This window comes from Lycorma delicatula, chromosome 1, assembly GCF_047948215.1.
Source record: "Lycorma delicatula isolate Av1 chromosome 1, ASM4794821v1, whole genome shotgun sequence".
Taxonomy (NCBI): Eukaryota; Metazoa; Arthropoda; class Insecta; order Hemiptera; family Fulgoridae; genus Lycorma; species Lycorma delicatula.
The window spans coordinates 146,730,687-146,874,865 of NC_134455.1; the positions used below are offsets into that span (position 1 = coordinate 146,730,687).

At 32.1% G+C, this 144,179-nt stretch overlaps 2 protein-coding genes across 2 annotated transcripts; one reads left to right on the forward strand and one right to left on the reverse strand.

Annotated features, from left to right (window-relative positions):
- Window positions 1-5,058: 5,058 nt before the first annotated feature.
- LOC142318200 (uncharacterized) lies at window positions 5,059-25,622 on the forward strand. The gene is made up of 4 exons (XM_075354760.1): window positions 5,059-5,192; window positions 10,399-10,559; window positions 24,475-24,594; window positions 25,141-25,622. Exons 2-4 carry the CDS (start codon window positions 10,455-10,457, stop codon window positions 25,270-25,272), a joined length of 357 nt encoding a protein of 118 aa, XP_075210875.1. The 5' UTR covers window positions 5,059-5,192; window positions 10,399-10,454; the 3' UTR covers window positions 25,273-25,622.
- Window positions 25,623-38,644: 13,022 nt separating this feature from the next.
- Window positions 38,645-117,333, reverse strand: LOC142323808 (FMRFamide receptor-like). Its single transcript, XM_075364053.1, has 3 exons — window positions 116,531-117,333; window positions 49,968-50,347; window positions 38,645-41,133 (listed from the first exon to the last, which is right to left on the reverse strand). Exons 1-3 carry the CDS (start codon window positions 116,859-116,861, stop codon window positions 40,753-40,755), a joined length of 1,092 nt encoding a protein of 363 aa, XP_075220168.1. The 5' UTR covers window positions 116,862-117,333; the 3' UTR covers window positions 38,645-40,752.
- Between the last annotated feature and the right edge of the window lie 26,846 nt (window positions 117,334-144,179).

Sequence of the window (144,179 nt, forward strand, 5' to 3'; positions counted from 1 at the left end):
CTTTTTAAGTTTGTAATAAAGTAACTTTGTTAATTTACCAATAAACAAATAAAAATTTTTGATTAACATTGTAGAGAATTAATTTCTGAGAGCAAGAAAGCTAAACTAATATACTTTCACTGATTTTGAAATCATTAACATAAAAATATCTAACAGAAGCAATATACCATTTTTTTTCTTCTGTTCAGCCTCTGGGAATCACGATGGTGATTCCCAGAGGCTAAGCAGGAGGATTTTTTTTTTTGAGGCGAAAACACCTACGCATTATCATCGCCCAAAATTTTTTTATAAAAAAATTAAAGCTAATCTAAAAGATAAATAAAACTTACAACTAATATCACAGATAAAATCTAAAATAAAAACAAAGGTAAATAGAATTTAACAAAGTCCGAGATGGGTGTAAAGGGCCCATTCTCGGATAACAAAAAGACTAAAAAGAAAACTAAAAAACATAAAAGCTCTAACATAAAACTTAAAACTAGGTTAAAAACTAAAATAACAAAAGTAAATAAAACTTAAAATTAATACAAATCATATAATAAAAAATTAAAACTAAGTTAAAAACAAAAATAAAAAAGTGAAATAAAATTTAAAACTAATATCATTAAAAAAACTTACAACTAATATCACAGATGGAGTCTGTAAAACATAAAAGCAAAAATAATAAAAAAAGTATATAAAATTTAACAAATTCCGATAGGGAGTGTAAAGGCTCCCTACTCGGAAAACAAAATCAAAAACACAGAACCACAAAAATTAAAAATAAAAAACAAACTTATTAAAAATTCTTCCAGCACAAAAAATACACGCTCCAATATTAAATTTTTTATATTAACCCATCACTACACAAAAATAGAAACATCCAGTTTAAAACTTCATTATCATTCCACAAGACACCATGGATGTTTCTGGGTAGATTAAATTTACAACGCAACACTGCGTTGTAAATTTACAACATACATATGTTGTAAATTTACAACATATTGCATACTCATGCAATCTATGAGTATGAAACAGGAGAGGAGGCTAAATAGTATAAGTGAAAGTGTTGGTCTTGAAACAAATGTCTTATTTACTGGGTTCTGCTGTAAAAGTAAGTTCTGAATTAAAAGTATAATCCCACTTTCAAGAGAAAACATTATAATCTGATATAATGGGTAGTTTAGGAACATGGGAGATTTAATATTGTCAAAAATATACTGAATGGATGCTAACAGAAACAGATCTAAGTTACAAAATAATGTTTATAGATTTAAAAATGCAGAAGCCTTCACTGACTTACTCATCCTAATTATCTATTTCCTGGGTAGCTATAAAATTGAAATTTGGCTTCATTATTTCCAAAAAGGGTCTAGGAAAAGGAAGGACAAATTATTTTGTCCTTCCTTTTTTAATAATTTTTAACAAATTATTTTGTTAAATGAAATAAGACAATGAAATGACAAACTGAGTTAAGAAATAAGATTAGTGAAAATTTGTGCAAGAAGAAATGTGTTACTAGTAGATAATTTTGGATAAAAAGAGTACCAACCACCAAAAGGAAGATAAAATTTTCTGTAAAAGACCCAAGTCCTACTATGGTGACATTTTAGGAATAAAACTTGATACTATGTTAATTATTGTTCTCATTTACTTAAAATAGAATTAACTATCTTCCTAAGTTATATTTTAGTAAGATAACATACAGAAGCATAGGTTTTTTTTTAAATTTCAGAATCAAGAAATGATTCAGTAAAACAGTTGAAGAAATCTGCCAAGAAATCTTCTGTTATAAATATATCTGATGGTGAAAAACTTCCATCATGGTTGCTCACTGTTGTACTTAATACAGATGAGGTATAAAAAACTGTACTTTATTATCCCTAAGACTACTAATTATTTAATTTTTTTATAGCAAGATCTTTTAAATAATAAGCAGGCTGTGTACTACTAATTTGTTTCTAGTGTACACACAGATGCATTTTGGTATGCTAATGAAAATTTTCAGCAGTAGATAATGTAACATTCAACACCTTTTTGAGAAAATGCTATATCCCAGAGAGAAATATGTCTGTTCTTGAATAATATTTTCTTAATTAAAAATATTTTAATTTATAGCTCAAGTATGGATTTGATATAATTAAATTAATTATAATTTGTTCAATAGTTGATTTTAAATGATTATTGTTAAAAAGAAGTATAAAACTAGGCAGAAAATAAAATCAGAAACTCTTTATAAGTTTTTATAAAACATCTTGTTTTTTAATGTCAACTCTATTTTAGATATAAAAAAGATCCGCAATAGACTGGTATAAGAATATTGATTATTCAATCCAGTCTGAGATCTTTAAAATCCAGATTTCAGAATTAAGTTTCAAAATGATTAGCTTGTTGAAAACAGAACTAAAAGTTATGAATTACACAAAAAAGTTGGGAAATGAGTTAACAATTCTCATCAATTGATATGTTTAAATAAATTGAGTGTAAAATGATTATCAAGAACCAAATTAAATTTTCATTTATCTTCTAACTAGAGCTTAAAGACTTTAAGCTTTAATCTTAAAAATTAAAAAAAATCTAGGGTTGGAATGGTATATCAACTTTTTAAAAGAATACTATTAAAAACATCTCACTCTACTTTAGTTTGAACTTTGAGAGGGAATATTTACTTACTACATTAAAAACATATAGTTAAGCATGTACTTAAAGGTTCTATTATTGATTTGAGAAAGTGTTGCTCAATTTCCTTATATCAGTTAGTTATGGATCATTTATTTACAATTAATGAAAAACATTAAAAATAATTTAATAAAACTCATCAAAAATATTTTCTTTTTTTTGTTGGGCTCAGCATGATGACATCTGCAGTTTTTGTTTGTCAAGTTTTAAAAATACTTGACAGAAAGAAGGTAAGACATTTATTCAAGAACTGTCATAAATATTTTAGAGTGCTAATCACAAACTAGTTTCAAGGAAACATTTAAATTGATAGGATGAACTAGATTACTACTACAGTTGATTTGAAACATATTTGACAAATTAAGAGCAATGTTGAAATGATTTCATAGTTAGGAGTTTCTGATTATCCTATGGTTAGAAAAGGTGTACGCAATTCAATTCTAGAAACGTTATTCTTTATGTAAATGATGTTAAAGCCGGTAAGGGTGAGACTGTTTCATGTACAGATAATATAAGCTTATTAGTTTCAGGAAAGATAGGTTATGGAAAATTTAAAGAATATAATGGAAGTATTTTTTAATTTTTGTATCTTATTTATTTTCAGATAAAACAAGTTTGATAAAATTTCAAATAAAAAAAAATCTAAAGTAATGAGAATTTTTACAGTTGTTTCAAAATCTTTAATTTTCAAAATGATAAGAGATTTTTTAAGCATAAAATATTAATAGTGGTATTGGTTGCTATAAAATATGTAGACTGTTGTAGAACATCTAAAGGGTTATTCCTACTTAAGCCCTTCATGAATATATTGACAATAACATTTTAGGGCATGTCTATTGGGTTAATTATTCAGCAGCTATGTCAGTTGACACTTGTTTTTTACAATTGTTCTGTATTTATAGTTTATTAATTACATATCAATGGTGTATCTTGGTTCATGAGAAATTATTCAGTTTTAGTTGCTGATATCTCAAATAAAGAAAGTGGTAATTAAAACATGAGTTCACTATATTATTCTTGTCAAATTATACAAAATTATGTGTTGCCTGTTCATTGTGTAATTTAAAAATATTGGTTTAGATTCAAGATTGTGGATGAAAATTTCAAACTTCTTGTAAAGTTATATTTTTGTAACTTCACACATCTATTGAATCGTTTTGTATTACACTTTTCATGAATCATTGAGTACATTGAAAGTTATTTCATTGGAATATCAATTAATGTTGTAAGTTATTATTATGATAAAAATCTATTTAAATTTAAAAGAGAATTTTTAAAAAAAATCACTGAATCTAAACGTTTGCAGTATTTTTATATAATTTAAAAATGAACATAAGTTTTATTAATTAATATTTTTATAGCATATTGCATAAAATTTTCTATTTTTATAATTTCTGTTTCTTCATATTGATAAACAAAAATGAGCATAGTTTCTTTTCTAAGAACTGCAGTGTTAGGTAAATTTATCTGTTTCATTATGTTTAAAATGGTATAAAAATATTCATTAACAGACAAAATTGTGATGGGATCAGAAATTGTATTGCCTACCTAGAGAAGAGTTATTTTTATTTAATTCATAAAAATGAATTTAATGAAAAAGAAACAATATAGGTTTCCAGTTGTCAACTACAGTCAGATGCACAGTATGGAGCTGAAGTTATAAGGCAGAAAGCAGTTTGGATGATGACTGAAGATGAAAAGAGACGTGTAAAGGCAGTAAAAGCTAGGGATGATTATTTAGCTTCTTGTCCAGGTAATTATTATCATTATTGACTACAGATATCTGTCTTAAAGAAAGATATGATCATGTAAATTAAAAGTTATTTGGTCCTGGAATATAATATCATTCACACGTTTTATATTCCTGAATACAATAGTGATTTTTTTTTTACTAATTATTTTCAAGTATTCTGTTGTTTAAATAATGATAATATCTTGCATACAACAGTGCACTAATTATGTAATAAGTATTAATATATATGTTTTATTTCAGATATATATTTTTGTGGCATTCAAATATGTGTATTAATTACAACTATAAAAAAAGTCGGGGCTATTTCTCGCCAGGAAAATGATATTATAGTTTGTTTCATTATACATAATTTTGTTAAATGTTTTTGTCAACTGTAACTAAATAACGTTCATGAATTTATCGTACTAACAACAAAAACTTTTGCAACGAAAAGCCTCAAAATCCTGAATATTTTTAGTAGTTTCTTGAGTTGTGATTTTTAAACACAGCTCTAACCCTAACGTTTTCCTTTATCCGCACAAAACACAAATATAACTTTAGATAAATCGTTCCAACGAATGAGTCGTTCGAGAAGTATAATTCGCTCGAACGAATGAATCGTTTGTGCGCTTCGCGCAGGTGTCCATCTGCGCGGCACACACGTAGTCCGTTCTGCACGAATAATAGCTAAAATAAAATTGTGAGCACATACTCGTACATCAAACAACAACAAAAACCACGCTCCATCCGCTTTTATAGTTAAGGATGCAAAGTATTTTATAATACTTTTGAAAAATTACGCGTGAGTTATGCATATATTTAAAATATTTTTTCTACAAATAACAAAATCTGTTACATTAACAGTTTTGTTTTTTCTGAAGTTTAGGTATCCTTTGAACTTTTAAAAAAACTTATAAAAAACCTTCATTGACTTAACTTGACCTTTCGGTCACACAGTGATGGGATAAAATAAATTAAAGCTAGTTTAAAAGCTATCAACTTAATTACAGGCAATATTTATTTAGCAAAATTATTTTTGAGTGAGTCACTAAAATAAAGCAAAGCAAAACAATTTTAAAAAAGACTCACACACGTGTGTCTTGTATGACATATATGAGTGTATGTAAAATGTGTAAAATAGATTTTACAAAAATGCATTTCAAAATACTGCATCTCAGTCATATAAAACATATAGTAATCAAATAAAACCAAACAAAATTAAATTATGAAAGCCTTCATAAAGCAATTGGCATTTTTCTGATGAATCCATTATGTTAGGAGATAACTGTAGAAAAATAATCTTCATGAACCTTCCTTTTTACCATCAGTTTCTAAAAATTAATAAAGATTATCTAAAAATGAAAGTGCCAACTTTCACCGCTCCAATACATTTTACTTCCTCAGTTCTAGTTGACGGATATTAATGACTAAATTATATTGAAGTTATATCATACTAAGACAAAATTATGCATAATAGTGAAGAAAAATAATGTTTTACCCAGGCTTCCTGTTTTAAATTAAACTGTATTCAACTATTATTCAACTATTATTTGAATCAAAGAGAAGAATATTTTTTCAACAGGAGTTTTTATTAATAAGTAATAAATACAGCTGATTAAACTTTCTGATTGTATTTCACAAAACATACTTTTCTGAATTTGTAAATTTTATTTTCCCATCTTGATAGCACTGTAGCTCTAGAAGGGAAAGTAATCGGTCCAATTTGAGCATAGGCGGTATTTACTGGATCTTGATGTTTTTACACCTAAGAGATCCAAAAAACCGGATGGAAATTTTCCATCGATGGCCTCTAAATCCCCTTTTATATCCAGAACTACTGAACTGATTTTGACCAAACTTGGTTAGATTACTTCTACATATGGGGCATTGATGCCATTAAATTTTCAACTTCAAGGACGTGAGGGTGAGGCTGTAGAGCAAGGTCACCCTCAGCATCTCGAGATTTTGGCTTATTAAGGTCATATTTCCCCCTTCCCACTCCATAAAAATGCTCTAAACTAATGGCTAAGGGCATAATCCAACAATAATACCCCCTGTCAACACAAGAAGCGTTAGTTCACAATCCACCATCTTGGAATTTCCCTTTTTATCTGTGGGAAATTCCCTTTGCCCTCATCTTCTTGGACCGGAAAATTTGAAATTCCATAGGGTTGCCCACCAAGTTACTTTTTACACTTTAAATATTAATAATTTTTTTTTGTTTAATTTAGTTAATATTTCAAAGGATGGTAGCACTGACGTTCAGCTGCTATAGTTGTCTTCTATGTTGTGACGTCACAGGTAAGGGGTAGAATTGAATATATCAAATAATATTTAAAGTGTAAAAAAGTAACTCGGCCTGGCTAGCTCTCGAACTCGATCGTCCGGTTCACTCAGTACCTGGTGCGTTAAGCCTCGCGGCTACACTAGTCTGCTGACTATACATGCGAAATTTGTTCTATGTAAGTTGTGAAATTATACTAGATTAATTTTCTCACTTGTTATATTGAAACCAGATTTATCAAGATGGGAGAAAAAAGTTCTCCAAGCAAGAGGGGTAGGTAGAGAAACATCAAAATTAGTCTATTTTTTTTATATAAATGCTTTTTGTATAGTCAAAAATGTAATACAAGGAGAGGCAATTTCAACACTTCCCTTATGAAGTATTTTTTGGAATTTTAGGAATATCACTTAATTTTTTATTATTTATTTTTGTAATGTGATTGTAACACACATATTAAAACAATGTGTACAGGCTCATATTCATTTTTCTTTCTTTAAGAATATGTTCATGTTTCTCAAATAAACAAACAAAGTTAAGTATTTTTGGAAACTTTCTACGTTTCATTTTTTAAATTTAAGTAGCCAATACTACTTCAATATATTTTTTCTTATAAAATGCAAATACATTGTCCAACCATCTTAGTTGGACACTGCAAGACGAAATATAGTTGCAATAACTTTATTTGGTTCATGGCCATTGAAGGATTTAATGGTTCATTGCATAAATTAATTTTAAATGCAAAACTACTATTTGAGAAATAATTATGGAGTTTATTATCATATTTGAGGACATGAATATTCATCATAACATCTGTCATATAATATTTTTTGTTAAGTTATCTAAAAGTTCCTGAATAACAGAATCTATTTTTTATTTAATTTTGGATAAGTATATTATAATTTTTCTTTTTCTCTTATAATTTTTATTGAAACATGATTGAGGTAAATGTTATTAATATTTTTCTTTAGGCCTTCCACTTTCTGACAAAAATTGGTGCAGGATCATAAGGCATCCTGTTTTCTTTTATTTGGTGATGTCCATATACTACATGTAGTCTAGCATGAAGTACATCGAATTTGGATTTTTTATTAAAATATTAAGTAGATGATTTTTTAATACATTAAACAATTGTGGTTTTAATCAATAAGAGCGAATAATCCATTGTGTTTTAGAACTAGATAAGACAGTTTATGTATTAATATTCCAGCAAGATTGAATATTAATACATATATTCATGCCGTGAAGATTCCTATGGATATTTTACAAAGACATCCACTCGTTTGATTTTTTGAAATGAGAACATAAACTACTGTCCATCAAGATTTCCAGATCTAAGTGTGTGTGAGATTTCTTTTTGTGGGTTGATTTAAAAGCAAATATTTAAGAAAAGAAATAAAGATCGATTGAAGAATGGAAAAACATTACGAGGAAATCGAAACCATAAAAAACCTAATGGTAAATCATGTTTAGTAGTAATTTGAAGAAACGAATTGAGTTTGTAGTGAAGAACAAAGCTCTGTTTGTTATTTTAAAAATTATGTAAATGAAATAAGCTGCATTGATAATAATTTCTTCCGTTCTTTTTGGCCTATAATTTAAACTTTGTTTGAAAATAATCAAATTCTCATATCACATCTTAAAAATTCTAAAAAAATCAGGAAAAATACCTTCTGTTAATGCTAAACTTAAGATTTGCTTAGAACAAATCTTCTGATCACATTAACCCCACTGGCAAGATCGTATCATATCTACAAGCACATTCTCCTGGACTATGTAAAATATTCTGTGTTCTTGTATGAGTCTTGCCATGTAAATCATCATCTTCAATTAAATGAATAAAATTGATTTTAAATAACTACACAATTTTCTACTAATACAACGTAAAACTGCAAGCAGCAGGCCAGTTTGTTGGTGGTCGATTATCTGACATTATAAAAAATTTAGTGTGACAATGATAATTAATTTTGCATACTGCTTTAAGCAAAATAACAAATGAAATAATGTTAATCAAAGAGTAAACGTTTAAGAATTTATTATAATAAAAATTTTAAACATTATGAATAAAAATTTTAAACTTTATGTATAAAAATCTTAATCATGATCAAAATGTTAACTGTCTCTTTTCTAAAACAGGAAAACAGTTGGTTCATAAATACAAATTTTATTAGAATATTGAAAAACGATTAGTTATTAGACATGTAGTGGGTTTGTTTTTAGAATATTTTTAAATGTCGCTTAAAGTCAAGTTAAAAGCTAGTTGCAGTAATTTAAATTTGCTTAAAAATTTTGAAAATAAATTTCAGAAATGAATTGACATTCTCTAGATTAGAAAAGAAAAATATTGGTATATAAAAACAAATTTTCAAGAAGCTAAATTAATTATACAATTTTAATTGAGGGATTACAATTTTTATAAAAATTTTAAATATGCTCAGGATTCTGGTTTACGCATTATTTCAGGCTTAAGGTTTCAAGATATTAATTTAGGATTTAATATTGCTATTAAAAGTTAATTTATGACTAAATAACATTCCCAGATCCTTGGTGAAATTTCTATTTAAAATTTTGTTCGGAGTGAATCCGATGGTATCTAATTTAGAAGCTAGGTAGGCACAAAATAGCTAGCCAGTTGTTGGTAACTGAGTTATTATAACAGAAGAATCAATTGAATAATCATTCAGCAGAAGAGATTTGTTCTGTGTAATATGTATACAAATGAATAATTATAAAATTGTAAAATTCTGTTGCTAAGTAAGTCTTACGCGTGCAACAGAACCAACAAAATGGGAATTTACACTTGCCATACTTTATGTTAACATGCTTCCATTATCAATTATTCAATTTTTTTATTTGCAACATAAATTTAAGGTCTTTTTATTTAAAAGGGTATTCATTTTTCAGCATCCTCCTTTGTCATTTTTCCACATACCATCTGGACTGGATTTTACTGATGATGGAGGAGGCAGTGGCTTAACTGTATACCCACTAACATTTGCCATGAAATCTAACTCATGAATTTTTCATTAGGTTTGAACGTTTTGTTTGTGTAAAGTATACATCATTCATTTTTCAACCGTTGAATTCGATTTCAGATATTTTGGTGTTCATCGAAGGATTATTGATCACAGAATGATAAGGTTCATTATCCAATAAAATAAACCTTTTTTTAAAAAGGTAACTTTAAAAATGGCTCCTTAAATGACTCAACTCATTTCCATACAGTAATTAATCCTCGTTTGCATTTTCTCTACATCTAGAAAGCCCAATTCACATTTTGAAATGAATACATATGAGACAACCTCTTCGAAAAGCAGTAAAGTTCTAGTTAAAATAAAATGATTACACTGTACTTTATCATTATTGGGTGTAGATATTTATTTGCTAAATCTATCTCCAAGACTGTAAATAGACTTTTAAAAACGTAAGGTAAGTGAAACAGTTTGGAAAGAGCATCTCTAATTGAGTTGAAGATGCTTCAGTTTATACCTCATTTCTCATGTTAGGTAGTTGTATCATAATAATTGTCCTGTATAATTATTGTCTCTTATCAGAATTACAAAGGAATTAACTTTCTCCTTAGGATCTAGTGGAACAGGGAATTCTCAATTTGATTCATCCCATCTTTCATCATATTGTTAATTTGTTTTTGCCATTTTTGCCATCATTTAAATAGAACTTTTATTTACTTCACAAATAGTAATTAGTTATAATAAATTGTTATTAGTTGAAACAGAAGAAGAAAGTTTGAAGCCAAGGAAAGTTTTTTCAAAATCCAGCCTCATGAGTTACTGGAGTGAGGTGACTTTGAATGAATTTGCTTCAAGTAGAACAGAAACATTAATTGAAGAATTAAGCAAGCAAACAGAAGAAGAAGAACACCTCAAGGTAGGCCATAAGATTTTATTTGTCTATTTATCTTGCAGTTGTAATAAACAGAGTTTACACATATTCTTTAATAAGTTTACTTTTTATCTGATCCATCTCAAATCCTAGAGATTTCAAAGAACTGTTGAAGAGATCCAAAGTTGAACTTTTTTTAATGTTAAAAAAATATAATATTTGTATTTCTTGTTAACTGAAGTTGAATTATTTGGCCTCAGATGTGAAGGGTCCCAAAACTTTTTTGAAGTCATCGAGCTTTACCACATCCTTGTAAGAAAGTACTTGTTGAAAAAAAATAAAATGAATATTACAATATCTATTTTCCGACAATAAAGAGGATTGAGGAACCAAATACCTAAGTAATGATGCTCGTCCCTTCAGTACAGTCAAGTTTTTAGTGGCCCAAAATCAAAATGCTGAATAAAATGGTTTGAATGTTACAATGATTCATTACTTTTAATTAAAGGTGCCTAGAAATCCTGGAAGGCAAGATGTTCCAATCTCTTTAACATCATTTAGTTTCAGCTTTTTACTTGTCCTTTTAGGTAAAACACTTTGAAAAAAGTTTTATGCTTTATCATCTCAGTGCAATTTGTTCATGTACATAATTTTATGTGAAAGTACAGAATTTGTGGCACTCTGTGGTTGCAGACAAATCATTATTATTTCCATCAAGTACATATGGCTGTATTCTCTATTTAAATTTATCTGTTTTGCTGTAAATTTTTAACTATAAGGCCCATCTTCACTATTTTCCATTTGTATCTTCTGTACTAACAACTTAACCCTATTTTTAAGGAAAAGAAATTGAGAAAATGAACTAGTATAATATTGATAATAATATGTGTTAACTCATTTACATTTATACTAAGCTCCCCAATAAACGGAAAGTATCACTAATTTCTCCCAGGAATTTCATAACCTATTCTACTCGTAAAAATAATGGTAAAAAGTTCATAAACTTATGTTCTAAAATGCTTCTTTTGCGAGTTACGGCTAGTGAAAAATTTCGTTCGGATTTCAGCTAGCCCGGTGAAATGTGGTCGTACTTATATATTTACGACGTTAATTAAGAGGCAGAATTAGTGATTTCTTACGGTTATTGACCTGAAAAATCAAATAAAGTAGGTCTCAGAACCGTACCTGCAGTAGTTTTTGAGAAATCTGTGGTGAAAAGCAATAAATTGGCGTAAAAACCCTATCTTTAACTTAAACTTTGTTAAATGGGTGATAAACACATTAAACGTATAAACAAAACTTGTACAGAATTTAATTCTTAACAAAATAGTGTATGATAAGTTAATAAAGTAATTATAATGTACTTAATGTAAACAAAAACCAAATTCTTTTTTGATTATATGAAAAATTTGTAAAAGCATAATTTACGGCTAAAAATAGCTGTTAGGAAATTTTAAAAAACTGGAAATTACACAGCAATTGTAAAAAAAAATTACATAGATAATAATTTTTTTATTAATGACAGAATTACGATAAATTACTTGAAAAATTATTATTTCAAAGTTGGCAATAAAATAACAAACAGCTGTTCAAAAATATGCAATACTGTATTAGTGTTTAATAATTCTGTAAGGTACATTAAGTATATCGGGTATTGTGAGCTGTGCTAACGTTCGCGAAAATTTCTGTGAATTTTAATTTGAACGTGATTGGTTTGCCATTGGAGTAATGCCGTACTTAACAACAGCGGAATACGCTGATATGGTATTCTTTTTAAGTGTGTATAATAGTAATGCTCTAGTAGAATGTGAGATACGTTTTCCGAATCGCAGGATTCCAGATTCCAAAAGGATTAGCGCGACTTTTCGCAATCTTCGGGAAATAGGTTCAGTATCTAGTATTCGTATCAGCTGCAAACGAACTGTCCAACACGATGGTGTTATTGATGAAATTATTATCGATTCAGTTAAGTGCAGTCCAGGTGTTAATCTAAGCGGATCACAGTTTCACATTCGATAGTTTGGAGGACATTATAACAAGGGCTCCAAAAGTAGCCAATTCAACATCTACCCCTAGGAAACGATCCGCTTCGCTTGGAGTTCTGCAAGCGCTGGAATAGAAATCGACATTTCCACAAGTCTGTTTTGTTTACCGACGAGGAAAATTTCACCCGAGATGGGGTCAAAAACTTACGCAATGAGCATACTTGGACAGAAGTAAATCCTCATGAAATGGTGGAAGCCAAACATTGAACATCGGTTTAGCGTCAACGTACGGTGCGGCCTTCTTCACAATCAGCTGTTTGAACCATTTATATTACCTCGCCGCTTAAATTCTGAGGTCTACTTGTACTTTCTTCAAGAAGAATTGCAACAGCTACTTGAAGATGTTACTCTAGCGCTCAGACACAAAGTATACTTCCAGCGCGTCTTCCCACTTCTCTTGTGCCGTTTCCATTCACGTAGCTCTTCATTTTTTTTTGAGAAATGGATCGTTCGTAGAGGTCTACATTCCTGGCCACCAAGATCGTCTGATCTAACAGCTTTAGATTTTTGCGTCTGGAGATGGATGAAAAATATTATATATATATATAATATCTAATATATATATAATATTATATATAATATATAATAATTGTTCGCATTATGGACGCTTTAACTAGCTGTGTAACTCGCAAACTAAGCATTTTAGGATATATGTTTATATGAACTTTTTTTCATTATTTTCACGAGTAGAATAGGTTATGAAAAACCTTGTGATAAATAACCCTGGAAAAATATATTATGATGAAAAGTTTCCGTTTAACATAGAACCAAAACACGCGCTATTGAATGATTTTTTTTTCAAGTTGGGTAAATAGTAATAATTCTACTAATAGTAAAAACAACAAATAATTAAAAAAAGTATATTTTTTGAGTTCTGAGAGTAGGGTAAAATAAAAGTTGAATGAAGGCTAAATAAAGACCAAAAATATTTTACCCGGATAGGGAAATAAGGAATTCTTCAACTACTCAGTTGAAGAATTCCTTATTAAAATATCTTTCATAAATGTTGCCCTTTTTTGTACACTAGCAGACCCGGGAATGCTTCGGTATTGATAGATTAAATGAACACAATTGAAAGACTGATAAAAAATTAACAAAATGAACATTACGGAATGCCACAAAATTTAACCTTTCAATTTTATATTTTCTCCTTTTTTACCATTCTTCCGTTCCCTTTCCCCTTCTCCCTTTTCCCATTCTCCCTTTTCCCATTCTCCCTTTTCCCATTCTCTCCTTTCCCAATTCTCTCCTTTCCCAATCGCCCTTTTCCCCATTGACCTTTCCCTTTTACCATTTCTCCATTCCCAAACCCCTGATTCATTCTCAATCCCCTGATTCATTCCCAATCCCCTTCTCCATTACCTTTACCCCTTCCCTTCCCTTCCCTGGCCCCTTCCATTTACCCCTTTCTCCCTTCCTTTCCCACCATTCCCTTTACCTTCTCCCTTCCTTTCCCATCGTTCCCTTTACCTTCTCCCTTCCTTTCCCACCGTTCCCTGTACCTTCTCCCTTCCTTTCCCACCGTTCCCTGTACCTTCTCCCTTCCTTTCCCACCGTTCCCTGTACCTTCTCCCTTCCTTTCCCACCGTTCCCTTTACCTTCTTCCTTTCAATCCCTTCCCCTTCTCTTTCCCATTTTCATTTTTACCTTATTCCCTTTTCCCATTTCCGCCTACCCATGTTTTTCTATTTTCATCCCCCTTTTCCCTTACACCACTATTTCTCTTTCCATTTACCCTTACTCTTCCTCTTTCCCCTTTTATTTCTTCTTTTTTCCCATTTTCCCCATGCGTAAATCGGTCCAGTAGTGTTTTAGTGTATAGCAAACATACTTATCGGAAACTTAAAATGCAATAGTAAAATATTTAGTATAGCGTGTGTTGCTTTTATGTCCAACAGATAACGCTGTTTTTTAAAAAAAAAAACATGTTTATACCTGTCACAGGTGTTACATCTTAGGTATATAAATAGTAGGTATATAAAAATGCTCGTATTCGAATGTGTCAAAATTTGTTGTGTCAAAATTTCAAAGTAATCAGTGAAGAACGTTTTTGTAGATTAAGATTTTGAACAAATGAACATTTACATTTTTATTTACACAGATTTATATAGACATGTATAACAATAACAATGGTAATTTATTTCTGACCTTTGGCACTTAATATTGATGCTTAAATTATATAATGTTGTTCTACAGACATTTGCAAACTTTTTTTTATTTCTACTTTCATAATTACAGATATAAATTTCTTTTAAAATCTATCTGCAGTTGATTGTACAGATGGTTTTATAAACAGAAGTGATGAAGGAAACATCATTAATTGCTAACTTTAGAAATTGCTTTAATGTTTTAAATTTACTTATTACAACCACACTATGGCTTTTTGTGTTGCATAAAGCTCATTCAAAATTTTGTTTAGCTGAAGATCCCCAAAAGAGTGTTACTGTCATTAAGTATGTAAAATATCAATAAATAATACATTGCTTTTGTTAATTTATTATCACTGAACCTACGTAATAATCTTTAAGCAAAAATGTTTGAGTTTATTTTTTGCAAATAAAGTCCAGAAGTTGCATGTGAGCAATTTAACAGTGAACATCAACATTATGCACCAACTCTTACTATATGAACTGAAAAAAAGGTAACACACCAGGTGCTAGAAGCAGCACCATCAGTTTGCAACACCAATAACATCTGGCATCATAGGTATTGGCTTACATCAGGAGGGTTAGTCCTACTTTTCTCATCAATTGTTCCTTGGAACAGTTGTCTCTTCATCCTTATTACAAGTAACCTGCTATTATGTTACTTACAGTTTTCAGTGTAGCTGGTTTTAGTGGAAATAGATTAATCAAATTCTACATTTAACTAAGAATATTTTAAAATTGTTTAGTAAGCCTTAATAAAAAATGGTGACATGAGAGCATCTTACCTCCATGATATATTAAATATACATATAACTAATATTTATTTAGAATAAAAATGACAGAAGTTCAGGACTGGAGCATATAGGCAGCAACTCACCATCAGTAAGGTTCCCTTACTAATGTTGATATCTGCTACTTTCTGGTGAGCTCAAAACTTTATTACTCTAAGGCAGAATCTAATAAGAGATAAATCATCATCATATGTGTATGTATGTTTACATAAATATATATATATATATTTAATATGTTAACTCATTTACTACATTTATCCTAAGCTCCCCAATATACAGTGAGTCTGTAAAAATAGTAATGAGGTTTTAAGTATTTGTTACAGCTTCAGAACTAGGCATTGTAGAGAGATGAAATTTAGAATAAACTAAAGAAAACACTCAAGTGTCTTATATATTTAGTGTATTTTGATGTGTGCTCCCTTAGTTGTCCTGCAGATGTCAAGATGATATTTAATCTCTGGCCATACATGGCAGAGAACATCTGGCGTGGTAGAAGAAACAGCTTCAATGATCCTTTCTTTTGAATGGTCCAGATTTCTAACTTGAATGTAATACACTTGTGTTTTTACATAACTCCAAAAATAGAAATCTATGAGGGTAAGGTCTGGAAACTGTGGTGGCAAAGCAATTCACCATATTTTTCTGACCCATTGCTAAAGAAATATTTTGTTGAAAATCCTGCACAACTGTGGCAAAATGTGGAGGAGCTCTGTCTAACAAAATTCTCCAGTATTTGAGGTGCTGCACACCCTTCTAACACATCCAGGAAGATGTTCACCATTATTTTTTTTTCAGCAAGAAAGAAAGGGTCAATAACTGTGTCTTGTACAATAGGGCACCACACATTCACTTTTTCACTGTCATGCTGATGTTCAATAATGGCAGTGGAGAGGTTCAGTTTCCCATATACCAAAATTATGCTGATGTACTCATCTATACATATGAAACATTGCTTCATCACTGAAAATAAACTTAATTTAAAAAAATTACTATCCTGCTCTAACCTATCCAGAATGTCTGCTGCAAAATAAAATCATACCCAGTGAAACGTAATTGTCTTTTTAACACTGTGAAAATTTGTTTTAGGAATGCCTAACTGTTTAGAACACTTCCGTACGAATTTCTTCAGACTACGCAAGAAACGTGGTTCGCACTGCTTCAGTCATTTCATCAAACACTGATAGCTGTCCTCAGTGTATTTGTTTCAATAGGCTGCTTGTTTCTTTGTTGTTTGTTCCATCGCTGTTATTTTCATGTGGGGCAGTTTTCATTGTACAAACAACAGTTATTCATGCCTAACACATGTAACTGACTCAATCATAGCAAGCCACAACACACATTGAACCTTCCTCTGCACCATAAACATATTTACTAATGTGCACAAGCTGCTTGTTGTACTGGAAATAACATGTTTGCACTAGCTTGGACATTGTGTAAGCTCGGAGCACATATAAATCTGGAGTGTTTCTTTTCATTTAACGTACAGTCCTTCTCTCTACAATGCTTTGTTCTAAAGCTATATTGATTTAAAATCCCACTATTATTTTACTGACACTAAATACATATATTGAGGAGCTTAGTATAAGTGTAAATGACTTAATATATCGTTATCAGTATTACACTCATTGTTTAATCTCTCATTTTCTTTTCCTTACTAATTCCTTTTAAGTTGTTAGCACAGGAGCCATAAATGGAAAATCAGCATATAAAGTTGATAAAAGTAGATTGAGAATACATTCAATTGAATGTATGTATGAATATAGTTAAATACATTCAACTACTGCTCCAATAACATCTATTTCCCAAAAATAATTATCTTCTTTTTCAACCTGTTTTTTCATACTTCTTCAAGTTGTCAGCAGATATTCGTGGTGTGTTATTTTCTAGCAAATTTCCACGTTTTTTATTTTACATGTTTTGTTATTACAAACTATATATCTTTAATCTCGCTCCAGACCATTTCTATCGGATTTTATGTGCAATGGTAGGGAGGTAATCGTAAAACGATGTGACATTTTTCACAGGTGATTTCATCCACCACAAATCTTTTGAAACTGGTTTTATGATGTTTGACTATTTTGACTAATTCAATTTTTATATTTGATTCATCAAAGCAATATTTTTGTATTTTTGACCCTTAACAACGAAATTATATAGGTCTTCAACCACGACATATTGAAATACGTTCACTTTATACACTATGGTAAGATGCATTGTCCATGACTATTACATTGTTACCGGTAAAAGCTGCATGGTTTTTTTGAACCGATTCATGAAAACATTTCCAATCATCTCTCGATGGTAATCATCACTCTTTTTTGATTCAAAAACCAACAAACCATCTTCACTGCCGATGTGCAAAATTATTAATAGTTTTCCTTTACTGAGCATAGATTTTAAACCACAAGTGAACCCTTTCAGAAATGCTTGCCTAGCAGATGTTAATTTTTATCGTGCAAAATGTTTGATGTTACATGTCCCTCATTTATCCAAGTTTCATCAAGGTGAAAACCTTTTACTCTGTTTTTCCGATAAACCTTAATTTTTCTTAAGTACTTTCTTCTTCATAATATGATATCTTCTCTTTCCTTTGCAATACTGTTGTAGCCTCTTTTTAAATACCGTAAAATTGATTTTAAAATTTTATAAAATGAATTTCGTTTAAATATAAGCAAATTCAGTGTCCTCATTTGAAGTGATAACATTTTTTTAGGGTTGGCATTTCATTATTTCTGAAAAAAACTATGCACCTTCTTCAGTCTTACAGCAGTTTTTAAAAATTCATCACATTGTGACAAAATGAGTTTGCCTCTTTTCCTTTTCTTCTTTGGTGTCTGCAGTTTCTTTAATCTTAATCTTTATGCTGTGAAAATTAATGTCGAAACACCAGTCAGTTTGATGTAATTCCCTCAATGTCTTTTATGGGTAAAGAAGGGTTTTTGTTCTATTAAGAATTAACACCTTAAAAATAATAATTTTTTCCACTTTTTAAAGTCCTACTTTGTTTTATAGTGAAAGTTGAAGCTCTATCAGTCATTTCTAAAGTTTAATGTAAAAACAAATTACCCCTTAAACAGAATCAATTGTAACAAAAACAACATACAGAAAACAAAATAACAAATACAATAAGCTGGAATTAATTCATACCATGAAATATAACTATTAGATATAGTATGGCTGAAAATACTATTAACTATAGTATTTCTGTGTGCCTGAAAACAGCATACAGAACAGAAAATGCATATCTTTTTTATTTTGTAGAAAATAAAAAAAGAAACAGGCTATCCAGTTTTAAAATTTTGTAGTATACAAAGCTAATAACTGATGTTTACATGCTGATGAACGCACAACAACTAAAGAATTTTTTTTTTTTTTTGTCTTCAGTCATTTGACTGGTTTGATGCAGCTCTCCAAGATTCCCTATCTAGTGCTAGTCGTTTCATTTCAGTATACCCTCTACATCCTACATCCCCCCCCAACAATTTGTTTTACATACTCCAAACGTGGCCTGCCTACACAATTTTTCCCTTCTACCTGTCCTTCCAATATTAAAGCGACTATTCCAGGATGCCTTAGTATGTGGCCTATAAGTCTGTCTCTTCTTTTAACTATATTTTTCCAAATGCTTCTTTCTTCATCTATTTGCCGCAATACCTCTTCATTTGTCACTTTATCCACCCATCTGATTTTTAACATTCTCCTATAGCACCACATTTCAAAAGCTTCTAATCTTTTCTTCTCAGATACTCCGATTGTCCAAGTTTCACTTCCATATAAAGCGACACTCCAAACATACACTTTCAAAAATCTTTTCCTGACATTTAAATTAATTTTTGATGTAAACAAAATATATTTCTTACTGAAGGCTCGTTTAGCTTGTGCTATTCGGCATTTTATATCGTCCTGCTTCGTCCATCTTTAGTAATTTTACTTCCCAAATAACAAAATTCTTCTACCTCCATAATCTTTTCTCCTCCTGTTTTCACATTCAGCGGTCCATCTTTGTTATTTCTACTACATTTCATTACTTTTGTTTTGTTCTTGTTTATTTTCATGCGATAGTTCTTGCGTAGGACTTCATCTATGCCGTTCATTGTTTCTTCTAAATCCTTTTTACTCTCGGCTAGAATTACTATATCATCAGCAAATCATAGCATCTTTATCTTTTCACCTTGTACTGTTACTCCGAATCTAAATTGTTCTTTAACATCATTAACTGCTAGTTCCATGTAAAGATTAAAAAGTAACGGAGATAGGGAACATCCTTGTCGGACTCCCTTACTTATTAGGGCTTCTTTCTTATGTTCTTCAATTGTTATTGTTGCTGTTTGGTTCCTGTACATGTTAGCAATTGTTCTTCTATCTCTGTATTTGAACCCTAATTTTTTTAAAATGCTGAACATTTTATTCCAGTCTACGTTATCGAAAGCCTTTTCTAGGTCTATAAACGCCAAGTATGTTGGTTTGTTTTTCTTTAATCTTCCTTCTACTATTAATCTGAGGCCTAAAATTGCTTCCCATGTCCCTATACTTTTCCTGAAACCAAATTGGTCTTCTCCTAACACTTCTTCCACTCTCCTCTCAATTCTTCTGTATAAAATTCTAGTTAAGATTTTTGATGCATGACTAGTTAAACTAATTGTTCTGTATTCTTCACATTTTTCTGCCCCTGCTTTCTTTGGTATCATAACTATAACACTTTTTTTGAAGTCTGATGGAAATTCCCCATTTTCATAAATATTACACACCAGTTTGTATAATCTATCAATCGCTTCCTCACCTGCACTGCGCAGTAATTCTACAGGTATTCCGTCTATTCCAGGAGCCTTTCTGCCATTTAAATCTTTTAATGCTCTCTTAAATTCAGATCTCAGTATTGTTTCTCCCATTTCATCCTCCTCAACTTCCTCTTCTTCCTCTATAACACCATTTTCTAATTCATTTCCTCCGTATAACTCTTCAATATATTCCACCCATCTATCGACTTTACCTTTCGTATTATATATTGGTGTACCATCTTTGTTTAACACATTATTAGATTTTAATTTATGTACCCCAAAATTTTCCTTAACTTTCCTGTATGCTCCGTCTATTTTACCAATGTTCATTTCTCTTTCCACTTCTGAACACTTTTCTTTAATCCACTCTTCTTTCACCAGTTTGCACTTCCTGTTTATAGCATTTCTTAATTTCCGATAGTTCCTTTTACTTTCTTCATCACTAGCATTCTTATATTTTCTACGTTCATCCATCAGCTGCAATATATCGTCTGAAACCCAAGGTTTTCTATCGGTTCTCTTTATTCCGCCTAAGTTTGCTTCTGCTGATTTAAGAATTTCCTTTTTAACATTCTCCCATTTTTCTTCTACATTTTCTACCTTATCTTTTTTACTCAGACCTCTTGCGATGTCCTCCTCAAAAATCTTCTTTACCTACCTCCTCTTCCTCAAGCTTCTCTAAATTCTACCGATTCATCTGACACCTTTTCTTCAGGTTTTTAAACCCCAATCTACATTTCATTATCACCAAATTATGGTCGCTATCAATGTCTGCTCCAGGGTAAGTTTTGCAGTCAACGAGTTGATTTCTAAATCTTTGCTTAACCATGATATAATCTATCTGATACCTTCCAGTATCGCCTGGCTTTTTCCAAGTGTATATTCTTCTATTATGATTTTTAAATTGGGTGTTGGCAATTACTAAATTATACTTTGTGCAAAATTCTATAAGTCCGGTCCCCTCTTTCATTCCTTTTGCCCAGCCCGTATTCACCCACTATATTTCCTTTCTTGCCTTTTCCAATGCTTGCATTCCAATCTCCAACTATTATTAAATTTTCATCTCCTTTTACGTGCTTAATTGCTTCATCAATCTCTTCGTATACACACTCTACCTCATCATCATCATGGGCGCTTGTAGGCATATAGACGTTAACAATCGTTGTCGGTTTAGGTTTTGATTTTATCCTTATTACAATGATTCTATCGCTATGCATTTTGAAATACTCCACTCTCCTCCCTATCTTCTTGTTCATCACGAAACCTACTCCTGCCTGCCCATTATTTGACGCTGAGTTAATTACTCTAAAATCACCTGACCAAAAGTCGCCTTCCTCTTCCCACCGAACCTCACTAATTCCTACTATATCCACATTTGTCCTACCCATTTCCCTTTTTAAATTTTCTAGCCTACCAACCTTTTTCAAGCTTCTAACATTCCACGCTCCGACTTGTAGAATGTTATTTTTTAATTTTCTGGTGACCCCTTCCTTAGTAGTCCCCACCCGGAGATCCGAACGGGGTACTATTTTACCTCCGGAATATTTTACCAAGGAAGGCGCCCTCCATTATTGCTATGTGAAAATGCAGAGAGCCACATTTTCTTGGAAAAAAAAGCAGCTGTAGTTTTCCATTGCTTTCAGCTGCGCAGTACTCAGAGTTCTGAGTGATGTTGATACGGCCGTTTAAGTCGTCCTGACTCACGCCCCTAACAACTACTGAAAGAGCTGCTGCCCTCTTTCAGGAATCATTCCTTAGTCTGGCTCTCAACAGATACCTCTCCGATATGGTTGCACCTTCGGTCCAGCTACTCTGTATCCCTGAGCACTCAAGCCCCCTCACCAACGGCAAGGTCTCATGATTCATAGAGGAGGTAAAGAAGTTTAATAATTATTAATAAGGCATCAGATCATTAACCACTTTCTTCTATTTTGCATTAATACCTAATAAAAGTAAATAACAATTAAGTAAATATTTGGTGCATACTGAATCGAGTTATTAATTATATGGAAGTTATATCACTCTTGACAGAAACATGATAAACGATAAATTATTATAAATACTAGTTAGGACTAGCTAATTGAGTCATCTGGTACATTAGTGCACTAGCAATCGCATATGCTGCAGTGAAATCTCACTGCTATAAACACAATTATTGCTGAACACAGTATAAAACTTTTTTTAAAAAAAGATTGAAATGTTAGAATCAAACAAAATAATAAAATCTCACTGGATTGATTTCTGAAAATCTTTGGGTAATTTTAGATCTCATCATTTCAAGGACCTCATAGTGCAGTTTTTTTATAGGAATTCTTATCCGATGTCTGTTTAATCTTCATTCTTTTACTTCAAATTGATGACTGTGGTTGGACTGATCCACCGCTCAAATTTTCGTCAACTCTAGTCAAAAAATAAGTATTGTTCTTATATTTAAATGTTTCATTCCTTTTCATACAGTAATTGATGTCCGAAATACTTTGTTCTGTAGAATGTCAAATATGAAATTAGGAAGAATGTCTTTGATTCTGTAATGTGGTCTGCAGAATATTTCAAATACATCAATGACTGCAAACTACTGAGTTTTCCGCCTGCCACAGGCATGTATATTGTTTTTTTGCAATTAATTTATTTTTGTACTGGCATTCTTCCAAGATTTTAAATACTTTTCATATTAGCTTTCAGATGGTAAAGTCAGTAAATCTGTCTTGAATTATCCCAGTTATAGTGCAATAAATAATATATTGGATAAATATTCCCACTATTCATTTATCATTGAAATGTTCATGATGTTCATCATTGACCATGTTCATTTATCTACTAAATGAACATGGTCTCATCCATTATTACAGTTATAAAAGGAATTCATCATTTCAGTTTTACTTTCTCAATGACTGCGTTGTAGAATTAATCAAATAATTTTGTGTGTCGCTCAATAATCCTAAAAACTGAAGGGTTTTAATTTTAAGGTGGTTATCTACCACCACCTTACAATTCCTCAAAAAATTAAATAGCCCTATGTAATTCCCACAAATTGATGACTATTAAGTCATCATAACGACAAAAACTGGTTCCACCTGACAAGGTAATATCAACTGAGCATATGTCCATTTTGTGTCTCATTTCATTTTTCTTTTTTGATTTTGGATCATTTGTTTAGTAAATGATCTACTCTAGTTTGTGTTAATTGTTTTAACCAGCTGCAGAAAAATATGACTTTGAGAAAGTTCATGTTATTTCTGAAAGTTAAATGAATTATTTAAATATAAACTTATTTGCAGCAAACATCTAAATATTTTAACCCTGACTGAAATGTTAACTTTTCTGCTGTATCTTAATTTAAAATACTTAACAGGGAGCCATATTCCTCTAGATGAGAAACTGGAATTAAATTTTATCAAAAATATTAATAGAACAGAAACTAAATCCCGTAAAATTTGTTTCAACATATGTAAAAACATTTGTTTTGTATTGATTTTTAACTGACACTTTTCCTGCTAGTAGAAATAATTTTTTCCATTTTCTTGCAGAGGATACAGTCAAAAGATTTTACTTTATTTACATGTAAAAAAAAATCTCAAGCAATCAAATATTTAATGGCTGAGGATTTATTTTAGCAAAACATTTCGAACAGTGAAAGTTAAAGAAAATAGTAATGTAAATTTTCATCAGAATTTGTTTTAAATTTCTAACAATGGTTATAATAAATTAAGACTTAATAAAATATTAAGAATATTCAAGTTGTAATAAAATATTTAGAGAGATTATAATTTAAAAAAATAAATTTTGAAACAATTTTGGTATATTTTTTTTTTAGGTTTCATTGAGGATTCTCATGAGGTAGATAGTTAAGTATTCTTACCAGAAGGAACATTAGGTAATTCAGCTATTAATTGTAAAGGAAAGAAACTCATCAGATTTGGAAAACTAATTTTAAATACATAAATACTTTCATCTGAACCCTAACAAAAACTCTTAATATCCTATGTGACCACCTTCATATCATAATTTGCATGTACTGTTATCAGTATTTTTAGGAATAAATCACCATAATTTCTCTTTAGCAAAGACAGAAAATTTTCAAATAAAAAATGGGAATTTTAGAATTTTTCATATACAAAATGTAAGATCGGATAAATTAATTAATTTTTAATTGCATTGTTATTTTTACAGTTTTTATGTTATTATTCTTTCTTCAACAGATTAAAAAGAGATTTTCCGTAATGAGATCAACAGATGCATTAGTAGAAGACACTTACGAAGAACTTAAACAAAAGATTAAGATTGGAATGCAAATAGAGGACTATTTACGAGATAAATTTGTAAGTTGATTTATTGTAAATCATTTTTTTTAGATAAGTAAATGGACATACCTTTCAACTTATAAAAACAATATTTACATTATTTTTTTGCCATTTTACTGCTAATGTTTTGCTGAAATAATTTATGAACTAATATTATTTAAGATTATTCATTGCATGAATGTGTTACTCTACACAATCACATTCAATAAAAAATATGTAAAAGTACTGAGTACACACTGTACACTATACACTGTATATTCTTAGAGGTCCAGTATTTAAATAAACATAGAAACCTTTCACCTAATCTGCTATGAGGATTGACAATTCCACCAAATATATACTGCTAAGTGACACCCTCTTACAACCCGAACCCATTCACCTCCTGCCAAGTTGTAGATTAGTCATTTCAAAATGCTTTTGTTGCATCTAAAGTTGTTTAACAATGTACAGTTTTACAACTAGATAAAAATGAAAAATTATTTTTTATTAAGTAAGTAATAACTCTGAAAATAGTTTTTTGTTGATATGTGTTTTTTATTATTTAATACATTTCTGTTATTTCAGGAAAACGCAAAGGCAAGTTTTCAGTATTTCATAGATTACAAAAATGATGTGTTTAACCATGTCAGAGAAACAACAAAACCTAAAGAGCCACAAAAAAAAGAAAGGAGTAAAAAAACAGCATCCAAAAAGTGAAGTGAGATTTTACTGATTTAAGTTATTTTTAAAATGTTATGATGTTTTTGGTTATTAATTGATTTTACCTAATAATTTTTTGATCAATTTTTTCCTTGGTGGATAAAAAAAAATGCATATTTGTGTCACATTTTAACGTATTACATTGTGATGTTTATTCATTGATTGATTTATATTGAAATTCTTAATTCGTTGAATTAATTAATAAATATTTGTTGCAATCTGTGCTATTTTGTTTTTGGTAGTTAGAAATATTGTGGATTATTTGCTCTTGTAACAAAATGGATGAATAAAATAAGTAAGCAGACTATTTGTTAATCCCTTTTTTGCCCTTTCTAATGAGAAAGTTGTTCCAGTTGCATAATACGTCATTTCAAATTTAGCTATTATTTAAAAAAAAGTCTTTTATTACTTAATTCGATAGTCTTTTTAAATGACAAGCCAAACTAAATTTAATTTTTTTCATTGCAGTGTATTTTTGTTATATGCTGTGTTAATAAAATACTAAATTAACTGATATGTTTCAAATTCAACTCTTTTTGACTACATTGTAAATATGTATCTGTCAATAAAAAAAATCATTATGATGTATGATTTTAATATTGTTTATTAAAAATTTTATTATCATTAAATATTAATTATTTTCATTGGTGAACATCATGTACAACAACATAGCATATTTAGAGGTAATTGCAGTTGTGTCTATTTATATGCTATGTTACAATCCTGACTCTAAGGTTATGGTATCTACATGGTTTTTATTTCTGATTTTGAAGATTTATTTGAGAAGATTGGATAATTATCTTTGGCAGTGAAATAATAATATTTTGTCTGGAATGAATATTTGTGAATACTGGTGCATTCACTCATGAATTTTTGAGCATTCTTGTACTTATTTTAGGGTAGGTCTTGTCACAGTCATTTCAGATTACACTATGGCAGTGTTTCTCAAGCCCTCTTTCTTTTTCTATATAGCCTGTGGAACCACTGTAAAGTATTACTTCAGAAGATGAGTGAGGATGATACGTATGAATGTAAATGAAGTGTACTCTTGTACTCTCATTTGAGTGTACAGTGTACTCTCATTTGAAACCCAATTTCAGTGTACTCTCATTTGAAACCCAACCACGAAACGTATCCAACCACATGGTTGGTTTTCAACCACGTGGTTGGTATCTACCAACCACGGTTGGTAGATACCAACCGGTATCTACGATCTAGCGTTCCTCAACCAGGGGGGTTGCAAAATTAACCACCAGCTCTACACGTAAACAATGATGAAATCATTCTAAGATAAAAATCATTTATCTTAAATATTATACTTATAAGTATACATGTAAAGAAGAGATGGTTGCTTTGTTTTTCATTTAAAAGTTTCTTTATATGTGGATCTGTTAAACACACAAAAGCAAATTGTTTTCAAGTGATGAAAAACAATTCCTATGTTTAGTTTTTAGCGAAAACATAGACGAAAATCGTAGGAAAGGGATTAATATTTTCAACGCTTCTATGACTAAATTTTCATATTCACTTCGAAAAGCAAACCAAAACTTTTCTAAATCTTCAGGTGTGAATTGTAGTTGTAATATTTTATCGGCAGACATTTCGATGAGTTGGTCGTGAATCTCAACTGGTAACTTAGCAGCTGCAACAACTTTATCACTATATGAATTCAGTACCTATCTCCTCGAGAAATGTTTTTATCTTCTGGGAAATACTCTGCCAGCTGAATTTTTGGCTCAAGCAAATGCATCTTCATGCTATTCAAACTATAGTGAATAACAATATCTTCTTCATCCAAATTTTTTTAATATAAGTGGAAGTGAGTGGAAACATCAAAGATTTGCTTTGAAGGCTTGATTATTCAGATATCAAGCTTCTTAATGAAAGCATGAACTTTGTCATTAATAATATATTTTTATCACGTCCTTGTAAATTCACATTGAAGTCATTTAAATGTGAAAATTCATCAGCTAACTAAGTCAAGAGCAAAATACTTTATTCTGTATGTCATTATTCTGTAAAAAAAACATTGAGATTTGCTTGTTATATGCTTTTATGATCCGGATTTTTATTTTCCAAGTGTCAAATTAATTTTAATGGTTTCATGCTTTCATTGAAGAGGACTTGAAAGCAACAACGCACTGTGGCTTTCTATCCAATGAGGTAAAACCGTAATTTAAATTACTGTCATTGTAGGGAATCTTGTCCTTATCATTGTACCAATCAATTCACTGGATATAGATGGCTCACTTCGTTTTTTCACAAACTTATCCATTTTGCATAAAAATCTTAATTGAAAAAAAAACCAGTTACAATGTTTGACAGCACACTAAAAAATTAAAACATCAGTTATTATTATTTTTAGTGAAACTACACTTTTAAAAGCTTAATTAAAGGCACCAGGGGCAAGCTTTGCATTCGAAACTAAACCAATGTTCTGTAATTCCTTATGCCTCTTTTATACTGCTGAGAGCACGATGTGTTCAAACGTATTATATGCATATTCAAACACGGCGCTCTCACAGTGAATATTATGCAAGTAGACCAAATTACAAGGAGTACATACAGATCAAGTTGGAACCTGTAAATTGCTCAAATTTATACACTTCATACATGTACGTTCATATCCATCGCTATCAACGCAACTAAACATACACACTATGATTTTAACTGGGTTTCATCGGGTTGGGGTTGGTGGTTGCGAAATATTCATTATAGATTTTTTTTTACTTTTTGTAGGTTGTGGAGCTAAAAAGGTTAAGAAACCTAAGAGAACATGGTTGTGAAAAGAGAAACATAGGACTGAATAATGTTGCCATGCCTTCAATGATGAAAAGTATGGTTGAAAAGACATCCGTTTATTTTAATGATAAAAAATGTTTCTGGTATTGTACAAAATCTGGATGTAATGTACCCTTCAAGACAGCAAATAAAGCAAAACAAATTACTGTACATGAATAAAACTACAAAAAAATATATTCTTGGAATTCATAAACTATGAGTAAAAAGTTACAATTGGACAACATTCTACATATCAGAGTGGCTTGCAGTTTTAAACAAAGTTACAATGAATAATTAAAAAGCCTTCACAGAAACCTGCAAAAAAATTGCTTACCATCTCATCAATACAAACCACAAATCTATCAATAATGAACCCATCTATCTTGTTATAGTACATAGACAAAAAAGGATGACATCATAAACATTAAAACATTACGAACTATACAACATGTAAAAACATGTAACAGTAATGTACAAAATGAGTAGCAACAGTTTGAATCTCACACTTTTTGACAACGTTTTTAATATGTCTGCCTAATTACAAACCCAACAGCAGTAGCATCAACAAATGTAACTGAAAGACAACCATTTTTGTCAACATAAAAGTTGATAAGAAGCTATTTTTTTTTCTTCAGATATCCTTCCTTAATGAGGAATACTAGGCATTCAAAAAGAACATCACAACTTTAAAAGCATATAAAAATATATTAAGATAACTTATAGATTCAGTTGAGGTCTCATTTCATAGAAAAACACATCAAGTCTGTCACTCGACATTCACTTTGGTAAGTTTATCACCCAACATTCACTTTGGTTTGAAATGGCTTCCATTTATAATGCAACATACATCCCACTTGAAGTTGATTTCATTCCAGATTGTAGCCAGCAAGTCGGTAGTTACCTCTGCAGCTGTGGTGTTTATTCAAAGTCTTAACTCAACAAGATCAACAGGCAAAGATGTACATAAACCCGATCTTTAATGAAACCCCACAAGAAAAAAATATAGTGAGGTAAATTTGGGGAGTGAGGTTGCCATGCAATTGGACCTTCACGACCAATCCATCGACCTGGGAATTGAATATCAAGAAAATCTCTTGACTTCTAGGGAGTAGCAAGGTGGTGCCCCGACTTGCTTGATAGTAATGGTGTCCATCTTGGTCATCATTATAATCTAACTGAGGAATTACAAAATTTTGAAGCATGTTCAGATAAACGATACCATTTGTAGTTGCCTCCTGGAAGAAGAACGAGCTGTACAATCTTTGTTTGTTTGCTTAGGGCACAAATACCTGTCTTAATGAAGGTTTAGTACCAAGAGTAAATTGTATGCTTACTAGGAAATTCCTACCATAATTTCTATGAAAATTACGTAGCTGACTACAAGTTGTCAAACCAAAACACATGACGAGCATGTTTTACACCAGTAATTATATCCATTTTTAACAACACTGGAGAAAGAGCTGGTGGCTAAATTTGGTACTAATGAACTACATGAGTGTAAACTTGATGTGCTTTGCTATGAAATGAGATCTCAACTGAATTCATAAGTAACTTAAATAAATTTTTATATGCTTTTAAAGTTGTGAGAACTTGAAAGTTGCGATTCTTTTGGAATCACCTGGCAAATTTTAAAAACATTAATAGATTTTCTACACAAAAAAAATTGTGGAAATCACAAAGGTTAACAAAGTAACAAACAAGTTTTTTCATTTTTTTGACATTTCTGTAAAATTTTGAGTAAACCAAATGTAAACATAACCTCTAAGACATTACAAACATTAAAGAATGTTTTTATTCATATTTTTGTTATTTTTATGTAAGACCTATAATGTAACTTGCACAACTCAGAATTCATTAATTAATTTTAATAATCAATAATAACTGAACTGTTATTAACTATAATAGTCCAAATTATTATTATAATTTTAAAAAGTTAAAATAGTAGGAAACATTCATAGAGACTGAAGTATTAATAAATTTTACCAAAAGTTTATATAATAAATTGAAAAAAAAAATTGAGACAGATAAACAGAAAGCTCATCTTTTAAATAAGAAGAATTATCAAACAGCGAGACAAATTTACTTTTTTTCCTAGATATCAATCACTTGAGCCTTTTATGAAGTTGGTATGTGCTAAATCTTTATCCTCAGTTAGTTTTTTACAATATTTGGTTCCTTGTAAGGTTTTCTTAGCATATGATGGATGGTAAAACATACTCAGGATCAATCATAAATATTTACAGTTTAGTTATGTTGTAATTTATCTTGAAGGTTAAGAAACCAAATCTGACAAAGAGGTGGGACACATGCAACCAAAAGATAAATTTGAAAAGTTTTGTTATTAAGGAGTAAATTAAGCAAAAGAGAAGGCAGGAAATAATGAAGAATCTGAGAAAATTTTACAACAGCTGGAAGAAAACAATGAAAAAATATGGAATATATTATTTGAAAATATAAATTTTTCAAACTGAACCAGTTTTTAAAATGAAGTGTTTAATAATTCTATTACCTCAGTTAATAACTTATTTACAATACAGTAGAACCTCTGTTAAACAAAAGAAAGCAGAGAAATGAAGTTTCGGATAATCAGAATTTCAGATAAAAACTAAGATTTCATTTATATCACAATATCATCAAAATATTTTAATAAAAATTAAATGTCAACATGTAATTTTTTATCCCTAGTTTCATGATTTTTTTCCCCAAAAGTGATTTATTTGGTTTTTCTTTTTCTTATAACATTGTTTTCTTGCAGCAATATCTCGCTATTGCATCATTAGGAGAATGTCACTGGGCTTTGAATCTTCAGATCATTCAACAAAACTTAACACCGCCTGATAATATGAATTTATGCATCTTTCACTGTGTGAAAAATCATATTCATGCAGCCTTATTTAATAATAAAACTCTAAATAAAAACTCTTACCTCTAAGGCATTGAAAATCTCATCAGCAATGTCATGGTTGCTGGTCTCTGTTATTTCTTCGTCGTCTGTAAGATTGCTGATGTCTTGTGGTTAGGGCAGAACCATGCCAACAATGACTAGATCGTTGAAATTTAATCCTGATTCATCCCCATTTTGTCATTCACACAGTTCAACTTGGTTGATTTCTTCACATCCTGGTATTTTTTTAAATTAACAACTGAGGATTTTCATATTTTTAAACTCATCTTCAATTAATACCCATCAAAAAGTTTGTTCCAACATTTTGCAAAATGGATAATGTTATTCCCTCCCAGGACTGAGCACACCACAAACCATCTTTCATATTAATTGTTTTCAAGACTTTGGGTTCACTCTTTGAGTCATTTATCTCTTACAATAGAGATTTCAGAAAGAATGCTTGGTAATACCTGTTGAAGCACTCTTTATCACCCCTTGGTCTAAAGGCTGGATCAAACTTGTTGCTTTTAATGGTAAAGACTTGAAAATTATGTCTCTGTTGCACAGATTCTGAGGTTGCATTGGTATATCTGCATTATAGATCTGATATTTTGTGTATCCTTGGGGAAAGAGTCGTCCATTTCAGTTTTAAAATTGCTCACAGCATTGGCGTCAGCAGATAATCTTTAACCACAGAGATTCGGTTGATGTATTCCACATCTATTTTTCCATTTTTTGAGCCATCCAGCACTGGACCTGCCAACTCATTATATCAGATAAAATCTTGGCCTTTTTCTGTGAACCACAGTGTGAAACACAGTCTTATTTGTTTTCTTGTTTTGGCATGTCTTCATTGTTCTCTTATTTGGCATCATACAAGCATACTCTTCAGACTTATTTTCATACTTACTTTCTACTTCAAACTAAGGAATCTATTTGTATTAGAGTTATTATGACAAATCACACTTACAAACAATGTTTATTACAAATTTTTGTTCTTTCGGAAAGCAAATAGAGAGAGAGAGAGAGAGAGAGAGAGAGAGAGAGAGAGAGAGAGAGAGAGCGAGCTTATGTTGGATAGATTTTTAGTTTAAATTCAGTCTTAATATAGACTGGGATTTGATAGAAATCTAAAATTTTAAACCATCATAAGTTGAATTAAGTTGACAGCTATTTGAATTACAGCACTATTGTTTGTGTGATTTAGGATAATAAGAATATCCAGTACTATGTTGAATTTATGAGGCCAAAGAAGTGTCTTTCAATTCAGATATTAATTTAAGTTTTCATTTCAAGTATTAATTTGTTACTACTCCAGAAGTAGATGGTGCAGAGAATTAAAAACTATCACATTTCAGATTTGGCATTTCATGTCTAAAAATTAGAAATGAGGATAGTATTAGAAAACAAATAAGAGATGGGTGATTTATAAATTGAAGACATTTTGTGCTTGGGAAAAATTATGCATACACAAGCGATAGGATGTACCTTTCATTTTAAAAAGTTATATTGAAGAAACATGATCTCAGAAAAAAAAACATGGTACTATATTTTTTACAGATTTTGAAAAAATTCACATTTTGATTATGTGGAATGAATTCTTTTAAAATGAAATTTGAAAATTAAGAAGAACTATTCACAAGATTTTAAACAATCAGATACTACTAGAAATAAGGTTAGAAAACAAGGAAAGGTGAAATAGTTAAAAAACAAAAAGTTAAAAATCATAAGTTTCAATATGCCCATCCTTATTGAATTTTAATTTGTAGATTGAAAAATCAGTAAAGGAATTATAACTTACAACAATTTTTAGGTTTGAGTAACAGCCCAAAAAGAAATAATAGAATTGTAAGACTAACTTATAATGATATTTAGCAAAAGGTTAGGAGTGAATTATTGATAGTGACTAAGGTAATTTATTTACTGGAAGAGAAATTGAAGAATAAACAGGTAATGAAACAACAGAGAGAAGGCAATGAGAGATGAAATATTGACTTGCGTGATTATAATTTATAAAAAATTATACATTTTTTTAATTGGTAAAATTATGAAAAATAAGAAAGTAAAGAATGCATGAAAAACAGATTAGCACTTCAGATAAAGTTATACAAGTTGCCAGATCAAAACAACAATTTGTAACATATTTATGTTGAGTTTTGGAATTCATTTCAGTGAAACCTATACAAGAGGGGAAAAGAATAATGGCTTTTGAAATATGATATAACAAGTGAATTTTAATCAGGCATATAAAATACAAAAAGATAGGTAAAATAAGATTACAAATAATGAATGAGAATGATAGGTAATTCATAGGTATGCTAAGGTTTATATGTAAGTGCAAGATTGAGATGTATGGAAAATGCATTGAAGATAAATTTTTTTTTTTGCTAGAGAAAACAAATACCATTTTATATCCATATTATGAAGATAACAGGCTAGAATACAATATTTCAGAATTTAAAGACCTTAGAAAAAATGTTAAAGAAGGCGACCACCAGAATTGCTGAATTTATCACAGTTTCTAAAAATAAAACCCACTCCTGGTGACTGATTCTTGTAAAGCAATGAATATATGATGACTGATAGTTCATATAATGAATAACATTATTGAAATAATACTGAAAGTCACTCCATGATTCTAAATTTCTGTAAACAAAAATAAAAGAAATATTTATTTGTTTGCAAGAAAGTAATTTCGGTTTTCACAAACAGCTTTATGCTTCTGTCAATGTTATGATTTTTTCTTTTGGAATTTGATAGCTCTCACTTTTAGCATACTTTATAAGCAAATTGCGCATAATTTTATTTATGGTAAATTTTAACATGATTGCAAAAATGAACATTTCCAATATATTTTACTTTTTTATTTAAGTAAAGGTAAGAAAGCTGCTGAGGCTCACAAAGGTATATATTTGCAGTTTGTGGTGTTGATTGCCTAACAGAACACCTGTCAGAATTGGTTTAAAAAATTCCATTCTGGAGATTTTTCACTCAAAGATTACCAATGTTCTGATTAACCTACTGAAGTTGATGAAGACCAAATCAAAATTATTACCAAAATTGAAACCAAATTATTACCATAATTGAATTGGATCATCGTATAATTACAGATACAGAGAGATTAAATTTATCACACATAACAATTGAAAGTCACATCAGATGTCTTTAACTCATTAAGAAGCTCAATATTTGGGTTCTGCTTAAATTGAAAGATATTCACTTAACACAATGAATCATTATTTACAATATGCATCTAAAACTCAATGAAGTTGACCCTTTCAAGGAACATTCCAAGGAACCAAATGATCATTTCAAATGCATACTGTTAACAATTAATGAAACTGGAGGAAGCAATTAAAGAAAAATGGCCAGAATTGACAAATCGAAAAGAAATCATGTTCCACCAAGACAATGCAAGGCCTCACACATCTTTGGTAACTCAACATCTCTGAAAAATTATTGGAGCTAGGTTGGGAAGTGATGTCTCAAACCCCTACCTCCAAAAAAAGATAAAACTGTTTAAAACTTCCTATTATAAATACTGCTGCGGAGTCAATGTAGGAATTGAGGAAATTTGAATGACTAAATGTGGTTCTATTTTGAAACTCCTAGTGTCAATGATATTCACACAAAACTGTAGATATTCAACTCGACTCAAGAATTGTTTATGAGGAACTCCTGAAATGATGCAAAAGCTGACTATATTTAAAATTTAATCTGAATTTATTTTTACAATACAACAGACTTGATAAACTGAAATATGTTTCTGTGATAATATTGAAACTAACATATATTTATTTTAGCGAAGTAATCGTGCTTTAAGATGAAGTTTAGCTTTAACATATGATAGAATTTATAAATTAGCGTGAGCAAATTATGTTTACCCTTTTACAACAATAAAAATTAATTTTCTTAGTGATTGAAAAACCTATCAGTTTGTTTCCAGAATTATAACCCAGTCTTTTCCTCATTGATTGTGTAGATGATGGTGTTGTTAGTGGTACTCATCTTGTTAGAAAATTCATTTAGTAAGCATCAAAAAATATGTTTGATCTGTTATGTTTGTTCATTTATTTTGTTCAACTAATGAACAAATAAGCAACCTCCGCCCACAGTTCAATGAGATGAGGATGATATGTATGACATGTAAATGCAGGTGCCTACTGTGAAACTCTACGTATGTTACGGCACGTCATTCAAAATCGACAATGTGGGCGGCTACCGACGGCGGCTACCGACGGCGTCGTCCTGCTGCACGATAATGCACATCTTCATGTTGCGAGTCCGAGACGTGATTTACTGAGAACATTTGGATGGTAAATTTATGATCACCCACCATATAGCCCGGACTTAGCTCCTTCTGATTACCATTTGTTTAGGAAATTGAAAGAATTATTGAATGGTAAGCAATTTGTGGGTGACGATGGACTTAAAAATGCTGTTAATCAGTGGCTAAATGGACTGGCGGCAGAATACGACAAGGGTATATTGAAGCTTGTGTATCGCTACAATAAACATCTTAATTCATGTGGCAATTATACAGGGAAGTAGTATAAGGTATGTAGTTTAAGAGAAATAAAATATATCAAGTTTCAGAATAATTTTTTTTACAATGAAACTGTCTTTACTTTAGAGATAACCTCTTGTATATTCATCAATCTACAAGTCACTCCCAGCATTAATTCTTCTAAAATTAAATAACTTTTACCATACTTATTTAATTGGAAAAATGTTTATGCCATGCATGACTAACCTGATCCTAAAGATTATAAAGTTATTATTATTAAATCACAGAAACTGAATGCTTCATTGAGTGATGTATATCTCTGAGTTGGTCTGATTCACTAGTCAACAAAAAAAATGTTTTTTTTTTTAGTGCGTCTGGAATCATAGATGAAGATTTTAACTAATTTTGGGGTACAGAATTCAAAACTATTATCAGAATTTGTTTACTATGTTATGATTTTTTATACATATGATTTAGACATGTGATTTATTTACCAATAAATGCATAATCACTGTGAAATCAGTATTTAAAAAATAAATTATTTATGTGTATTCATTTAAAATTTGGTTAAATCAACTAAGTTTTTGTTTATTCAAACACAGATAAATTGAAATACATTAATCCCATTTTAAAAAGCAGTTTCTAAAAGCCTAAACCATTGGAAATGTCTTTAAACAGTTTTTAAAAGTTTAAATCATTGGAATTGTCTTACCATGAATTTTTTAAATATGTTGACAAACACTTTCACTTGTATGATGTTTGATCAGTTTCTCTAAAAAAGTCAACAGTAGTCACCCATCATTCCAGAATAGGATCCCATCTTCCTTGGTAGTACTGATGCTCCATGGTCAGAATATCTTGATGAAAATGTTCTTCTTGCTCATCGTTGAGCCCAGATTTTTGTAAGAAATGCAGAAAGTGTAAGAAATGAATTTTTAATGACATCCTACATCCTAAACGTTGATAGTTTTCTAACTGCTTATCATCCAGAAACATAGTTTTCATCTTTTCTGTTACCTAAAAGATCAGCAATGTCTTTGAAGACTTCCATGCAGCTAGTTTACATTTGCTAAGTTTATTGTCAGAAGTTTAGTCCTTAAGCAGTTTATTGATTGGCAGACCGATATATATGTCTTCCTTGAGCTTACCAACACTCAATTTAGGAAAACTTATTTTTAAATGATTAAATCCTGGTCCATCTTTGTCTAATGACTACAAAATTTTTCATGAATCTGAGTTTTATGTGAAGTGGCAGCAGTATGATTTTTTACATTTTTTACCAGCCACAAATTTCTACTGCGATGACCAGTTGGTAATGACTTTTGGTATCGCAACTATGCTAAAGACAAAGAAAATATTTTGTAAATCCACCTTGTAACCCAAGAAGTAACGCAACAACATTCAGATCACTGCAAACTTGCCACATATGCTATTTGTATTTTATAGCTTCTAATATTGATGTCATAGTTTCACACATTTCTTTTAATTCAACTGCATGAGCTAATGGGATGGATGACTGTTTGTTATCATTATGCAATAAAATTACTTTCATTCTAAGTCAATAAAAAAAATGCCATTCTTCAGGAATATGCTGAATTCCAAGCTCCTTCATCAGGCCATCAACATCAGTACAAACATACAATGAAGTTTTCATAGTAAAATGACTTGAAAGTTTTATTTCATGTTCTAAATGTAGTAAATCTTGTTATTTCCTTTAAAAAATTCTGTTGTAGTCTACCCCAGAAGTTCAGCTTGCTACTTTGATAACTTTATATCGTGAACTAAATCATTTAATTCATGTTAAATTAAATGAGGAGATTTTTCATCTGATTCAGGAAAAATTCTTCATTATCCTCTACATCATCTGCTAAATTTTCAGATGTTCTTCGAGCAATGTCAAATTAGATGGTGGTACAGGTACAGGTAACTTCTTTCCGTGTGGCACTGGCTTTAGAGCTGAGAATACATTTGCATATTTTATGAACTATCTATTTTTGAATGAAAATCCAAATATATTTGTCATACAAAAGTAGCAATCAGTGAAGCGGTCCTTAGATTCATGCCAAACCATTGGTACAGCAAATGGCATGGCTCATAATTTCCCCTTCAACCATTCAGTTAGAGTAACTGAGCACAATATGCAAATAACATGAGGCACCCAGATTTTATCTTGATCCCAAATAACATAATCCCACAGTCAAAATAAATTTTATAAGCTGGTTTTATCAATTCAGAAATATTCTTTCTTTGAGATTTAGGTGTAAATTTACCACAGCCATAACAAAAATTGTCTGGATAATTTGAACATCCATGAACAGGAGCCATGTTGCATCAAATAAAAATGAGAAAAATCACGTTTGTATTGTAAATAATTGATGAAAATATAGCATAACACTAATATAACTTTGTGAAACACAACTCACTGTATAGACAAGTGAAGCTAGACTGAATAAGATTTTAAGCTCTGCAGTAGACAACAGATGTCTACAGACAGAGTACAGACATGTCCCCGTATGATGTCATCATACAGACATGTATGTACATGTCTACTTCTCTTGATACAGCGTATATATTTAATTTTTCTTTGCATTTTGTTTAAAAGTAAAAAAATACAGGAACTATTTTTAACTGTAACCAGTAGTTGATCAAAATAAGTTTATTGTAAAAAAATTGTACAATTTACGGTTTGCATAAAACCTTTATGTGGTAATCCAATTTCAATAGCATATTTGAAATCAGTACCCAAATTACAGTGAGAAAAGTTGTGTAACATGTTAGATACAAATTTTGTGTTGACTAGTGAGTATTAGTATAAAAATGAAAGTTTTCCTTTAGTATAAAACAATAAACGTCAAGAGAAAATGTAGGATAGATTGCATATTCAGCAACATCAACTTCCTCAATTTTTACATCCCACTGTAATTTTTTTTTTTTTTTTTTTTTTTTTTTTTTTTTTTTTTTGTGTAACTTCATTAATTATTTCTCTAATTACACTGTACTAATATACACTTACTGGCAGTAGCAGCAGAATGGTTCAAAAAATTAAACTATATTTAATGACAAACATTCTTAAATTTAGAGTGCAATAAAATTTATATTTTTACTGTACTTTTATTTATTAATTCAGGATAAAATTTAAAGCAAATGTCTTTTAAAAAGCAAAATTTGGATATGGGCTAAAAGTAATAAATTAGATAATGAAAAAGTAATATTATTAGTTAGAAAGAGGATGTTTATTTTTACTCAATTGCTTAAATGCATTACAACATAAGATTTTTAAATCTTATTTCAATATAAAAAGTATAGGTATTATACTTTATTTAAAAAAAAAAATATTTAATCAAGAAGTTTAAATAAATTTTCATAAATTATTTTCATATTTACACAAATTAATAATTTACCATTAAATGGATTAATTAATTATTACATTTCTCTAAACAAAAGTTATCTCCTGTACATAGCTGTGAAAGAATTCTTAAATAGGTAGTAAAATATTTCTTGCACCTCTAGGCTAGTAACACTACATGTATTTCTGCAGAGATGTACAGTTAGAGAAAATGGAATTGCCTTTTAGATGTTCAGAACAACTGAGTAAGATAGAGAACATAGTGCTGCATGAGTTTTGATGATCATATAATTTTAGGAGTTTGTAAACAATTTTTTTATATTGAAACTATCTTTTGCACTTTTAAAATTTATACCAGATCATCACTGAAAAAAAATATTTTTTGCAATTATTAGAAAAATTCAGGTACGTGGCTGATGAACTGTCATAAAGGATTTACTTAGCCCTGTTACAGCCGTTACACTCTTTTTTGCAGCATTGTATAAGTAATGCAGAAATGCCAGAAAATACACAAGATCACATTTCTTCTGATACACTCCTTTGGTTTTCAAGTGATAAAATGACATATTTATTCATTAGGAAATTTATATAAACAAAGCTTTTAGTAAATTTTATGATCTTATATATAAATCATACTGGCAAAAAAACCTTTAAAAAAATTCTCTGACAAATTATTAAAAAAATTATATTTTATTAGCAAAAGTAGTAAACATATAAGAATAGTAGAGTACTAGGAGTAAAATAACTCTGGTAAAATTTTCTTTTGTTGTAGCTACAACAGATTTTTAAGGATTGGGTAACATAAAGAGTTGGGTTCATATTTTATTAATATTTTCTCTGCTACTTATAGGAAAACAAAATAAAAAAGGATAAAAAACACTGTGATTATATCATTAACTTTTCTTCATTCACTTGAAAATTATTTGAAGTAATTGTAATTTATTACAGACCTGAAGATCGTTTTATGTTCTAACCTAACTTTTATTACAAAAATTCTATCAATTTACTTAACTGATAAATTGATAAAATTTAATTCTATCTATTTACAGTCTATAAATAGAGTTACACATAACTTTTATTATACATAATCTTATTACTATATATTTAAGTATTTTAATTTCATAAAAAAAAAAAATTAATTACCGACATTATGACAAACCATTTATTACAAACTTCTCCAAAGATTAAATAACAGCCATTAGCATGATTTAAAATCTGGATTGCCAAAAATGTAATTCACTTCAGAGTCTAATGATTTAGAGGAAATTGTTAGCCAATATGTGATGTTTCTTTCAACAAAGAAATCAGTTTTTTACTCAGACTAAAGAATTTAATCAAACAAAGAAATGAATTAAAAGGAGTTGAAAAAACATAAGGCAGTGTGGAAATTAGCATGATTTTGGCTGAAAGTACCCTCTGATTTTTTTAGCAGGCAGTGTTTCTATCACCCTATGATTATAGTTTTAAAAGTTGAATAAGTGGAAAACATACGATGAACAGATTATAAAATATTAAATGCAAATAAAAATTATTGCATACACATCTTAAATATCTATACATCTATTTGAAGAGAATTTTAAGTCTTACATATTTATAATTTATTAAATTTTCAGTGAACTGAATTTAAACTACTGATTAGTATGCAAACTGGAGTGTTATGTTCTGTAGGTGTTAACATCAAGTTACAATATACTCAGTTTTTTAGTATGCTAGAAAATTGCTGTTTTCCTTTTTTTAAAAGAAAATTCAAAATGTCTAGATATCATACATTTTGAAATTAATATTACTCAGTCATTTAATATAAATAAACCTGTTTAATAAGAAAGAGTAGATAACGTGTCTGATATCCTTATTCATACATCAACACCAGCATTAATCAGTTTATGCTTCTGCTCATTTTACACTTCAGAAAACAAGTAACAGTGACTTGATATTGAAAAAAAAAAAACATAATATTTATCATGAATTAGTTGTTACAATACGAATAGAAGAATTCTCATAGCTTGCTATATTGGAATTAAAAGTATGAGATCGTCTGTGTCTGTGGGCAAGGCATGGAAAAAATGTTAGCATAAGTGTACGTTTGTATTTATCACTCATTGCACAATAAAGCATGAAATTTGATGCAGCATTTATTGCTACCATGAAGTTAAATATATTTCCAAGTCCCCTGAGCACATAGTAATCTCGATGAGGCTTAGATGGATCGTAGAAATACTTGATAATGAGAAGGAATGCTTGAGGTGTTTGACAGATCATAAACAAAAATACTACAGATATTAAAGTCATTGTAATCTTATTTTCTTGTTTCTGACGACTGCTAGTACCACAATGTTCAACCTAGAAAAAAAAACAGTTCAGTGAATTTTGGACTTGCATGTAAAAACTAACAAGTTTAAAATAAGAAATCCATTTTAAAACAAGATATCAACTAAAGAAATAATTTTGAGAAAAATATATATTTTTTTTCAAAATTACTAAAAAAGTGAATAATTTTTTAAATAGGTCAACAAGCAAATAACGCAAAGTTATTTTATGCTAACATCATCACTTATGTTATAGGAGGTGCATTGTCTACACCTCAATGTCTGTATCCTTTCTAATGTATAATAAAATTACAGACAAATTAAACAGCAGTTTCTCATTAAACATTACATTAGACAAAGCTGATAGACACTTGACCACAGATGCAAAGAATTTATCTGAGCATCAATAACAGAGATAACCTCTGCTAATCGTGTCGTAGAAATAGCATACACATAGAAAGATGTGAACCACAATATGTATATTTTAAACACTGCATGTAAAAACCATAAACTCAATACATTTGAATAATATAAAATTTAGAACTCTTCTAAATTTTACCAAAGCAATATAACAAATGAACAAAACACTAATTAATTATATTATCAAATCACATACTAAACTGTAATTTGTGCTACTAATAAATGCCACTTTAATAAAAATGAAATCTGAAAGTTTTTGGAAGTATACTTTCATGTACTTTAAAAGCAACACAGACAGTTTTGAAATTTTTTTTGTTACCAACCCCATTTATCTATCTTTTGTTTTTACTAAAGCAAAATTTTACTGAAAATTCTTTTGAAGCCTATGATTTAATGCAGTTATTAACAGATGTTGACACAAAAGTAATGCAACAAGAATGTAATATAAAGAGTGTTACGATAATATTTCATTCAAACTTACTAGTAAGCCAAAACAACGTGCTCCAGCTGACATTCTACTATCCTTTAACAAAACATATGGTTTGATCATTTTTTTGTAGTAATTCAATTATTCTGGTAATTTATTGTTTTACAGTAATTGTATGTAACAGCAGTAAATATATGTGTATTACAAGTAAAGCAGCTTTAAAAATTAAAAAGAAAAAATTAAAATAAATCAAATTTCAAATTAAAAGATTAAATGACACGTAATGAAACTTTAATTATAATTACTCATCCTTATTACTTTACCATAGATAAATTATGTAATCGAATTAATCATTAATTTACAGTTATCAAGAAGAATTTTTAATTTTGGTTCGATATTATGCAAATTCATCAATGAATCAAAAAGTTTAATTAATTGAACTAATTAGACTTTAGAAAAATAAAACACTACTCATTTTACAAAAATAGAACTAAACAATACCACTATGATGACCGAGCATCAAAGTCTCTAAATTCTGAGTCTCATGTGTGATCACTTCACTCTCGCTATTATCTTCTAAAGAAATTAAAAAAGATTTCATTGTACATGTATTATCAATTATATTTCTGTGATTCATTTTTCTTCTACTTTCTTGACTTTTCCATAATAAGGTTTCCAATATGATATGTCCATTTCAACAAATTTGTTTTTACTGACATTGTAGCTGCCTGCATAACTTTTTATTTCAGAGCATACCATCTCAATGAGACAAAGTGTAGCTAGTATGGAAGTGATCATAAAATTTCATAGCCGGTTTTTTTGTAAGAGTTCATCAAAAAAATATAATTTGTATTTTTTTCTGTTTTCCTTAACTAAAAATGTGTAGTTAGCTTAGTTCAAGGTCTCAGCATAGCCCACCGGGTTGGTCTAGTGGTGAACGCGTCTTCCCAAATCAGCTGATTTGGAAGTCGAGAGTTCCAGCGTTCAAGTCCTAGTAAAGCCAGCTATTTTTACACGGAGTTGAATACTAGATCGTGGATACCGGTGTTCTTTGGTGGTTGGGTTTCAATTAACCACACATCTCAGGTATGGTCGAACTGAAAATGTACAAGACTACACTTCATTCACACTCATACATATCATCCTCATTCATCCTCTGAAATATTATCTAAACGGTAGTTACCGGAGGCTAAACAGGAAAAAAGAAAGGTCTCAGCATAGAGGACGAGAATGGAATAAGAGTGTATAGCAAACCAGTTGAGCATTTCTTTTTTTCTTGAATTGGATGTAGGTAATTTTTTCTTTAATTTGTTGTTATACTATAATACTGCAGTACATTAGAGAGTGTCTATTATTATTAGTGAATTTTGGAAACAATTTTTATGAACATTTCTTGAGCATATTTGTGTATTTCTGTTCTAATAAGAGTCCACTTACCACTTTTTTGTTTTTTATTTTACCACTTTTTGGTTTCCACGTTAATAAATATCTTTAGTAAATACCACTTCTTCAGTGTGGGTTATAATTATTCTACCGCCTTTAAAAATTGAAGTTTTTAATCCATTCCCTGAAGCATCACCCTGTAATATAATAGGGGTATGACTTGACAAAATGAACATTTCATAGCGGTACCTGTTATTGGTTTTGAATTTTTTGATCCTGTTTTTTTTTTGTCTTCAGTCATTTGACTGTTTTGATGCAGCTCTCCAAGATTCCCTATCTAGTGCTAGTCGTTTCATTTCCTATACCCCCTACATCCTACATCCCTAACAATTTGTTTTCCATATTCCAAACGTGGCCTGCCTACACAATTTTTTCCTTCTACCTGTCCTTCCAATATTAAAGCGACTATTCCAGGATGCCTTATTATGTGGCCTATAAGTCTGTCTCTTCTTTTAACTATATTTTTCCAAATGCTTCTTTCTTCATCTATTTGCCGCAATACCTCTTCATTTGTCACTTTATCCACCCATCTGATTTTTAACATTCTCCTATAGCACCACATTTCAAAGCTTCTAATCTTTTCTTCTCAGATACTCCGATTGTCCAAGTTTCACTTCCACATAAAGCGACACTCCAAACATATACTTTCAAAAATCTTTTTCTGACATTTAAATTAATTTTTGATGTAAACAAATTATATTTCTTACTGAAGGCTCGTTTAGCTTGTGCTATTCGGCATTTTATATCGCTCCTGCTTCGTCCATCTTTAGTAATTCTACTTCCCAAATAACAAAATTCTTCTACCTCCATAATCTTTTCTCCTCCTATTTTCACATTCATTGGTCCATCTTTGTTATTTCTAATACACTTCATTACTTTTTTTTTGTATTTTTTTATTTTCATGCGATAGTTCTTGCGTAGGACTTCATCTATGCCATTCATTGTTTCTTCTAAATCCTTTTTACTCTCGGCTAGAATTACTATATCATCAGCAAATCGTAGCATCTTTATCTTTTCACCTTGTACTGTTACTCCGAATCTAAATTGTTCTTTAACATCATTAACTGCTAGTTCCATGTAAAGATTAAAAAGTAATGGAGATAGGGAACATCCTTGTTGGACTCCGTTTCTTATTACGGCTTATTTCTCTTATGTTCTTCAATTATTACTGTTGCTGTTTGGTTCCTGTACAGGTTAGCAATTGTTCTTCTATCTCTGTATTTGAACCCTAATTTTTTTAAAATGCTGAACATTTTATTCCAGTCTACGTTATCGAATGAATGCCTTTTCTAGGTCTATAAACACTAAGTATGTTGGTTTGTTTTTCTTTAATCTTTCTTTTACTATTAATCTGAGGCCTAAAATTGCTTCCCTTGTCACTATACTTTTCTTGAAATCAAGTTGGTCTTCTCCTAACACTTCTTCCACTCTTCTCTCAATTCTTCTGTATAGAATTCTAGTTAAGATTTTTGATGCATGACTAGTTAAATTAATTGTTCTGTATTCTTCACATTTATCTGCCCCTGCTTTCTTTGGTATCATGACTATAACACTTTTTTTGAAGTCTGATGGAACTTCCCCTTTTTCATAAATATTACACACCAGCTTGTATAATCTATCAATCGCTCCCTCACCTGCACTGCGCAGTAATTCTACAGGTATTCCGATTATTCCAGGAGCCTTTCTGCCATTTAAATCTTTTAATGCTCTCTTAAATTCAGATGTCAGTATTGTTTCTCCCATTTCATCCTCCTCAACTTCCTCTTCTTCCTCTATAACACCATTTTCTAATTCATTTCCTCGTATAACTCTTCAATATATTCCACCCATCTATCTACTTTAAGTTTTACATATTGTATTACATATTGGTGTACCATCTTTGTTTAACACATTATTAGATTTTAATTTATGTACCCCAAATTTTCCTTAACTTTCTTCTATGCTCCGTCTATTTTACCAATGTTCATTTCTCTTTCCACTTCTGAACACTTTTCTTTTTAATCCACTCTTCTTTCGCTAGTTTGCACTCCCTGTTTATAGCATTTCTTAATTGTCGGTAGTTCCTTTTACTTTCTTCATCACTAGCATTCTTATATTTTCTACGTTCATCCATCAGCTGCAATATATCGTCTGAAACCCAAGGTTTTCTACCAGTTCTCTTTATTCCGCCTAAGTTCGCTTCTGCTGATTTAATATTTTCCTTTTTAACATTCTCCCATTCTTCTTCTACATTTTCTACCTTATCTTTTTTACTCAGACCTCTTGCGATGTCCTCCTCAAAAAAAATCTTCTTTACCTCCTCTTCCTCAAGCTTCTCTAAATTCCACCGATTCATCTGACACCTTTTCTTCAGGTTTTTAAATCCCAATTTACATTTCATTATCACCAAATTATGGTCGGTATCAATGTCTGCTCCAGGGTAAGTTTTGCAGTCAACGAGTTGATTCCTAAATCTTTGCTTAACCATGATATAATCTATCTGATACCTTGCAGTATCGCCTGGCTTTTTCCAAGTGTGTATTCTTCTATTATGATTTTTAAATTGGGTGTTGGCAATTACTAAATTATACTTTGTGCAAAACTCTATAAGTCTGTCCCCTCTTTCATTCCTTTTGCCCAGCCCGTATTCACCTACTATATTTCCTTCCTTGCCCTTTCCAATGCTTGCATTCCAATCTCCAACTATTATTATATTTTCATCTCCTTTTACGTGTTTAATTGCTTCATCAATCTCTTCGTATACACACTCCACCTCATCATCATCATGGGCGCTTGTAGGCATATAGACCTTAACAATCGTTGTCGGTTTAGGTTTTGATTTTATCCTTATTACAATGATTCTATTGCTATGCGTTTTGAAATATTCTACTCTCTTCCCTATCTTCTTGTTCATTATGAAACCTACTCCTGCCTGCCCATTATTTGAAGCTGAGTTTATTATTCTAAAATCACCTGACCAAAAGTCGCCTTCCTCTTCCCACCGAACCTCACTAATTCCTACTACATCCACATTTATCCTATCCATTTCTCTTTTTAAATTTTCCAGCCTACCAACCTTTTCTAAACTTCTAACATTCCACGCTCCCACTCGTAGAATGTTATTTTTTAATTTTCTGGTGACCCCCTCCTTAGTAGTCCCCACCCAGTGATCCGAACGGGGGACTATTTACCTCCGGAATATTTTGCCAAGGAAGGCGCCTCCATCATTGTTTGATCGTGTAAAGGTATTTTATTCCTTTAAATGTTACGTTGGATTTTTCAATAAGAAGTTTACTGTTTTTTTTGTCAATTTTTTGACATTTAAAATTTAATTTTCTTAATATTCTTCTTAATTTAACTTCCTGAAAATTTATTTTTATCTAATCTTTCAAACATAACTGCAGTTTTTTAAGGTTGGCAACCTTTCACGTACAAGTTACAAGTTATGAAGAATGTTTGTTATGAAGATGATTCTTATTATGTTATGATGAAGATGATTTACAGTCCTCATTATGCCTATGTTGAAACTGTGACATTTTTTTATGATTTGTGTATTTTTTCGTTACAGTAATATCTACTTGTGAAATGATTTCTGTGAATGATTGAGAAAGTAAAATAAAATGAATAGGAGACAATATTTTTAGAACAGTTGTTATACAGTCTAACAACTACTGAACAGCGTCAAATTTTGCATTGACAGATACACTAACCGAAATTTTTAATTTGAATTCATAAGTAACTTTGTTGGTGAAGAGATGATACTAGTAAATTTTAATTTTATATAGGATAAATTGAATTTCAGTAGTTCATTCTCCCTGTTAATGTACTATTAAACTGAGATGAAGTTGGTGTGAATAATAAAGGGTATCTATCGCAGTGTAATAACCCTATAAATATGCTGCAACTAATTCTGATAATATGACTATTGTACGAGTAATAGAAGAAAAAGTAAGGTTTGGAATGCAAATGTAAAATAAGGGTTACAGTAAATCTACTTGTAACACAGGACAGTTTAGACTCTAATTTATGAAACTATATTTAATATGTTTTGGTTTTATAAACTGAACTACAAAGAATAAGGAAAGTTCATAATTTAAGATCTGACAAGTAAAGAATAACAAAGGTGTCTTTTAAACATTGATCATAGAATGTTTCGTTTCTAAGTTCTAGCCTCTGAAAAATTTTCTCTATTATCAAATAAGAATTAACATTGTGAGAAGTATTATAAATTAAAAATAAAAATTAAATTGAAATGGTGAATAAAAAATTCATGACAAAATTGAGGTTTTACAGTACAGTTTAGGTGAAAACATCAACTGAAAAATTGTTACAGTAATTAAAATTGCAGAAAAGTTTTTTTTATGAGTAAAATAATTGAGTTACATATTTGTACATACTGGTTTATTAACCAATAATTTTTATTTAACACCGTACAGAGTTTAGAATGTTCATTTACAGGTTGACTGTTATAGTTATTTAATTTAGATATTTTTAACAGTTAACTTTTTAAATTTTGTGTCTTTAAACAATATTTTTTTTAGTTTTAGCTAGAACAATATATTTTAGCTAGAAAGAAAAATTAATAATTAAATACTTATTTTAAAGTGAAAGACACAGTTTGTCCCTTGTAGTCTAGAAATGAAGATTTTTTCCTTTTTTTAATTATTAAAAAAGGATTAAATTTTTCTTTATTCAGTTTCCAAATAAGTTCTATCACTTACTTTCAATACTAATTTACTTTATTCATTTTTGTGATTGCGATCAACTTTTACACGGTGCAAGTTGAAAATGAAGAATTTTGTAAATAATCATAATACCAAAATTTTGTCTGCAAAGTAGGAGAATGTATTTCCATAATCATTATAATATAAATCAGTAAATAATAGGAAAGAACTCAAAATAATACATGAAGGTTATTCATGTATTATGTGGAAGGATGTGCTCATCCTTTCAGATGAGCACAACTTACTTTTCTTTTAATATAAATATATATTAAAATAAATATAATATAAATATAATATAATATAATAAATTAAAAAAAAAATATATATTAAAATACTAATAATAGAGTGTACAAACAAGAGTTTATGGGTTTTAAAGCTATTTAAATATCTCTTAACTTCCACCTATAGTAATAAATCATGAATAAAAGGAAATAAAATTGTGAGAGTACCTTTCGTCACGCAGCACACGTTATACGGACATTTATTTTGGTGTGAATTTTTCTACTGAAATGAAATAACTCATCATTAAAACAAAATTATCAAGAAAGTTGTCGTTATCTTCATGCTGTAACATTTTCATTGTGAAGTTGGCACACAAAGCGTAGTCGGTAGGTTTCAAAGTAAAGCGTAGTCGGTAGGTTTCAAACAACTGTAAACAGCATAGACGCATTAGCGTTGTAATCAATGGTTCTGCTGTTTGTCGGCTGACCCTTGGTCGTCCTGTACTCTTTTTTGTACACAGGCATCTAGATATTTCAAACTGATTAAGCCATCAACAAACGTTATTGTCATTTGGAGGTTCACAATGAAACTTTCTACGGAACGCAGGTTGAACAGTATAACTACAGATTCACATTTAACGAACTGTAAAACACAGAAGGCTTTGCTAGCGGTCCTATCAAACGGAATGATAGAGAAACTTAAACTTGAACTTAAACTTCTGTTAATGTAAATTTCTCACAATTAAGTTCTGTACACATTTTTTTGCAAAACTTTATTTATTTACTCACAATTTAATTAAGTTATTATACGACAAACCTGAAAAAGTGTGTTTTGTAATACCAGATTTTTGTATTTTACAATAATTTTCTCAAACATTACAATAAATACAGTTCTAGAATCTGTTTTATTCAAATTTTTCGGGTCAAAAACCAAATGATTGGTAGATGAATGGGAAATGGGCCCTATTTCAAAGTATTTTCTTCTTTGGGAAATTTTTTAAAGGAAATAACTTAATTTTTGGAATTATATTTAAAAATTACTTTTTTGATTTCAAAAAATGAAATAATATTAGGATTTCAAAATGTGCTTTATGTAACATAATGTCATTGTTAGTTAAGTGGCTGAATTCAAAATGGAGAGATTTTAAATCTTTGAAGAAAATCATTGCCCGAATAATTCTTTAAGAAGAAGTCTAGGTTGATTGGTATTTGTTAAGCAAATAACCAATCAACCTAGACACATAAGAGGTTGAGCAAATCCTTGGCACTTATTCCTTGACACTTATCAGTGTCATAGATTAGTTAATAAAAGGATATGTAAACAGAAAATCTGTTAAGAGGAACAGTGATATAAATATGTAAATCTATCCAGTTAAAATAATAAAAATATATGATATAGCAAATACATGTTGAGATCAAATGATTTATTGTGTTCATATTGTGCAGTGAACTGTAGGCTGGAGTAAAACTTGTCTATAAGTATTACGATAGTACAGCAGTGTCAGGAGAAGGAACTATAAACATTAGGTTTACACGTTGCACTACACATAACTTGAAATCAACCTTTGAAGATAGATCATTTTGTAGAAACTGAAAACATGTACAAAATATTAACTCATAAATTGGAACTGTAATTTAAAACAGAATTTACTACCTCTGTAAGGTCACATCTCTGTTTCCTGCTGCGACGCACAGCTTTAATCAGTATAAAGTTGAGAAATCCAAGCAATAAAAGAGGTATGAAGACAAACGCAGCTGCACAATATGTATAAAACACTGATTGATAAATTTTATTTAGTGATAATTCAGTATTTAAAAGGTTTATAACAGTTTTATTTGTTCCAGAATTAAGTTCTTTGTGGACATTATACTCGAACGGAGTAGTTGCTGTAGTTATAATACAAAAAATGAACACAAAAGCAATTACTCTTCTAGCACGCTTTTCTGTACAAAGAACTTTGCCTCGTAATGGATGGCACACTGCAATATATCTTTCGACTGTAAATGACACTGTTAACCATACTGAAACTGCACCTGCAAACAGAAAAAAAGATGAGCGATTAGCGATTAGCTGGTTGTGATTGTTATATGGTAGTTGTAGGCATAAATTAAAGTTAATCTCAAGGAAATGGTGTAATATTATTAATGAAAATATTTATACTGCTGCAGTTTTATTGTTAATACTTGTAATTTTAAAGAAGTTTTAATTATCACTTAACAATCAGTTTTGTAATTTTATGCTCAGACTATGTATGTATTTTTGAGTTCATAATATATATATATATATATTTTGCATGATTAATTTAAGTACATTAGGGATGCTCAGTCCAAGAGGCAGAGGCAAATAACATAAGATTTAGATATATTTTCTTAATGGAATAAGGAGCTAAATGTGGGAGATGGAATGGGTATTAGATAGTATGCAATTAATGCATAATTTTCTTTTGTTTTTACATTTTACTGATGTGGATGAAAAAACTTTTTTAAGCTGATCTTGTTTGTCGGTAAAAAATTGATGAAAGTTAGATTCCTATCTCTAGCAAGCTTTCAGGTAATATCCAGTCACATTTCTGTAAATCGTTATACTAAATTTGTTAACAATATGCTTGTGCTTAGGCTATTTATTAATCTTGTACTTTTAGTAAGTACGTTATTTTGAGTCTAGATTAACTTGAAATTGTAAACTATCGAGAAAAAATTAAATTAGGCTAATTAACTCATTAGTTTATGTTAATTAATTACAATATAATATTTCAAAATCAAAAATTATGTTTTTATCATTATTTTATTGTAATTATCTCCCTCTGTGAATCATGAGACCTTGCCGATGGTGAGGGGGCTTGAGTACTCAATGATACAGAGTAGCTGGACCGAAGGTGCAACCATATCGAAGAGGTATCTGTTGCGAGCCAGACTAAGGAATGAATCCTGAAAGAGGGCAGAAGCTCTTTCAGTAGTTGTTAAGGGCATAGGTCATAGGTCTGAGTACTGCACAGCTGAAAGCAATGGAAAACTACAGCTGCTTTTTTTCCAAGAAAATGTAGCTCTCTGCATTTTCATAAACAAAGATGGAGGGACTTTCCTTGAGGTAAACTAGTCCCCTGTTTGGATCTCCGGTTGGGGAGTACTAAGGAAAGGGTAACCAGAAAGTTAAAAAATAACATTCTACGAGTCAGAACATGGAATGTTAGAAGTCTAAAAAAGGTTGGTAGGTTAGAAAATTTAAAGAGGGAAATGGATAGGATAAATGTAGATGCAGTAGGAATTAGCGAGGTTTGGTGAGAAGAGGAAAATGACTTTTGGTCAGGTGATTTTAAAATAATTAACTCAGCTTCAAATAATGAGCAGGCAGGAGTAGGTTTCGTAATGAACAAGAAGGTAGGGAAGAGAATAGAGTACTTCAAAATGCGTAGCGATAGAATCATTGTAATAAGGATAAAATCAAAACCTATACCGACAATGATTGTTAACATCTATATGCCTACAAGCGCACATAAGGTAGAGATTGTATACGAAGAAATTGACAAAGCAATTAAACACATAAAAGGGAATGAAAATTTAATAATAGTTGGAGATTGGAATGTAAGCATTGGAAAAGGCAAGGAAGGAAATATAGTAGGTGAATACGGGCTGGGCAAAAGGAATGGAAGAGGTAATTGACTTATAGAGTTTTGCACGAAGATAATTTAGTAATTGCCAACATCCAGTTTAAAAATCATAATAGAAGAATACACACGTGGAAAAAGCCAGGTGATACTGCAAGGTATCAGATAGATTATATCATGGTTAAGCAAAGATTTAGAAATCAAATTGTCGACTACAAAGCTTATCCTGGAGCAGACATTGATAGCGACCATAATTTAGTGATAATAAAATCTAGATTAGGGTTTAAAAAACTGAAGAAAAGTTATCAGATGAATCAGTGGAATTTAGAGAAGCTTGAGGAAGAGGAGGTAAAGAAGATTTCTGAGGAGGACATCACAAGAGGTCTGAGTAAAAAAGATAAGGTAGAAAATGTAGAAGAAGAATGGGAGAATGTTAAAAAGGAAAATATTAAATCAGCAGAAGCGAACTTAGGCGGAACAAAGAGAACTGGTAGAAAACCTTGGGTTTCAGACGATATATTGCAGCTGATGGATGAACGTAGAAAATATAAGAATGCTAGTGATGAAGAAAGTAAAAGGAACTACCGACAATTAAGAAATGCTATAAACAGGGAGTGCAAACTAGCAAAAGAAGAGTGGATTAAAGAAAAGTGTTCAGAAGTGGAAAGAGAAATGAACATTGGTAAAATAGACGGAGCATAGAAGAAAGTTAAGGAAAATTTGGGGTACATAAATTAAAATCTAATAATGTGTTAAACAAAGATGGTACACCAATATGTAAAACGTAAAGTAGATAGATGGGTGGAATATATTGAAGAAGAGTTATTCGGAGGAAATGAATTAGAAAATGATGTTATAGAGGCTCCTGGAATAGACGGAATACTGTAGAGTTACTGCACAGTGCAGGTGAGGAAGAGATTGATAGATTATACAAACTGGTGTGTAATAAAAAAAAGGGGAAGTTCCATCAGACTTCAAAAAGAGTGTTATAGGCATGATACCAAGGAAAGCAGTAGCAGATAAATGTGAAGAATACAGAACAATTAGCTTAATTAGTAATGCATCAAAAATGTTAACTAGAATTCTGTACAGAAGAATTGAGAGGAGAGTGGAAGAAGCATTAGGTGAAGATCAATTTGGTTTCAGGAAAACTATAGGGACAAGGGAAGCAATTTTAGCACTCAGATTAATAGTATAAGGAAGATTAAAGAAAATCAAATCAACATACTTGGCATTTATAAACCTACAAAAAGCATTTGGTAACATAGACTGGAATAAAATCTTCAGCGTTTTAAAAAAATTAGGGTTCAAGTACAGAGATAGAAGAACGATTGCTAACATAACAGCAACAGTAATAATTGAAGATCATAAGAAAGAAGCCGTAATAAAAAGGGGAGTCCGACAAGGATGTTCCCTATCTCCGTTACTTTTTAATCTTTACATAGAACTAGCAGTTAAAGAACAATTTAGATACGGAGTAACAGTACAAGGTGAAAAGATAAAGTTGCTATGATTTGCTGATATAGTAATTCTTGCTGAGAGTAAAAAATATTTAGAAGAAACAATGTACGGCATGGATGAAGTCCTACGCAAGAACTACCGGATGAAAATAAACAAGAACAAAACGAAAGTAATGAAATGAAGTAGAAATAACGAAGAAGGACCATTGAATGTAAAAAGAGGAAGAGAAAAGATTATGGACGTAGAAGAATTTTGTTATTTGGGAAGTAGAATTACTAAAGTTGGACGAAGCAGGAGCGATATAAAATGCCGAATAGCACAGGCGAAACGAGCCTTCAGTCAGAAATATAATTTGTTTACATAAAAAATTAATTTAAACGTCAGGAAAATATTTTTAAAAGTATATGTTTGGGGCGTAGCTTTATATGGAAGCGTAACTTGGACGATCGGAGTACCTGAGAAGAAAAGATTAGAAGCTTTTGAAATGTGGTGCTATAGGAGAATGTTAAAAATGAGATGGGTGGATTAAGTGACAAATGAAACGGTATTGCGGCAAATCGATGAAGAAAGAAGCATTTGGAAAAATATAGTTAAAGGAATCCTGGAATAGCCGCTTTAATATTGGAGGGCCAGGTAGAAGGAAAAAAATTGTGCAGGCAGGCAACGTTTAGAATATGTAGAACAAATTGTTAGGGATTAAACGATTAACACTATATAGGGAATCTTGGAGAGCTGCATCAAGCCAGTCAAATTAATGAAGACAAAAAAAAAAGTAATTATTTCTATAACTGCGATTTAGTGTACTTAATTTTGTTTTTCTTTTTGCCGATTTTTCGATGAAAAGTACGGTATTACTTTCGGTCGCATGGTGGGAGTGGGAGATGAAAATGAATCTTCTTTACGTTTTTAAGTTATGAGGAGTACAAAAATACCGTTCATTTGTTATGGGGTTTACTTATTTATTTACAGGCTTACTTATCAATCCATCGGTTTGGTCTAGTGGTTAACGCGTCTTCCCAAATCAGCTGATTTGGAAAGTCGAGAGTTACAGCGTTCAAGTCCTAGTAAAGCCAGTTATTTTTACACGGATTTGAATATTAGATCGTGGATACCGGTGATCTTTGGTGGTTGGGTTTCAATTACCACACATCTCAGGAATGGTCGAACTGAGAATGTACAAGACTACACTTCATTTACAGTCATACATATCATCCTCATTCATCCTCTGAATAATTATCTAAACGGTAGTTACCGGAGGCTAAACAGGAAAAAAGAGAGAGGCTTACTTATAAACCCACCGGCTTGGTCTAATGGTGAACGCGTCGTCCCAAATCAGCTGATTTGGAAGTCGACAGTTCCAGCATTCTAGCCCTAGTAAAGCCAGTTATTTTTACACGGATTTGAATATTAGATCGTGGATACCGGTGATCTTTGGTGGTTGGGTTTCAATTACCACACATCTCAGGAATGGTCGCACTGAGACTGTTCAAGACTACACTTTAATTACACTCATACATATATCATCCTATTCTTCCTCTGAAGTAACACGTGTACGGTAATTCCCGGAGGCTAAACAAGAAAAAAAGGCTTACGTATAAAATTTTGTGGCTCGAAGATCTTCAAAACTGCTAGATAAATTTCATCGTTCTTGAGTTACACTCAATTTAAGGTTAAAAAAATATGAGGTTACGTAGAGTAGTGAACTGGGTAGTGGTTTAATACGCGCTTATCCCTTTCGATGCTGTTGATCAAATTGAATTTGGTTTTTTATTTCCTTTTGCAATTTGCATACGTAGGGTGCAGTAATATGTTATACATGTTGTTTTTAAAAAATTTCCTTAAGGATTTGTTATTTAGACCCTATCACAACTGTGACACCTGGGAGTAAACACTTATCTGGTACAATTGTGAGTGTAGCGCAATTGTGACATTTGGGAGTTTCTTATAACCCATAAAAAGGTCTTGGCAATTATTTGTTTGTATGTACAAATAAAAACAAATATTTTAGGTTTTTAAATTATTATTATTGGACAATCTATTTCACAATGTAATATTAGTTTAGTAACATATTACACTATAAAAAAATAAAACGCAAATAAAATAATAGTAAAGTAAACATAGCATCAAATTGCAATTAAAAAATAATAATACAACTTTAATAGAATGAATATCTCTAAGAAAGTATTTCTGTTGAATGAGAATTCAGACATTTTTCACTATAATGTAATTTGCCAGTAAAAAAGAAACTACATAAATAAATAAAAAAATAAAAAATACCTTACTACTTAAATATTAATTTTTCATGTGTAGGATAACTTAACTATTACGTTAAACTTTGACATGAATCTTTTTGAAGCAGTTTGATTGTTTGTTTAAACATAAATAAATATACATCACATTTTTCACAACGGATGCTACATCGGCTCGTACACCGTTCTAGCCGACAAACCGACTGTGGCCAGCGATCAAACCCATCGTAACGTTTGTCTGCAAATGGCATTGGCGAAGGTATGTAAACGTAACTGCTATTTCCAGTTCTGGGAATGTTATTTACATCATCATTGTCTGAAGTTTCTTGAAATTGCCTTTTCCTTGGCCCGTGAATCAAGTATTCAGATATTATATAATTTAATAGGCGTACAAGGAAATCGTGTGGTGACCACATCAGAATTTTTTATTTATTTAAAGAAATATCGCTTTTAAAATAAATAATTATTTCAGCTACTGACTTTCTGAAAATCTTGCGTGTTGCCATCGTGTGTTGCAAGTTTTACTCGTAAAACTAAAAAATTAATTAAGAAATTAATAGAAATGAAGTTATACGACTGATAAAAATATATATTTCTTATTCTGTCCTTTTATGTTTATTTTTACATTTGTTTTACCAGTGCCCTAACTACCACCTAGAGCTAACCTAAAAGCGTGAACGGAATATGCGTGGTACCATACAACACTCGCTTGCGTGTCACATCGCCCACTTGTCATATATCACTAAAATGGGTAGGCGCACCCCGTCAACTACTAAAACATATATGACTATCAATAATTAATTTATCTCGTCAAAGACAGCAATTCTTCGCTGCCACGTCTAGGCCGTTGAATGCCAGCAAGTTCTTGTTCGCCATTAAGGCGCTTGGAGCCTTAATCTGGCTGCTAATTTTATCTATTACATAATAATAAAGATTATTTTCGAATCTATAATAATAATATTTGAAAGATGACAGCCTCTGACTATCATGGTTCAGGAAGTATATTGCATTTTTGGCATTCGTTTTCGAAAATAGATAGATAAATGAAAATATTTACTTCCAAAAAGCGTAAAACTGTAAGACAGATTTTAGCCTTTTAATAAATAACTACAGATTAATATTTAGATATATAGATAAATATTTAGACTTTTACATAAATTTTAAATTCATAGTTAACACGATATGAAACATCTTAGACGATGGCCTACAACCGTTTTTCAGGTCGCCAGTTATAAAGTTCACACTTTCAGTGCACTAACCTTCTTATTATAAATTTAAATTAAATTTAATAACTGTATCTTGATAATAATTACAGCTGAAACTAAACGGTAATAAAATAATAATTTTTATAATAGTATTACAGTCGATTACATAATTTATAATTGTAATTATAACGATCGTAATTTTTTATTTCATTATAATTTATTTAATAATAATTAATAATTTCATAATAATAACTTGAAATAATTAATTAAAAGCTGCATCGTAAAAAAGAAAAAAATAATAAATGAAGAAGAGTTAAGTTACGTTCTTCCATGAGGAAATTTCTGTATTTTAATGCTACTTTAGGAAAGCCGATTGACGCAGTTCGATTGCGGTTATTTTATAAATCAGCCGTCTACCTCGTTATACTTAACTAAACGACTAGTCCTAAATTCCTAAATAATTGGACGGGCTGCAACGAAATTGAATGTATCATGTGATAGATTTAAGTTGCACATTTCGTAAACAAGTATTCTGTCGTTTCTCAATCTCTGATAATTGAAATTCAGTAGCTCAACTCTCGCACAAAAATTAAGCTCATCGAGTTAAATTGATTTCTCCTTCAAATAAGCTACAGTCCGAGCTTAAAAAGGTTCTTAAAAAGGGGATGAAATTCCTACATTCATGCTGCAGCAGTAGGTTTGTTGAAACGGTCCTGTTCAATTTCCTGCGATAATCGCCCATGTAACTCGACAACTAACATTTTTAATATCTACACATGAGTTCCTCTTCATTTTCGGCAGAATTGTGTTAATTCTGTATAACAATATTTTTCCCGATAGAAATATTTACAAAGAAGTAGTCGACCTGTTATACCGACATTCAATATCTTCTGTAAATAATTCAGATGTAACCCTAATCTGTAGATAAGCATGGGTTGCAGTTTTCCTTCCGATTATAAAATATAATCTGGCATATTCTGAAGGAATAGTCGCTTAACAAAAAAGTTCAGCATCTTTTCTACATTTTCATAGATAGTGTGTCACCCGTACGGATCCCGCGTAACAAACTGTCGGTCATAACAGAAGTAGCATTAAATATTCTTTTCGCTGATCTATCGCATACTTTGTACGCACCACTTTGTTCTTTAGTTGGTTTTTAAAAGGCGATGATGAACTTAGTTTTACGCCCAAGTATAGATAACCACGAACAACTTGATTTCTTTCAGCTTTGTAATACTATCTTTGAATTTATTAAAAATCTGTTTCAATTTTTTTTTTAAATCATTAATTTTTATTTTATTTTTAGATTAAGTTTTAGGCTCCATATCTCACAGTACTTTCCAGGCTTAAAACCATACGCTGAAGTGATCCCAGACCCGGGACGAGCAACAAACACTATAATCATTGGCGTATATAAATATTTTTATAAGCTCCCAATTAAGTTTTATACTTCCTTCCTACATCTCTTCTATATCAATAAAATAAAAAAAAATAAAAATTAAATATATAAAAATATATATATTAAATATATTCCTATTTTACTTCAAAAGAATTTGAAACTTCTTTCTGGATACACACCGCTCATCGGGTTTCCTCATAAAGACACTATTATTTATTATTAAGAATTTTGTAGACAAATCATACTTTGAGAATTTTTATAAGAGACTATTTTATACACTCTATCAAAGGTCGCTTCGGAATCTACAAAAAAATCCCAGATAAATTCTCTTATTTTTATGTAATTTTGGCTTAATTATATAAAAAAACTGAATACATTATCGACTGCTGTGTAACCAGGTTTAAAAGTGACTTTTAAACTGATTTTGACTTGCTTTTAACTGATTTTCACACCTTCAACTTGCAGAAAGTACTCCGGTGAAAAACTTGACGATATCCTGTGGCAAGATTCTTTTACAATTACCGACATCACCGATGTCACCTTTCTTATATATCGGAAACGGATAGATTTTCTAAAGGTTCTCGGTATCATGCCATCCTCCCACGTGTTACTAAACAATACCCGTGTTTTATTTAATAAGTTAATTGGAGCATTCTTGTAAAATCCATACGGCAACCTTTCGAATACAGGGGTGCCGTATGGATTTTACATATTATTGCTTGCCTTTTTTACTCCTTAATTATTTTCTCCAATTTAAATACTTTATATAATCATCTTCTATATACGGAGGATGAGATGAAATGACAACTTTTTAGCGTGTGAAAATGCCATGCCTGACCGGGATTCGAACCCAGGACCTCCGGATGAAAGGCCGAGACACTATCACTCGCACCATGGAGGCCGACTGCATGTTTTAAACTACTTTCAGCTATTTCGAAATTTAAGAATCGTTTTAAGTGTTGGGTTGAATCCAATCTTCTATCCTGATATTTGGGCTTATTTTAGAATTCCCGCCATTCACTTACACACATCCAGAAACCTAGTATCTTTTCCGTTTCCTATACTTCCCATTTTATTATAATAGTGTCTTTTGTTCACTAATCATAGATACTTATAAACCTGTTTAGAATCCATATACGATTTATTTATAGTTACTGCATCGGTTTTGCTGTAAAAATTCATCAATTTAAAAGATTTTTTCTCATCATTTTACATCTCTTATCGAACCTTTTCTCTTTTCTATATTGTCCATTATTTTATTATCTGTACTCTTCTCCACCCACCGAAATCTTAATTAACTTAATAATTTGAGGTATTGAATCTCCAGTGTTGTAAATATCAAGTTACCAAATTTTTATTACAAAAGAAATTTCATAAAAATTTTTTTTTTATTATTTCTCTTCTGAGTTCACCTTTATTTCCTCATTCCAGATAAGCTTCGGTAATAATATTATTATAATGTCATTATCATATCCCTTTCTAGACCTATATTCAAGCTTACTTTAAAAGCATTTGAAAAAATCCGTCACCGCACATGAACGACGCGCATTAAATTTAAATTAAATATTCCCGTCATCGCTCGCTTTCCCGTGATTAATAACATATTTCCCTTCGGCAGCCATGTAAGTTAAATACTCGTCGTATTTATCACCTTTGATCTCCCGTTAAAAATAATAAAAAATTCTCCTCACACAGTTCAAGAATTTCAATGCCGTAACCATAAAGTTTAGCGTATTTGGATCTGTCGGCTGCACATAAACAGTTGTTTATTGTTAAATTTGTTAGAGTGCAAATTACCAGTGGGAGCATCAAAATGTCACCTATTAAAATAAATTCTTTATTTTTGTCAAAATCTTTGACGAACGCTATTAATTTTTCAAAATCTGATTCCAGTTACTTACATTTAGGGATATTCTGGGCAATTAAATAAAACTATAAATTTTCTAAAATTAAATTACTTAAACGTTCTTAAAACCTACATCTAGACCAGGAAATTTCCTTTTCGTATAACCACTAACTCTCCAAAAGCTACTTTGTTTGTCCGCATATACCGATGTAGTTTGTACTCATTATAGAATTGCAAGTTAGCTTTACATTTATAAAACTATATGACAAAAAACACAGAAAATGTTTTAACGAATGCAGACAAAGCAGTCAATTTATTATTTAATCCCGCTAAATTAGAATACACATTGGAAATATTACTGGTGTTGACTATTCGTTTCTTAACTATTATATCAAGGAATTAACCTCACAGGCCGGCCTATCTCAGAGTTGTTCTTCACCGGGTCCTGGTTTCGCACTTTCTTTCATTTTTTCTTCGTCTCTTCAAACCCATCCGCCTGATTCCTTTTCATTCCTATTAATTAAGGCAGTTTTGGAGAGCACATTCAACTTATAGCGTATTTCAAACCCTTTCCTTTCTTCTGATCGTATAAACTTAATATTAGTTTTAAATTATTTTTTTTCATAGGAATATCTTTCTGTACCTCTCTTCTTAATATCAGTAACTTATCTGCTTCAAAACGTATCTCTGCCGGCTGCCGGTTGGCCCTAACGGATCGTAATTCCTGTCCCTTTAAGGTTTTAATCATTTGTTCTACATGCGCCTCCTGCCAAACTTTTTATTTTAACAGACCGATCGATATGCGCTGAATTTTTTGTTTTGTAGCCCTTGCTGATAAACAAGCTAAAACTCTTTCACGCAACTCTTTGATTCCACTTATTTGACCAGTCTTGTATATGACTTAGTGTTACATTTCACCCACCGAAAATTTAAATTCTATCTTCTTATCTAATTCTTGACACTTCTTTTCAAATGCACAGTTTCCTACTTTTAATCTGATGTTCCCTTTTTAAAATTTTCTACCTTTTTAAACATCTGACCAAGGTTTTAGGTTAAGTTTGTAATATCTTCTCTAGTTTCTAAGTTTTTTACTAGTTGCTTTTTAAACCAATCCGGCATTTAATCGCTTTAGAATATCCTCCTGATCATCTTCCCCATATTTTCGACTCTACTTTTTCTAACCGTTTTTTCAACACTTACTTTGGGAGACGAGTTACTTCTTATTCTCTTTCTCGTAACTGGTAGAAGTGCTCTAAATGAAACTTAAGTTTGACATAACTTATATAAGGTATTACTTAAAAAGAGCTGTGTTACATTATGTTTTAAATTTAATTTTGGAAATTTTGCACGGAATTAACAGAATCTCGCCTAGAGAGCGGTTAAAGCTTTGGATTCAAGGAAGCAGCTCCTTATAATAGGCTCATTAACAATAATAAAAAGGAAACCGATATTCTTTGTAAACTACACCGTAATCTGTTTAATAATAATCTATAAACTAGTAGCCTTCGGTTTTCAATGAGATTATGTCGTTAATTATTTATTTATTATCAGATTTAAAAATTAATACTATTTACAGATTTTTTTTTTGTAGTATCATATTTCCCGTGTATGTAGAATTAATTATATAGCACCGAGTTACAACAATATAAGACTTCATATGAGTCGTAGATCGTCTTACAAAATGCGATTAGATTACTTTTATTTACTAAGACGAACTAAAGAGACGGAGGAACTCGTCTTTCAGGCCCTGTCACAATATGTCTTCTACTTCGTAAAATAACCGACGCAATAAACTGTGTTTAGATTACGAGTCATTTTCTAATTATATTTCGGTTAAAAGATAACAAAGATTGATTTTAATACACAACCTGAAATCAATGTTTTATGCTAATTGCTAGTGTCTCACCGGTATAAAGAATTGAAGGTAAAGCCACTGAAAAAGAAAAACTTGCGGACAAGCGAATAAACAAGCATGTCGCTAAATAAAGCAGATCTGGATGACCTTGTAAGTATTTTAAATATCAATCTACGAATACTTTTTCAATATTAACGACCAAAAAATTAACTTTACATTTATTTTTCTGTGTAAACAAAAGAAAAAAAAACAATCATCTACGTAACTAGTATAACAATTATCAAATTTGTTTAAACGTTTATTTACTATTTTATATGAACTTCATAAAAATCTTTCAGAAATATAACACGTTAATGAATTTTCATCAAACTTGCCGATAAAATTATTTGCAGAATTTAAAATAATCTTTATGTAAAATGCATCCAATGTACATTTTCTAATCCGATGTGTGTTTTGTTGTTCTTTTTTAACCGGTTTTCTATTATCTTAAGAATTTCTTTAACAGGTTCATTAAAATACAGATTTTTACACGGAAACGATCTGTTTTTACGTCAATTCCTTTTTAAAAGTATTTTAATTCATTAATAAAATATATTAAATTAACAATTACCATTATGGTACTTAACATATCGACAGTAAAGTGGTCGATTTTTTTTTAATGTGATTACTTTTGAGGGAGATATTAATTAATATATATTAAATTATTAGACATTTATTTATTATTTTATTATTAGACATTATATCACGGCTTTAATGAAACTTATTAGGTGTTATCAGTCTGTTATCTTTATAATGTTTATAAACGTTTAACGTTATTGTTTACTTAAATTAATTTTATGCGTCGATTAAGAATGCGTTAATTATGCGTTGATTAAGAATTTTATGGATTTTATTAAGAATAATTTTTATTACAGACAGAAACTTAATCGATTGGATAGTTTTTAATTCCTTAATTATTTTTTTCCGATGATTTTGAATTAAATAATTTTTTTACATGTTTATTTTTGTATTGCCTTTAACGATCAGTACAGGTATTGCTTTATTTAGTTTTAAGGTTTTTCTTATTATAGTTTTTTACTCTATTAATATTTTTTTTATGTCGATATAATCTTATTTATATTCTATTCTATTAATTAACTTTTTTTTATGTGAATAGGCCGACTTAGGACCACACAAATACCACTTATGTCTTGTTATCCATACGTTTCTCATTTTTTCTAAATGGCTTCGCTTTACCTCATATGTCCGCTTCCTTCCGGGTTTTGGTTTTTGCTGTCACAAGAACGTTTGCATTGCAAATTATTCTTATCGTAACAGTCTTCTTCTTTCAAGCCAATCCTTAGGAGGTCCTCTTTCATCTGTTTAAGGTAGTTGGACTTACTTTTCATGTTCTACAGTTTGTCAAAGATTTGTTTATTTAGCCTGTCTGGATTCATCCTGATCATGTCTCAAGAAATTTAACCTCTTCCTTACCGCTGTTTCTAGGTCTTATGATTTTGGTAGAGTTCCTTGTTAAATTTCAGTCTGTATCCTTCCTCTGTTACTCTCGGTCTATGGATACGCCTTAATATGTTTCCTTCGATCCAGAGAAATTTTTCAAGATTAGTTAGGTGTAATGTTTTAGTCCCGTGCAGGATTACTGGTCTTACTACAGTTGTATAATGGCTCAGTTTCGCGGCTTTGGAGAGATTATTCTTATTCGTAGATGTCTTTAGTAATAAATCTAAGCTTCTCCAATTTTTTATTATCTATCTTCAATTGATTTTTTATCTATTCCTGTCCTGCTTATAATCTCTCCTAAGTATTTAAAGTGGTTGGTGTCTTTTATCTTTCCGTACTTAGTCTATTCTCTTTTGTGTGAATGATTTTATGTTTGTCATGATTTCCGTTTTGTTAAGGATACCTGTAGGCCTGCTTTCTGGACTATTTCTTTTAACTGTTCTATTTGTCTATTTGTGCTACTGTTTTTTCTTTCGATTCAATTAAAAGAGCCAGGTGAAAGCTGTACATCTTATTTTGACATTTCGATTTTTAGATCCAATTTTCGCACCTTTTTCACATCTGGCAAAAGTTTTTCATTGTTTTATCCAAAACCAAGTTAAACAAAATTGGTGATAATCCGTCACACTGTCTAAACTGCTTTGATTAGAAAAGGTTCGCTTATTTCTCCCATAAAGAGACTGTGCTTGTGAGAATGAGTTTAATGAGGTTCAAAGTTTTCTGGTCGAGATTATGTAAACTGTCGATGCTTTCGGACGTGTTTTGCCCCGCTCCGTACGTCTGCCGTTTTCCTTACGGTTTTGTATTATAATTTAGTTGTTTTTTCCGTTTTTGAGTTACTTTTATTGTTTTATATTACTGTTAGTCGTTTTATTTGTTTTAAATTTAATTTCCTGGTGTTTGCCTACGGTAACCAAGGACTTGATTAGTATTAATTACACAGTTTGTTTACATTCGTTTGTTAGTTTTATTTCATTTTAGATTCTTTTCTTTAATTTATTTTTTGTTGGTGTTAGATTATGACCGAGTCAGATCGTTCCGGGGGCGCGTCCAAACCTATCGGAGGGGATTTTACTCCCGTTGCGGGAAGACGGTCCGGAAGCAGGGGGCTTCTCGGGTTTTGGTGCATGAGTTTCCGTTGGACAGCAGCGGGACCGATAATGCGACGGAAATGGAGATTGCGGAATTTCGGCGTGAGTGACTGATGGAAGGACGCAGAGAAACCAAGAAGAAAGGATACATCGGCTCAGCGGCGGGGACAGGCCGTCGCTTCGCCGGTTTTAGCCGCTGCGGGTTTCGCAGTTGGTAGCGGTCTTGAGGAAAACTTCCCGCCTCTTCCAGTAAGGTCTGACGTCCCTAATCCAACTTGCGCTCTTTTCAGAGCGGGAGCCGTAATCTGTGGTTTCGTGCCGTACGTTTAACGTATTGTACCAAATCGATCCAGTAGCGGACAAGAGGTACAAAGAGTGACACGGTAATAAAGAAGGTCCCCAGCTGTCCGCGGCTCGCTGCGGGCAGTAGTCACATTTGTGGGTTTGCCCAAAGTTTTTGTAGGAAGGAAGACAGCGAGCATGTCTCGACCCCAAGCTGGCGAGGCTAGGGTAACTCTGGCTATGTTAGAGGACCAGCTGGTAGTTAGGCCTGGGCGGAAGAGGAGAGCGGAAATTTCACCGTTCCCCTCGTGTTCGGAGAGTGAGCTCTCGGAGGTAGATGAAGTGATTCCCACCCGGAAAGTTAGACCCGTTGGTCGATGATTTTTTGGCTGCTCATGGCAAACCTGGCAGCTCGTATGCGATGCTGGCAGCGGCTCATCAGAGCATAAATAACCTTCTAGACTTTGTCGAAGGTCCCCGAAGCGTCAGCACGGAAGCGAGGAGCAGAATATTGCCACGTTTACGGCAGGTTAAGGTTAAGCTTCTGTCTGCTTTGGCAGATGGTCTTGAGAAGTTGGCCTCCAAGCCCGCGGAGGTCAGGGTAGTTCAGGTCCCGACGCCTGCTCCGAGACAGCAGAAGCGTTACGCTGATTTTGTTAGTGACAAGCGTGAGGCTAGTCAAGCCTCGAAGCAGCCCGAGGTTATTTTCGTGAACAATCCTGACGGGTCTACTAAGACTAGTAGACAACTCAAGGAGGATTTCCAGGTCGCTCTTCGTAGAGACCGCAAAAATCAGGGAAAGTAAAGAGACCAGCAAGGGTCTGGTAGTGGTTGTGAATGACAAGGAGACAGTCCAAGTCAGCTCGGAGTCTCCTGAGGTAAAGAAGCTCGAGGTTAAGGTCGACCCGAAGCGAAGGCGTAGGCCCCGGGTCATTGTCTACGACATTGATCGGCGGCTATCCGATGAGGAGGTTCTGTGTCTCGTCAGGGAGCAGAACACCGAAATGGATGAGGCTGAATTCAGGAGAGTATAGGCTACTCTTCAAGACTGGTAAGCGTGATGCCCAGCGGTATCACGATGTTTTTGAACTTGGCGCTGGTCTTTTTAAGAGGTTTGTGTCTGAGGGTATGTTGTACGCTGATCTCACGTCCTGTAAGGTTAAGGAGTACGTGGATGTACAAAAGTGCTTCAAGTGCTGTCGTTTTGGGTCACAGAGCCAAATTCTGTAAGTATGCGTCGGTCTGCGCGCATTAGGGAGAGGAAGGTCACAAGCGCGACGACTGTCCGCAGAAAGCCGAGGCTCCATCGTGCGTCAACTGTAAAAGGTTGCGCAAAGAGTGCAAGCATTCGGTCAACAGTAAGGACTGTGGCTGTTACTTACGTTCGGTAGAATTGTATTTCAATTCCTTGGATAGTTAGTATCCTTCGTTGACGCTTGGTGTTTGTACGCAGAGTTAGGAAATTTGTTCTTGTGAGTCTCGGGGTTGTTTTCTACAACGCCCATCGAAAGCTGGGTGATCTGCCAGGTCATTTTGTGGTCTGTTCTGTGATATCATGATCCATCTCCTCTCTAATGCGGAGGGCTATAGGTGTTTTATTTCTTGCGACGCCAAATCGCTTCTTTGGCAACATAAAGTTTCGACCGCGGGGTTCTAGCGTGGTAAGACTCAGTTAGCAGAGTCGCTTCCGCATCGGACAAGAGTGGATCTGTCTTTTATCTTCGATTTTTGATGGTGTGGAGCTGGTAGAGTTTAGTTTTTCCTGCGGTTTCTACCACTGTTGTTACTTGACTAGTTTGCTGCTTCTCTAACCTGCGTTGGCGTTTGTGGATACCTTGTCCTGTTTAGGATTTCGGGTAGCTAGGGCTCCGCCCAGGCAGTTGAACTGGCCAGAAGTAGGCATGCTCGGTTAGATTTTCTAAGTCTCAATGGAGGTCGTGCCCGGGGAGTTTACTCCCAGGGTGTGATTTACTAACTTTAGCATGGCGGTAGGTCGAATTGGAGTGCGCACTTATTAAGGGGATAATAAGTTAAATGTTGGTTGCGATCAACCTAGTGCTAATCCGAGCGGTCCTCAAAGATGGAGCTCAAAGTGGGAGATTAGAGGTTATACTCAGCTCCCGACGGACCAGACCTGAGGTCCTCTGGGACTTAGTTTATGCTGGTTGATTTAGACTGAATTTGCTGTTTGATATTCTATCGTGGCATACCTTTTGCATTAGTAACGTCTGACGATGATATGGAAGTGAGGCAGGGAATTCCGTTAACATCTGGAAAACGATTGTGCCTTTCTACACCGGTTGCTAAGGAAATAAAAAAGTCCAACTTTTTTTTTTGGTGGTAGGGCTTCCTTGTACTACTCAGAGGAGGCCTCTGAATTGGAGAAGTGTGGGTCATCCCAGGACTTCCGCATGGAGTAGGGCAAGAGGAGTGCACGTGGTGCGAAGAGCCTTAAACTCCGGAAGAAATGTTTTATTAATAACATGACTTTTTTGTTTAACCACGTTAGGGAGTTAATCTCGCTTGTGCGGCAGCATACGAACACAAAAGTACAAACCAAGGAGTATTCCGAACGTATGGATGCCTCTGTTCGTATGATGAAGATATTTCAAGATTTTCTTAATGAAATAATCGTAGACTCAGGAGGGACAATTAACTCGGCCGGGTACGGTGGAAGAGGCCACCCAGACATATTTGACATATTTTATTGTCACGGACATGGCTTCACAGACTCCAGCCAGGGTCTTGACCGGATTGCATCCTGGTCAGGTGCGGAGCACCGTCCACTGATTGATGATGGTGCTGACGAAGACCTGGAGAGACTGGTTCTTCGGAGCTACCTTAAAGATGTTTTCCAATTTTCAGTCCTGGTGGAGGGCACCGCTGGGGTAGAAGAAGGTACTGGATTTACATGGATAGTTGATCTGGTGGATGGGGTAGACCACCCAAATCACACTCCGGTATTTCGTAAAACACCATGGATTGGGGACCTGGCTCATTCGGGTAAATTGACGGCGGGCCAAGTTCTTGTTGTACAGTCATCTGGTCGAGACCTGTACGGGGACAGCGGTAATTCCAAAATTGACCTTGGTCGAACTAATTGTGCCTTAATAATTAATTCGGCGGCTTGGGATTGTGAGATGGTCTCCATTGTCTGCCGGTTGGTTCCTCAGGTGATGAAAGACGGGCACAGTCGGGCGGTGTGTTTTTCAGGACTATTGGGGCGAGTTGGCAACTTTTGCTTCGCACAGTTGAATATTTCAGTCGACGGGTCGGGAAGAAACACTTTGTGCACCTGTTAGTGTCGATGCAGAAGGATGTCGGCAGGAAACGGCCGGTAGGCCCGCCGACGACGACAAAGTCAAAGCGGAGGGAAAAACGTACGCTTACCTCCGCTGCTCAGTGAAAGGAGCTGTGTCGCCAGGTGAAGTCGGGGTTCTCTCCGCGTGTAAGGGACAGGGTGAGGATCTCCACATCCGGATCCGGATCGATAGTGATGCTGCTGAACGAATAAACAAGGATATTTTTGCGAAGGTCGAGGGCACCACTACGGCTCTGACAGGGAGGGGTGGTAGGAGAGTTCACATCCTTATTAAGAATGTGGATGTACTCACCACTCAGGATGAGTTCATTACGGAGTTTCGGTAAATCACGGGGGAGTCAGTGTTGATCGAAGTTATATCCATGCGACCGGCCTATGGTACGACGAAAGTGGTCACTGTGGCTGTGCTACCCATCCTTGCGGATAAATTATTGGCTGATGGACGTATCCGTATTGGATAAGTGGCTTGTAGGGTTATGAGACGTTCATTTGACGACCTTTGTTTTCGCTGCTAGAAGCCAGGTCTCAGAGCCAATTTGTGTACCGGGCCAGATCGTAGTGGCCACTGTTTCACCTGAGGTGAGGCGGGTCATCTACGGAAGGACTGCCAACGAGAGGCTCGGTGTCCTGCCTGTCGGTTGCATGGACATGCATCCAGGGGTAGGGGATGCAAGGCTTCACCTGTGATATGAAGATGCGGTGTCAGCTCAGTGCTGATGGGTGTCTGTGGTGGACAGCCCCGTCCAGAACGAGTGGGACGCTCCGGCGTCCCACCGTCAGTGATTAGATGGGGACTCCTTCGCTGCACCTCTGGGGGAGGGAATGTAAGACCGTAGTCCCGGTGGGGGATCCCTTGGGGGTTCCCCATTAGAGGCAGAGCATTAAGACCTGTCCCGGTGAGGGAATCCCAAAGAAAAAAAAAGAAAAAACGTTTTCTGGTCTACCCGTATTCTCTTAAAGTTTGGAAAAGCGTTTCTCTGTCTACAGAATCATAAGCTTTGTAGAAGTCTATGAAAGATACAAAGATAGGTTTGCTCCTGGACATATAATATTTTTAAATCAATTTCAGACTTTATATTTGTTCAGGACATGATCGTCCTTTTCAAAAGCCTCTTTGGCATTGCCCTATTTTGTGATTTATTTGGGGTTCTAACCTTTTTCAGTAGTATTTTCGACAGTATTTTATAAGTTACTGGTAACAATATCTCAAAGTTTTTGACAACTATTTTAGAGTTTTTCTTATGCAGCGGGTGTATTAGGGCTGCTTTCCATTCTTCCGGAATTTTTTCCTCTCCCAAATTTTCTGAAATATTCCTCCGATCTTTTGTACAAAGTCTTCATCTACCAACTTTCACAACTCCGCGACCACCCCATCTTCTCCCGAAGCTTTATTATTTTTGAGCGATTTAATGGTTTCCAATATTTTTTGTTTAGTAGGGGGGCTAGATTCCGGGTTTTACGGCTCATCCTCTTGGAACTTTAGTTTTACTGACGGTGTTTCACAGTGAAGGAGATTCTTGAAGTATTCCGCAATTTTCTTTATTATTCAACGCTAAAGTGCCCTTTCGTCTTGAAGCATAGGCTAGGAACTGAGTATGAATTGATTTGAAAGCTTTGTAAAAGCTTCTCGTATTCTGCCGTTTAAAGTTCTGTTCAATTTCTGTGACCCGATTCCGAATAAATCCTTTCTTTTCCCTTCTCTTATGCACTTTTTTCCTTAAATTTTGGTATATGGTCAGTAATTTATTAATTATTTTTAAATAATTAAAAATCTAAACATTAATTATAATAAATAAATTAAAAATATAATGTAATAAATAATTTTTAATAAATTATAAGTAGTAATAAAACATTCACCGACGGACTTGATTTATTTATACATCGTGACTTAATTATGCATCCTTTAATCATTATAGGTCTTTTAATTATACATCCAAAAATCTCTTAAATAAATGGCAATTATACAATACATTATATCACAATTTTTTTTTTTTTAATTAAAAATTTGCTTAATTCTCTAATTTAATTCAGCTTCTTATTTGGTGACTTACGGGTACATACCATTATTGCTATTTTCCACAAAATAGATCGTAATCTTTTAAATACGTTAATTTTTGAAAAGGTAACTTCATTTTTCTACGAAGAGGTATTGAGTATTTTATAACTAAGACTTTGTCTATATTAATACAGATAAACTAATTTTACTTAGTTTATATTGCTCTTACGCAGAGCGATTTAAGTTGCTATAAATAACAAACAATAAACGTGTTTTAAATTTATTATAATTAAACGGAGATAAAAAGGGAAGAATGCTAAAAAAAGCACGCTAAAAATACTTGTTCCTGTTAGAAAAACTATTTAATATCTTTCTAACAAAGATACTAAAAAATATGATTTTCAAGAAATGATTACTTGTATTTTAAAATAACCGAGGGACAGGTTAGTATTTTCATTCACACTCCTCTTACTCTACAACAACCTGAATGCGATTATTTATAGGTCTTTTTAATGGTGAATCAGCAAAACTGTGACTTCTTTATTTGTGTTCAGTATTGCATCTACAAGGAACTGTTAAGTTTATTAATATCTTCGTATTAGGCTTACAATTGTAACATTAGTATATTTAAGATTAATAAAAATAACTATAATTATGGGTACAGCATATCTAAACGTTTAAGCATTGCAATATATTTTGTGTTATTACATTTCAGTCATTATATAAATCGTATTACATTTTTATTTTTGGGGAGTAATCTTGTCGATGTAATAAGGTATTACTTTTTTAAGCTAATGAAACTTTTTAAGTTAAGAATAAATATAACATGAAGATATCTTTAATTATTTACTATCATCTTCGCAGAAATGTGTTACGGTTTGTTGATTTTTCATTTCTGCCCGCAGTAACACGAGAACGATCAGGTTTGAAAAAGTGGCGCCCTTGAGTAAAATAATGGTTGGTGTAGATTCGGTCGATTTTATTGTTTTGAGATTCCGTTATCATATTGTTAATGCGATACTTTCAATGATTTGCAATTTATAAGGGATTTATTTATACGTAACGTATGATGATTTACAATTTTTTGATGTAGTTGCACTTCTGCTTTTGAAAAAGTTGTGAAGATTTGCATAACAGAGAGCGTTTGTATAAATAATAAATAAATAAGTCTTGCGAAGAAGAGAGAAATTTTTTCTTTGGAATCGAGAAAGCAGTTCTGTAGAATGTACTGTCTTCTCACTCTTTTGATTGAATACTGATAGACACTTTGAGTTTTGAACGGTTCAGTTCTCAATACTTAAGGTCTGGAGACGATTTATTCGGTAGCACTGACAGTTTGTCTCGGTATCATCTTTTACTGATAAAAAATGTTGCAGATTCGAAACTAAATGTATAAAATGTCATTGATGAAAATGCCATGCCTGACCGGGATTTGAACCCAGGACCTCCGAATGAAAGACCGTGACGCTACCACACTCGCCATGGAGGCCGGCTAAAAATGAGTTTTAGACTCATTCTATTCTCATATTGTTCCTTACATCAGAACTGCGGGTGATGAAACTATTATCGTAATAATAACAATTTTTTTTCTCAATTCTATTTCAATTTATTAAGATATTATATATTTCACAATAATTATACATTTTTTCGGTACTCATCAAGCTAAAATTAGCTTATTGACGAGCCTAAATTTTATGTACACGTTTGTCATTTATACTTCTTTTATTTATTATATATATATTATTCAAACAATAATCTTAAATATTCATCACTTCTTAATCCTTAGATTTAAGCAAAGGTTATAAATTTTCAAATATCACATTGAACAAAACTGATTTTAATTCTGATGGTGTCAATTTTACTTCTTATGTCGTTAAATATACGAGACGCATAAGTTAAGTCTATATAAGACGCAAGCAATGGCCGTAATATGTTCTAAATCTCTTGACCATATTTAGCCAGTCAGAAGATGATCTTGTATCGCATGGTGTCTGAGCAACAATTCTAAATTTGAAATAATTTCTTGACATTGTTGTGTATAAGGTCAGTTACTCAAATTTCATAACTTTTAATGTTTTTAAGTCTAGACCTCTGAACAATTTTTTAATTATCGATCAAGTATCTTGTTTAAATCTTCTTTTATGCATTGCGTTTTAAGGGCATATCTCAATTGTGATTCCGCTAAAGCATGGTACATTATTTTTCGTGTAAATATAGGCATTTCTCTTCGAACTGTCGTTACATCATATAATATGTACCTTAATTTTATATTCAATTTTTAATAAATAGATTCCATTTCAAATTCTTATCGATTTCTAATCGAAGATACTGCATTACAATTGGAGAATAATTTTCAATTTTTATTGATTCATAAAAGTTTTTCAAGAGTTCAAGAATAATCTCTTCACTAAAATTGTTAATACTATTATTAATAATATTTATATTTACTAAATATTAATATTTATTATTAAATTATTGTTGTTATTATTATTAAGTCTACACGGTGCAAGTCTATTTGTATTTCTCCCGTATACTGTTTCCTGCTAATTCACATTTTAAATTTGTTGGAAATCAATTACAATACGAATCATTTCTAAATTAATTAAATTTTTCCGATTTTTATTTTCATTAAAAGATAATATTAAGAAAGTTATTTTAGATAAGTAGTACTTAGAAAAGAGAAATTTAATGAGGTAACAACGATTATAAATAATAAAAATTAATGATACACAAAAATTGTCTTTACGTGGTTTTGAAAACCGCTGATTAAAATTCACATTGCGTTCGATAGAACTATACACTCACCAACGATCTGACTTTGGTCTTAGAAATTCTAATGCAATACCCGACGTTTCCAAAATATACAGTTTTATGTTAACGGTAACCAGAGTTTTAATATCCTATCACATAAATAATATTAATTAATAAGTTTAACAGGTACATTGTTACGTAATACGCACTTATGACATTCAGTATTCTTGTGTGAAAATTAAAAAAAAATATATAGTTGAATGTTACAGAACATTCTGATTATGTATATATAGTAATTTAGACAGAATTCGAGGGTAATTTTTAATCAAAATATTCTTTAAATAATAAGATCGACGTCAAAAAACTACTGAGAAGCAGAAGATAATATTTTTAAATTTAATTAAATCATTTGAAAAATTACCTACGTGATCGTGTAATTTTCGTCACAGAAATCATCGACTGATAATCCGGAAGACAAAATAATGTTAAAAAATAAAGATAATGTACCTAAAAATAAAAAAAAAAATCACCTAATTTTTTAATCCTTAGGTGCATTTGGTTGTGACGATGAGTAAATATATATGGATCGACGGGAGGAGTTCCTATTTTTTCAAAATATAAATTAACGTGAATAAATTGCATGTCAGATTAAAATTACTTCTTTACGAATCAAAACAAAGTTTATGTATGTTTAATCAGGTGTGCAAAACGTAATATCTACTAACAGAAAACGGTAAAAAATTAATAAAACAATCATATATTCTTGTAGTAGTTGACTCCACAGTGAGATTAAGTTTTTATCCCTGAGGCACAATGAAGGTAAATTAACAATAAGCCATCCGCCTTCTCCCCACTTATAAGTTGCTCGGAATTAGTAATAATAAAAAATTACTTATTATAAGGTTTTTTCCTCAACGGATTCTTCTCAATTACGTATTTATTATATTTTTAACTTTTTTCTCACGAATACATTTCACATGAAATGTACTCATACTTGCTACTAAATTATTTATAAGTTTGTTTTTCCTGTTTTGCACAATTACCGAAGTTAAAATCGCTAATGTATTTTTTTTTAAAAGAGCGACAGCATGCTCAATATTTATTGGAGTGAATAGTTAACATGAAGTGGTTGGTACTTCTTAAAATCAACAAATAATAGTTAAGAAATTAATAACGAGATCTATTTAAATCACCGTATCTAACAACAATCTATAAGTCATCTCAACAATTTGTTAGAGTAGTTCAAAATCTAATTTTCTCTTTTACTTCATGGTAACTAATAAAATAGATATCAATGGATGTATTATTTCATGGGATTTCTTTTTTTCATTCCTTTGGTTACATAAAAGCTAATAGTATTTATATTATATGAAACTAAATATTATTCTATGTTTCTACGACTATTTAGATAAAATTCTCACTATTCGAAAGAAAAAAATAACTGTTTTTTGGTATGCTGCCAAGCGCTAATGCCAACTGGCTATACCTACAAACTCGTATAAACTTCTAGGTTTAGTTTTTAATAACATTTACATCCCTAACCGAAGTGCTCTCGGTAGTTATTAAATTAGGCAATTTTTTCAAATGTTATTAAAGTTTTATTGATGGAGTGGGCCACAAATGGCGTACTGTAACGTTCCTGTAAAATATAGTTAAAAAAATAATTGGGACTTAATCTTAAAGGAATGAAAAATAGATTTCTCCAAGGAAGTCGAATAAATTTTAAGAAAAACCACAAGTATATACATTTTTATCTTTAGGTGAACATTTTTGAACTCCTAAAAAGAAGATTTTTCATGAAAAACTAGGTTTTTTATAGCCTTAAAATAGTAATAATTCTGTATAATAAAATTAAAATGACTATATTATCTAAAATTATTCAGTCTAAAACTGCCACTTATGTTCATTTATTAATATTATTAACTTTTTTAATATTGCCATTTTAATGGAATAAAAGCTTTAAGCCACGGTTTGTACGAGAAGAGGGAAAAGAAATCAAAGTATATCAAACTCTAGACAGCGCCAATTTGAGAATTGTGATTTTTTAATTTTTCATGATTAGTTCACAGTATAAGCTTACAGGTTTTGCAAGGGAATACGGATTGAAGTTTTGTTTTTGTAATGTATGTAAAATGATATAGCTGACTGGGATTAGAACCCAGGCCCTTCGACCTGAAAGAAAGAGAAACTATGCAAAAAATTCAAAGTGTTAGATTTTCATAAAAACTACCAAGGATATGAAAAAAAAGATGGCGAGACTAAGGTTATAAATTATTTTACGTAAACAATTTTGTAGTAACCTTGTGTAATTTTCATAAATAAATAAATAAAAAATAGAGAGAAATATTTTTCGGATAAAAATATGATTATTTTGAAAAAAAAAAGCTGACAACAGTTTTTTTTTTTTTTTGGTGTAACCTCCGGAACCACCGTTAGGTATCATTTCAGAGGATGAGATGAATTATAATTTTTGTAGCGTGTGAAAATGCCATGCCTGATCGGAATTCGAACCCGGGAACACCGAATGAAAGGCCGAGACGCTACCACTCACGCCACGGAGGCCGGCTAAAAGTAATCTTTTCGGCAATATTCTTTTTTTTTTTAACCTCCGGGACCACCGTTACGTATTACTGCACAGGATGAGATGAATGACAATTCTTATCGGTTTATTTAAATATAATATTTTTTGTTTTATTTAATTCAATGATTTTAACTAAAGCGCGCGCGCATACCGTACTACTATTGACGGAGTATACCCACTTAGCTGCTAGTATTTAGTAAGTTTTTTGGGGCGGGGGAGAGATTTTACAAAATTTTTTGTTTCCAAATATTATTTTTTAATTCTTAACAAATGTGCCTATGAAACATAAGACCTTAATTAGGCGAAATTTCGAGATACTTAGGGTGACCTTGGCCTCACCTGCTTGACAAAGGTCAAGGAGGTGAAAATATAATTAAGTTGAAATTTTAAATTTAATCTAAGATGAAAGTTTAATGGCATCAATGCCCCATATATAGAAGTAATCTGACAAAGTTTGGTCAAAATTGAACCAGTAGTTCTGAAAATATAAGGTGATTTAGAGAGCAACACCGACACACACACACACACATGTGGAAAATTGCCATCCAGTTTTTGGATTCCTTATGTGTCAAACCGTCAAGATTCAGTGAAAACCGCGTATGCCCAAATTGGACCAATTATAATACTTTCCCTTCTAAAACTACAGCTCTGCTGTAGCGTTAGACGAGCTAGAAATATCCATCCACATTTACTTTACGCAAATTACTTTGAAAGAATATTTATAAAATTGTATGCGTAATGTAAAAAATAAAATAGTTCGGCAGTTTGGGATTATGGTATCCACAAGTACTCCATTATTTAGTTAATAAAAAATTGAGTTTAACTCTGATGTCATAAGCGTTGTTTGCATCGTAACTAAAAGTATTGCGATATAAAAAAGTATTTGTAATGGGAATTTTTTGTAACTACATCTATGTTCGTTCATTTTCAAATATATTTTTTTATATCTGTGGTAGTTAAGAGTTATCTTTAAAATAGTAAGATATTTATTTCCGAAATATATCTATAATTATGAAGTTACATCGCCACTTTGTTTTTTTAATACATATTCAGAGATATGTGAAACAATGGTAAACATTTTATTTTGATTTTTGTGATTTCTAGATGAAAATAGATTCAAATGCGTAATCATTGGCTCCAATTACCCAGATCTGAAAATTATTCAACAATTTTTTTCCACTAATACCCTATTTTTCGTTTCTGTTGACCGGATTGGAGTTTTATCAGTCATCACCCAAAACGACAGCTTAAAAAGACACTATTCCCTGATTTTTCAGTGATCAAATGTTAAACTTTTATAAAAATTTAATTACACACAAAGCAAATTAGTGATTTAATAATTCAGCTTACATCGGTGGTTTGAACGTATTGTTGTTTATAGATTCCCGAACTTAACTCAGAATTTAACGTTCTAGAGAATATAACATTTTTTTTAGTCGCTTATAAAAGGGTGTTAACTATTTAAAAAGTATTTCATTTTAGTATTTCAAAATCGGATATAACATACGAGGTGTGACTATTAAATAACGAGACTAACGTTGTAAAGTATTTTATTTTAAATTTATACACATCTACACTTCATCATACACCCCTTCTCTATCCCTACAACGCTCCATGCGAATTTTCTATTCGAGACAGTGCTGGAAATCTTCTTCTGTGAGCTCTTTCATGACGCGTGCCGCTTTTTCTTTAACAGCTTCAACGGTTTAAAATCTTGTTCCTTTAATGCAGATTTGACCTTGGGGAACAGATAAAAGTCACACGGTGTCAGGTCAGGCGAATAAGGCGGATGGCCTAACACTGGGATGTTATACTTCGCTAGAAACGTCTTGACAGACAATGCAGTGTGAGCCGCTGCGTTGCCCTGATGAAGAACCCGTGACTTGTTCTTCCACAATACGGGTCGTTTTTTTTCTTATTTTTTCATGGAGTTGAGAAATGACCTTGAATAAAGACAAGAATAGTTAACCGACGGTCAGGTCGGATCAGATTACCAATTTTTTCAATATTATTATTCAAAAAACCGCGCACGTGATAAATATTCATTGCCATATACTTTTTTTAATAAAACAAGTTTCAGTTGCGGTTTTTCTTTGCTCTTATCGAAAGAGAAGGCTTCACGCTACACAGCTGTCGGTCTACGAATTTGATGCATGCGCAGTTCTTCTGTAGCAGCATTAGTCTCGTTATTTAATAGCCACGATAATAGTATTATCGGAAATAAGGGGTGTCCCATATAAAACGCAACCCAACCTTATATTGGTAAGTATTGAAATAATAAAAAGGCATGTGTAAATGTAAATGTAATTTTTATTGTTACCATCCATTACCTTACATTTAGAGTAAATGTTGGAAGTGGCCGCCATCTTCTTGAATACAAGCTTCCAATTCTTTTTACAGCGTTTCTTGCAACTTTTTTCAACGTTTGTGGCTGGATTTTTAATACAGCTTGTTCAATATTGACTTTCAATTGTTCAAGTGTTCGTGGTTTGTTGCTGTAGGCTTTTTCTTTGAAGTAACCCCATAGAAAAAATGGCAGTCAAATCTGGAGATCTTGGTGGCCACAAGCCTCGACCGATAACACGATTACCAAAGAATTCCTCAACGAAATCAGAAGTTGAACCTGCGTAGTGCGATGACGCACCGTCATGTTGTAGCCAGCAGTGTCTGTCTTCCTCTTCCATGAGTGCAATGAACTGAAATAAGATATCCTGATATCGTTCTGCATTAATGGTGTACTCGAAAAAAATAGGACCGATTATTTTCTTCCGCGATATCGCGCACCACACGCCCAACTTCTGCGGGTGTAATTGTTTTTCGTGATAAACGTGGGGATTTTCAGCACTCCAAATTCTACTGTTTTGGCTGTTTACGTAGCCATCCAAATGAAACCGTGCTTCATCTGTGAAAAATAACGAATCCATAACATTAATTCCCTCACGCAGAAATCGACGGAACCGTTGACAATATTGTAGCCCTTTTTCTTTGTCGGGCTCAAGAAGTTGATGAACCGTTTGAATGCGATAAGGTCGTAATTGGAATTGTTTGGTCGCCCGATGAACTGTTGATTTAGACAAATTAATTTCAGCAGACAAACGTCTGATCGATTTATTTGGCGAGGCGAGTAATCAGTCTTTGATTTCAGTGACTGTATCTGTATTCAACACTGACGCCGATCTTTTGTGTTCCTTGTTATTAACAGAACCGGTCTCTCTAAATTTTGCGATTAACCTTAATACTGATGTTTTGTTAGGAGCTGGTTTATCTGAGTACTTATGGCGAAACAAATCTTGCACTGCAACCACTGATTTCGTACTGAAGTACGACTCAACAATGAAAACACGTCCATCTAGCGAAAACACCATCTTGTCTCTAGCAATACAATGAACGTTATGATTGCATTGTTGTTACTATCGATAGTGTTCTACTGCGTCGCCGCCATGTTCAGATGTTGGACGAGTCCATTTCAGTAACGAGTAGGGGAGTAAGCTTGACTTTCGAAATTTTATGGATGAGTGATTGATGGGTTGCGTTTTATATGGGACACTGTAAATAAACGTGCAAACTTTTAAAACATCACTTACTTTTATCGGAATAAATTTTAAGACAATTAGCAATTCATTAACAATATTGAACATTGGATGATTTCCGTTGTAATACTGTCACTACTCTCATTTTAATTAATAAATTAGTAAGAGTGCTGTATTTTAGTTTTTCACTAGTGGAATCAACAAAATATTAGAAAATATAAATTTGGAGAGGCACGATTCATAATGTAGATTTGATATGGAAGAGTATTGTAATGCCAACTAGTTCTTCAGCTTTCTTCGGTGTTATACGCCTGAAAAACTGTGGTATATTCTCTTAAAGTTTTAAGATTAACGTATTTAAAGAAGTGAATGTACGACAGATACCTAATTTTACTAGGCTATGAAAAATCACTCAAACAATAGCTAAAATTGCTGTTCCGTATAAATACAGATCCCATTTTTCGTTTCAACAATGAAACGAAACTTTACTGTATAACAGCCAACAAACGTCACAATGAAGGGAAAGTTAATAATAATAAGTTAGCTAATAATGACCATTCACGACGTATTTGCAAACGTTGTTCAAAAAGCTTTGAATTAAGTGAAACCGACAAGTTTGACTCGTTTAGACCCAGTTTTAACTTTTCCAGTAAATCCTTGTTACGAGATGTTATAAACTCGTTTGTAGTATTAAATAATTTCTTCAGCTGTGACGGACACAAAGTCTTTGACAATATCTCTCTCGTACTCACGTATAATGTAGTAGATGGAATTCGCCTTTTTTATTGTTTGTACTTTCGTAAGAGAGGAACAAAATAAGGGTACATGTTTTTTAAATTATTTTTCTTTCCGGCTAATAAATTTTCGAATCGTTTTGGTCTGTATCGTTATAATATGATGAAATAAGTATCTGAATAAATCATATCGACAACTGTATGAATACATCATACTATTTATTAATTTTTAATATTTATTAATAAATATTATATGTATATTTTTCCCATTTAACTGGAAATTACTAGCTAGTGGTAATAAACTGTAATTTTATCGTGTTTATCCTTCATCATAATGATATTCAAAAAATATAATAATAAGATAGCTTAAAAAGAAACTATTCCTTGATTTTTTAGTGATTAAATGTTAAACTTTTATAAAAATTTAAATTACACTCAAAGCAAATTATTGATTTAATAATTCAGTGTTAACTTTATTAAAGGGCATTACCTTATTATTATTTTTGTTAATAATTAGTATTCATTATCATTATTATATTATAACAGAGCCGTTCTACTTACAAGGCGCTTTTCTTCTACTTACAGCCGTACATCTACTCCTCTCCGCAAACGCCTTGCTGTAACTTCTCGGCTATATATTGATATGCTACGAATATTATGTTTATATGTATAATTTATTTAAACAGTTTATATATATATATATATATCCTAATATTTTCTGAACCCTGATAGCTTGCGATGTCTGAAGAAATATAGACGAAAAATCGCGGGTTTCATTTTTCTTGATGAGAAAAGAGTAAAGTTTGCTTATTTTTTAAAAATTATGTTTTTAAAATACATAAGATTTAAAATTCTCTCACACTCTTCAGTCAAACTGATATGCCTATTAAGAAGTTGTTTGTTATTTTCAGACATTATTATTTACACCCACGTATGAGTCTTCTTTCTTTATGCGACAGTAAATCTGAAAAAAATTTAACGGGTTTCTATTATTATTATTATTATAAATTTCTTTGACTTCTTTTATACCGTTACTTCCTACACTATTTCAAAATTATTTACTTGCAGTTTTGTGTGTTGCAGTTACGAACCTTTATAAAAAATACATTTTTTATTTCAGTATTTTAGTAAATTTATGATGTGAACTTGCATGCAATTACGATTTTTTACTTCCATTAAAGAAAAAATCCAATGAAACAATTGTTTAAAAAAGTATTGGCAACCATGATATTTTATGACCTAAAAATTACGCACGAACAGAACAACCAGTATTTGAATTCTTACACCCAAAGAAGAAAATCAATAATGTTTGCTAACGTATAAGACAGCAAGAAAAGACAATCTTCGACAGATGAAGACAGAAAATAAACGCCGAATAGTGTTTTGCAATTTTTTCAAGATTTTCATGACTTAATTTATTAAATATTTTTTTCTCTGCGTTTTAAGCAAAGAAATATGTTTTAGAGAAGTTTGAGAGTAGCAAATAGTTATCAGTTTCTTTGCATATCTAGTTTTTCGGAATTTGTATTATTCACCTTATCTTTTATATCATTCTGTTTTTGTCGGTGTTCAGGAAAACAATTGTTTTTTGGTTCCCTTTTTAACTAAATTTTTTTTGAGGTTTTGGTTTTTTGGGGCGTAATAAGAAGATTCACTAAACGTTCACAATGGAATTGCTTTTTGGTGGTTATGATAAAAAACTACTCTGTCAACCTTTGAAATAAAGTTCTGTATATTTTTTTAATGAAAAATCAAAAAAATAAATTAATAAAACAAAATTAAATTAGTACAATACGTTTTGGTGTAAAGCTACTTCAATCTACTTCACCTAAAAAAATATTTTCAATATTTAATTTAAAAATCTGATTTTTTTGTAACGCTCTTGAGTTTGTTTTTTCCACGATCTTCTAAATACAAATAAATATTTGCTAAGATTATCTGTTCGTATCTGTAAATATTAACGATAATTCAATATGTTTTTTCCATCACTAACTTAAATAGTAACAAATTAGTTACAGAAATTCACATCGGCTTAAGTCGGCGATTCGGTTCCGTAACCCGTGAAAAATGTTTATGTGTATTTAAAAATTATTGTATTTACTGCAGGTATGTAATATCGTAGGCTGCAGTTATATTAACTATGAAATCCAACAGATAACTGGAGATTTGTTGAACTATACTTGTTGATATGATAAGTAATTTCTCGTGCTTAATAGACCACTGCAGAATTTTTTTGTGCAGTATATCTTACGGTACAATTTTTATCTGATCAGACGTCTCTCATCTGTTATTTTTTTGTCTGATTATTATAGCGCAGTACTTATTAAATTTTTCTCTCAAAAATTACAAATTAGTTGTACTTCATACAATTTTATTAATATTGACATTATTTAAAGTTGAAGCCTTATTATTGTATTGTTTTAAAATCGTTCTGATGACGTGCGATATAATTATGAATTGCACTTTTTAATTTAGCCGAATAGAAACATGCGATACGAAGTATCACGAAGTTTTCTCGGGACCTTCATAACCTATTCTACTCATGGAAGTACTGGAAAAAGTTCATATAATGTCCTAAAATGCTTCGTTTGCCAGTTACTAGCTAGTGAAAGATTTCGCTCAAATTTCAACTAGCCTGGTGAAATGAGGTCGTACTCGACGTTAATTAAGAGATAGAATTAGTGATTTCTTATGGTTTTTGATCTAAAAAGTTGAATAAAATAGGTTTCAGAACCGTATCTAAAGTAGTTTTTGAGAAATCTGGGGTGAAAACCAATAAATTGGGGTAAAAAACCCTGTTTTTTATGTTTGACGTACAATAACTTTGTTAAATGGGTAATAAACACGTAAAAATTTTAAACAAAACTTGTGGAGAACTTAATTTTTAATAAAATAGTTTAACATAAGTTGAATAAAAGAGATAATAGGTAGAAATTATTACAAATTTATAGCAATAAAATATAATAAATATAAAAAAAATAATAAACTTAATTAAATAATTTATTATAAATTATTACAAAAGGTAGAATTTTACTACATTTGTAATAAAAGTACTTATTTAATGTAAACAAAAACCAAATTCTTTGTGATGACATGAAAACTTTACTGTTAAAAAATTGAAAAAAAACATGAAAATTACACATCAATTGTAAAAAATAAATAAATAAAAATTACGTAGATAATAATTTCTTTATTAATAATAGAAATACGATAAATTATTTGGAAAAAAATCATTCTGTAAAGTACATTAAGTACTGTATATCGGGTACTGTGAACTGTGCTGTCATTAGCTAGGTTTTCTGTGAATTTTAATTTGAACGTGATCAGTTTGCCGTTAAAGTAATGCATTATTTACTTACAGTAGAGGAATACGCTAATATGATATTCATTTTGGGTACATGTAATGGTAATGCTATAGCTGCTGTAGTAGAATATGGAATACGTTTTCCGATCGCAGGATTTCAGATTCCAAAAGAATTAACGTGACTTTTCGCAATCTCCAGGAAACAGATTCACTACGTAGTATTCGTACCAGTTACGAACGATTTGTCCAACACAACGTTGTTATTGGAGAAATATATTATCGATGCAGTTCAGCACAATCCAGGCATCAGTCACGATATATTTCTAAGTGGATCAGAGTTTCGCATTCGTCGGTTTAGAGTTCACTTAAACAAAATAAGTTTCATTCTTATATCCAGGAGACGATCCGCTTCGCTTTGAGTTCTGGACCTTATGGAATACAAATCGACAACTCTACAAGTACGTTGACTTTTCTACAGAAGTAAATCCTCATGAAACGTTGGAAGGCAAAACACCAATTTAGCGTCAATCGGTGCGGCTTTCTTTACAATCAGTTGTTTGGACCATTCATATTACCTGGCCGCTTTAATGTTGAGTTATACTTGCACTTTCTTCAAGAACAATTGCCACAGCTGCTTAAAGATGTTCCTCTAGGGGTGAGATGCAAATGATACTTCCACAAAAATGGCTTCACCTCTTTTCTTGTGCCGTTTCCACTCCTTAAATCATAATTTCCCGAGAAATGGATTGATCGTGGAGGTTCACATTCCACCAAGATCGCCTGATTTAACATTTTTAGAATTTTGTGTCTGGGGATGTATGAGAAATATTGTATACAAAACAAACATAAATTCTTGTGAGGAATTAATTGTCCGCATTGTGGATACAGCTTAGCAATTTAAGGACAGCCCTGAAGAACTAAAACGAGCAACAAAACCAGTACAGAAGCGTGCAAGAAATGTGTTGAAAATGTAGGACTCATTTTGAACATTTATTATAAACTGATACGTGTAAATTCAGTTTGATCTTGTCATAAATAAAATTCTAATTTTTCTAACTTTTTTGTTTTATTCAATTTATCTTAAACCGTTTCGTAAAGAATTAAATTCTCTACAAGTTTTGTTTAAAAGTTTTAGGTGTTTATTACCCGTAACCCACCGGGTTGGTCTAGTGGTTAACGCGTCTTCCCAAATCAGCTGATTTGGAAGTCGAGAGTTACAGCGTTCAAGTCCTAGTAAAGCCAGTTATTTTTACACGGATTTGAATACTAGATTGTGGATACCGGTGTTCTTTGGTGGTTGGGTTTCAATTAACCACACATCTCAGGAATGGTCGAACTGAGAATGTACAAGACTACACTTCATTTACAGTCATACATATCATCCTCATTCATCCTCTGAATAATTATCTAAACGGTAGTTACCGAAGGCTAAACAGGAAAAAGAAAGGTGTTATTACCCAGTTATCAAAATTATTGTACGTCAAATGTAAAAAAACAGGGTTGTTTTTACCCCAATTCAATAGTTTTCACCACAAATTTCTCAAAAGCTACTGTTGATACGGTTCTGAGACCTATTTTATTAGATTTTCAGGTCAAAACCATAAGAAATCATTAACTCTGCTCCTTAATTAACATCCTAAAAATTTCAGTACGACCTCATTCCACCGGGGTAGCTGAAATCCAATCGAAATCTTTCATTAGTCTATCTCGCAAACGAAGCATTTTTCGTAATACACTCTGTGTATTTCACTTGCTATAATAATTTCGTGGTACGATCAACAACTATTTAAGATGTATGAGGATAGAATGTTAGATGTTTACAGTAGACTCAAATGAATTTATAAATTTAATATTGCAGTCTAGTTCGAAATTTATTTGATTAATAATTATTTTGTGTTCTTCGGTGTTGGGCGAGTTAGGCGCGATGATCGTGCTTCCGCGAATCGTGTAATTAGTCGAGAAGGTTACAAATTAGAGTAGATGAGGATTAATTTTTGGAAGAAGCCGTCAACGAAGACGATAGCCGAGTTGAGTTAAAACACTCGTTAATATGAAATAGCAAACAGTATTTAAGCTTCTGGGTCATTGAAGCAATAAAATATACAGTTATAAATGTCGCTGCAAAACCATACGTTATTTTTAAAATGTTCCCGACGTAAAGTCGTTGGTTGCGATCTCCTCAATATTTGAAAGGAAATCGTAGAAGATATTTCTTATCTTAGGAGCGATTGCGTATCGATGTATGCACGTGATAAGAATTGAAAGACTCTCTTCCCCTCGTATTTTAAATTTTAATAAGATTGTCGTATTTAATTCGAGGTGGAAAACAGCGCATGGATATACGATAATGTGTACCTCCGTCTATGCTCTGTTTTAAGTGTTAATGTTGTTCGGCTGCATGCTGTTTAAGGAAGCCATGTGCTGAAGTGGGTCAGAAACTCATTAAGAAGAGCCAATACTCTGCATCACTCTATAGAGAGAATAAGATATTTCCCTTTTTTAAATGGAAATTGCGATACAGAAGCAAAGACTGCGTGCAATAAGTTACTTTTACGCGAAGACACCCAAAAATAAAAATTTCTTTGTTCAAGCCGCAACATTTAGCTCATCGACTGGACTGTATCTTCAATTTATCAGTGTCATATTTGAACAGATTTCACCGACATTATTTAATGCTATATTGCAATGAAATTTTACACGCCGTCTTCATCAATTCCTTTTCTTTCTTTTTCCTGTTTAGCCTCCGGTAACTACCATTTAGATAATACTTCAGAGGATGAATGAGGATGATATGTATGAGTGTAAACGAAGTGTAGTCTTGTACATTCTCAGTTCGACCAATCCTGAGATGTGTGGTTAATTGAAACCCAACCACCAAAGAACACCGGTATCCACGATCTAGCATTCAAATCCATGTAAAAATGGACTTGAACGCTGGAACTCTCGACTTCCAAATCAGCTGATTTGGGAAGACGCGTTCACCACTAGACCAACCCGGTGGGTTAAAAAATCAGAGGTAAAGATACCTGTTGAAGTCCACTTGGTTTTCCAAAAGCCTTCTGCGAGTAAATAATGAAACCCATATTTTCTACAAGAATTCAATGTTTCCACAAATATTGATGAAGGAAGAAAAACGTACTGGCGAAAGCCATCCTATTTGAAGGCTTACTAAAGTTTTAAAATCGTTCTGATGACTAAACAGGAAGGGCCTGTAACATCCTCCTCTTTCGGACGATGTTACAGCATTAACAGTAGTATAAATAAGACGAGGATGTTGTCATTTATTAGATACGTGTTGTATCCTAAATCATCAACTAGGAATGAATGAAGGAACACTCCTGAAGAAAATTTCCAGGAAGATCTCGTAATAATCTTTATCTAACAGTTGAAACACTCAATTTAAACTGAGGATTTAAATTGAGCGTTAACAAACAGATACAGACATATAACGTAAAAGAAAGAAGAAAAAGGTAGGTGGAAGGGAAACCTAGATCCTAAAGAACATGAGAATTAAAGTGTTAAGATTATTCAACACGGTTGCGGAAAGCTAATATTTTCTTTTACATCAAATTCCATGCAACAGAAAACCTGTATATCGATGGTCTTTTCATCATATCTAATCTAGTTTTGTCAGTTTTTAATATATTTTTATTTATTGTACTGAGCAATACCATTTACATCTTATCTATCTGTGTTATTTTATTAAGTTAAGAATACACCAAATGTGTAATAAAGGTAATAACAAAGTGATATGTGTTTTTAGATACGTGTAAGTTTTTCATCTAGTGATATTTACCCGATTTATATTTTTGACAATGAATTAAAACGAAAATGGTCGATGCTGTACTGTATGAAAATAATAAAAAGTTATCTTTTTACAAACATATGTTAAAAACGATTTTAACATTCTACATAAGACTATCTCTGTCTAGCATGCAGTAATCAGACCGACAGCAACTGTCAATAACGACGACGTTTAGATAAACACTGGTTTGCGCATTATAGTACTGCAATGTGTTTTACTGTAATTATATTGTAATTAAAATTTTTTTTGGATGTATGTCACTTAAAATTGTAATTAATTGCATTATTTTAAGTGAGCGCTAACATATTAATTTCCGTAGGCTTTTAAAATAAAAATATGAAAATTTAGTTAAAAGTTAAACTGTATGTACGGAACAATGCACTTATAAATCTATTATAATATTTATTGATTGTTTATAAATTAACTCCAAAACATTTTATAATTTATGAAGGTTTAAAAAGTAATAAATCGACTGGTTTTAGTAAATACGAAGCTAATAAAAAAGGCCGCTAAACTTTTGAATTATGGCTTCTCTTTAAAAATAAGAAATATTATTAATGGGCGTAACAAATGTTTTCTCATAAAGCTGTGCGTTAATGAAGAACGCACGATTAATATTGATAATAGAAGTTATTCGTGACAACTTTTATGGTTAAATCAGTTGCATTTTGAGGTTTTTGAACTAATTATATTAGTTCCGATATGGAATCAGAAGTTACTCTTTATTTTGTAAAAAAAGAAACTGCAATAAAATTATCTAACTGTAAGAATGTAATGAATATAAATAGCACACAGCATTTTTTCCGTTTGGAATTAAGGTTTATATTTATTTTAACTATTTTTAGAAGAGAATAGATTACTTTATTCTTTTCTACTCGGTTTGGTGAACACCGGTACTCAAATGGAAATGGATGAGACGAACATATTCTTTGCTAGTATTACATCTGCAACGGCGTTTTAGGTATACGCACATTTCTCGAGAAAAAAAATTTTGATTTTTTTTTCGAAATTTGGAAAACACTTGCAGAACTTTTTAATCACATTCCTCTACAAAGACATAATTCCCAAACAATTTTCAGAAGTAATGGAATTCAACTGTAAATCAAAATTTATCAGTGAGAAATAAACGACTTAAATTAAAGCTTATCTTTCAAAAGTAAATGACTAAAAATTTTCAACTCAGAGGTAAATATACTCTAAAATATTTCGTAAAATTTTTAACGGATAAAGTTGTTACTAATCGGTAACGCCTAGTCGGCCAATGAAATCTTTTCAGTTGAAGGGCAATTTTTTAAGTCGGTGCAAGATTAGAAGAAACATAAATTAATTTTTAGCGCATATATTTTTTTTTTAAATACGAAAGTTAAAAAAAATAATTGAATAGAATTGCTTTTCGTTTTGTTTTCCTTTTTCAGGCAATTTTAATTAAAAACATTTATTATAAAAGCATATTAAAAATCTTAAATAAGTTTTAACATTTAATACAGGTTATGAAAACGTCAAAATTTTTCTTAATTACTGATTGTAATTATCAATATTAAAAACAATTAAATAACATTTAGAAAAAAATAAAACGTTCAAAAATGGTTCGAACAAACAGTGATTTCGTTTGATAAATTGTTAAATTTATTGCTAGTAAGAAAAGTAAATTGCAATTTATCAACTAAATAATTACTTCTAATTGTAATTCTATGTTACTATAAGTCACATAAAACATTTAATCAGTTACTCTGAGCAGAAGCAGGCAGTATTTTCAATCGTTCAGACCAACAAATTTGTTACCGAGACAGTCCAAGCTGAGTTGGAATTTGAATAGATTTCGGATGCTACCGACACCATTTAACTGAGTGAAATTCTAGGAGAACCTGCTGACACAACAGAAGAGGAGCGTACTGGTATGTAAAGCGGAGCCGGTTTGTCAAGAATTAGACGATTAAGAAAATCTTCAAAATATGAAGGACGATATAACTGAAGAAAATTCTGACGAAGATAGCATTAGCGAAGAAAATAAATAAATTCCGATAGCCGAGTCGGAAAATCTCTCAAAGTTTAGAAGAGACAATAGCCTATGCATTGATCTGCTATAAGCCTACTTGAAAAACAGGAGGAAAGCCAACAAAACGTGATTTCGTACGAGAAGGTGAGTCATCATATATATATATATATTTCTTGTGTGCGTGTGTATGTCACTGAACTCCTCCTAAACTGCTGGACCGATTTTGATGAAATTTTTGTGTGTGTTCAAGGGGATTCGAGAATGGTTTAGATTCACAATTTGATCCGATAGAAAATGTTTTTTTAATTTATTTATTTATTTAAGTGTTGTTGTTGATCTTGTTGGTTAAGGTTCACAATTAAATCCGGTAGGCAGCGCTGCGGTCGCGTTTTAGAAATTTTTTTTTAATTTTTGGCATATCAGTCAGAACCGGTAGTTGGTGGTGCGATCGGATTCTAGGACATTTTTTATTTTGTTGCTTTTTCGCATATTAGTTACTTGCGTCGTAGCTTAATGTTGTTATTACATTAAAATTTGTATTTTTAACAGTCTACTGTGTTTAGAGAGTAGTTTGAATTAAATCCGATAGGTAGTGCTGTTCTGACAATTGGATTTATTTACATTCTGACTTTTATAAAGTGAAAGGTTGAATTTTTTGAAGTTCCATAATGTTTTGTAAGTTTCTTAATGTTGAGTATTAATTGTAATGATTTTGCAGCCACAACCCTTTTCGTTAAAAAATTATTTTCCACCGAATACTGTGATTAGAGAGTGGTGTGAATTAAATCCGATAGGTAGTGCTGTTGTTTTGCCATTTGGATTTATTTACCTTCTGACTTTTATAAAGTGGAAGGTTAAATTTTGTGAAGTTCCTAATGTTCATTGTTTTTAAGGTTTTATGAAACTTTCAATTGTGTTCATTTAATTTGTATGTATACTCAAATCTAGCAATAGCGAAGCATTGCCGAGTCTGGTAGAATTGCGCGCTTATTGAGAATATTATTTATTTAAATAACGTTTTAAAGTGTAATTAAAAAATATACATTGTACAAATTTGTAAGATGCAGTATTGACGTGAGTATTTTACATGATTTTTCATGAATTTTAATGATGTATACACCTGCATTCAATAACAATCAACTTAACCTACAAATTTAAATTGTCAGTTCTCATTTGATTCTATGCAACTTATGAAGTATTGAACGGCTCTTTGAAAATAAAACTGTCAGTTTGTAAAATAAATTATAACATTTATAAAATTAAAATATAATTTACGTGTAATAATTATAGTTTAAAGTATATTTAAAAAATTGAAGTTATAATTTTTGTAGCTGATTAATTTTATAAAAAATTTTCTATAATTGTTTTTAATTTACAATTATCTAAAATTTGGTAAAATAGATGTTAAAATAAAGAATGATAAAAATGATAAAAATTTCTACTAAAATTTTAACAACGTTGCTTTTTTTACAGTGCTTTAATTTTTTATTAATTGATTAATTAAGCTACCACATGGTTATGAAACTTCAAAATAATTAAATTTAAAAAAAAATGCAGGAGGTACTTTTTTAAATGATCTTAAGTGAAAATTAGAAGTAACGTGGATGAAAATTTAGGCACTTACGTATTAACGCCACCGCAGCTATAGTTTTATTTAAAAACACAGTAGTCAATCGGATTTCGGTGGAAAATGAACAGTCCCTTTATTAATTTTAATAAATGGTTATTATATTTATTTATTTTATAAATATAATTTAACCAAACTTAACCTACGCTCGCTAAACTTGACTAATTAATACCGTAATTTTTTGAATATTTATTTAATAAATTCAGTAATTATTGCAATTATTTATTATTTAAATAATCAAAACACTCCTGTTAATTTGTCAAGGTTAGCGAGCGAAGCGAGCGTAGGTTAAGTTTGGTTAAATTATATTTATAAAATAAATAAATATAAATAACCATTATTAAAATTAATAAAGAGTCTGTTTTGAATCTATGTTAAACTCTATATCGGCCCATTTTCCACCGAAATCCGATTGACTACTTTGTTTTTAAATAGTGGCGTTAATACGTAAGTACCAAAATTTATTAATTACACTAATTATTAATTTTACGACGTTTCGATTTTCGTCAGATATCTCAGTATTTAGTGAAAATAAATATACTACTTACTACATACTACATATATGTACATACTACACATAATTAATCAATAAACCCATTACAATAATACAACAATCACAAACTGATAATAGTCATACTAATAGTCATATTAATGAAATTTCGTCCACATTCCTGCTAATTTTAACTTAAATAAGTTACTTATATTTATGTGTTGTGCATTTATTACAGAACAATGCCATGTCAGGACGACGTCTCTCGGGTCCGCTAGTATATATATATTACTCTTTACATTTTTTAATTCTTATTTTTTTTATTAAAAAACCGAAATTATCAAACATTATGACAACGTAATGCATTAGCGGGTACGTAATTGTTGAAAAATATCTGACATCTTTCATAACAGATCAGTTCAGTATTGCGAGATAATCCGCTCCCCCCCCCCCTCCCCACAACTACCGTTTTACAACCGGGATTTACAATAATTATAAGATTGTCGTTTTACAACTTTTTGAGTTACTAGACTGCGTCCATGTCGTTCGGAATTTGCAAAAACAAAAATTAATCCAATATCACAATAATGAGATAATGAAAAAAAATTAAGCGAATAATTAAAGAAAGAGCTGAAGCAGAAAAATAAATCTTTTTTGTTGTAATACAAAACCTAAGTGAAAATTTTGTTTCGCGGAAAAATAATGCGAATTTTTTTAGCTGTTCTCTAGACCGAATTCTTTTGTCGATGTTATTGGGGACATTTATTACGTAAAATCATAATAAGTAATTTTATGTAGAGAGGAGAGCTTTAGTATTTTGTTTTTAATTGGGTAAGTCAGACAATTATGAGTTCACAATAATAATTAATTTACAATCAGTTAAGCTACAACATAAAACCAACAGCGTTTACCGACATCAATAACAAGTAATGACGCATTGAAAGATAAAATATTAATTGCAACTATTGTTTTTCAATGACTCTTAAATTGTCTAGATTTTAATGGAATAAAATTGTTTAAGAACGTTAGTTTATAGCTGTCAGCACTTATTACTCGTGTTTCTTAAAAGATATTTACTGAGTTATCTATTTTTGCATTTTATTTATGGCTCTCCTACCAGATATATTTTTTATACCAGATATTTATTTTAACGGCAGAGGTGTTTCATTAATAAAAACAAAACATAATTAAGAATTTTACTTGCAGTAACCGTTATAGTTTTCTTTTGGGTACTATTAATGGTATGTTGCAACACTTGGTACATGTTTAGTTGTTTATTAAGAACACAAATACCTAAAGTCGTTTATACAATCTATCATTAAAAAACCTTTCTTTGGTATACGTGCAACCAAACTCCATCTGCGTTAAAAAAAAAATCTTTAAGTTTTTGTATTAGAAAAAAGATTCATACAAAATGCGAATCTTATTACTACCATAATAAGTAGTCTACAAAGTAGAAAATCATTTTCACTGAATAAATAAATGCTTAAAAATTAGTGGAGGGAGTTACATAGAATGAGCTGGTACAAAGTTGGTGGCGGTTTAAACATTTATTTTAATTTTATTACTTTATAATTGTTACTTTTATTGTTGCTATTTTACAATTTTTAATGAGTTGTTGGTAGCTGTCGAATCGCAAAATAATAAATAAATCGAAGCGCAAACTTTTGAAGATTTTGTCAATAAACACACATCATTCGAAACTAATTCTAAGTAAAATGTAATTCATTACTACTTTTTTTTTAACTTTACAGTTAAACAGAAAATATCCAACAATTTGAATGTTTTCATATTGATGAATTCTATAACAATTTATTTTTCTTTATCTTTCTTTTCATGCATCTTCATTTCAGTTAAAATTTTTGATTTATTGATTACTTTTTGAAGAATTATTTTTTATTTTAGTCTTGCTACAATTTTAATAAGACGAATCATAACTACTAATAACATGAATGGTTACTGCATGTTACAGAAAAACAATTTTTTTTTTTGTCTCAGTCATTTGACTGGTTTGATGCAGCTCTCCAAGATTCCCTATCTAGTGCTAGTCGTAGAAAAACAATATAATATGAGAATACAAGCGGTAACTATTTAAAAATCCTTTGAATCTATGCCAAAAATGACTAAATTCGTAGTATCTAGCACTAGTCTCACGGATTTATCACAACAAACAATAATTTATTTTTTGTTGGTAAATTTATTTTTACATTGTTTTTCACTGGTAATGAATCTTCGTCATTACGATTGAAAGAAAGCCTTTCATTATTATTTTCTTAACAGACCAAATTTATGTTGATTATTTAAGATAACTGAATGAACGGTACATATTTTGTGACCAGAAATCTTTCAATATTTTTTTTATTGTAAACTACGGCTCTTGTTTTAATGTGTATTTTTAAAGGATGTGTTGCTTTTCAAATACAACACTAATGTAGAATAAATATTTTTTGAATGGAAGGTATTAAAATTACTGTTGGAAAGTTGATATTCCTTGGAAAAAGAGCATTTTTCAATATTAAGTATTACGAGAAAGCCGATGTAGAATACAAGGATTTTTATCCACCGGGTTGGTCTAGTGGTGAACGCGTCTTCCCAACTCAACTGAGTTGGAGTCGAGAGTTCTAGCGTTCAAGTTCTAGTAAAGTCAATTATTTTTACACGGATTTGAATACTAGGTCGTGGATATCGGTGTTCTTTAGTGGTTGGGTTTCAATTAACCATACATCTCAGGAATGGTCGAACTGAGACTGTACAAGACAGTCATTTACATTCGTACATATCTTCATCTGAAGTATTATCTGAACGGTAGTAACCGGAGGGTAAAAGAAGAAAAATAAAACCGCAGGAAAAAGAAGAAGAAGAATAAAAGGATTGTGTAATACAAGACGATGGATTCACGAGTACTCTATCGGATCGATAAAATTATCAGAACAATAAAAGTAACGATTCCAGTTGTTACGTTTTTGGTAGCATATATTAATGTAGATAAACTTTGGTATCAAAATTGCCGTAAAAAAAGGAGTAGATATAGAAAGAAACACTCATATTAGCGTTATCAATGGGTAGGCTGCTCTGTTCTTTGTATGGCCCTAAACAATATATAAGAAAACAAACGCTGCGTGGCTGTACTTGCACTCCAATATTTGTTGTACATTCATACAAACAGCATTGCATTTCTTCTTACACCGGCCGAAAAAGGAATACTGCAACATCTTATTACATATTGTACGAAAGTTGTTTGAACCCCACGTAGCATTTTACTACTTACTTAGGGCTTCTATCTTAATGATACACTAACCTCGCATCAATTTGGTACATATTTCATGAGGAACTGGCCTTTTTCCGAAGCTGAGCGACACATTTATAAACAGATTCTTTACAGTATTTCATAAAAGGTTGACGCTTTGAATTTCATCGACAGAATTTTTGCTTGTTTTCATCTTGAGAAAATTGAGATGCTACTTTATTGAAAGCTAAGGTTTTTTTATATTGCTAGATATTTTATTAAAAGAATACAATATTTCAAGCAGAAGAAATAGATAATGAAGTCGAAAATGAATTTCAGTTAGTTAGTTTGTTAGTCATTAACAAATTCGGATAGTTTATTTTTAAATTATTTGAGAATATCTGCACAACACTAAACATCATGTCCGATCTAGTAACCGCGTTATGTTAATGGCCATGTCATTTTGGATTGCGCAACGGTTAAGTTCAATTTACCACATCGATAACTAATTATCTAACTCGATTCCTGAACTCACTAAATTTTGATAAATAATGTCTTTTTAGAGGTATATTACTTACATATTCTGCTTCGAATACCCCTCCCTAATGGTACTACAGTTCACCGGAATCAGCTTTAATCGTTAAAAATTCAATCGATTATCATCAATAGTCTTGTCTTGTTATAATAGCTGTAATTAGTTAATAGTTATAATTATTATAGTTATTATTATTATTATATAATATATATATATATATTATATTAAATATAATAAGACTGATAGCAAAAAACAATTTTTTAATGTTTCTCTAAGTGTAATACCATTTCTTGAATTGCTTTTTTGCGTACATTACAGATCCGTAAATATAATTTTTCTATCACCCTTAGTTTTAAATAAATTAAGCTTAAAAAAAAATTAAGGGAAAATATAATTAAAATTTGTAAAATTTATAATTTTGCATAGCCATACCTGTGTTAGAATGATTTCACTGATACTTTTCTATTATAATTAGCCTCAGGCACATCCCGAATTGATGTCCAACAGTAATCGGCTAGCATGTTAGCATTCCATTTCCCTTTATAGCGGCTTTCCATCACCGAAATGTCTTAGTGGAAATGTTTACTTTGCTCGTTACTTACGTCTCCGAGGTTGTCTGAGAAAAAAGCCAGATGCATGCATGCCTAAAAAAAATAGCTATAACTTTCGAATCACCACATATGTTCCAGCTATGTTTTTTATAATTTATTTCTTCAAGAACGTCTTTCATCCCATCGTATGTCTCGTTCAAATTATTACTATAAGCGATTGGTATCGAAGAATATTCGTTACCGTTGTGTAGTAGAACTACTTTTAAACTATACTTGGACGAATCTATGAAAAGGCGCCAGTCATCAGGTTTATGAACTTGTTCTACGTGCAACATAAGCTCGTCAGTATTTGTGCAATAAACCAAAGTTTTTCATCAATAAAGTAGTGAGAAATTTCTGTTTGTCGGCTTCGAAAGCCCGAAATTTTTGTATTTTTTGAAGTAAATTGCAACCTTGCATTCTTGATCCTAACAGTTCAGCTTGAATTTTTTATAAATTTAAATCCCTAACAAAGTTATTTAATTCACCTTGTGATATAAGATGTGGCTTATTGGAAGATAATTCAAAATCAAAATCATCGTTGTCTTCTTCAGTACTGCCTGAATCTTCATCGCTGCTTTCGAAACATACATTAACAGGTGGCTCAGGAACTGGAATAATTTCACTGTGATGTACAGGCCTGATTGCAGATTGCAATATATTTTACAGTATGTTTACATTTTTTAGTAATTCCAGACACATTTGTTAAACAAAAGCAACAGTTGGTTACATGATCCTTTGGTTCTCGCCAAACCATAGCTACACCAAATGGCAAAGCCTTCCGTGTACCTTTCAGTCATCCTCTAAAATATACAGAATAATTAGTGCGTAGTATATGAGGAGCCCACATCTTATCCTGATCACTAATTTTACATTGAAATTACAAATGACATGCTTTTTTAATTAAAGGTGTAATGTTTTTTCTATTTGATCTTACGGTAAACTCAGCACATACATAACAAAAGGCAATCACATCATTTACAAAATTTCGAGGTTTTATGACGCTGCACTGTTAACAAACTTAAGACAGCAATAAGACTGAACAAAATTAATTCATTCCTAAATCCAGTACTTAATAGAAACAACACAGCTGTGTTTTCAATTACATGTTTCGACCTGCACAGACATGATTAATCTTGTCCATGAAGGCTCACTGTTCAGTACTATATATGATGTCATAAGATGTAACTATGATATGATTTAATTCTTTGTCTTTCTTTTTCTGTTTAGCCTCCAGGAATTATCGTTCAGATAATACTTCAGAGGATAAATGAGGATGAAATGTATGAGTGTAAATGAAGTGTAGTCTCAGTTCGACCATTTCTGAGATGTGTGGTTAATTGAAACCCAACCACCAAAGAACACCGGCACCACGATCTAGTATTCAAATCCGTATAAAAATAACTAACTTTACTAGGACTTGAATGTTGGAACTCTCGACTTCCAATTCAGCTGATTTGGGAAGACGCGTTCACCATTCGACCAACCCGGTGGGTTGTTATTCCATTACTAGATCTGATGAACTTCACTGATAGAAGGGTATACAACGGAAACGTGAACGTTTTTTAATGCAAGTATTGTTTATACGGGTAGATCAGAGGAATATAAACAGTATAACACTGGCCCCAGTGGTCGATTCCTTGTGGTACAATCGCATGTTTACAATGGCGAGGTGGTTGATTCTTTACTTTTTAAAGGAAACTTTCGTGCCACGCACGCGCTTCATGTATTTGACAAACACATTATAGATAGCTAGCAAGATGATTAAAAGAAATCCCTTTTTTCAACTGAACGTTACACGTTTTTTCGATTAAAAATGTATAAATCTTTCTTATGTTTTGAAATATGTACTTTTACCTTCATCAAAATTTGGGTCTTTCTGGTAATTATTTTGGCGAAGCTTTTTAAAGAAATAATGACATTTGCAACTCTTCCAATCTATTTTTTTTTAAAATCTAAGGGATGAAGTTATCGTATCTGAATGATTCTAAAATTTCCCATAATTATAATGTGATGCGAAAATGAAATCTGCTTATCTTTTCTTCAGAGTTACCTAATAATTTTTTGCGTATGTTTATTAATTTATAAAATTGAAACCGTACATAATCTCCGTAAATAACGTGTGAAAAAGTTGAGAATTGATTCTTACACAAAAATAAATAAAAATGTTCAAATCATCAAATACACCGAAGCATTTCTATTTATGTTCTTTTTTTTTAGTAGAAATCTGTTAGAAAATATTTGAAGAACGGTTAGAAATATTTTTCTAAATTCTGTTTAAATGTTTAATTGACATGCTTTTCGAAAATAAATTAAAATTATTAGTTATCAATGGCCGACATAATATGTTTTTATAATTAATTTTTCCATAATTGTTTTATGTTTTCTTTATAACTTAACTTTTAAGTAATTTTTTGCAAAAAGGTTCAAGTACAATTTCAAAGAACATAGTTATAGAGTGACTAAAATATATTTAACAAAACAATGCCAATTTTCGTCTCTTAGTTGGTTTTGTAGATATACGTACGATTAGTTTACTGCTAGCATATTTCGTTGATGAGAAGTAGCTCATTTCCATAAGAAATTCGGACTTTAAAAAAAAAACCGGAAAACGATTGCATCATTATCCCGTCTTGCAATTGGCTGATTTTTATTTTAAATAAGCCACAGAGCTTTTAAATATTAATGACTACTATTATTACTTAAAAAAGATAAAATCTATTATACGATAGAAAATAGAAAACGATTTTGGAAATCGCAATTAAATAAAAATTTTAGAAAACGAATTTAGTACATGATTTCAGAAAACTGATTCTACAGAGTCGATTGATTAAAGGTTGTGGCTATATTTCAGAAGGTGATAGAGGACACCAAATGTAGCAATGCTTCCTTTTCGTAATTTTTATTTCGGCATTGATTTCAAAATATGCGAAAAACATTTTTAAGAGAAATATAAATACTGATGTCTTACGGATGACAAAATGAAATTGAACTTGGTTTTAATGATATTAAATCTGTTTATATTAGAAGAAAACTAATAATGTGTGAAACTGGATACCGGCTTACCCACTAGTCTGTAATGGCCTAAAACTAAATATAATTAACATTTTGAGTACAGAAGTGTTTTGTCCTAATTTGGTGCTTAAATTAAGGTGGTTTACAAATACTAAGCAGAATCTAGAATACAATAATTTTGGGTAAGGCTGTATTTTTTCTAAGTTTTATGACACTTTAATTATTCGTTTTAGAAATAAACGAGTATTCAAAATTATAAAACAATTTAAGTTAATTATATTTCTTAGTCCGATCGAAAAAAGTTCAGAAATGTAAGCAATCCATGTAATATACCACTACACCGAATTTCATGTTTCTACACTGTCCCACAAAAAGCTGAAAATAGCAGCAGATATCCTACCCTTCTCTGATTAATTTCAAAATGTAACGCCAACATTGCCTCATATGTAGAAATACTAGAACCAAATTTCAGGCAGTGCGGAGATATTTATACAAATTTAGGTCAACATACATCCCTAGGTACATATATAGATTCTTCCAAAAATTTCCATCGATTTTTTGGTTTTACGATTAGAGAGGGTCATGAAACGTGGAGTTGAAAGAGCCTCCACCAAAAATTTTGACCTATACCATATTTCTCTTATTTTCCATTATGTTGATTTGTGACAGTTGTAACTGCTGCAGAATCAGTATAGCTGATCAGTGGAGGAATATCAATATATTTGTCAGAATAAATATAGCCATTGTCGGTAAAGTAAAAATCTATTTGAACAACTAAATGATTTCTGTTCAGATAACTTACAATTATGAAGTTATCATACCTAAATTGATTTTTTAATAGAAACAATATAACGAGATTAACAAATTTCACAATTTATAAATTTGGACGGATGGTTGAAAAAAGAATGTAAATATATTTCTTTAATAGCTGTCGGACAACGGTTCAATGTGCCATCATCGCTACCAGTAGAGTCCAAAGAATCAAATATACTTTTAAAATATTTCAACCAGAAATGTAAAATAATGTTAATGTAAAATAAGAGCAAAAATAATTAAAATAAAAAACCGTTATTAATTACAAAAAACTTAATCTTATGAATAATTCGCAATTCAGTACGTAATTTGCAACTGTTCTGAAACATTAAATTACATAAATCGGCATTGGATTTTCATCTGTGTTTATAAATGAATTTGTTTGCACTTCTCTCAAGAAATACATCTGTGAGAAGTGGAAAATTCCACATGAATAAGAACAGTTTTATTATTACGAGTATAAGTCAATTTTTATTTTCTGAGAATAAAATATTCCGTAGAATTAAATATATAAGCGGGCGACGGGTTTATCTTTTAAATTAATATTAAACTGGTTTTGGGTTTATAAAAATTAATTATAAGAAAAACGCCGATATTCAGGTTATATTTTTCTATCCTTCTACAAAAATGCCATGAAAAAATGTTATTTTATTTTTTGGGCTCTGAAAATGGTACTATATGCTAATAATAATGAAGAATTCATGGCTTTAATGGAATTTCTACGCAATGAAAAGATGTAATGTTGCACGATCACCGGAATAAATTTCGTGACAAATTATTTATTTCTACAACTCCGATTTTTGAAATTAGAAGAAAAACACAGTTAACAAACTCGCACTGTGTAACCTGCAAAGAAACGACCCGCAGATCGATGATCTTATTACCGAGATGTTGAAAAGAAATGTTCTAAGAGTTTATAACAATTTAGTGATATCATTATAAAATTATCCATATTCAAAGTTTATTTTAATTATTTTTGCTAATTTTTTGACCAGACAAGTTGTGCAATTTCATTACTCAATTTAAGCAAGAATAAGTTGTTCAGAAAGCATTTATTATTTTTTTGTAAATACTAGTTTTTTCTTATTTTATTTCACGAAAACCTAACGACTACCTAAGTTACTACTAATTAAGAGCTCTCATATAAGTAAAAAAATTAAATTATTGCAAAACACAAATACAACTATAAAACATACATTTAATAAAATTTTCTGACAAATAATTTTCTTTTTCAAAGTTTTTTTAGTACATTGGAGCCGAATTACTCACACCGACAATATTAATTACATACTCATAGGGGAACTCATGGAAATAACTCCCCAGCTATTCATTTATAATTCAGTTACATACTATTAACAAATATGATTTTCAACGGCTGTGAACGGCTATGATTTTTGAACTTACAACAAATCATAGCAATAGCCTACTGCACAAAATCTCAAGTACAAAATTAACATTCTGTACTAAATAAATCTAACTAAATACAAAAAAACTTTAACTAAGTTCATTAAAATAAACATTTTTGACACGCATTAATAGTACAAATGGGCAAACTGGACAATAATTCGCATTATGTCATCCTTCTTTCAATCAAAGTTTGGCAAGTGTATGCTGTAATAGTAATCTGTAACGGACATATCTGGGGTTGATCTCCCCGCTAGATTATAGATTCTTAATTTAAGATTTTTATCTTGGCAAGTATGTATTTCTTCCAGACATATACAAATAGGGCATCATGTACCAATTGTTAGACCTCAAGGATGTTTAACAAACATCCATTGATGTTCCACAAAAAAATCGACTCTCGTTTTTTGATAAGAGTTAGTGCCTAAGTTTGCTTTTTAGCCAACCCCTTTTTTCTTTTCTCTTTTAATTACTGTATCATTGCCTAATACAGATTCATCAATACATCATCATCGTCGCCCGTATAGCTTCCAGCCTTCGAGTCGGATACCATGAAAGCGATGAACGAGGACGGGTACGGATCAGCGCTTTGAATAGACACTGTTTCAGGAATATGACACTCACCCAATCCAGGGATTGTTCCAACTTCCTCCTCGGACAGGGGAGAAGCAATCCCGTCGTGTTGTTTTGGGTGGTATCTCTGGTTTGGTAAGCGAGACATCTATTTGGGAAGTGAGACAGTTGTTTCTGCATAGGTCAGTAGATGGAGGTGTTCGGATGCTAACGATTTTCCTTGCTTCAGGATAGCTGGCCATTTGCAGTATTGGTTAACTGGCATCTCTCCCGCCACCACCCCATTCGGTCGCCCTAGAGCATAGACCAAATGTTCCGTGCCAAATAACGGCTACTGTGCCTCAAAAACAGATTTGCGACCTCGTTATTCCTAATGCTCCTAGTGAGCTCCTATCTTGCGTGAGCGGTTAAGCTGGGTGCCGTACAGCACCCGCTATGTGTCCCTACCGCTCACTTGTCACATTAAAACTAGATCGGGGAGGCGCACCCCTTGTTACAATTTAAAACTAAAAAAGTTATAAGTTAAAAAGACGGCAATTTAAACCGCCACACCTCGGTCGCTGTTTGCCAGCTAGTGCCTGTCCACCATTTAAAGCGCTTGGAGCTTATTACTGGCTGATGGCAGCCATTATTTCAAGGAAGACTTCCCACAGACACGCTACAGGAATCAATAAATCCCATTTAAATTAAACAATCTAACGATGACGGTTGAACATCGCAACCTCATCGAGGAACTCCCACACGGTCCGACAATGCGGCTCACGCCACGTTGACTCGCCGTTTATGAGCGGCCAGTTTTCCTCCTGACCTCTAAGTTCCAGGGTGGCCCGGTCACTGCCCCCCCCCCCCCCAAGAGCAGGGCAGTCGAACATTAGATATTCGTTCGACTGGACCTCCCCGCAGACACACAACTCATCAGCCGCTAGGCGAAACGTGAACAGATATTGCATCAAATTCACATCGTTGGTGAGCACCTGGGCACCCTTGCCCCTTAAAAACGAGCTTGACGCATACCTTCCCACCAGGTTCTGTATAAATTTATACAAGGATCTTGCCTTAGTCGTGGTGTGCCATTCCATCGCATACATCCATCGCGAGGCTCTGCAGCCTCTTCCGTAGGCGGGAGATGGTCAACTGAACGATCCAGCCGTTGATCCAACGGCATTGTGATCGCCGTTCCGCTCCGGTACTGACCCGGCTCGAAACCGTATCCCAAATATCTCGGCCTCCCGATCGCAATTTCCACATAGATGCCCGAATTTTCACCTCTAAATCAGTTGGGAGAACCTTTCCCAATACGGTAGTAGCCTCGTAGGAGGTTGTTTTAAAAACACCAGTGCATACAATTAAGGCTCTGCGCTGGCTACTCCTTAAATTTAGAAGCAGTGCTCTATTTCTATCCAACCTGTGCGCCCAAACTGGCGCCGCGTATGCGATCATACTCTCGAAGACACCTCGGTACACCAAGTACATTTGGCGACCAGACAGCCCGTAGTCTTTCCGAGCAATCCTTCTAAGTTTGTGCATCACAGAGACAGCGTCCGCCGCAACAACTTGTTTAATGTGGTTGCTAAAAAGCAACTTGTCATCAACTAAAACACCTAGGTACTTATGAACCCTTACTCGGCTGATTACACAGCCTTTATAATTAATGTGGGGGTTTCGACTGCATGATAATTTGTCTGCGCCCTTCAGAAGCATAAACTTCGTCTTGGGCACAGAAATCTTTAAATTTTGTATGTCCATCCAGCCTTCGGCGGTTGACAAAGCCGCCTGCGCTCTGCTTTCTAGCTGTAGTCGTGAATTTCCACGAACTAAAAGGAGGTGTTCGGATGCTAACGATTTTCCTTGCTTCAGGATAGCTGGCCATTTGCAGTGTTTTCACCTCCCGAATCTCAGTTTCCATTTTATAGATCGGACAATTTATGGAAGCAATTGCGTTATCCTTTAAATTGGTGCACGCCTCTCTACAGGGGGATCTCTGCTCGGCTAGCCTTCATGACTACCTTCACATACTTGCTGATCTGTTGTCTTTCTCATCTGATTGCAATGTATAAAAAGGGTTAGCATTTAAAAAATCGCATAGGTTGCGCCAAGATAGCTCTTATGTCAAGACTATGTATGCCAGCATCTTCTCGGGCAAAGAAGCTATGTTGAATGTGAGCACATGAGAAGCAGAAGAAAGACCTTATCATTTCTACTCACGCTCAGTCTTCGGCTTCAATCAGCCGAAGTATTCTTCACAATTAGGCAGATCGAAACAAGCAATCCCTTTCAATGAATTAAGGGTGTTATGCGGTTGAACAAGCAGGAGGAACTTACCAATCTTCTTTAACGCTAAAGTTTTCTGCGTTTCGCCGTCATTCACAGTTTCGACGTTCAGACCGTTAAATTTCTTACGTATTCTTTGACAAGATTACCAACAAAGCTGGTAATCTCCCGGGCAATCCAAAATAGACTCATTTTAAAGAAGTTTTTATAGTTAATTTCACTTTTTCTTGTAATTATAAAATACCTGGTTCTGGGTGCACTACTACTGACAAATCTCTGCCGTTGACTTCTAAGTTCATTTCTAATTCACTCTGAGTCTTTACTTCTTTTCCGTTTCGATTCTGGCGAATCGGTTAATTCTAAACGAGGGTGTTTACATGAACATCTGTCGCGATTCATTTTTCATAAGCATGCATGAAAAATTAATCCCTTCTGCATCAAGTCTACCCGCCGACGTACACCTTTTCCATTTCAGGGCTATCAACCCTAGAGGACCTCCATCCAGCACTACAGTTGGCACTCCATTTGGAACTGCAGTGGAACCGGCATACAACATGGCAGAAAGCGGATGCGCAGTCACTGGACTCCAGGTCCCTACTTACCGAAGCTTTCTGGGTTCCCATGCATTGACCCAAGAGCACCTAATTTTATGCTTACCATCGTGGCGAGCATGGACAACGGAAGGGTCTCTGTTACACTTGTTTCAACATCCTTCCTTATTATACATGATCTGCAAGTGAAGCTGAGAAATCTTGTCCGTGTACTGAACTGAAGTTGAAATTCAGGTCGGGACCATTTACAAAAAATTATCGCATTTCCGAGGAAAAGCACTCCAAGCTTCCTTAGCCAGCTATATGTTTTGTACTTATGAACAGCTAGCTGTTACCAACTGAACTTGGAATGTAGAGGGTATGTTTCGGAGATGGTAATGATTTACCTCAGGGCATTATTATCATTACTCTGTAATTAATTTAAATGAAAGGTGTTGTTTACTTCTTCTCTTAATAAAGGCCTTTTTTCAGTGGTAAGAGTATTGAACTGCAGTTTACATGTCGCAACATCTTGATTGATAGCTTTTTCTTTTGTTGATCATTTTAATATAGACATTTTCGGTATGAGTATTTTTATTTTAACTGCTAAAAAGGATAAAGGAAAAACTAATTATATTTTAAGGATGAAACAAAATTAAAGGTATTATTTCGACAGCGCGAAATCTATTTACAGTTTCGTATCTTATCTGCTGTCCTGCATAGCACTGATTTTACAGAACTTAAAAAATTTCAATTTACTAAATATTAGATAACTATTGACTAATAATACTTACTCTGAGATAAACATTTATAATTATTTATCAATTTTTAAGATTTTAGTTACGCAGTGCGTTACTTATATACATCACGATTTATTATAAAATTTCAACCTTTCAGCTGACTTTGAGACTTTTTTACTTTGCCCTTTGAAATTGAGAATTTTAACTTTACATATTTTTTATTTATTTAACAAACAATTTTCATTTTTAATATTTATCAGCATTTCTGTTCGTGTATATTTTGTTCGTGTAAATATATATATTAAATTAAAAATTTATTAACCACCTTACCAGCAAAAAAGATATATGTTCTCAAGATCTTTCGGTTTTTTCAAACCATCATCAGGAGATTAAAAATATTAAAAGTCAAAAATTAAAATGAGTAACATTCATGACTGTTTGAATGTCAACAGTATACTGAAGACAATATAGTGAATTCTGGTGGAATAAAATAGAATTAAAGGAGACCATTTTATTGAATATGATATTAAATAATTTAACTTCTTTAAACAATTTTTGTTCATTAATTAAATTTTTATGGTTATTATATACGTGAAATTTTTCTAACTTATATGTATTAAAATAATTATAGAAAATGATAGGATAATAATTATAGGATTATAATAATTATAATAACAACAGGATTATTATTATAATTATAGGATTATAGGAAGTATTTTGATTGTATGTTTGACCATTATCTAAGATATGTTTAGCAAAATTAGAATTTTTGGGTTTGTTATTTTTAATACTAATTTTGTGTTCTTTTGCACGTATGAAAAATTTACAGTTGGTCATACCGATATACTCGTATATATCATATCATAATCTTTACAACTTAGACTATATACATCTTGTTTATTAAAGTTAGAAGCAATGTTATTTAATGTTTTATTATAATTATTACTATTATATTTAATAAATGTATGATTTGTAATATAAGCCGGTGTTTGCAATTTTTTTTATAAATTTTTTCCATTTTTGACAATATGGCGTGTATTAATTTTTTATATATAATTTTTCAGTTTCTTTTGGTAATAATTTTGTATTTTTAAGCATTAATTTTATTATTTATTCTTTTATATAACTTATTTACTTATTTACTGTATTAGTATTATATCCATTTGTATGGGCAATATTTTTAATTATTTTAATTTCTTTATTTAAAGAAACTTTATTGTGCATTAAAAACAGCCATCTTGGAAAAACAGTCATCATGGATGAAATTAATTGTAGTTTAGTTAATTGTTTGAAGAAGGTTTACGAAATATTTCTAATTTTATTTTATTATTTATTTTATTTTTGTATATTTTTAAGTCTAAAAAATTTAAACAATTCTTATTTTCTGTTTCCATTGTGAATTCTGTTATCAATTTTATTCAATTTATTGTATCGGATTCATTTGAATCGTTTTCATTAAATATTATAATGATATCAACATAACTTTTGTTTAAAATAGTGTCATATTGGGTCAAGATTTTCTTCTAAAAATTACAGGTATGCGAGTATTTCTTAAATAATTGCCAATAAAGGTTCACCCATTGCTAAACCAAATGGTTGTTTTCAAAATTTATTATTAAAGTGAAAAAACTACATTCGCCACATAATTTAATCGTATCGATTAATTCGTTTATATATTGTGGATTTAAATCTATATATTTTTTTAATGATTGTTAAAGATTTACTTTTATCTATGTTTGAATACATGATACAAACATCTAAAGATATAATTTTTGTATTATTATTAATTTTAATTTCACGTAAAGGATCTATAATATTTTTAACATTTTTTAAAGTGTATGTATTGTTTAATTTTATTAAATTTTTTAATGTATTTGCTAAAAATTTACTTAAAAAGTATGTTGGTGAAAGAGTAAATCAATTAACGGTGTTATTGGTATTAGACCGTTTACGTATTGGTATAAGACCGTTTTACGTATTTTAGGTAAAGCTTAGGGGCGTACGTATTAATGTATTTTTTAATTTGTTATAGAATTTTTGATTTTTATAAAGTTATTATCTTTTATAAATTGCATAGTTTTTTCTGTATATTGTTCTATGCACATAATGACGGGTGTACCTGTCTTATCTGCTTTAATATTATGTGCTTTGTTATTGATTAACTTAATTTTAATATTTTTTTTTTGTTTTTCATATTGGAATTCGTATTATTTATTGTATCATTATTTGTGGATTTCCTTTTTATAATATCATAGTATTATTCATTAAATTTATGTTATTTCTTAGGTTATCTTTTACTTCATTATCGTGGATTTTAAACATTACCTTCCTTGTCGATTACAGTTTGTTTTGTTATGTATTTTATTTTATTATGTTTAATATTATATTTATATTAAATTCCTCTTTAACTACGAATTTATGTGTAAGGTTTAATAAAACAAGATAAAATAAATAATCTAAACCTTACACATAAATTCGGAGACAAAATTATCAACATGACACAAATCAAGTTCGATAAGAGGACCTTAATGCAACTGCTTTCATTGTAAAAATTTATTTAATAATTTTATTATTGCAGATGACAAAGCTGGAACCTCTTCAGTTTTAAAATTTACAATGCATCTGATCTGTTATTCAAACATTTAATTTAAGTATCATTCCTGCCAGCTAAATATGGTTTTTCCATATAATTGAATTAAATGACAATTACTTTAATTATACTGTAATGTCTGAAGCTAAATGACTAAATGAAATAATAAACAGGCAGCATTTTAAATTAAATGAGCTTTCTTTTATTCTTTATTTTTCTATTTAGCCTCTGTAACCACTGTAAGGTATAAGTTCAGAGGATGAATGAGGATGATATATATGAATGTAAATGAACTGTAGTCTCGTATAGTCTCAGGTCGATCGTTCCTCAGATATGTGGTTAATTGAAAGCCAAGTACCAAAGAACACCGGTATCCACGATACCGGTGTTCTTTGGTCTAGCATCTTTGATCTAGCATTCAAATTCGTTTAAAAGTAACTGTTTTTACTAGGGTTTGAACCTTAGAACTCTCGACTTCGAAATCAGCTGATTTACGATGACGAGTTTACCACTAGACCAGCCCGATGGGTTAAATTAAATGAGCTAAGAGCACAAAACCTTAGCTACCTTTAGAATTTGAGAGAGCGAAGAGGAAAAGGTTAATACGAAGTAATTAATAATATTGAGCAAATATACTGTGTAATCTTACAGCAAAACCGGGCTATTAGTTATTGAGATTTTTTATAAATCATATTCTGTAAATTGTATAGTGTCAACAATTGTAAATGATAACATTCCAGTGCAGCGAAACTATTCCCCAACTATGGTAAAGCATTACCGAAAGATGGTAATTATGTAACAAGCATGAATTGTAGTGGTAGGTACTATTTGGTTTATTTAAGTGTTTAGGATTTTGCAAATATTTCCACTACAAATAAAAGAGAAAAAAATGGAATTGTCTATATAATTGCTGAAAATGGCAAAACATGCAAATATCATCACAGCAGATAATACAATCACAAGGACTCCCCAAAAGGATATAAAAGAAGAGGCATCTGAAACTATGCATCGACATCATCACAAAATTAAATATCTTGGAGAACATTTTAAAATAATTAAAAATCTAGATGAATTTAAAGAAATCCTCAGTATTAAAAAAAAAGAATTAAAAGATGAAATAAGAGACTCGAAGAAAAGAAAGGTTTTGATAATAAGACCCAAGAAATACAAAAGTAATTCGCTGTCAAATCAGATTCTGTAAAAAAAACAAAATACGGACTACAAGTTCACTTCAAATAAAAATGTTAAGAGTGTATAAATCAAATATAGATACTAGAAATTAAACTTTATGAAAATAATGAAATTATTTTCAACCTGCATAAAAACATATTTAGAATCCAGAAAAAATAACCGCATTAAAATAATTCTTCTTTCTAATCGTGTTTTTTTTTTTTTTTTTTTGTTTAACCTCCGAGTCCACAGTTAAGCATTACTTCAGAGGATGAGATGAATGATCTCCTCCCAGGTCCTTCCTCTCTCCCTCAACTCCTCCATCAGTGTCCACATTCAAGTATTCCTTGTCCCACTAACCATTCTTCTACCAGCAGGAGTCCACTGAAGAGTTTCCCTAGCCACTCCAGCAGCCTCCTTCAAAGAGTGTAGCAGACCCAACATCACTTCCTTCTTTTGATGTGTATTACTGTGGGTACTTGGTTAGATTGGTGTCACACCTCTTTATTTGTTAGGAATTCACACCGCATCACTCCCAATGGTCTCCTCAAGTACTTATTGACACATACTTGAAACATTTTTATGATTGTTCTGCTCAGTTTCCAGGATTCACCAATACGCTCTTGACATTTGAGTTGAAAATACTTATCTTACTTCTTTCAGAAAAACTATTTGATCACCATATCTTATTCAACATACTGAATTTCCATTTTACTTATTTCCCTTCATACACCACCCTTAGCTCCACCATTCCTGTTCACAACACTCCCCAACTAAACAAATTCTTCCACCTCCTCTTCTCAACTCTTATTGTATCCTTTCCTTATAATACACTCTTGTGTACTTTATATTCTATATATAAGAATATATTTATATTCTTGTGCCCTATATATTCTCAATCCTATCTTCCTGGCCTCTGCACTAAGCTTATCTGCTATTTGTTGTCATCATGGTCTTGATGCTGATATCAAGCATATATCACCCACAAAGTCTAGATCCCCAAGCTGTTCAAAAACTCTCCAAGTGATAACAGTTCTTCCCCTGGTACTCTCTTCATCGTAGGATCCATGATAATGAGAAACAGTATACCAAACAATAAACATCCCTGCTTCACCCCACCAATGCATTTGAAACTCTCTGACAAGTTCCCTCATGCCACACTCTCACTGCAAAATCCCTGTACAGTACTCTCAACATTCACACATTTTCTCTGGCATTCCATACCCTGTCAATAACATCCACAAAAATCTTGGTTTACTCTATCAAAGGCCTTCTCAAAGTCAACAAAGAGCAAGTGCAGCCTACTTCTCCAGTCTATTGACTGCTCAATGATAATTCGTAATGTTATTGCTTGGTCATTACAACTCCTCTTCTCTCTGAAATCAGCTTAATTCCTTATTAAAACCCTTCAAGAGGACCCTTGACTCTTTCTACATTGTACTTCTTCCTAAAAAGTCTACTGTTTCCCTTCTACTAATCTTCATCTGCAAAGTTGCTCTCAACAACGTATGATCAGACCCCACATCAGCCCCTCTATACCCTCTCATATCCCTCATGATCCTCCACCATCCTCTTGATACAGTAAAGTGGTCAAGCTGGTTGCGAGTCCTACCATCTGGTACATTCCAAGTCTCCTTATATATATTCTTATTTGTGGAAAATCGTCCCCCAATGACCAGATTATTCCAGTTACAAAACTCCTCAAACATCCCTCCATTTGCAATCTGTTCCCCAATTCCATGCCTACCCATAATCATTTTATTATAGTCAATTTTTACTCATAATCCTTTTATTACAGTTATTCCTGCTACCCAATTTGGCATTAAATGATTTTATTGGCAAATTGGGTCACCCAATACAATTAAAATATCCTTGAGTGCAATATTATAAATTACAATCTGTACCTGGTCGTAAAATTAATTTTTTGCATCTGCCTAATTTTCATTTGCAGAGGCATATACATTAATTACAGAAAAATTTCTAAATTTTGATTTTAACCTCTCTTTTATAATTCTTTCAATCGCTGTTTCCCAGATTATTACTGCGCCTCCGACTCTCTCTGTCATCTTGAAAGCAACTCCATACATATGCTCTGCATTCTCATTAGTTCATTTAGAGCATAACACGGTTTCCCCAGAGGATAAACTGATCCTTACACAACCAGTCCATCTTGTTTTGCTCCAAGCAAGTCTATCCTGTGAACCTCACGCCTGTATACTTACACCGTCTCTGCTGCAAGTTCCCCAGTGCATACAATGTCCTCATATTCCAGCATTCAATCCTTGTCTCACTTTTGGTTTTTAGCAGAAACTCAGTTGGGTTTTGCATCGGCCTCCCAGGTGTCATATTTTCACCAACTTTATCCCTGCCAAAGCAAGTCGGTGTAATCATATTCCGAGGTCCACTGCCAATATTACGGCATGGTCTCCTTAAACAGCGTTTGAAGATCTCTCTTCGTACCGCAAGGCAGTGATGCCGATTTTGGTGCGATCCGGCTTGGGCAAACCAAAATTTAATTCATATAATTTCGTAATATCATATAAGTGAGATTAAATGTATATAAAAAACGTATTTTGAAATGTATTTAAAAAAATCCTACTTAATAAATTATCGTAGTTATAATGCAAATACATTAATTTTGTGCTACATAACTTATCAGTGTATTTCCATAAAAACTGATTTTTTTTTTAAATTTAAAATAAAAATTATTTATATTATACTTTTGTTAGTTTTAATAAAACAATTAACTTTTGTTAAACAATATTCGGAAGAAGAGCTAACCAAATCTCTTAGAGAATATAGGTGATATATTATCAAAAAAAATTCAAAGTATTATTGATACAGAGATAGTTGAAGATGATGTCGGATATATCCATACAGCCAAGAATTTGAAAAAGTAAACATACATTAAATACTTAACATTATAGTTAAATTTAAAAACTCTAAAAGTAAGTATAAAACAATGAAACGAAGAAAACCTAAGAACGTGTGATCGACTAGAAATGGGAATAAAACAAAATAAAATTAATGTAATAGACTATATTAAAGAATTCAAGACTAGGTTTTGTATACAACTAAAAATTATTATAAGGAAAAAGAAATAAAATCCATATGGAGCTATATGGAAAAGGAATAATGAACCAGATAAACCGGACAAAGTTGATACGCAGGAGGAAATTGAACAAAAGCTATGGGAATGGACCACGAAACGAGAACGAATGTAAGGTATGTAAAATATCCAGCGAATTATGAAAGGAGAAACGCGATGACGTACTGGAAAGAGCTGACCAACAAATATAGTTTTCATTACTTTATATAATTACTTAAGTTTAAGACTCTTTATTGCGAAAATAATAAGCATATAGCTTTTGTTTCATTTCGTAAATTAAATATTGGAAAATGTTTCGTGACTAAGACCTAATTTTAGTTTCGTATGATTATGTAGAAATATAGTAACTGTTTTTTATTTAATTAGCTGATTTTGGTTTATATAATTAATGAATGTAAGACTAATAATTTTATATCATATAACTGAACTTAAACACTTTGAGATATTAATAATTTTGATAAGGAAATTAAGAAAAATGTGAAAGATATTTGTTATAATTGTAATACAACTTTTCATAACAAAATTCAAAAGATGAAAAAAAACATTTTTCCGGAGAAGAATTCGCGATGACAGAAATGCAGTATACATGCAGAAAAAATCCTGTACTCATATAATGAATTACGCTCAATTAGAAATGTAAAAAAAAAAAAAAAAAAAAAAAAAAAATACTATGCCTGGTTTAGGTGGAATTTATATGATGACGTATTTGAAAGCAAACCCCCCCCCCCAAAAAAAAAAAATAATAAAAATACACACAAGTCCTTACTGGTGTAAATTTTTAAGAATAAAAAGATACCTTAACAAATGAAAATATATTTTAATGAAAATGATAATCTTACCGATATATATAAAATACTAAATAAAAAATATGCTCCGTAATGTTGTTGCATTCTATAAAAAACCCTTTTTTATGATAAATAAACCCTTTTTTACGAATATAACGCGTATCTAAAAAATCTGATATGGACAACACATGACTTCCTTGTACGCCTAACAAATTACATTTACACATTTCTTTTTAAAATGAAAAGTATATCAAATTTTATTTCATTAAAAACTGATATTTTTTCACATATATTGTTTTTTGTTTAATTATTGAATTACTATTCAAGTATATTTTTTTTTTATGAGAGGTTAATAATTTTAACCTAACTAATTATTATTAGTCCGATTCGAACCGATGTGCCTTACCCTTGTAAGATCCAAATATTTTATTAATAAATATTTTATTTGGTTATAACTTAGGAACCAATGAAAATAAGTGCCACTTTTGATATGTAGTGGAAAACCTCTCAGTGAGGGCTTATTACTGCAGTTAAGAAAAAGTCCAAAATCCAAATCTTTTTGGACTTTGGGCTTTTTTGGACACTTTTGGTTCAGACGATTGCAATCAAAAGGAGAGGTGCACAACTAGATGTTACAACAGTACAAAATCCAAAATTTTAACATCCTACGGCTGATCGTTTTTGAGTTATGCGGGATGCATACGTACGTACAGACGTCACGCCGGAACTAGTCAAAATGGATTCATGGATGGTCAAAATGGATATTCCCTTTGAAATCTGGAAACCCGACATTTTTCGCGATCACAATACTTCACTTACTTCGTACAAGAAAGTAAAAAGTAATTATTTATGTACCTATGTATACCCACCCTTGAGTATATATTTCCGACCGTGTAAGGCTTGCTAGAGTACTAATTATTTTGTTTTTATTTTAATTGAACAAACAGCTTAATTGTCTAATAGCACAGCCTACCTTATCAGGTTTAAGGAGTATTTACAGGGTTTATTACTTTTTTATTTATATTATTTTTCAATAATAATAATAAAAAAAAAAAATTTTTTTAAGAACTTATTTTATAATATGAAATATAAGAGCGAGTTCAAATCTCTCTCACGCCTGTGTGCTTAAACTGGAATTGTCATCGTACACAATTACTTTCTGCGTATTAGCCTTACCCGTTCCGAGAAGAATGCGCACGTTTTTATTTTTATAATAAGAAAGTACAGTTCGAGAGGGTGATTTTGAGAGCAATCGAAACGTTTTAAAAAGTACAGCAGCAAAAGTAATGACGCAGAAAGGAAGAAGGGATTTTATTTAAAAAAGATCTTTAAAACGATCGAAAACTTATATTCATTTCTCCGATTCAATCGAATTAAAACCGAATTACTCTTCTATAAGACCATTATTTTAATATCCACAAAGAAATATTTCTTAACTTCGAAAATTGAAGTTTACAGATCGATGTCACTGAAGTTTACAGTAGTATACATCAGTAAGTTTACAGTAATATCTTAATTATATTCGTCATTTCATTATTCACACCTTGTAATAAAATAAGTAAAGAGATTTCAACGATTTCCAAACATTCTCAAGAAATTTTGAGAATCTTCAAAATTCCTTTCTCCATTAAAGCAAATTCTCATGAATATCATGTTTATCGTAAGAGAATATTTTACCGTAAAATATAAACGTAGAAAGTACAATTCCAGATTGTGATTTTGAGAGCAATCGAAACGTTTTAAAAAGTACAGGTTGTAACTGGTTATAACTTAGGAACCAATGAAAATAAATGCCACTTATGACATCTAGTGGAAAACTGCATATAAATATTTATAAAGATCACTACATTAAGTAGTGATCTTTATTAAAAGATACTTATTAAGTACGATACTTTATTAAAAAGTATCGTAGTTATAATGCAAATGCATTAATTTTGAACAAAATAAGTGATCAGTGTAGTTCAATAAAAACTTATTTTTTTTTAAGTTTACAATAAAATTTATTAATATTATATGTTTGTCAGTTTTAATAAAAAACTTAACTTTTGTTAAACAGTATTCGGAAGAAGGGCTGACCAAATTCTTAACGCTCTCTCAAGAGGCTAAACGTTATATAAAAAAAACCTAAGCTATAATTTATACAAAGGAAAATAATAGAGTTTTAACTGTATTTAACGGTTATATTGTTCATATTTTACAATGGAAAAGTATGTTTAATATAATTACACAATACAGTTGTTATACGTTGCAGAGAACAATATAAAGAAGCTGAATAAATAATACAGATGGAGGTAACAAATGATAGGCCTACATTTTACGTTTACGCTGATGCACCTAATTCACCGTATAATAAAAAGATTTATTCATACCGAACTGCTAAAATACGCGATAAAACATCTTAATCCTGAATTAAAAAAGTAATAAATAAATGATAAAAAGTCCTAGAATGAATAATAAAATTTAAATATTTATTTGGTAAATACGAAGTTATCGGTTCTGAGCGTGGTTGTGAAATTCTGCTTTAAGTTAATTTAATCCCTTAGTACCACCGAGCTAGTAAATTCTTTTACTGCTGTCGTAGTTAATCGATATATTGTTTAAAAAATATATTAATACTATTAGTAGTAATAATTAATTTAAATGTACAATTAAGTTTATAAAATAGCAATACGTTTTACCAACAAAATGTGACAAAAACTAAATAAGAAAATATCGTCGGCAATAAATAGTGTACTTATATTTGAAGAAAAGAATTATAAACGACTACTGTAGTAAACTTGCCCGCATATTTATTTTATCATCCTGGCTTTGCAGTAATTGACAATTTTCTAGAAAAAAATTAATTTAAATACTCTATAACCAGAGAAGATCGGTGTGTGACAAAAAGTCAAGGTTGAATTACACTCGATACTGAACAGCGGCGCCCAAGTGCCTTGTTTAACTATTCGACGACTTATTATTTATGCATATGATTACAAAAAAATATTTTAGGAAAGAAAACAACAAATTAAAATGTATATTTCCAATACGTTATTAGTTATAGCTAAAGAATATTTTATTATATACGAACAATACCGAGTAGCGATTATTCACAGATGAATATATTATATCAGATTTATCCTTGGATTTGATTCCTGATTATAACTTAATTAACTGTAATCTTAAACAAAAGACGAATAATGAAGTAAAATGTTTCTGTTTTTAACTCTTTTTATTTTTCAAGTATCTTTGAAAAACAACTACTTTAAATATTTTATAATACGAACGTAGCTATTTCCAGTATTTTTCTTCCGAAAAATTCAATTAAGAAATTAGTACCATTTTTTCACTATTGTGATTATTAAATATATTATTTTTAAATATATTAAATTTATATTTTTTTTAATAGAAATGATTTAAAATATAATAAACGTCGTCACCAGAAAACTAAAAATTGTATAATATTTAAAATAGCACAGGTCGCGAAAATAGCTATCTAAAAATACAGAAATTAAAAGTAAGCTTTCTTATAACTTTCCTAATATACTTTTGATCTCGGATAGAGACACTTATTCTTCAATACTTGTATTCGAGTAGTAATGTTTCGATGTTTACATTTACACACATTTTACATCTAATGTGTAAAGTAATAAATGTCTTTAAAAGTGCTAATCGAAAGAACTTGCTTTTATGAAAAAAATAAGGCGATAAGCGTAGGTAAATTTCATAATTCCTTAAAAAATATTTAAAAAGGATTAAACTCACCGTTAGCAAAACCTGGGATGAGCCGTAACCGGCAATGATATGACCGGTTTTTATTTGAAGCATTATTTATCTCGTCTTCCTCGTTTAAACATATCTGTAAATGCGCGTCTCAGGACACAAAGGCAAATAATACATATTTTCCTAATAAATCTTTACATTTACACGTCCGAAAACACACCATAGATATTTTTGCCTATAAGAACCTACTAAAAAATGTTAAAACATTTCATTAAAAAAAAAATTAATAAAAACAAGTTTTTGGTACTTAATTTTCATTCTTGTCTTTCCATTTATAACTTATGTTGAACTAAGGGCTACATCGTAACTAATGAATGCTGAACCCATCCAGATGAAAGGGCTCAGTGTTATTAAATTAAGAGACAGTTTGCATTGACATCCATTCTAAAAAAACATTTAAATAATCTAAATGCGAGAATAATTAAACGGCTTTCGGCTGTAAAACAAATTAGTTAAAAATACAAATTATACTTACTCATTGCGTCTGTAAACCACAAATTAAACGGTAAGTAGAGCCAGTACCAGTAATAGGTTTCATCATTCAGAAACGGTAAATGAACGAATGATAAGTAGTAGGTGAAAAGGAGGTACAGGAGATCGGCGACGGCGAGGGCGGTAAGGTATGTATTTGTAGAAGACGACATCCGACGTCTGGTCAACACAACAACCGTCACTGAATTACCGACGACACCGATAAAGACTACTATCGGTACAGCTACCCTCTGAATCCAGAAGCGAAGTAACTCCAAAACGGCTTCGCCCTCTGGATCTTCAAGGCTTGTTATCGCATTAGTGCCGTTCTCCATCAAAAGCCTGGTTCACCGATCGCAATCAACACATCACGGTCATTACCCGGAACTATAAACGACCGACAGTCACTCGAAACTGACTGAAACGGCTTTACGTTAATCGTCTCTGAATTTTTTTTCCAATCGCATATATCGTACTCATTCTTTGAAAGTAGTCTACACTTAAAACGCTATCCGTAGATTGTTTTAATCCGATTTTCTCCACAGTAAAACAGTTTCATCTAATCGGATGCCGAGATGCTACTGACTGACTGACTGACTTGTATCCCGTTCTACGACATCCCACTTCTTTTATTAGAATCTATAAATACATCACTTCGCGTAAGCTGAGCATCACACAAACTTCTAGCAGAGTAGTACGTAATCTCGGCGCGTAACAAATCCGATCGCGTCACACATGCTTACCGCAATATACACACTCCGCCGAATAGCGGAACTGTCATTGTTCACTTACACGGCACACACTGCATCTAGATTTTATTTTAATTTTTCTGTGGACCTCATTTTGTTTACTTTTACTCCCGACTCTTTTCCTCTCCCGTTCTCTCTTCGTTTGCCTCTAACTCACCATCAATTTCGTATTTCCGTTTACCTTTATCACCGTTCCGCTTCTAACAGTTTACTTTAGTGCAATCTCCTACTTAGTCTTAGTCAAGCATATGTCTTAATGTAAAATCCTGCTACTCATAGTTAATCGATCGACTGACCCTAATATCATAAAAGAAAAAAAAAATTAGAACTCAAAAAACTAACATGTTACGAAGGTAACCGCAATTTTGCTTATGGTTATTACTCAGTTGCTTCAACGACATTTTTTGGTCGACCTGTTTTTTACAGTTTTTACATAATTTTTTTTATAAGGCGTGAGGTATTCTGTTTACTGGCATGTATGTCCAATAATAAATTAACAAATGTATGAATGTATGTCCAATAATAATAAACGATTAACAACTGTAAAATTGACTGTAAGAGATGGAATCTAGTAGTAAACAAATTAAAAAGAATGGTTTTTAGATGAGATAGCCGTGAATCTCGGCGCGTAACAGACCCGGAGAATTATAAAAAATGTAAATTCGGGTTTGACGTTATAGAAGTAGTAAATACTCGTACTTTTATGTTGAGGTAACCTTCCCACCTCTGATGTAATTTAGCTCGCATTTAAGAGAGAACATGCACTTATATGGAAAAACTTTATAGCAACAGACAAAATTCTAAATTCTGCGAAAGTTCAGGTCTGGGGCTAAGCAGGACACAGAATTAGAAAGTTTTCAAATTTTCTTTTTAAGAAAGTTATATATACTCCATAATCTGAGTTGTTCGGAACAATTCTGATTTGGGAAAAAATTGGAACAGTTTCCGAAATTGATTTGGAACCGATTTAAAAAAAAGTTAATTGGTAAATATTAAGATTAAATTTTTAACATGTATTATGAAAACCTTATGTTTACCCGATGATAGATTATCGAAGTTGTCAATGCAAATAATTAAGAGGAAAAATTAGTCTGGCTAAAAACTGGTCAGATTTGGGGGATAAATAGGTTGTGATGTGGATACCTTTAAATATGGCAGGAAGGATAATTGCAGAATAAGTTAAACCGGAAGAGGAATCTAGAAAGTGATGGATCAAACGTCTGCGTGGGTGTAGGTATTTTTACGTGTGCGTGTAATAGTATTTTCTGAGAGGGAGATTATATTTGAAGACAACATTACAATTTTTATTAGCGTAGGGCAGGGGAAAGAATTTCTTTAGAGAAAAAAATCTACTTCTAGGGTCGACGTCCGCTCTCGGTAGAATTTTGAATTCAGTACTTGGGAGGTTAAGTATTAGGGAATATGAAATTATAAATTTATTGAATGGAGAGAACTGTAAAATAGGTTGTATTTAATGTTGTATTTGTTTACGTTTCAATTTTTTTTGTGGATTTAATTTTTTTGTCGTGTCAACTTGACGATGACCTCTGGATCACGCCACAAATAATAAATAACAAGTGAATATTATTTTATTTTTATAAACGTAATTTTATTTTTATTTTCGTTTGATTTTTTTTGTATTTTAAATTTTATTTTATTTGAAATGAAATGAAATTGGTTTAATAGACACAATATTTATTTTTTTTTATTATTAAATTAAACATTGTAGCAATGTAGTTTTCTATATATTTTCAGATTCTAATACACGAGTAATTCTCATACTATTGAAACTCTCCAGCATACTGCGTTTGAATTTTCTCAAAACAACTAGCTTGAAATCCTAGAAAAATCTAAATTTTGAAAATAAAATACTTTTTTTTCTTCTTTTTTTTTACGACCCGGAAGGACCAATTAGTCATTTATGTTTAGTCTTTCTTATCTTCCAATACTCTTTCATTTTCCTGGAAAAATCCCTTTTCCGTTCCTCTGTCCAAACCGTCCCCGTTATCTTTTTAGGTTTCTGCAAATTTAACACCGGGCAAGTTGTTATAATTTCCAGATCCTGATCTGAGATCTTGCAGTGCAATGCCTGCTTCTTTGATGTCTTGAAGCATCTCAGTGAGCCACACTGGTTGCGTTTTTAGCTTTAGCAATCTTTCCAAGAGTTGTTTACTTTTCCTTGATTCCTCCAAACGCAAGAGGTGGCCAAAGAATTTTATTCTCTTCTTTCTTATTTCTTCTGTAATTGGTGTAACGATCTCATAGATTTTATGATTTGGGAGTAATCTCCACTTTCCTTCCACCAAGTTTACCCCGCCAATACAAGTCCTTACGATCCTTCTTTCTATTTTGGCTAATTTTTCAGTTCTCGATGCTATCTTGATTTGACCCAGTGTTTCACTCCCATACATTACTACTGGTTTGATCACCGCATTATAGTGTCTTATCTTGGCTTGTTTGGAAATGCATTTCTTGTTATAGGTGTTTCGTGTGACCACTTGTGCCATTGGTAGTCTGTGTGCTCTTTCTTGCCAGGCTATTTTCTCGTTTAGATTCCATGTGATGGATTCACCTAAATATTTAAATTTTGATTCTATTTTAATTCTGCGACCATTGATTTCCAAATGTTTCCGCTGTGTCTTTCTAGTGAACATTGCTTCTGTCTTCTCGTACGAGATCTGAAGTCCAATTTTCGCTGCGATAGAGGCCAATGACTCTATCTGGTGTTCAGCCTTTTCCTCTGTTTCTGCAAGGAACGCTAGATCATCTGCGAAGCCAAGGCAGTTAAGGCTTACGTTGTTAAATTTACTTCCAATTTTTACTTTCTCTGGATTTTGTTTGTACCAATGTCGCAAGATGTATTCTAATGCGCAATTAAACAGTAATGGTGACAATCCGTCTCCTTGCCTGAGACCAGTTTATATGTCAAAAGTTTCCGATATCTCCCCCCTGAACTTCACCTTCGACCGGGTGCCCGTCATCGTCAGCTCCAACATTTTCACCAGTTTTGGGTGCAGCCCAAAATTCCTCAGAATCCTAAGCATATATGGTCTATACTGTAATATGCCTTTCTTGAAATCCACAAATGTAATGATTAAGCCCTTGCGTCGCAACTTGTACATATCCATAATTAGTTTTAAGGTGATAATTTGTTCTGCACAACTTCTCCAGGGCCTGAATCCGCCCTGATATTCCCCTAATTCTTTCTCCAGTTGATCCTTTATACGGTTATAAAGTACTCTAGAGAAGATCTTGTACGTACAATCTAATAGGGAGATCCCTATATAGTTGTTTGGATCCATCTTATCGCCTTTCTTGAATAAGGGGTGGATGATTGCTGTTGACCAGTGGTCTGGAAGTCTCTCGCTGTTCCAAATTTCACTAAGTTCCCTTTGCAATATCTCTAAGATGTTAGGTGCAGCGTATTTCCAATGCTCGGCAACTGTTTGGTCTTCTCCGCTCGCCTAATAGTTTTTCATTTCCTTAAGGGCTTGTTCGATCTCTTGTAGAGCAGGCGAAGTTAATTTTGATTGCTCTGTTTTCACTGGTGTGTCCGTGTCAATTCTCAGGAGTTCTTTAGGCTCTTCCGCATTCAAAAGTTCTTCTACTGCTTTGGCAAGGATTCGGGAATTTTCCCTATTGCTGTGTTCTACCTTTCCTTCTTTGTTCTTAAGCATTAACGTTGGTGCCTGGTAACGTTGCAGTTGTCTTTTGAAGGTTTCGTAGTATTCCCTGGAATTAGTTCCATGGAAATTTTCCTCGATCTTCTTAGTGATGTTATTGTGGAATTGTCGTTTGGCCTGCCGAAGAATTTTCTGTGTAAGTTTTCTTTGCTCGATTAGTTCTTGAGAGGATTTTTCAGACCTCACTCCTTGATGTCTCATCCAAGCTTCGTGTCTAGCAATGACTGCACGGTTACATTCTTCGGTCCACCATCGATGTTTTAATTTGAGGTTTGGTGAGGCTATATTCCGGTATTTGTTGTAATTTCTCGATGGTTTTTTAAGCTCTAATGTGTTGTCTACGTTTGCCGTTTCTTGCATGTAACCTTCGTTTCCTATTAATTTTCTCGGGTCAAATCTGCTTTTATTTTGTATCATTTTCTGTCTTTTGAGCGGTTTGAAATTTATTTTAATTTTGATTTTTTATGGTCCGAACCAAAATCTAACCCTCTAAGTACCTTAACGTTCTGGATTTCCCTATGGACATTTTTTTCCATGCAAACATGATCTATTTGAAACTCCCCGATCCTCTGATTGGGGCTTGCCCAGGTTTTAAGCTTATTGGACCTCTTTTTGAAACATGTGGATTTGGATACCATTCCGTATATTTTGCATAGTTCACTAGTCGAATTCCATTTTTGTTGGTTTTGTTGTGTACTGGCCATTTCCCAATAATATCTCGGTATTTTTTTTCCTTGCCCAGTTGGGCATTATAATCCCCTATTAAGATCTTAGTGTGTTTTGGGTTGATCTCTGCCACTGTTCGGTCCAGAATTCCCCAGAATTCATCTGCTATTTCTCTATTTGCCTTATTTTTATTCTTATCGTTTGTAGGGGCATGTCCATTTATTATTGTGTAGATCTTGTGTGCTGACTTAAAAGTTAGTGTGGCTATTCTTGAATAGATTGGTTTAAATTCTACGATGCAGTCCATGACCTTAAGGCTTACCATAAAACCTGTTCCAAACTGTGGGCACCTGCCACGCATTACCGCTCTGCCAGGTATACCTTTATAAATCCTGTATCCTTGGGATTCTAGATGTTCTGTGTCCGTATTTCGCATCTCCTGTATCCCTGCTATTATAATTTTATGTTCTTCCAATATATCTGTTAAAACCTTGAGTTTGCCTGTTTGCAGTAAAGAGTTGATGTGTGTTGCCAAAAATTGTGTGTATTTATATTTGATTTTGCGGGTCAGTTTTTCCCGACGCTCCGATTCGTCATTATTATCTACAAAGAAAAAACGAGTAAGAGAGAGAAAAAAAATATCCTTATATCCTCAGCATATAAAAAACAAAGTACTACAAACAATTTATTTTATTATTATTTTTTTTAATAATTTATAAGATCATTCAAAATTACTTTTTTTAAAATTGAGGTATAGATTCTGTATCTTATGTATTGTAAATTAATAAAATAAATTCCTTATACACATTCTGTTACAGATAAACATAAATTTTATTTGAAAGGTGTTTAAAACTATCAGATCGATTCTTTCCCTGTAAACTTAATTTTGTCCATATAGCAGATTGTTCATCCTTTCTTAAACTAAACGAATATTGTTACACGCTATGTGTTTTATGCACACAAAAATGTCTTTTCACACATACAATTATACTAAAATACAAAATGATTTAATAAAAAACAAGAAATCTATAAAATTACTCGGCGATATAAAATGTTATCAATTTTTTTTTTAGTTAATATTTTTTTCATTAATTTGGGTTTGATGTCTTCACTATTCAATCGGTACCGTCTGTAATTCTTCCTCAATGAAGGCTATTAGCGTTGAGGGGGGGGGCACCGGAATCACCACAAAGTGGGCGTCTTTTCGAAAATTATTTATACTCATATACTACTACGGTAAATGTAACCTGATTAACCTTGAATTATACTGCTAGTAAATTTCATTCAAAACAGAGCTATTGGATGCTTTATTACTTTATGTATCACAAATTTCCGATTAAGCAGCGTTATTTTGAAGAAAAGAAACTTAACAGTTAGTCTATCTATTGATACAATTGTAATTATATTTATGAGTTTAAGCAAAATTACCTTTAAGCAAAAAAAAAAAACATGTTTATTGTACATCGCGTATATCTTTTTAATGAGTCTGAAGCTGCAAACAGTTCGTAAACAACTAGAAAAAGATCGCGGGGAGTTTTACTTTATTGCCCGTCATTTTCAGTTAATCAAGAATTTCATTTTATTTCTGAAATTTGTACCCGTTTTGGCTGCTTTTTACCTATACGAATTTATATCCGCGTGAAAAGCGTAAACAAAAATTTTAAAATATACCCTACTACCAGCCTAATAACTAATATTTTCTCATTTTCCTTTCAGGCGTAATCAGACCAACTGTTTCCAATTATGGTAAAGTAATTTGTATTGTTACTTCGTAAAACAGATTAATCAGATTTTATTTATTCAGCAGTTCTTTTTTAAAATGTTTATTAAACACATACAAAGCAAAAACGAGTAAGAGAGAGAAAAAAATATCCTTATATCCTCAGCATATCAAAAACAAAGTACAAGTATTCTATTTTTTCTTTTGCTGAAACACAAAAAAAACCATTAACTCACGTTATAACGTTGTTATAGTAAGCACAAAGGATAATTTTGTTATCTATAGGCTCTTTCATTCTCAGCGCTAAAAGCAAAATTGCACTAAAACCAAAAGTATATATATCAACCAAATTTTTTATTTTTATTTTGAAGCTTAAAACATTACATTACGTTCGAAAAACAATATAATTCACTGTGATCTTTTCGTGTAAATCAGCTTAAATTCCACTAACGCGTCGAAAATTTGCTTTCAATTCATCAATCGTTCGTAGTTTGTTGCTATAGACTTGTGACTTAATATAACTCCAGAGAAAAGTTCTAAGGGAGTAAATGGCCAATTGACATTACAGTTTCGTGAAATTATCGAATCGCCAAACTTTTGACTCGATAACTGGACTGTTTCAGCAACTGTGAAGCCTGTTGAAACCACATTTTATTGAAATCGGAATTTTCCAAATTTGCCAACAAAAAATCACGAATCACAGCTCGATAACGTTTACCATTGACTGTGACAACTTATTAATTTTCCCACAAAAATCACTGTTTGGTGTGGATTACGGGCTAGATGCCACTAGCCCGTAATCCTCACCAAACAATGATTTTTTTTTTTAGGTGTAATGTTCGCTGTAGAATCATTTGTAGATTGGAATCATAACTAATACGGCAATTTCGCTTGTTTACGAAGAATCGAGCAAAAAATGAACCTCATCTGAAAATATGATTTTTTGATGAAAATTTGGATCTACTTTGAGCTGCTGTAGAATCCAATCAGTCGATGCAAAACAAATGGCGCTTGAAAAATAAAAAATAAAAGTAAAACAACGTCGCCACCAAAATCGACCAGTAGTTTGTGCTCAATTTGAAAAACTCCATATGTCTCTCGAAAACTTCGTATGACAATAGAATAAACTTTTAAACTTCAAAAATGCTATAAAAATTAGAAAATACTTTTTTCATTTTTACTTTAAAAGTAAAAAGTTTTTATTATATTTTTAAGTTTTAGCTTTTTTTTACAGTTTCCTTAATTACCTACCAAAACTTAATGAGCAAGCCTACAAAACTCTATAGAATATGAAAATAGCTGTCTGCTAGAAATCACAATGACATAAAAAATTGAGTATCGGGAGTGAATTTAAGCTCTCTGGAATGAAGAAAGACATGTACATTTTCCCCATAAAGTTTTCATGCTTACATTCCTGTAAAATATGAAGTCAGAAGAATTATTTTCAAATAGTTTCTAAATCTGAAATGTTTCATTTAGCGAGCGTTAACGGAACCGAATTTTTTTGTTGAAATTTCACACGACAATAATTTGATATTCAGAATGGTATGAGATTACCGTACAACAACCCAGTATAAACAAACATCAGTTAAAAAAAAAACAAAAAACATGTAAATAATTCATTTTCCTTTAAAAAATCTTCCTCTTAATTTATCTGAAAGAAACTAACTATAGAACAATTTGAAGGACATCCTCTAAATAAAATAAATTATTTCTTAATCCGGTAAAGAGCAGAGTCTGAACAGTTGAACATGCATAAAAATATAAATACGGGTTGAATTTAGAACTTACGACTTTTTTGAAGTCGTTTAAAGGTTTGAGTAGAATAAAGTAAGTAATATGCATTATTTATTCTACATAAAACATAATTAAATCTAGGTTGATAAATAAAATTTGATTTATCACTTGTGTGTAAAGTAAAGCAGTCGTGGTTATTCAGAAGGTCTTTTTTAAAAATGTTTACTTTAAACATATACAGAGCAAAAACGGGTAAGAAAGGAACATTAGAAATTAAAACTAAACTGCGTTGCAAAAATATGTTACTTTGATATACGATTATCAAAGCATTCTTTACGATCTGACAAAGATTTTTTTCTTTTCTTTTTATAATGTGCTTGCATGAGTTTTGTGTTGTAATTAATATTTCAACGAAAATCTTGCATTAAGATTATGTATACATTATGTTCTGAAAATACCTAAGTACATAAGAATTATATATTTTTATGACAGATATAAATCTTTCTAAACTTAGCCGCCCGTTTTCCGTTAACCTCATCCTGTTGGATGGCGTGAGGTTTCGGTTCTGTCCCGTAATGAAACCGGCGTTAACTATACACTATTACTGTTATTTGCATACTTTCATTAAATCCTCCTGACCAGCGATGTCTTATCCTCACGAAAAGTTTTTTGCTAATTTAATTTGACACCTTCAAGGCGCATTAAGATGAATTTGAATTTCGGATTAAAAAACTTGTAAAAACAAATTAAAAAATTTATTACATAATTCTGCCATTTCAGTAAACTAAGGCAATTTTTAATCCTCCAATTTCTAAGATTCAACTGTGTGGTTATGAATCGATTTCTAGTTCGGATTGTAGTTCAGTTTCAACTTTACAAGAAAGAACTAACATTAGAATAAATTTACAAAACATTGTAAATCATCAGCATTAGATATGAACAAGAGTTTTAGTTTATTAATTCAGAAATTAATAATGGAATTATTAATAATTCCGTTTTAATTATATTCCTATATATTCCAGTAATTATTAATAATGGAATTTGATCAATATGAAAAACGAAATAAATCGCTAGAAATATAACTTTCTTAAATACATTTGTCTGAAATGAAAAGAAACAGGACGGCATTGATTTTAAGAATTAAAATTTTAAAAAAGCAATATATAATACAGAGTGATTTTTAGCCCTGTTACCCAATTTTAAATGTAATTTAAGAAAGGGAAATTTAGGTGGAATAAAAAATGTATTTGTTACTCACAAAAGAGATTTAATAAAACGCTATTACTTACGTAATTGTTAAAGAATATGCTCAAAATGCCCACCTCTTGCGGTTATACACGCACGGACTCTTTTCAGCATATTAGCAGAAACCTTTTTAAGAGTTGCATTGGAAATATTCGTGATTAAGTCTGTAATATTGACTTTAAGTTCATCAATAGTGCGAGGATTGTTTTTGAAGGCCTCGGACTTAATACAGCCCCACAAAAAGTAACCAGGAGATGTGAGATCTGGGGACCTTGGAGACCATAAGCCCTTGCTTATTATTCGATCATCAAAGAACTCTTGCAGAAAATCCATAGTTTCTCGAGACGTGTGGCTTGTAGCGCCGTCTTGCTGAAACAACCAATACCGTTCTTGAGGTTCCAGGAGGGACACAAATTGGCGCACAATATGTATACGAGATATCGCACACCACACACCAATTTTTCAGGATGCAAAGATTTGTCTTGTAAAGCGTTAGGATTTTCAACCACCCAAATTCGACAGTTTTGACTGTTCACATAACCATCGAGATCCAAGCTTCATCACTACACTGTTTTAAAAATTCGATTCCGTTATCATTTACGGGAGACCTAAACCAACGCAATATTCCAATCGCTTGTTTTAATCTGAAGGCTGAAGCTCTTGGACTAATCGTACGCGATACGGATACATTTTAATTTTTTTAGCAGCTTTCAGAACACTCAGATGTGACAAACCAACCTGCGTGGAAAGTTTTCGTAAACTTTTCTGTGGAGAATTGAGCAATCTTGCTTTCACATTATCTAAAACGTCATCTGTCAAGCGAGTTGGTCGACCACTACGTTTTCTGTCGCAAACACTACCTGTCTCCCGAAATCGGTTTGCTAGCCTGGAAATTGACATTTTTTCTTGCGGAGGAACACCAATATTTAATTTGAAATGATTCTCTTACACTCGCGTACGATTTCGTAGCAAAATATTGTTCAAGAATGAAAACTCGTTGTTCTATGGTAAAAGACATTCTGTTTGTAACACGACCGGAAACGGCACAAAAGTTTACACAGCTCAAGAAGAATCAACCCACACTGCCGTATCTATACCGGTTGAGTAGCGCTATCAACTTCGTGTCACAAAACAAAATTTCCCTTTCTTAGAAAAAAATTACCAGACATTAACAATTGGGTAACAGGACTAAAATATCACCTGTACTAGCATCTGAATTTTCTTATGTTTTCAATAAGAAGCATATCGCAGCCTTGTAAAAAAATTGCCATCTTTCCAGAAGAAAAAATCCCATATATAAACATATATGAACAGAATAATGAATGAGAGGAGAATAATGATCGGATTTAAAAACATAACTGAGGATGTATGTGTATAACTATTAAACAAAAAGAATAAAGTTAAAAAATAAAAATTTAATAAAATATAATAGGGATTTTATAAAAATCCCTATTATAGAAACTTTAAATATTGTTAAAAAAATCATTATATAAAAATAAAACAAGTAATTCCGTAATAGATCAAATATTATTATTATTAGAACAAATTATTAATAATTAATTATTCACAATTACAGCACATTTAATAATGAATTTTACATATAAGAAGATGGTTTACCGATGAGTTCTTTTATTTATAAGTAGCATTTTATTGGAAATGTTTTTACAAAATATATATAACATTAAATCTACTCATAACATAAAATTATGGATCAGACATGTGATGACAGTTTGGTCATTCTCAATCAACAAATAAATTTAGAACATATAAACTCATTAACTCAATGATTTTCATCAAAGTCATACAGTTAAATGATTTGTATGAGTTAATTTTAACTTTGTTAAAATTGAACAAAATAACATTAAATAAATAAACAAATTAATTTCCTTAACATAAAAATACAAAGAGATTATAAGATAATAGTTAGGAATTTTTGGTGAACCGTATTACCTATAACAATATTTCCGTACATCAATTTCATCAAAAAATTGCTATATATACATGACTATTAGAGCATTAAAATATATCTAATAATATAATATTAAAAAACGAATTAAATTTAATTAAATATACAGCTATCAATATAACCCGCAGGGTTAGGCTAGTGGTTAAACTGGTCATCGTAAAATCAACTGATTTTTGACTGCAAAAGTTCTAAGGTTAAGAGTTCTTGTAAAGGGAGTTATACGGATTTGACTGCTAGACTGTGTATACCGGTGTTCTCTGGTGATCGGGTATTAACCACACATCTCAGTAGTTGTCAACCTGAGTCTGTTCCAGACAAAATGTTTATCGGTACATTTACACTTTACACTGCACTATATCACAACCTTATGTCAGGTCTAGCAAGCCGGTAGCGGTAATTGCATTTGTCTATGTACAGACACATCCAGGCACGGCAATAGCTGGAAAACTGGTTGGAGAAAAACATACAGCTCTCAGTAATGGATTTAATATAAAAGATATTAATAATTTAATAAATTAACATATAAATTTAACAATAAAACACATTCTACTCACTTAAATAATAACAAAGATTTTCTGCCTATAAGATATAACATATTTAATTATACTTTTCCTAAAAAACAAAATAATAATAATAATAATGCCCTGAGGTAGGTAATCCCCACGTCCGGAACACATCTGCGTTCTACGTCCAGAGCAGTAACAGCTGTACTTACAATACATACAGTTGGCTAACGGGGCTCCGAGTAAATTCCTCGGATATGTTACTCTTTTTGACCTGTTTCCATCTTCAGGTCACCAGACGGATTGGATTTTTCGGCCACCTGCAGGAAGTGAACAACAATTAAACGATTAGGAAGTGGACACATACCATACTTAGAGCTGGCTATGCGGCGGCCAGGGTCAATGTTATTGCAGGTGTAACGGAGACCCTTCCGTTGTCCACATGCCCCCTGCGATGGCAAGCATGTAGCAATGGTGTCCATGTATGTCGGTGCATGGGAGCTCTGAAAGCTTCGTGAGTAGGAGTCAGTCAGTGCAGAGTTTGCGCATCCGCTCTCTGCCAGGACATATGCCGGTTCCACCGGAGTACCGGATTGGAGCTCCACGGTTGCTAACCCTGTGAGTGGGGGTGTACCCCGGCGGCTAGCGTTGCTAAAGAAGGGATAAACACACATGAATATTCTTGAACAATCTAACGTGACAGAGGGTGCACATAAACACCCTCGTTTAGAAACCTCCGATTCGCCACAAACGAAGAAGAAAAAGAGTAAGGAGTCAGATAAAATCAAGAAAGATGCTGATAGAATCAGTAGAGATTTGAGAAAGACTTTGTTTGGAAATAATGTTCCCAAACCAAGATTTTTGATTGAGAATGGTAACTTCCAAAAGGTTAGCTCACTCTTAATCGCTAGAGAAATAGCTAATTGTGCTGGTGGTCCTGCTAAAGAAATCCGGAAGACTTTTAATGGATTGCACGTCGAAACTATCAACGACAGTCAAAGCCAGAAAGTCTAGGCATTGAAGAAAATCGGTTAATTTGCGGTATTTGTGCAACCACATAGCACCCTTAACACATCAAGAGGAGTTTTTGTTTGCCGCGATCTTCTAAACTGTACAGAAGAAATTGTACAAGAAATGTCGAGTCAGGGAGTAACTCAGTATCGCAGACTAACCACGAGAAGAAATGAAGTTTTCCTTCGGCCTCGCATGTTTTGACATTCAATAGGCCTAACCTTCCTGAAAAGGTACGAACTGGCATACATCGGCTTGATGTACGTAATTTTATTCCGCAGCCTATGAGATGTTTTAAGTGTCAATGATTCGGATACACTGCAGCTAGATGTGAAGCGCAGGAAATATGCACATGTGGAATGAAGACACATGAGGGTGATCCATGTAAAGACCCTCCAAGCTGCATTAATTGTAAAGGGCTGCATTAATTGTAAAGGGCATCATAACTGCCGATCAAGGAACTGCCCATTATATAAATTGGAGACCATTCAGGAAGTTAAAACGCTTCAAAAAATCAGTTATCCTGAAGCGAAGAAAATTGTAAGTCAACGAACAGCTCGACCATCGACCACTTATGCAGAAGCATCCACATCTAAAATTAACGTAGAACAGTTACTTAATACGATGGCACCAAGTCTTGCGACAATGATTGAAAGAATCATTGATTCAAAGATTGAGTCGACTCGTCGGACAGAATCAGTTAAACATGAGAAGGCTCATTCTCGGACTGACGTCGTTGATATAAGAAACGTGCCAGCGCAGCATAAAAAAAACTAGCAAAACCTGCGATCATACCGCCACCAAATGATGTAATAAATAAAAATCTTGATTTATCTGAAAAAGAAAAAAGAGGCTAAGGAAATTGTGCCAAGAGTACAGGAAAAGTCTGGGTCTACCGAAATGGAGGTGCAAGTCATTGAGAAAGCACCAGACACAGACGATAATAAAACTTTATGCATAGAGCCTCCAAAAGCTCACGGAAAAAAATGATTTTATTAATTCTTTAGAAACCAAGAAATCAAATTTAATGGTTTCTGTTTGTATTTTAAAGCACAAATAAGACCAGAGAAAATCGATAAATAAAGAGTCAATGATTGTGAAGGAGGTATTTTTTATTTTAAAATGATGCAGATCGTTCTGATAAGTCTTCTTTCGTTCTTTAATGAAGTTAACATGTTATTTGGAACACATTTCACCAGAATCGATCAATAAACGCTTTTTGCATGATGAAAAGGAGAATCATTTAACAGATTGTATGACTTATACTGTTATCGGTGAATCGGACGAGTGCCTGTGCAAAACTGTTAGACAGCGTTTGAATATTATCCGACGGACAATCGAACAAGAATGTGACGCTTTTTTTCGATAGATTATTAGGCCGATGCGATATCCGTAAGAGCGGTGGGGGTAAATCAGTTACTGACGGACATTGGGAAGGTGAGCTAGTTCTTAAGTTGAGGTTTTAGGAATGAATGTGTTCAAGTTAACGTTTAAAGAATGATATGTCAACTTGGATCATATCTACTTACCGGGTGGCCATTCTTATCTGTTTTATCTGAATTTAACTACTCAGAATTTTTATCAGAATTTATCAGAATTTTTATCTGTTTTAACTACTACTTTTTCAAGCAAAAGAGTCGAGAAGTTTGGAGCGATATCGGAAACACTTATTTTAGCATTACCGTTCCATACAAATAAGCAAGACATTGAGCGAGTACTTGATACATAAAAGAACTGGATAGTTTGTGATTACGATCTGAAATGTCTTTTAAATAAAATATTAAAAAGGTTCCAGATTAGAATAAAAGAAGCAAAAAAAAAAAACAATTATGTCATTACCGATAATTAGCATTTTTAACATGAAATTTTATAAAACTGCAACTCAAGTATAGAGCAGACTCCTTTCACTAATGTTGTTGTTAACGTGAAACGTGCGGTTTTGTATCTCATTTACGATTCTTTCATCACTCTTCAGGATATCCTGAATGTCGTCTTGTTTGATGTGTGTGGTAATAACATTCACGTGTACAATCGTATGTGTGAATTTATCACAGGTTACTTCAGGATACTAACACATTACGTGTATGGAAGAATGGTATCGAAATGATTTGGGAAGGACCGAAAAACTTCAACTTTCTACCCGACGGGTTGGAAAGTTTATTTCAAGAAATTGCGCAATGTTAATACTAATTCCGAGAATAAAACGCTTATCTCATCCGGCTTTGAAAAGTGAAGAATTATAAAACGCTACGAATCTGTTAAATTTCATCGTTCTGTTGAGTAGCATCAAGTAGTTTATACGTATCCATATGGACCCAATCACATTCGTCAATATCTTTAACGACACCTCATCTACAATCATTTAACCAACAAAAAAATTAGAAGACCTACAGTGTTTAATTTTTTTAATAATTTAAATACTGGATGGATTTCCATTATCTTTCAAACCGAAATAAACCAGTTCCAGAAATAAACCAGCAAATAAACTTGAAACAGCTCGTTCTTTATAGTGTCGTTAAAAACAAACCCCAATGAAGCTCCATATAGTGTACTTGTCCCATCCAGTGTACTAATCGGACATGAAAAGGATATTCACCAAGCATGGAGCTTCACTGGGATTCGATTTTAACTACACTATAAAGAACGAGCCGTTTCAAATCTATTTACAATCAAATTATGTAAATCGGTTTAGCGATGAAGATTTACGAAATGCAAAATTTATTGGATGGAACTGGTTTATTTTGGATTGAAAGTTGATGGAAAAACACACAATATTTTTAATTATTAAAGAATTAAAAAATAACTATTTCTGAGAAATAAAAAAATAAAGCCGAATGTTTTATAGTATGCCTCCTGGTTGGTGTGGAAAATTTAATAAACAGCCTTTTTCAGAACTACTTAGAACAGTTAACCCTTACAACATATAAACATAATATACTAAACAAATACAATTTAAACCCCCAATACAGTAGTTATGTATATATTAGTTATGTATAACTAATGTTGGTTTTTTAGAATTTTAGTTATTCTCATTGCTGGACGAAAAGGTTCCAAAAACCTGTAGTGTAATCCGACAAAGGATATGTCGTTGAAAAAATGTGTTACGAATGGTGAAGAAGTGTTTGCACACATCTATTAAACATGTAATTTACACGAGTATTATCTATCATAACACTCATACTCTCACAGGGACAGGTACGCACGCTCAAATATTATTTGATATTTAAATCCGTTGGTCTTGCCGTTAAAATAACTTTGAAGGAAACAAGTCTGATGAAAATGTTTTTTTTTTGATGCGCAGTATTGTGAAATTTGATTGTGGAAACTATTTTTATATATATATTTTTTTGGGTTGCACAATATTGAGTAATTTTTTAAATTTTGATGATGTAAGCAATTTCATCATTCTCTCCTCCACGTGCCGAAAATAAACATCGCTGACGTAATACAGTTAATCATCTAAAGTCACAAATTGTGCAACACCCACCTCGCGTTCACATTCACCCGCCAGCATTCCCAGAGACAGTACGTGTCGCACACGCGTCCACCAACTCCCGGTGCACGCACTTTGACCAGCACCTCGTCCTTCGATCGCCGCCTCCTGGTGTAGCAACGAAAACGATCAGGATCGCATCTTTTACATCCTTCGATAAGTAATATGTTTAATGAATGACATATAAGTATGATTAAGGTAGTCTTACTTAAGCGAATTTCTGATCGTTGTCGTTGCTGCACCAGGAAGCGGCGATCGGAGAACGAGGTGCGTGCACCGGGAGTTCATGGACGCATTTGAATTTTCTAATTGTTTTATTAATTTGTATATTTTAAATTTAATCCTACTGTTTCTTTATTATATATCTAATTTTTCTACTAACAAAATTCATATTTAATTTTATTACTAGCATTATTCATAATTAACCTTATTAATACTATCATTTTATTTAACGGGGTTTTCACGACTTGTGCCGCTGACGTAAACGATCGTCTAACAAGTCACAAACTGTGCAACATAGTGTTATCGCGTCTTCATTCGCCCACCAGCATTCACAGACAGTACGTGTCGCGCACGCGTCCACGAACTGCCGGTGCATAGATTTCAACCAGAATCTCGTCCTCTGATCGCCGCCTAGTGCCACGACAACCAGGATCATCCTCGACGTACGTTTATATTTTATTTGCACACACAAATTAAATAGCAATTGTACAGCTTCAGTGTTTATAGGATTAATTTCAAACACGCGCGCGCGTACGCACACGCACACACACACTCACGCAATTAAAATATTTATTAGTTTATTTAAATGTAATATTTATTTAATTAATTTAATAATTCTAACTTATTACCGTTTATAATACATATACCCATTTAATTCGTGCGAGTGTAGCGGTATCCAACAGCGGCGGTCGGTATCAACTGAATTAATGTGATTTCACAACTTGTATGAAACAAATTTTGCTTGGTCGGTCGGCAGATTGGTGTTGCCGCAAGTCTTAACAGCCCAGGTACCAATCAACCAGACGATCGAATTCGAGACCAAGACAGACCTACTTACTTTTTTACACTATATTATTTATTTTAATAATATATATTACTGACTTAATTTATTATATTACGTATTATTTAATAATTGTAAATATTGTTTATTTAATTCTCTTGCTGCCGTGTGACATCAAAACTTAAACAATTAACAACAGCTGTACGTCAGTGCAACCAGCCTTCAAAATATTAAATTAATTAAAATAAATATAGGGTAAAAAACAATTAGGTTGGAAACACTGAGAAATTTAAAATTCTCCGGTCCATGATTGCACGTGGGCAGGGCCTGCAATCCTGTTGTCCAGTGGGGAGGGGGAAATCCAAGATGGCGGGTGGGCGAAGCCTTCAATCCTATTGGTTCCTGGTGGCGAGATGGGAGAAATCCAAGATGCTGACGTCAGGTGACAAAAATCCTGCTCCCAGTTTGGAGCTTGGAGCTCTATTTTTGCACTACTCTTGATTGTAATTAAAGTCCACAAACAGTCTACCTTCAGAAATGAATTTTTTGGCCCAAGCCCAAATACTTGTTGGGATCACGTCTACCGGTTTTAAACAAACATTTATGTTAAATTCGTTAAATTTATGAGTTACAATGTCATGTCAACTCATCTAGACCGGTGTTCTGCTCCCTAACGAAAGACTGTATAAGACGACAATCTGTATAGTTTACAATGTACAGGGCCTTCTTTACGTTTTGAACTACCTTAAAATCCAAATGTTTGTTGGCTACAGACTCTGTAAATATTCTGATTATTGTCCACAACGATTAAACTTTTTCTTGTCTCTTCAATATTCCTTATCTTAAGGAATGAAGCTTACTGCTTCGAAGAGCAACCTGAAAATTTTACTTAATTTCTTCATTGGTCTTTTTAGAGCCCTCCTTACTGTTCAAGAAAATTACTAAACAAGACTGGTTTCCCGTTTACTTTTAAACATCTCTGCCTGGCGCTTCCGCTCCTTCCGACGAGGAAGTGGAAGTGTCTCCTTGAAAACTACTTCTTTAATCTCTTTTGGTCTGGAGGCAAAGCCTCAAATCCTTAGGCCAGAACCGAGAAAACAGCCTTGAACTCGACGAGTCTTAAACTTGTGTTCAAGTGTTAGTGCCTAATACTATAATTTTTCAAACCCTCTCGGAGGTATTTCGTGGATTCTCTAGAAAATCTAAAAGGTATTCTAATTTGTCCTCCATTGCTTTATCCAGATTGACAGAACTACCCTGATTACCTATGGCATTCAGAAAATTTCCTATTTAATCAAACTCACAGCCCGGGTAATAGAACCTGCATTATCCTTATCAGAGGTGGAAGCATCATCCACCCTCCACCCATATAAAGCCACGTAAGCTACTTTTTCCAAAATTATACTGTTAAGAAAACAAATGATGCAACAAGAGATGTGCACAACTGACTAATAAACGCTAATGTTTTTAAATGTCTCAAACAATATTTTTTATTCTATTTAGCATAAAATTGACTCACATATCGTTTAACATTTGAACATTTGCTATAAATAAGTTTCTTTCGTCTTTAAATCATTTTGATTTCTGAACCTAATCTCTCATTCTGGAGGAGTAAATATATTTAAGTGATGTACCAATATATGTTATTGTTATACTATACTTTATTACAATACGTCTCCCATTCACTGTACAACAGAAACTATGTATTTAATCAAAACTGATCACTATAAACAAAAAAAATAAAATTAAATGATAAAATTGATCAGACAAAACATTTGACTATATGCTGAATTCTCAAGTAATACCATAATTTCTATCCCCTTCCAATAAATCAGACAGAAATGCCCATGCAGGATACATTTGCTAAAAAATTACAATGAAAAACCACAAATGATTTAATTTTGCATACCACGTGTAACACTATTAATTTTTCTTGCATTTCAATGATAGTAGGCTATATATCATTTCACATTTTATATATTATGCCCTCTTCCGGTTCAAAGATAAAAACTTCTTAAGAGAAGAAAACATGTCTCATCTTTTCTGTACGACTAAAATATATTTTAAATTCAAAGATTGTAACCGTTACTGATGCCAAATTTACCACATTAATTTATAGATATAACTAACCAATGAATTAATTTATTTTTAAGATATTAACAATTAGTACAACATGCAAATATTAGTCTAATATTTGAAAAAAAAATTGCATTGCATTACATTACATTAAATTACATTATATTATTTTTACATTTTCAGGTAATCATGAAAATTAAATAATACAATCAAAGAATGAATTTTGACATACGACAAATATGAGATGTAACATAAGACTTACATATTTACAAATTATTTATCCTAATTAAATAATTTTAAAAGAAAAAAAAGAAAATTAAGTTATTACATCTAAACAATGCAAACTTATGAAAAGACAAGTGTAAAATAATAATCAAACAGTTATAAAATTCAGTTCAAAGTTCAGAAATTTGTAACTTTTAATTTATTTCCATAAGGACGCAATTTAATATTTCACCTTAAAACTTCCATACATAATTAATTTGCTTAATTGTCTAACGGGCTAATGCTATAATACTTTGATGAAAAAGGCATGTATTCACCTAGCAGGTCAAGTAATTTTTCTGGAAGAACAAACTTTTGGATTTGATCCAACATCGTATAATTCATTTGTAATGAGCGTCTAGGTGTCTGAATAGCAAATGTTTGAATCTGGCTTTCCATAAATGGTGTCTTACAAAACTTCCACTCCAGTAATTTATTAAATGCTTCATTATTGTTATTTGTTTCCTTTATCATAGAAATGTAAAAAGGCCATAAGTACTGTCCTGAAAAATGTAACAGACCTTACTGAATCAATTATTTTCAGAAAAACCATAAAAGTGATTGAAACATCAAATTTGTGTGTGTCAGCATGAGCTTGTGCGAGTGTGAACCTGCGTGGACATTTGGGTATATGCAGATAGGCATCCACACACTCCTACATGGGGGTGCAAATGTAAGTGAGAGCACGCAGTAGTGTAAAAGTAGGGGTGGGTGTTTAGGCGCACCCCATCCATGTGTGTGTGTTCTCATATAATAATTTTTATCAACATATGGAGAATAGCGGGTTAGTTACATTGGGAATGAAGGATTAACAAAGAAATAACAAATTTTGTTTTTTCTTTTAAATTAAATTTTTTAATTTTTAGTTTGCCAGTTACAATCTGTAGAACAAAAATTAAAAAAAATAACATATAAATATTTTCAGGCTGTAAGCTTGAAATTAAAATAATTAAATTTATTTTAATATTTTCAAGTTTTATAAAAGAAAATTTATTTGTTTGGCTAATAATCAGCAAACATAAAATTCATATAGTTATTCTAGATTCTTATAAATATTATTATTACAAGTATTACACACTCATCCATATAATAAAATAGACAAAAATATAAAAATGTTCTCTGAAAAAAAAGGAAATATGGAAAAGAAGCAAAAAAATAAAATCACTGGCGTGGTCCACAGTAGACTGCTTCTAAGAAAAAAAAAATCATCTGCATCGGTGTATGTGTAAGAAAAAGAATCTGACAACAAAGTTATATTACTTTCCTGGCATTAGTTATTTATTCTTATATAGGAGAAAAATAATTATAAATGAAAAAAGTAATCAAAATTTGTTTACTGGGGTAGGAGTTGTAATTCTATGGTGATATGTTTAAAATTCTATCATGATATTTTTAAATTTTAAAAATTCAAAAATATCAGTATTCTTTTGTTTTTTCTGCTTCCCCTCCTAAATTACCTTCCAATAATTTTTCAAAAACTTTTCTACCCTTACTATGTTAAATGGAAGAAACACTAAAAAGAATCCATGAAAAAATGTACAACCAATAAAAACATTCTTTTTCAAATTTTTTTTTGGGGTGGTAAATTATGATGAAATTTTATAATATTATTATCGCAGTTTATTAATAAAAGTTTAAATAAATGAAAAAGTTGATATATTATTAAACTTTGATTGGCTCCCACCCACAATATTGACCCAAAATTACTTTGGGAGACTCAAACCCCAAGACCTTTTCATTATGAGACAGGACATTTGGCTGCTGCTATTGCTGCAACAAGATATTCAGCAAGCTACTTGACAGACTCAAAATTCTTTAAATGGGACAATTGCACTACTATGCCTAAGAAGACATTAAATGGTTAAAAAACATGCAATAAATAAAAAGACAGCTTTTTAAATCTTTAGGAAGGAGAAATTAGTGCAAATTTAAAAACAATAGTAACATAAGCACGCATGCATGCATTTACTGAGCTTAAATTAAAGTGGGGTTATGTATGCAATATTTGGAGAATATTGACTTCCAATTTTGGCTTCATTTATCCAGACTTTTTTTAAACAGTAATGTTACTTTTGCATTTCATTAAATCTGTATATAACCAATTTTCCTTTTCTGTTTTTCTCATTTTTAATTTCCAAAAGGTCTTCAAATATTTATTCCTTTTAAGTTTATTCATAAACTTGTCTTTTGCTATATGTGGTTTTTTCTACCAGCTGTTACTTATCACATAAAACCTCCTGTTGTCATGCCTTAATTTAATCTCTTTAAAATTTATCCATTTGTTTTCAATGGAATCCTCTTCCATTCATTTTAGGCCTGTACTAATTTGTTTAATATTAATTGCACATTATTATTTTAGTCTCTCGCCGCTTCATTTTCATTTCTTTAGCTTCTTTTTGTAACTTAACCTACTTTTCCGCACAACTAAATTATAATCAGAATCTATATCTGTCGTCTGCTCTTTGGTACAATTATAGTCCGTAATTTTCTAAAATCTCTGCTGAACCATTATACTAAAGTATCTCTTCTATGTCTTCTTGTATCTTCTTCCACCTCGGCTATCTCCTATTTATATCTGTTATCACTAGTGTATAGTTAAATTATGAAAAGCCTGTTCAAATTCCAAAAGCTTAATTCCTCTTTCATTTCTCAGAGCTAATTCATTCTCTCTTCTCATACTATATTTTCCAGCATTCCATTATTATTATATTCTTATCTCCTTTTACATATTTCATTTAATTATTTACTTCTTCATTTACCCTTACTATCACATCATCTTCTCCCCAACGAGGAGTCTTACACTTTAAGACTTTGGAGGTTGGCGACCCCACGGTCCTAGCTTCTGCAGCTTTTCTTCCCACAACAGATAGAGCTGCAGAACAATTTACACTATACACATGCACTAAACCAAGAACACTACACAAATTACAACATACACCCTTTCACAAAGACATCCTATACTATTTCTTCTTATACTTATTCTTGGTGGTATTGTAACACCTTACGAAACACAACTGTAACCAAAGGTGGAAACTATTGTACCGATGGGTGGATGGCTCTACATAGTGAGTTTCAAACGATGTCCTCTGGGCACCTGGGTGAATCCAGTTGTATTTAGCTCTAGCTCCAGTACAGTGTGCTCTGTTGGAGTGGTCTGTTATATCGCCAGTACTTGTGGGAACCATATGGCAATCCCTAATAAAAATCTTTTAGTGGTTCGTTGGTCTACATGAAAAAACCAACAAAAATGGAGGTTTGAAACGACTTCAACTGACATTTCAGCCGAAAATGTGTCAAGCAACAAAGAGAATAGTGAAGTGTAAAAAGAGGGAAACTCTTTCTCAAAGTTTTCTTCCTTTTTAATAAATAAATGCATAGTAACAACTTGTGGCTAACTGAAAATTAATTAAAAAGCTTAGGACTGGAATCTTCATGATTGAAGTGAATGATGATGAACAAAGCATACCTAACCCAAGGTACTGCTTTCAATGACAGGATCTTGAGCACAATGAAATTGGTTGCAGTAAGGATCAAGTAAGGAACACAACAATTGCGCATGCACAAAACTAAAATGTCTATTAATGGTAAAGGTTCACATTTGGCGAGATCTCAAAAATAGCCTGTTTATAAAGAGGAATAAGCTATATTAAGGATTTGTACTGAACAGAAAATGTATTTTCCTATGACTGAAGGGAATATAAAAAAAAATCCCCCAACATGAGAAATCATGTAATGCCTGGTGTTAGTTTTGTACACATTCTTTCTAACAATGTGCAAAAGAATAACAAGTGCACATCATGCAAAACTAACAAAATTGGTGCAGAATTTGTCAGACCAGGCACAATTCTTCACTTCTGCTATTGCAGCATTGAGTAATAGCAAGAAGAAGGATAGTTTTGGTGGAAAGAACAACAATGGTGTACCAAAATCAACTTCAGTTAGTACACCACCAAATAAAACTCCTGCTGCGAAGCAAAACAACGAAGCAAACTACTAAAATCCCACTGAAGGGATCTACAGAAAAGCCATTGTCTGGTACGATATCTCCAGCCTCCCAGGTATACAAATCCCCTACTGCCATCTTGAGATCTCTTTGAGCATATGGAGGTGAATGAAGTCCTTCTAGAGGAATAAAATCCTTTAATACTGTGTCTGCAGAAGACTCGCCGTCATCCACAGGATGTTGTGTCCTATCGCGGATTCGTTTTCCAAAGATGTGACTATCAAACTGCCCTCTCCTCTGTTTTCCTCATCTTCTGGTTTCCTACGGGAAATAGTAATGGTCATGCAAATACAAACATCCCTGTAATCTCAGTGAAGATATTAGCGACATTCAATATTAATATCTGCAACTTATATCTTCCTCCAAATTCTGACATCAGTTTGTCCAGTCTGTTTTCCCAGATTTTGGTACCCTGTCTAATAATTGGCTCTTGGGGCTCATCGTCATGTTCTTGGCGGGGAAGGATAGTTGATCGACCGAAGCAGATCTCCGCTTATTGAACCATGGATCGTACACGTCTGTCTTCACCGGGTAAATCTTTGTACATATTTCTGTCGTGCTCACATCACTACTTCCGCGTCTTAACTGGCGCATTTCCAAAAACGTGTTTGGAAGCGATCACAGACCGGTTGTTATCTCGATCGGTAATAGTGATGAGGAAATGATTTGCCTCAGAGTTAGCTATGCAGATCGCTGTTTGGGAAAGCAAATTGGATCGGGTACTAAGAAGATTCATTTAGGCAATATGATGAAAGTGTTAACGCGATCCACCAACTTGCCAAGTTTACTCACCAGATTCTTGATAGAGCGAATGAATTCATTCCTTTTACACTGGGTGAGCCAAGACGGCCTGCTGCTCCTTGGTGGAATGTAGAATGCAGGAGGGCATTAAGACATTATCGCAGGGCTTTGTGTAATTTCAATCGTCGGCCTACGGCAGAAATACTCCGCGCCTACCGAATGTGAGGACTATATGCCGTCATGTATTTCGGTGTGCTAAGAGGAAATCATGGCTAAACCTTGTCGCTACCATTTCTCGGATAGCTCCATCATAGGTTGTTGGAGAAAGATACGGCTATATATGGATCAATACAATCTCCACCGCTAGTGACTAGAACGCAACGAGCATCCTCGTTAATGTGACACATTTGGTTACGATTTTAGGTCAGTTTCACTAACATCATCCTACTGTGTATGAGTTTATGAGGTGTTAGTTGCAGGTAGAAAGTGTGCCTTTTATTATCGGAGATTAGCAAAATTAATCAAACATTTCTTTTTCTTTTGATGAACTAGGGTACGCGTTAAAAAATTCCCGTGATACCTCCCCTAGAAACGATAGATTCAATATGTTATCTCACCCTCCCGAATAATGTATTACGACATCTTTTGTCTATTTACAATATAATGCTCTCTGACCAGGTGTTTCCAGATTCCTAGTCAGAAGAAGCATTGGTCATCCCCGTACTGAAACCTTGTAAACATAAAGCATGCCCTTTCAGTTATCGTCCTATATCCTTGACCAGTACCCTGTGTAAGCTGATGGAACGTATGAGATAAACCGTCGTCTAGTGTTGTACCTTGAGAGAAACAACCTTAACTGCCTCCGAACAATGCGGTTTCCGCCAAGGAAGATCAGCTGTTGATCACGTAGTTACCCTGGAATCTGTAATTTAAAACTCCTTCTTACTTCGCCAACGCCTAGTCGTGGTATTTTTTATATGCAAAAGGCGTACGACACGGCTTGGTGAAGAGGAAAACTAAATAAACTGCGTAAATGGAGTATATACAAGGAAATCTCTTTGTTATTATTATGGGTTTCCTCAGTAGTTCGAGTTCGAGTTCGAACGACGATATCCGAAAGTTTCTCACTAGAAAACGGAATACCTCAGGGAAGTGTCCAAAGTGTTACCTTATTTGCCGTAGCCATAAGTAGTATAACAGACTGCGTGTGAAAACTTGTTTTGTATTTTTTATTTGTTGATGATTTCTCAATTTACTTAACAACTAGAATTTTAGCTGCTAGGGAGAGGTTGCTCAAAATACAATAACCTGTTTTGAATCGTGGTGTAAAACGACTGGATTCAAGTTTTCTTGAACCGCTCTTAGAATGCTAGATGCAATCCAATCCATCATTCGTTCATCCGCTTTGCTACAGGTGTATATCGTTCAAGTCCTGTGGTAAGTCTATCGTGGAAAATGGTAAGCCATCTCTTTCGAATAGACGGAATCAAATGAACTGCACTTAACGTAACTCGTATTAAGGCGCAACGAAATCATCCAACCTTTGATGCGGTGTTCTATAACCAACATCTGAATCGATACCAGTAACAGTCGATCTTCGCTAGGCATAAGACCGCACCGCCTTTACTCAGCTCTAAATATACAATCATCTCGTTAATTAATGCCGTCTCTCGTTAATTAATGCTTTGATCTTTGTCAGTATAATAAAAGGACACAAATACGGATATTTTGCGAAATAGATTATATTATCAATAGCATGATTCCTGATGTTACAATTTATACGGATGACTTTAAAAACCTTACTTCTGTTGGTTGTGATTTTGTGGTAGGCATCAGAACAAACATGTTTGGCTTCCATAGCATCTGCAGTATTTTCATTCGGAGCTGTTTGCTATTATTAAGGCCTTATTATTAGCCCAACTTTTCAACATCTTCCTTGCTCGGATTCCATGAGTGCCTTACAGGCAACCTTTCTGTCGATTTGAAACCTAGTCCGCTTAAATTCCATATTTTTCAGGCATTTACTTTACAACAATGCATCTTTTCTCACAGATTTCAGTAAATGTTTATCAACAGGCAGATTTTTACCAAAGTAAAATTCAAACAATGTTGTCCTGATATTTATCAACTATTGTGATTTTGTTGCATGTGTAACCAATTTTATTCTACTTTCTAAATTTAGAAAGCAAATGCAGATGTAAATGTAAATTCTAAATTTATAAGTGGATAATGCATTTTCTTCCTTTAAAATTGTACAGATACTGAATTCAAAGAATCCTTTGGTTTCATTTCTGCTCACAATATGTAATCAAACTGGATTTTTTTTACAAAAAAAAATTGTTCATCTTCGGAAACAATTTCTCTGACTTTACAAATCGCTGCTCTCCTAAGGTTTTGGGACAGATTGTCTCAAAACTATATTGTAGGTTCTGCTATGCCTGGTAATTAGGTCCCTGTTTTCACAGCTTGTGGTAGAAAGTGGTTTTTAAATGGACAAAGGAATTAATGCCTTCCTTTACCACTACTATTTACAGATTACCAGACTGGAACATGGCAAGACCCCATACAGTGCATTGAGCTTTCCTGTACTGAGAGATAGACTACCCAGAACATCTTGCATCAGCACAGATCTCTTTTCCACATTTCTTAGGATACAGCATGGGAACTTGAGTTGATTTCTAGCTTATCTTTCAATGAGAGTATAGTGGAAGAGGTAGTTGCTAATCTGTATGCAGAATATGAGTTCAAATATGGTGAAATGGATCCAACAAAAAACCCAAAGCCCCAAGATTT

Excerpts from the sequence above, each read along its gene's own strand:
- LOC142323808 (XM_075364053.1), bottom strand. The coding sequence starts at position 116,861 with ATGGAGAACGGCACTAATGCGATAACAAGCCTTGAAGATCCAGAGGGC. Across the intron at positions 50,348-116,530 it reads GTGGTTTACAGACGCAATGA|GTGCAGTTTCAGTATGGTTA; the intron begins GTAAGTATAATT and ends TTCTGTTTGCAG. Across the intron at positions 41,134-49,967 it reads AGAGATGTGACCTTACAGAG|GTTGAACATTGTGGTACTAG; the intron begins GTAGTAAATTCT and ends TTTTTTTTCTAG.
- LOC142318200 (XM_075354760.1), top strand. The coding sequence starts at position 10,455 with ATGAGTTACTGGAGTGAGGTGACTTTGAATGAATTTGCTTCAAGTAGA. Across the intron at positions 10,560-24,474 it reads AAGAAGAAGAACACCTCAAG|ATTAAAAAGAGATTTTCCGT; the intron begins GTAGGCCATAAG and ends TTTCTTCAACAG. Across the intron at positions 24,595-25,140 it reads ACTATTTACGAGATAAATTT|GAAAACGCAAAGGCAAGTTT; the intron begins GTAAGTTGATTT and ends CTGTTATTTCAG.